Below are 144,179 nucleotides of genomic sequence, written 5' to 3'. Positions count from 1 at the left end.
GGATCCCACTTAATCGTGGTGAATAATTATTTTAATGTACTGTTGAATTCAATTTGCTAGTATCTTGTTGAGAATTTTGCATCCAGGTTCATCAGGGACTATAATTCTCCTTTTTGATGGGGTCTTTGATTTTGGAATCAAGATAATTCTGGCTTCATAGTATGAGTTTGGAAGCTTTCCATCCATTTTTATTTTTTTAGAACAGTTTGAGAAGAATAGGTATTAACTCTTCTTTAAATATCTGGTAGAATCCCCCTGGGAAGCCATCTGGCCCAGGACTCCTATTTGCTGGGAGATTTTTGATAACTGATTCAATTTTTTTGTTGGTTATGGGCCTGTTCAAATTTTCTATTTCTTCCTGTTAGTGTTTTGGTAGTGTGTGAGTTTCTAGGAATTGTCTATTTCTTCCAGATTGTCCAGTTTGTTGGCATATAATTTTTCATACAATTGTTTGTATTTTTGTGGTGTTGGTTGTGATCTCTTTCATTGTGATTTTTATCTATTTGGGTCCTCTCTTTTCTTTTTAGAAGTCTGGCTAGGGGGTTATCATTTTATTTATTCTTTAAAAAACCCAGCATTTAGTTTCATTGATCTGTGGTATTTTTTGTTTGTTTGTTTCTATATTGTTTATTTTTTGCTCTAATCTTTATCATTTCCCTTCTTCTGCTGGCCTTGGGCTTCATTTGCTGCTCCTTTTCTAGCTCCTTTAAGTTAAGGTTAGGTTGTGTATTTGGAACCTTTCTTGCTTCATGAGATAGACCTGAGTTGCAATGTACTTTCCTCTTAGGACTGTCTTTGCTGCATCCTAAAGGGTTTGGACTGTCATGTTTTCATCTTCTTTTGCTTCCATGTGTTTTAAAATTTCTTCCTTAATTTCCTGGCTAACCCATTCATTCTTTAGTAGGATGTTCTTTAATCTCCATGTATTTGGGGGCTTTCCAAATTTTTGTGTGTAATTGATTTCAAGTTTCATAGTGTTGTGATCTGAAAATGTGCATGATATGATCTCAATCTTATTGTACCTGTTGAGGGCTGATTTGTGACCCAGTATGTGATCTGTTCTGGAGAATAATCCATATACACTCGAGAAGAATGTGTATACTACTGCTTTAGGATGAAATATTCTGAATATATCTGTTAAGTCCATCTAGTCCAGTGTGTCATTCAAAGCCATTGTTTCCTTGTTGATTTTCTGCTTAGATGATCTGTCCATTGTTGTAAGTGGGGTATTAAAGTCTTCTACTACTATGGTATTATTATCAATGAGTTTCTTTGTGATTAATTGATTTATATATTGGGTTCTTCCAAGTTGGGAGCATAAATATTTACAATTGTTAGCTCTTCTGGATGGATAGACCACTTAATTATGATATAATGCCCTTCTTCATCTCTTGTCACAGCCTTTGTTTTAAAATCTAGTTTGTCTGATAAAAATATAGCTACTCCATCTGTCTTTTGACCTCCATTACCATGATAGATGGTTCTCCATCTCCTCATTTTCAATCTGCAGGTGCCCTTAGGTCTAAAACAAGTCTCTTGTAGGTGGCATATAAATGAATCTTACTTTTTACCCATTCTGATACCCTATGTCTTTTTTTTTAACGTTTATTTATTTTTGAGAGAGAGGCAGAGTGTGAGTGGGGGAGGGGCAGTGAGAGAGAGGGAGACAGAATCTGAAGCAGGCTCCAGGCTCTGAGCTGTCAGCACAGAGCCCGACACAGGGCTCAAACTCACACACTGCAAGATCAGGACCTGAGCCAAAGCCAGCCGCTCAACCAATTGAGCCACCCAGGTGCCTTCCCTCCCCTCCCCCCACCCCGCCCCAGTCTTTCAATTGGAGCATTTAGTCCATTTACATTCAGAGTGGTTATTGACAGATATGAATTTAGTGCCATTGTGTTACCCGTGGAGTTGGTGTTTGAGGTGGCATTCTCTGGTCCTTTGTATTCTTTCATTGCCTTAGTCTTCTTTTTTTTCCTCCACTCAGTCCCCCTTAAAATTTCTTACGGGGCTGACTTAATGGTCATTAATTACTTTAGTTTTTGTTTGTCTGGGAAAGTCTATATCTCTCCTTCTATTCTGAACGATAGCCTTGCTGGATAAAGCGGTCTTGGCTACATATTTTTCGTATTCAGCACATTGAGTCTTTCCTGCCACTTCCTTCTGGCCTGCCAAGTTTTCAGTGGACAGGTCTGCTGCTACCCTTATGTGTCTACCCTTCTAGGTTAAGGACCTTTTGTCCCTAGCTGCTTTCAGAATTCTCTCTTTATCTTTGTATTTTGAGGGGAGTTGATTTTGAAGAGAGTTCTCTGTGCCTCTTGGACTTGAATGACTGTTTCTTTCCCCAGATTAGGGAAGTTCTCTGCTATAATTTGCTCCAGTAAACCTTCTTCCCCCATTTCCTGCCCTTCTTCTGGAATTCCTATGATACAGATATTATTTTGTTTCATGGAATCACTTAGTTCTCTTAAGTCTCCCCTCATGATCTAATAATCTGCTTTCCCTCTTTTTTTCAGCTTCATTATTTTCCATAATTTTATATTATTTCACACATTCTCTCCTCTGTTTCTTCAGTCCTCATTGTCAACTGTGTCCAGTTTATTTTGCATCACAGTTACAGCATTTTTTAATTCATTCTGACTAGTTCTTAGGTCTTTGATCTCTGCATCATGGGTGTCTTCTATGCTTTTTCCAAGCCCAGCTAGTAGTGTTATGACTATTGTTCTAAATTCTTGTTCAGATATATTGCTTATATCTGCTTTGAGCAAGTCCCTGGCTGTGATTTCTTCTTGACTTTTCTTCTGGGGAGAAGTTTCTGTCTTTTGCATATTTTAAAGATTTGTTATGTGTCCTGCACCTGAGAGTACTACCATATTAAAAAGCGGTCATACACTGTCCAGGGCCTGGCACTTCAAGAAGGGTTTCTGGTGTATGTTGCATGCACTCTGCTGTTGCATTTTTGGCTTCTCTTTCCCACTGGTCAGTCCCCTGCAGAACTCCTCCTTGCTTGTAGTGATGGAATGTTTGGACCTTCAAGTAGGTGTGCTTTGATTTGTTTGTTGAAATAACCCTGGAAACAAAGGAAAAAGGGGGGCAGGGAGCCTGATCCCATATAAAGAGAAAAATGAAAGGGGAGAAAAGAAGGCCAAACAGAGAATCAAAAAACTGTAAAACTGATTCCAAAAAAACAGAAAGGGAAAAAAAAGTACAAGAAAAGAAAAAGAAGGAAAAATAAAAGAATAAAAAAGACTGATTCCCCCCCAAAAAAAGAGAAAAGAAAAATGAAAAAAAGAAAAAAACAGATAAGAAACTATGAGCCTGAAACCAAAAGAAAAAAAGGAGGAGGAGAGAAAAAAAGAGTTGTCTTTTGGCGCATGTGGAGTGCTGGCTGTGATGGTCTGTAGGAGAGGCTGCCTGTGTTGGCTCAGAGTCAGTCTTGCCCCAGTAAATAAACAGTTGCCAGGCACAGAGTGGCAGGGTTTGGTGTTAAGCGATCCCGCCTCCACTGGGGGCTTCTGTGTTGCTCTCTGAGGTCCCACAGTGTTGATTTTGGGGGGGAAATGGCACCACCCAATGTCTCGTCCCTGCCCAGGGATCTCAATCCCTGCTTATTCATACAGCCCTAACAGAATAGCGAGGGCAGTTAGCTTGCCCTGCACCACAGTTCTCCTGCATTTTTTTATTTGGTGTGTGGATGGGATTCAAAACCCAAAGTGTTTCTTAAAAATTTTTAATGTTTATTTATTTATTTTGAGAGGGGGGTGCAGACAGAAAGAGAGAGAGGGAGGGAGGGAGGGAGAATCCCAAGCAGGTTCTGCACTGTTGTGTAGAGCCCGACACAGGGCTCGATCCCATGAACCATGAGATCATGACCCGAGCCAAAACCAAGAGTTGGAGGCTTAACTGACTGAGCCACCCAGGCACCACCAAAACCCAAAGTCTTAAAGGACCCAGCAAGGCACGGATCTGCTCCCCTTATCTGGAGTAGAGCCTCTCCACCCTGCTCATGAAAGGCCTTTGGCTGGCACCTCCAGGGTCTCTTGTCCTTGGGGAGGCAATATAACCTTTTCCAAAAATACTCCAGGAAGGGGACTGTTCTCTCCCAGTGCACCCTGGAGATCTCTACACCACACTATGCACTGTGGGGGCAGCTCCCTCCTCCCCAGGAGCACCCGCCACAGCTCTTCTCTGGAGAAAGTCATGCACTTTCACAACCCCAGAGTTTGAGCTCCAAAAGCTGTTTGTAAAAAAGATCTGGGACACTCAGTACTTCTTTCTCCCCAGTCTGTGGTCCAGAAAAGTTTGCCTGTTGTGCTAACTTGATGCCACACTAACTCAACTCTTTCTCTCTTTTTTGACTTTCCATGGAAAGGGTTCCTTCCCCCTCTGTGGCACTGCCATTTTTTCTCCCAGTTCACATCCACGCACTTCACATCTGCCAAGCTGTCTCCCTCCAACTGTGGAGATCTTTCTGCCACTTTCAGTTCGATTTCTTGGGTGTTCCAAGTGATCTGACCTCAATAGAGCTGTGTTTGAGAGACAAGGAAAGCCTAGAGTGCCCCTACTACTGCGCCATGTCAACTCCTTGGACTAATAGTTCCTTAAAGTTTCCTCTAAGAAGGAAGAGACTGAACCTTCTCAAGCAAATCTTGTTTTTTATTCTTTCAGGTCTGAATTTTGGGCAAATCTTGTAGAGATTGAAGAAGTAAGGCTAAGCTTTCAACATTCACACCAAGAAAGGCCCAGGAGATGACTTGGGCTGTAGTTCGGGGTGGCAAAATGGTAGATGAGTGGACAACAGGAGGACTGAAACATAACCCAGAGGGAGAAGAGAAAATGCCCTTCAGAAATCAGGGCAAAATTCCAAAGTATCTCTTTCCCCATGGTATTGCTAGGATTTGGGTTTCCCTCCCAGCTCCACCCTTGCAGTGCCAGTGAGGGACAGAGGAGCTGTGGGGTGAGAGTTTGATCCCTCTGTTCAAATGCACACCTAGATGCATGTGTGGCACCTCCTGGTGTGCTGCCCCAGTGGATAAGTTCAGTTGCCTCATCAGGCACAGCATATATTTATTTCAGTTGAGACATCCAGGTTATATGGCACCTGCTGATTTGGTTTTGATCTCATGTCATGGTGATAATCAAGACAATGACCCTACCAGTTTAAAATTCTTCAGCTTGTGGGTAGGTGAGTGGGAGATAATTTTTATGTCTTAGTCACCTGTGATAGTTGTTATTTTTTACACAAACTATTGAGAATGTTTTTATAACTATAGATAATAGAGAAACCACTAATCATGTTAAAATTCTCCCATTTTTTGGTCCAGAGCTGGGACTGGACCCCTCATCAGTGAGGAGCCCTGAAAGTTGGAGTAAAAAAGCAAGTGTTCCTTTAAACCTCTCATCTGTCTTTCTCTCCCAATGCCTTCTTTAATTTTATTCACATCATTTTAAGGGGTTATATTTGGCTTGTTTAGACTCCAGGATAGAAAATGTCCCAGCTGAAGACTTCATTTTTTTTTTTAAGTTTATTTATTTATTTTGAGAGAAAGAGAGCAGGGGAAGGCCAGAGAGATAGGGAGACAGAAAATCCCAAGCATTCATAGTGGAGAGCCATAATGGGGCTTGAACTCATGAATTGAGATCATGACCAGAGCCAATCAGACGCTCAACAGACTGAGCCACCCAGGCACCTCTGAAGACCTCAGATTCTTTTTTTTTTTTTTTTTAATGTTTATTTATTTTTGAGACAGAGAGAGACAGAGCATGAACGGGGGAGGGTCAGAGAGAGAGGGAGACACAGAATCTGAAACAGGCTCCAGGCTCTGAGCTGTCAGCACAGAGCCCGACATGGGGCTCGAACTCATGGACCGTGAGATCATGACCTGAGCCGAAGTCAGACGCTTAACCGACTGAGCCACCCAGGCGCCCCTGAAGACCTCAGATTCTAACCATATTACAAGAGTTGTCTGGTTTTGTTTTGTTTTGTTTTATTGTTATTGCTAGGTTCCCATTGTGGGTATGCCATGAAGGAGCAATCCAGATTCCTTGAGTAGTTTCCATATCTGTAGGCCTCTTCTGTTCTCAGGAGCAGTTCTATCAGAGTAGGAAAACCTGACCTTGGATATTTAGTTTCAATCTTTTGTGAGAAGTTATAAAGATAATTTTCCACCTCTAGCTGTAAAGTGCTCTTGGTGCATAGGAAATTAAGTCCTTCAGGGGGATTAAAATCTCATCTGGGTTACCCTAATTCCAAAAGTTTCGGTTGTTAGAATTTTCTTGAATTTTCATGAAAAAGTATTTCATATTTCCCATGAAGATTCATTCTCCTTAGCAGTGAATTTTGAACTTTGTTTTCTTAAACATCCAAATTAGGTTTTCCCCTAGTTTTTCTGATTTCTAACTCAACATTAGCGGTAACTTAGTCAAAAGGGCACAGTGCAGAGATAACAGTAGAAGGCACCTTCAACCCCACTGGGGAAGTGAGATTCCTGCTCCAAACAGAAACATTCTCACAATCTCAGCTTATTGGTTTGGAGCTTCAATTCTCTTATAATTTGTGCTCTAATGGAATTGGAGGGGGGTGGTGTGGAGAAGTGGGACTCTGTTTTTACCCAGATAGTTTTGATGCTGTGTACGTATATATTATTTGTCCTAAGTATTTCTTGTTTCAATTATAATTTTTTCTGTGAGTTGTCATTGATATAACAGTAGTTTTTAAAAAGTTTTGTAAAACTAGGTAGTTTCGTATGTCAGCCTAGCACCCATAGGTGTCACCCATGCTAACCCTGCTGCTATGCATAAATGAGGCATGTCCACACCTGAATCGCCAGTGTCCCCCAGTGCCAGCAAGTGAAGCTGCTTACCAGGGGTGTCTCTGTCACTTCCCTCCACCCACCTTTCCTGTGTCCCTATGGCCCTACCCTGCCAGAGACCATTTCTCTCCAGAACAGTGCTTTTAAGTAGATATATAATGCAAGCTGCATATGTATTTTTAAATTTTCTAGTAGCTAATTTGGGGAGATTAAGAAGAAACAGGTGAAATTAATTTTAACATTTGAATAACCCAATATTTCCAAAATAGTATGGTCTCAACATTTAATTGATATAAAACTTATTAATGAGTTAATTGACTTTTTTTTGAGATTTTATTTTTAAGTAACACGCAACGTGGGCTCAAACTCACAACTCCAAGATCAAGAGTTGCACACTCCACGGACTGAGCCAGCCACGTGCCCCTTAATTAGCATCCTTTTGTGTCTTCAACATCTGGAGTGTATTTTGTACCTATACCATTTCTCATTCGGCCTAGCCATGTTCAAGTGCTCAGTAGCCACGTGTGATGAGTGGCTACATTATTGGACAGCACAGCTCTAGAGAATGATTCTATGTACACACTCCACCTCTCTTGCAGTGTCCGTTATTCTCATGGACCTCTACATCCCTGGAGTCTGTGAGCAACATCCCTGTTGCTCCCTCTTTTCTCTCTTTTCATTTGTCGTGTTTCTTTTCTGATCTGGAGACTCATTTCCAGTTCCTTAACATTTTGGCCTGATTTATTCTTCTTGCTTTTCTTTTCTTTTTTTTTTTTTTTTTTAATTTTTTTTTTCAACGTTTATTTATTTTTGGGACAGAGAGAGACAGAGCATGAACGGGGAAGGGGCAGAGAGAGAGGGAGACACAGAATCGGAAACAGGCTCCAGGCTCTGAGCCATCAGCCCAGAGCCTGACGCGGGGCTCGAACTCACGGACCGCGAGATCGTGACCTGGCTGAAGTTGGACGCTTAACCGACTGCGCCACCCAGGCGCCCCTCTTCTTGCTTTTCTTTGAGGGTCATAGTTTTTTCCTGTAACCCTCATTTCAGCCTTTTCCCATAGGAGGTGACATGCTTTTTTGTCTTGGTTGGGTATTTATTTGCAGTTACTTACTAATGATTATTTCCTTTGCCCCATTAGTTGAGTTAGACACTTTCCCCATTTTTTTTCAATATATGAAGTTTATTGTCAAATTGGTTTCTATACAACACCCAGCGCTCATTCCAAAAGGTGCCCTCCTCAATACCCATCACCCACCCTCTCCTCCCTCCCACCCCCCCATCAACCCTCAGTTTGTTCTCAGTTTTTAAGAGTCTCTTGTGCTTTGGCTCTCTCCCACTCTAACCTCCTTTTTTTTTTTTTTTTTTCCCTTCCCCTCCCCCATGGGTTTCTGTTAAGTTTCTCAGGATCCACCTAAGAGTGAAAACATATGGTATCTGTCTTTCTCTGTATGGCTTATTTCACTTAGCATCACACTCTCCAGTTCCATCCACGTTGCTACAAAGGGCCATATTTCATTCTTTCTCATTGCCACGTAGTACTCCATTGTGTATATAAACCACGATTTCTTTATCCATTCATCAGTTGATGGACATTTAGGCTCTTTCCATAATTTGGCTATTGTTGAGAGTGCTGCTATAAACATTGGGGTACAAGTGCCCCTATGCATCAGTACTCCTGTATCCCTTGGGTAAATTCCTAGCAGTGCTACAGCTGGGTCATAGGGTAGGTCTATTTTTAAGTTTTTGAGGAACCTCCACACTGTTTTCCAGAGTGGCTGCACCAGTTTGCATTCCCACCAACAGTGCAAGAGGGTTCCCATTTCCCCATTTTTTTAAATGTATCTTTCTTGACAGATCTCCAAATTAACTAGCGTTAAACTGGACAACTGGAATGCATAAATTTAGAGGTGTGTAGCACCCCTTATGTTTTTGCCTTGATTAAAAAAAATTTTTTTTAATGTTTATTTTTTTTAATTTTTTTTTTAAATTTTTTTTTTCAACGTTTATTTATTTTTGGGACAGAGAGAGACAGAGCATGAACGGGGGAGGAGCAGAGAGAGAGGGAGACACAGAATCGGAAACAGGCTCCAGGCTCTGAGCCATCAGCCCAGAGCCCGACGCGGGGCTCGAACTCACGGACTGCGAGATCGTGACCTGGCTGAAGTCGGACGCTTAACCGACTGCGCCACCCAGGCACCCCTAATGTTTATTTATTTTTGAGAGAGAGAGAGACAGAGAGACACAGAGTGTGAGCAGGGGAGAGGCAGACAGAGAGGGAGACACAGAATCTGAAGCAGGTTCCAGGCTCTGAGCTGTCAGCACAGAGCCCAACATGGGGCTTGAACTCACAAGCCGTGAGATCATGACCTGAGCCGAAGTCAGATGCTTAACCGACTGAGCCACCCAGGTGCCCCTGCCTTGATTTTTAAAATATCATATGTAGCTATATATAATTTAGGATGTATAAGACCTCACTCTTAAATACTGCCTTGCCTCATTGAGTATTTTTGATAATCATTTTTATATCTTTTCTATGTATTTTAGGATTTCCATTAAACTGATATGAAATTTTGTGTTCTTTTATATGAAAAAGAAAAATTTATTTTTAAAAATTTCTACATGAGTGGTATTTTTACCTAAGAAAGTCCATAAATACCATAAAATGGGCATATCAATGATGTTCTTTCCTGTGCTGTGATGGGATGTTATCAGCGAACAGAGTGTCAGATCTCAATGAGAGAGGGTGGAAAGTAGGATTTCTCAGAGCACCAGGGTCACAGGTTTTGGGGAAGGTTTACATAGGTACATTGCTTGGGCCTGTCACTCTACCTGACAGAGCACTCCCTCCATGGTACCTTTTATTGTAGACATGATGCTGTAAATGCCCTTTCAGCGTCTTGAAGGTTTTTACGTTTGAGGAGTTTACAGAGAAGCCCCTCCACGTAGTCTTTAAGTCCCTTCTGTTGCTTCTTTGCTCTTTAGTGCCTCCTCCTGACCTGGTGTTAGACTAGATCTATTTTTTTTTTTAATGTTTATTTATTTATTTTTGAAAGAAGAGAGAGAGAGCAGTAGCGGGGATGGGGCAGACAGAGATAGAAAGAGGGAGATACAGAATCCGAAGCAGGCTGCAGGCTCTGAGCTGTCAGCATAGATCCAGATTTGGGGCTCAAACTCACAAACCGTGAGATCATGACTTGAGCTGAAGTCAGACACTTAACCGACCAACTGAGCCACTCAGGTGCCCCTAGTGTTAGACTAGATCTTAGTATGGTCCTTGGACCAGCAACATCAGTGTCATCTGGAAACATGTTAGAAAAGCAGATTTTTAGGTCCCACACAGACCAGTGAATTAGAAACTCCAGGTGAGGCCCAGCAATCTGTATTTAACAAGCCCTCCGGGTGGATCTGTTGCACCAACATTTGAGAAGCACTATAATTAGATGATGTTTGAGTTCATGCTAACTTAGTACTAGTCACATGTGTCTGCTCACTGCTTGGCCCTTGCACAGGCATCTGGATCCTCTTGGAATCACTACTCCCCGGTGCCTTCTCCTGGATTTTGTAGTCCCTCTTACTTGAAGTCTGTCTTCCGCAGTCTCTGCACTTCCTGGCTTTAGTTTCTAGTGAGGGCTGTGGTATGTATATCCATGTTTATGACATTGTAGAAGTAGCCCGGGCTGGAATTGGCCTCTACTGCTGCAGGCAGTAGTGGTGTTCAGAAGGGAGGTGAGAAGCTGTGTTTGTGTGTGTCTCACAAAATAGACTGATACTCTCTAACCGCTTTGTTTTTACTTCATCTTCTGTTGACTTCACAGTGTGAGTGCAGTTTGTGTGAACATCTCTACTGGTTTATGCATCTCTATGGTGCCTAAATATAAGTATTTATGAACATATAAAGCCTGCATATGTGGATAAACTCTCCTTACATATAATTTATTTATCCATCATTACACATCTGTGGTGTCTAGCTGATTCCTCTGTCTTATTTTCTGCCACTGTACCCACCTCTACTTGAATGTGTATGAAATATTTTATTATAAAAATATACAAATTCTGTGTTTACTTTGTGTTTTTTCTCTCACTGTGGAGCCTCCTCCCCGCTGGGGAGTCACTGTGGCACCAGCGGGTCTCCAGGCCCTTTGGGAGGCCCCGGCTGCTCCCTGACTTCTGCTCTAACTGCCTTCTCTGGCCAACTCTGTTGGAACAGAAGCTGTTGCCTGCTAGCCTATGGCTGCAGGGACATAGCAGAGGTGTGGGCAGCCATCTCTTACCCTCGAACCCCAGAGTTCCCACATGAGTATTTTACTGGTGTTTCTTTCCGAGGACAGGATTGTGCACATTTTCCTCATCTCACTCTTTCTTTTTAAGAGTTTATTTATTAATTTTGAGAGAGATGGAGATGGTACAAATGGGGGAGGGGCAGAGAAAGAGAATCCCAAGCAGGCTCCTCACCATCAATGCAGAGCCCGACATAGGGCTTGAACCCATGAAGAAGCTGTGAGGTCATGCCCTGAGCTGAAACCAAGAGTTGGACGTTTAACCCACTGAGCCACTCAGGTGCCCCCCTCATCTCACTCTTGAAGGCTGTTTCCTCTACTTATTTATTTACCCCATTTGCCCATCATGTGCTGATGTCACTCATGCCACCCTCCCATCTGTGCATAGGATGGGAAAGGCTCTACACTTGACTCTTTCGTAGGTTTTTTTTTTTTTTTTTTTTTAAACAATCTGATATCAACCCCTGAATATACCTTCCAGGGGTAACTGTCATCTTCCACATCTAGTGTGATCCTTTGTGTACCCCCCTCCCCAAGGACTGTCTCTGTAATGACTTTACGCACAAACTGCACTTCTGCCTCCTACGTTCCCATAAGTGCCCCCACCCACCCTCATCTGATTATTTCTTCACTCTCTCATATCCTTGTTTTCCTGTTCATTTTCTGACCTAAGAGGTGATTGCTAGCTCCTTAGTTTTCTGCCTCTGCCTTAATGTCTAAGTCATAGATTACTTTCAGGCTAAAAACTTCCCTCTAACCATCATTTTTACTCATGATCATTCACTGGAAATTAATTTTTAATGATTTGACTTTTTGGTGATTTAGACTCACCCACACCCCCTCACTGTCCAGTTATGGAGTTTTGTCCTTCCCTTTTTGTGATCAGTTTTATTTAAACTTTCTGAGTTTATTCCAACTAGAAATTCCTCCTATAGTGCTTTTGGGGAGGCACTGTTTTTAAGATCTCTGGGTGCCAAAGTAGCCTTATTCTAGTATTTTCACCATTGTTTCTTCCAGTGATTTAATAGATTGCAGGTCAATTTCTTCTTTGTCATCAGTGACACAGTAGTTTGTCTGGCTTTTAATTTCAAAGAATATTTCTTCAATTTTTTTCTTCTTAATTGATTTTCCTAGATGGGCATGACTAGTTTTTTTTCCCCCCACTGTGTTTATAATTTAAATGGATTTTCACATCTCTGAGCCTCAGAGTGCAATTAGGAGTCTGGGAAATAGGACTCCTCAAAGCACAGAGATTAAATCTCAAAGCTCTGAGATTTATTAAGGAAACTCAGGTTCAAGATAAAGGGGTCCTGCAAACTGAGGGTTGATGGGGGGTGGGAGGGAGGGGAGGGTGGGCGATGGGTATTGAGGAGGGCACCTTTTGGGATGAGAACTGGGTGTTGTATGGAAACCAATTTGACAATAAATTTCATATATTGAAAAAAATTTTTAAAAATTAAAAAAAAAATAAAGGGGTTCTGCACCTTAATTCCAACTGTGGGTTTCCCCACCCCACCCTTCCCCCCCCCCACACACACACACATTCAAGCAAGTGTCAGACACCAGCTGGGTGTCCTACATTTCAACTCCATTCTGACATTGCCTTCCTGGAGACAGTATCACATGGCACAGGTTAAGGGCTCAGTCCTACAAGACTCCCTCCCATCCCCCCATTTAAGATGCCAATTACGGGGCGCCTGGGTGGCGCAGTCGGTTAAGCGTCCGACTTCAGCCAGGTCACGATCTCGCGGTCTGGGAGTTCGAGCCCCGCGTCAGGCTCTGGGCTAATGGCTCGGAGCCTGGAGCCGGTTTCCGATTCTGTGTCTCCCTCTCTCTCTGCCCCTCCCCCGTTCATGCTCTGTCTCTCTCTGTCCAAAAATAAATAAATGTTGAAAAAAAAAATTAAAAAAAAAAAAAAGATGCCAATTACAAGTCCACGTTGTCACCTGGGCTTTGACCAACTGGCTATAGATTGGAGGCTCCCACAACTCCCTCTTCAGGTTTATTTAATTTGATAGAAGGCTCACAGATTTCAGAGAAACATTTTACTTACTGGATTACCAGTTCATTATAGAAGGATATAGCTCAAGAACAGATAGATGGAACAGCCACAGGGCAAGGTATGGATAAGGGTCACAGAGCTTTCATGCTCTGAGTGACCACTCTTCCTGAATCTCCACCAACCTGGAAGCTCTCTGAACTCCATCTTTTTGGCTTTTTATGAAGGCTTTTTGGGTTTTTGCACAGGCAGGCATGATTGATTAAGTCATTGGCCACTGGCGATTGATTCAACCTCCAACCCCTTTCCCCTCCCTGAAGGAGAGAAAGGGGTATGAGTAAGTTTGCAGAGTCACATCATCACCTGACCTGCTTTTTTTTTTTTAATGTTTATTTATTTTGACAGAGAGAGAGAGAAGAGAGAGCAGTGTTCATCTGATCAGGGGAGGGGCAGAGAGAGGAAGAGATAATCCCAAACAGGCTCCACACTGTCATCGCAGAGCCCAACAGGGGGGTTCAAACTCATGCATCGTGAGATCATGACCTGAGTAAAATCAAGAGTCAGATCCTTAACTGACTGAGCCACCCAAGTGCCCCTCACCTGACCTGCTGTGTTATATTATGTTTGACTTATTACAGGTAGCCTATCAGCCTAGGTTTCTCTTCACTGTGTACACACATGTCTACACATAGGGATCTGGATAATCTCAGAATCTTACCTCCAGTCACCTCCCCCCACCAGCACCCCAATCCTTTCTCTAAAGCTTTCAGTCCCTCCATTTCATGTATGCTCTTCACAGCCCCATGCCTGACTTTGGTTCATAATGAGTTGTTAGCAAGCATTTCACATTCATGGATACGAAACTCTTGGTGAGGTATGCCACCAGGACTGGAATAGGTCACTGGGCCGATCCTCATTCCTAACATGCAAACTTTGTTTTTTTACTCCTTCAGGTAAAGAGATATTGGAAGATATTCTGGAGTAGGGTGTGAAGATTCAAGAGTAGTCTTCGAATATGTGCACCATGATAGGTCGTGGAGGTGTTTTGTGGGTGGGGCTTTGGAAGGTTCAGTTATCAGGAAATTGTAGATACTAAGGAAATCAGGAAAGAACACATAACCCAATTCAACTATTCAGGGTAAGCTCCCAAAGGGCTCTTTCTGGCTACTTAATGCCCAGAAGCCAGGCCTTCATCTCCTATCAACTCTACAAGCCAGTAGGTGCCAATGAGGTTCATATAGTGTCAGATCTATTCATGCCTTTCCCTACAGCCAGGACTTTGGGGGCAAAATATAAGGGGCACCATAAAAGTTCAGTATTCAAGATAAATATTTTAAGGTAGTATCTTTGAAAATCAGAATTCATGCAAAAAAATCATGATGAACTAAACTGTCAAATTATGCTTCCTCTTCACTCCTCATCCCCCCCGACCTCCCAACCACAACCCCTGTAAATTTATTCTAAGTGTCACCTGTCACCTAGCTACCAATTAAACAAACAAACAAACACACACCAAAAACAAACAAACAAACAAAAACAAAAAACCCAGGGACTACGTCTACCACCAGGGGGCCTTGTGCTCTTGGCCTCAAGTCCGGCCTCCCTATCTACCAAAACCCCGGGGACACAAGACCAAAGCTTGGAGTTGGCCCAGCCAATCCCGCTCTCCTCAAAAATAGCCTTGGCGTTCCCTGTCCATACTGGCGCCCCTCCTACCATCGGGGACCAAGGCCGGTGTCGCTCTTATCCCCGAGTCCCAACAAAGCATCACTCCACTGCTTCATCCCTCAAGTGCTCTGCCGTGACCGGCGCCCACTCGCGCCAATCTGGACCCTGGTTTCTGCTACGGGAAGGGCACACGGGGCGGCGCCTTGGCATGAGTTACCCCAGTTCGTCCGCGCCGCTGACCGTCAGTGCACAGCCTGGCCACCCGCCTCCGTAGCACCGGCGGGAAGCCAGGATCACATATCCTAAAATCCTCGGGCACTTCTGCGACTCTCTCGTGGTCCGCAAGATCTCACTGCCCTTCGGAGGAGAAATATGTGCACCTTGCGGTCTGGGCATCTTAACAGTGGGCTCCTAAACTTGGTTGTATGAGAGGTGCAGAAGTCAAAGTCACCTTGCAGTTAGCAAGCCTACTCACCCACCACCTCTCTGTCTCAAAGACTACACAGTCCAGAAGCCCATGCGGCCACTTCCGCCGTCCCTTCCGCTCCCCCTGTTTTTGAGTTGACGTAGCAGGAGCATTTCCGGTCCGTGGGATCCGCCACTCGCTGTTTGGAAGTGGCGTCGGCACTTCATTCGGGATTTTCCCATACTTCTGCACTTCGTTCCCGAGTCTCAGCCTCAGGATCGGCAACGTGCACCCCGCGTTCCGTGAGTGCCCTATAACCATTGCCTCGTCCAGTCAGCGCATCCCTCTGCTTGTCCCTGTTTTACTCGTGGGGGAACAGGCTGCCTCTGTACTCGGGCGTTCTTCTGTAGGCACCTCCAGGCCTTTATATTTTCATTCCAGCCCATAAGGTTAGAGACGGACCCCCCACGCCTCTGCAGGGGGCCATGGGCTCCACTCCCTGGCCAGAGCTTGGGGCTGAACGTGAGGGTGCTCGGTCACCCTGGACCCTTTTCCCAGGGCTCTGGATGGGAATTGGGTTGTGCGGGTGATTTCTGGACACTCTCAACCCGCAGTTGTGGGGCTCCGGAGCCGACCCCCCCCCCGACTCTTGGGGAGGGGCTTCTCCATTGGGGCATTTCTCTTCACATCCCCAGATCTGACTTCTGAGACTTTGCCCTTCTCCAGAGAGAGCATTCAGGAGACCAGGAAAATGGCCACGGGGCTCCTGAAAGCCAAAAAAGAGGTGAGAATTTTCATCAAATTCCATGCTGGCTGCCAACAGAATGGCTCTGTTCCTTTTTCTTGCACTGCAGACTGCCTTGTTGGTATTGGGCCAAGTTCGCTCCTGTTCGTGGAGGCGTGGTGGCTCATCTTACATAGAATCCCCCCTTCACCATTCCTTTCTGTTTCTTCCATACCTCGGCCATCCTCGAAATGGTCAGTTTGAACAGCACAGGTAGAACAGTTTAAATAAAAATACAGGAACATCCAAGCTTAATTGTCCAGTGATAAGGATGAAGGGTAGGGACAGCAGAGATGCTTGTGACCTGAGGTGGTTAGGGAGGGCTTCCAGAAGAAGGGCTGTCAGAACTGCCCCTGAGGGTTTGGCAAGTTGGAGAGCTGGCAGAGCAGGGAGGAGAGCCGGAAGCATGGTTAGTCTGAGGCAGGGCACACTGCCCTCGCCACAGTGTGGCAAGGTTGTAGTGGTTAATGGAATGCTTTCAGGTTGATTTTTATGTGCTGGTGAAGATACAGACGCATGGAACAGAGAGGAGTTTGATGGTCTGACCTGAATTTTACATTGAGCCTTTTCAGCATTTGGAGATTTCACCAAAAATTCTGGATTGCCTGCTTCTCTGAAAATAAACTGCACTTAACTCTGGTGTCAGGTAATTCGCACTGAACAGTGTCTTCATCATTTGGACAGGTCCTGCCGAGTTTATTTGCTGCACTTTTCACAATATCTTCCAAACTGAGGTTGAAACTATTGACCAGCTATCATTTTGCCTGCCTCTCTCATTTATTACCTATCTTGCCCCTGAAGGATTTTCATTTTTCACCTCTGAGTCTGGGTGGCTAGGTTGAGTGCCAGACTGAGGCGTGTAGATTTTGTCTTTGAGTAAGCTAGGTTTTGAAGGATGTTGAGAAGGAATTTGACATACGGAAATCAAAGGCATGGATGTATAGGGATTTAAGGGGAAACTTTCTAACCCCTGTCAATGGTAGCTATGATGACCTTCCCTTAATTGAATGTGATTAACATTTATCGAGCACCAACACAGTTGCCAGGCTGGTTTACTATGATTTTTGACATGCATTACTTGGTTATTTCAGATCTGCTTTGACTATCCATATAAAAACAAATCAGGAAAATTTAAACAGAAAATGAGACGTTGATTTAATCCTGAGCTTCTGTGGTAGTGATTTACAATTTCCTGGATGTTATCAGAACAACTATGAGAGTTCTGTGTTTCTCATTTGTAAAATATTTCATTCATTTGAAAGTGTTAGTACCAAGAATGCATAATAAATCTAATTGAGGACATTACCTAACGTAACATTGAGTCTTTTGTGTGTATTTTCTTCACCACTCGTAATGTTAATAGGAAAGCGTTATGATTTCTGGGAAAAGCTAGATATTTGTGTGGGCTGATTTTTCCTGCCCCTAATACTTAAAAAAAAAAAAAAAGTATTAGGAAAAATTGATCAAAGGGTACAAGCATTTGAATGGATAAGTCGTTTAAGATGAAACTTCTGTGCCTAGAGGAGTACCTGACACATACTAAATGTTTGGTGCATAGAGGAACCACACATTTAAATAAACTTATTTGAAGGAACTAAGTAACAAAGGAGTTTCTGTTGTTTGTATTGTTATGTTAGTTGGGGCGCATAATTAACTACATGTTTCAGGGGGTTTGCGTAGACCATGCAGGTACTCCGATATGCATGACAGCTGAATTATGCAAACCAATTTAAACAAATATGCAGTAGGATATTAGGTGTCACTGCCAGGGACCTCTGCCTGAGAGAACAAATGAGAATTTGTAACAAATGAGATGGGCTGGCAGGCACAGGGTATTGCTAAGCTTCAGCATTTTTTCGTTGATTTCATTGAACAAATTTGCTGAATGTCTGCTGTGTGCAGAGTACTTGGTGGACAACATTCAGTAATGTGGAGGGGCACAGCCTGCACACTTATGAGTCTTCCATTTTGTTTTGAGATTCTGTTACCATTGGGGTTTTTGTTTAATTTTACACACACACACACACACACACACACACACACACACGCTCGCACATACACATTTTGATAGACCTTAATGATAAAATCACTATATTAAAGCTAGTACAGTGTATCTATCCAGACGAATTTTTCATAGGTGGAGGGTTAGGGTTACCAACACTTATCCCACTGGATGTGATTTATATAATAGTGCAATGAGTGGATGAACCCATCCACTATTAACCAAATTGGGGGAATGTTTTTATTATTTTTTTTAATTGCAGTATAGTTAACATACAGTGTTACCTTAGTTTCAGGTGTACAATATAGAGGTTTGACAATTCCATACATCACCCAGTGCTCATCACCAGTGCAGTCCTTAATCTCCATCACCTAGTTTACCCATCCTGCCACCCACCTCCCCTCTGGTAATTATCAGTCTGTTCTCAGTAGCTAAGATTCTGTTTCTCGGTTTCTCTCTCTCTCTCTCTCTCTCTCTCTCTCTCTCTCTCTCTCCTTTGCTTGTTTGTTTTGTTTCTTAAATTCCACATATGAGTGAATCATACAGTATTTGTCTTTCTCTGACTGACTTATTTTGCTTAGCATTATACGCTCTAGTTCCATCCATGTTGTTGCAAATGGTGCGATTTCATTCTTTTTTATGGCTGAATAATATTCCATTATATATTTATACCACATTTTCTTTATCCATTCATCTATGATGGATACTTGGGCTGCTTCCATTATTTGGCTCTTATAAATAATGCTGCTATAAACATAGGAGTGTTTGTATTCCTTTGAGTTCATGTTTTTGTTTTGTTTTATTTTGTTTTGTTTTGTTTTGGGTAAATACCCAGCAGTGTGATTACTGGATGGCATGATAGTTCCTATTTTAACTTTTTGAGGAACCTCCATATTGTCTTCCACAATGGCTGCACCAGCTTGCTTTCCCACCAACAGTATAAGAGGGTTCCGTCCACTTTGGGGGAACATTTAACTTATTCGCAGTTATTTTAATTATTGTAAATTTTGCATCTATGATCAATCTTGTGCATGCAATTCTTTTTATAGATTTGTATTTACTCTCATAACAGGAATATGATAAGGTAAATGGAAATGACTGTTTTGAAGCAGTGGGGACTCACACCAGTTGGAGCTTTGGAACTTTGCCTGTTCTAAAACATTTGATACTGTGGATTATTTCTTCCTTTTTTGAGGCCCCCTTCTTCCATCACGATGTCTGCTTCATGTTGTGCAGTTTTCTTGTTTTTGTTTTTATTGTTATACTGTGTAGTTTACATCCCTAGGGTAGACCTGCCAGTGCAGATCTTTTTTCTCATGTGAATGTTCACAATCGTGTCCCAGTTTGTTTCTGCGTGTTGATATAGTCCTTTGCTACCCACTGCGTGTTTCTATGATTCTCATTTTCCCCAAACATTACAGTAACATCAGTTTTCTGTTCAGAAACCCTCCTTCAGTGGCTCATGACAGTGTCTTAGATATTCAGGACACTCTTCATTTCAAATGTGTGGTCTTTTTCTGACATGTTCTGATTATTAGTTCTGTAAGTGTGTTTATTGCCAACACAGTGGAGCCATCATATATACTTTTAACTTAGATTAATTCATTTTTTAGGCACTTTGCTGAAGAAAGGGAAAAAAATAACTGTTCAGGTCATTCAGATGAATCTGTCCTCTTTTCTAAGTAATGACTTCATGCTCCAGAGTGACAGAAAAACAGGAGGACTGAATCTATTCCTTGCCAAATCTAAGGAGTTTCTGACAGCATTAGCATCACAGCAAGTCAAGGATGATATTAATTGTAAAGTATTTTTCATCTAACATGACATTCCTTTATCAGTTTATCAGTGAGCCTTTGCTGCGTAACAGACCACCCCAAAGCTTATGGACTTAAAACAAAATAATTTATTCGCACACAATTTTCTAGGTCAGCATTTTGAACTGGGCACAGATGGGTGTTTTGCAGGTTTCACCTGGGCTTGCTCATGTTGCTGCAGGCGGGGGGCAGTTTGGGACTGGAGACCATCCATGCATGACCATTACCAGGCTAGTTGATTAGGGTGCTCGCCTTGTTTTTTCCCCACTGGTCTGTATTTTCTCTGTGTTAACTTATAAACTGCTTAGTTGCTTCATTAGCTCTTCTCTTTCTATAGGTTATCGTATGTAGCTAGGAGCATCCAACGGAAGCCTTTAACGGGGTTCCCAGAGATCTCTTTAGCCAGATCTGAAAATCACGAAGTGTTTTCTTCTATTTTCCAAACTAGCACAGGTGACATCTTTGCCAGCATGTAGAATGCATTCCCTTTCTCTTTTTTTTTTTTTTTTAATTTTTTTTTTCAACGTTTATTTATTTTTGGGTCAGAGAGAGACAGAGCATGAACGGGCGAGGGGCAGAGAGAGAGGGAGACACAGAATCGGAAACAGGCTCCAGGCTCTGAGCCATCAGCCCAGAGCCCGACGCGGGGCTCGAACTCACGGACCGTGAGATCGTGACCTGGCTGAAGTCCGACGCTTAACCGACTGCGCCACCCAGGCGCCCCTGCATTCCCTTTCTCAAGCGGCCATAGTGGTTTCCTCGCCACGTTTCTAGTCTGCACTAACAGTTTGTTTACTACTTTTCCAACTTTTGCTAATAGCCTGTTTTTGTTATATTAAATTTTTTTTTAATTTTATTTTTTTAATTTACATCCAAATTAGTTAGCATATAGTGCAACAATGATTTCAGGAGTAGATTCCTTAATGCCCCTTACCCATTTAGCCCATCCCCCCTCCCACACCCCCTCCAGTAACCCTGTTTGTTCTCCATATTTAAGAGTCTTATGTTTTGTCCCCCTCCCTGTTTTTACATTATTTTTGCTTCCCTTCCCTTCTGTTCGGCTGTTCTGTGTCTTAAAGTCCTCATATGAGTGAAGTCATATGATATTTGTCTTTCTCTAATTTCACTTAGCATAATACCCTCTAGTTCCATCCACATAGTTGCAAATGGCAAGATTTCATTCCTTTTGATTGCCAAGTAATACTCCATTGTGTGTATATATACCACATCTTCTTTATCCATTCATCCATCGATGGCCATTTGGGCCCTTTCCATACTTTGGCTATTGTTGACAGTGCTGCTATAAACATTGGGGCACGTGTGCCCCTTCGAAACACCATACCTGTATCCCTTGGATAAATGCCTAGTAGTGCAATTGCTGGGTCGTAGGGTAGTTCTATTTTTAGTTTTTTGAGGAGCCTCCATACTGTTTTCCAGAGTGGCTGCACCAGCTTGCATTCCCACCAGCAGTGCAAAAGAGATCCTCTTTCTCCTCATCCTCGCCAACATCTGTTGTTGCCTGAGTTGTTAATGTTAGCCATTCTGACAGGTGTGAGGTGGTATCTGTGGTTTTGATTTGTATTTCCCAGATGATGAGTGATGTTGAGCATTTTTTCATGTGTTGGTTGGCCATCTGGATGTCTTCTTTGGAGAAGTGTCTATTCATGTCTTTTGCCCATTTCTTCACCGGATTATTTGTTTTTTGGGTGTTGAGTTTGATAAGTTCTTTAAAGATTCTGGGTACTAACCCTTTATCTGATATGTCATTTGCAAATATCTTCTCCTATTCTGTCAGTTGCCTTTTAGTTTTGCTGATTGTTTCCTTTGCTGTGCAGAAGCTTTAAAAACAATTTTTTTAATGTTTATTTATTTTTTGAAAGAGAGAGACAGAGCATGAGCGGGGGAGGGGCAGAGAGAGAGGGAGTCACAGATTCCGAAGTGGGCTCCAGGCTCCAAGCTGTCAGCACAGATCCTGACACGGGGCTCTCAAACTCAGGAACCATGAGATCATGACCTGAGCTGAAGTCAGATGCTTAACCAACTGAGCCACCCAGGTGGCCCTACTAATAGCCTCTGTTGTTCCTGTTCCCAAAGCTAATGCCATGGTTTTTCGGTATTTGTTATGGTAGTTCATTTCTATCTATTGGTTCTTCATTTCTTCATTTCTATGGGGCTTAAAACAAAAATCATTTGTTAGCTCACAATTCTGTGGGTCAGCCATTAGGCTTGGCACAGATGAGTGGCTCTTCTGTTGATTTACCTGGCCTTACTCATGTGGCTGTGGTCAGCCGGCTGCTCAGCTAGAGCTGAATGGCCTTCCATGTCTGGTGGTTGACAAGCTGAGGTACCTGAGTTCTTGGTTCTCTCTATGGTCTCATTAGCAGGCAAGCTCAGTTTATTTACATGGTAGCCTCAAGGTTTACTGCAGAGAGAGAAACAAAGCCAACCCTGAACCCAAATGTTTTTCAAACCTCTACTTACATCGTGTTTGCTAATGTCTCATTGGCTAAAGCATGTCACGTGGCCAAGCCTAGAACTAGTTCAGGCGGAAAATGCATAAAGGGTAGAAAAAGAGAGGTATGAGTGAGTAGGGGGCCATCCATACAAGATAAGATGTTATACCTTTTTGGCTCTAGGCAACAGGAAACCCTACTTAGCTATTCTAAACAGTAACTGAGCCCACCTAAAATAAAACCCAGGGGTAGGGGCACCTGGGTGGCTCAGTCAGTTAAGTGTCCGAATTTGGCTCAGGTCATGATCTCACAGTCTGTGAGTTCAAGCCCTGTGTCAGGCTAGGTGCTGACAGCTCAGAGCCTGGAACCTGCTTCAGATTCTATGTCTCCCTCCCTCTCTCTCTGCCGTCTCCCACTCGTGCTCTGTCTGTCTCTCTCTTTCTCTCCCTCAAAAATAAATAAACATTAGAAAAAAAAAAAGTCCAGGGGCGCCTGGGTGGCTCAATTGTTTGAACCTCTGACACTTGATTTTGGCTCAGGTCATGATCCCAGGGTCGTGCAATCCAGCCCCATCGGGCTCTGCACTGAGCATGGAGCCTGCTTAAGATTGTCTCTCTCACCCTGTCTCTCTCTGCTCCTCCCCCGCTCATGCACTTGCACACACTCTCTCTCTCCCTCTCTCTCTCAAAATAAAAAATAAAAAGAAAGTTCAGAGCCAGGGTACACTTGGAGAGGTTGGTTCTCTCGCTTCATAAGCTTATCAAGGACTAGGAGTCTTTCATTCCTCTCGTCGACTCTGCTCACAGTGTCAGCCTCATCCAGGCTGGTTCCCCTCACAGTCATAGGATGTTTATTAATAGCAACTTTAAACTTCACAACAACCCTAAAAGTAATATTATTCAAATACCCATTTTTAGAAAATTGAGACACAGAAATGTCATGTTGCTGGTATAAAGTCATGGGAGAAGGAGGGCTGTCATTTAAACATGGTTGTCTCCAAAGTGTGCTTGTAGCTACTATTTCTCAAACTTTTCTGTGAATCAGAATCACTGAAAAGGCTTGTGAAAGCAGATTGCTGGGCCCCACACCCTAGAATTTTTGATTCAGTGGTTCTGATGGGGCCTAGGAATTTGTATTTCTAACAAGTTCCTCAGGGGTGCTGGTGCTGTGGGTTCAGGGACCACACTTAAAGCCAGTGCACTTATCTCTACTGCCTCAGTTGGGTCATCTGTGCCTACCTTTGTGAGCATCACGAAAAGGATGGACTCCCCGTCACTCCATCTGAAAAATGAAGTCTTCTGCTAGAATCCAGCAGCAGGCTACTTGTGTCTTGTCAGGTAGCATCAGCCTCAGATCCATTTTCCAGCTGACAAAGGGACAGATTGCTTTTACATCAGTCTGGCCTCCCCTTGATTTGGCTTTAGTGCCCCACGCTGCCCACTGGTTGCTAGCCAGTGAGAGAGGTTTGGAATAGGTCATGGAATGTCATCCATTTAGAGTTAACACACTCCCTATGTGTATGGTTCTCCGACAGAGAAACCATGAATTTTTCCAGGGTTGCAGGAATACCAGTTGTGTTAAACTTGTTGAGGGGCGCCTGGGTGGCGCAGTCGGTTAAGCGTCCGACTTCAGCCAGGTCACGATCTCACGGTCCGTGAGTTCGAGCCCCGCGTCAGGCTCTGGGCTGATGGCTCGGAGCCTGGAGCCTGTTTCCGATTCTGTGTCTCCCTCTCTCTCTGCCCCTGCCCCGTTCATGCTCTGTCTCTCTCTGTCCCAAAAAAAAAAAAAAAAAAAACAAAAAAAAACAAAACGTTGATAAACTTGTTGAAAAAAATGTGAGTTGGTCTCCAGTGTAGCTACTTTGTCAGAGATTTCAAAGTATTTGTGTGTGTATGTGCGTGTGTGTGTGTGTGTGTGTGTGTGTGTGTGTTCATTCTAAGAAGGGTTGTAAAATCGAATCACCAGAAGGACTAGGCAGGTATCTGAAGGAGTGAGTAGTCTTTTTCTTTCCAATATTTAATTATGAAAAGTTTCAAATCTACAGAAAAAATACAAAGACTTTAACATTGACTCACACACCCACCACCTACATTCAATAGTATTTTTTTTTTAACGTTTCATTTTTGAGAGACACAGAAAGACAGAGCGTGAATGGGGGAAGGGCAGAGAGAGAGGGAGACACAGAATTCCAAGCAGGATCCAGGTTCTGAGCTTTCAGCACAGAGCCTGATATGGGGCTCGAACTCATGAACCATGAGATCGTGACCTGAGCCGAAGTTGGATGCTTAACCGACTGAGCCACCTAGGCACCTCTAGATTCAATAGTATTTTGCTAAATGTACGTTACCACCTGTCTATCCACATGTACACTCCTCTACCATCAGTTCAAGGATATTACTCAAATACTACCTTAAATGCACAGTACAGGATAGGATTTTATATTCCTTTGGCCTTTCAAACCCTCTGTAGTCTGTTACAAACTACCTACTGTCTTTTCCAGCTAGCCACTTTTCTTTTTTTTTCTTTAATTTTTGTTTTAAATTTATTTTTGAGAGAGAGACAGAGACAGAGCGTGAGCAGGTGAGGGGCAGAGAGAGAGACAGAAACACAGGATCCGAAGCAGGCTCCAGGCTCTGAGCTGTCAGCACAGAGCCCAATGTGGGGCTCGAACTCGTGAACTGCGAGATCATGACCTCATCGGAAGTCAGATGCTTAACTGACTGAGCCACCCAGGAGCCCCATAGCTAGTCACTTTTCATTCTTTATTTCCTCCCATCCTATATGTCTTTTCTGGAGTGCCCACCTCTGTTCTTTCTCTTTGACCCTTCAAAATACTGTGTGCCCTTTAAGACCAAAATCATACCTTCCTCTCATAAAACCTGGTCTCATCTCTCTATCCTGAGATTCCTCTGACCCAGTGATTTTAAGCCATGGCTGTACTTAGGATCCTTCATTCATTCATTCATTCATTCATTCATTCATTCATTTTTAAGTTTATCCATTTGAAAGAGAGAGAGAGCAGGGGAGGAGCTGAGAGAGATGATCCTAAGCAGGCTCCATAACACCAGCACAGAGCCTGACAGTGAAACTCGAACTCATGAACCTTGAGATCATGAGACCTGAGCCAAAACCAAGAGTCAGACACTTAACTGACTGAGCCACCCAGGTGCCCTTACTTAGGCACCCCTATGGAACTGGGTGAGTCAATCGGTTGAGGGTCTGACTCTTGATTTGGGCTCAGTTCATGGTCCCAGGGTCTTGGGATCAAGTCCCACATTGGGCTCCATGCTGAGCATGGAGCCTGCTTAAGATTCTCTCTCTCTTTCCCTCTGCCACCCTCCCCTTACTCACACTCTGAAGGAAGGAAGGAAGGAAGGGCAAGGAAAGGAGGGAGGGAAGGAGAGAGAGGGAGAAAGGGAGGAAGGAGGGAAGAAAGGAAGAAGAGAGGGAGGGAATGAAGGAAGGAAGAGCTAGGGATGAGGGGTAAGAACCATAGCTCTCATTCATCCTGTCTGTGTTTTATTTATAATCATTAGTTTGGTGGAGGGCTGGTTCTGGGATTACTGTAGGCGGGGGACAAAGTGGGGTCCTGTCTTAAAGCCATTCTACAACCAGTATAGAACAGTTGCACTGATAGGGGACAGGAAATTTGGGGAAGGGTCCCCTGAGAGGGGAGAGACACAGTATCATCCCTCAAGGAGTGATGATGTTCTGAGAAAGGATGCAAAGTCAAATCACCAAAGGGAACAGGCAGGTAGCTAAATGAAACAGATAAGGTAGGAGTTGCAGCAACCTGCCAATAACATGCCTAGGGTAATGGACCCCCAGTGTGAGTCACGTTCAGCCAACAGTGGCCCTGCAGCAGTGCAAAGCCCAGAGTAGTCAGATTTATGGATTTTTTTTTTAACAGGACTCATAAGTTGACATTTTCATGTGAAATCATCCATTATATAAGTGATATAAATAAAACTTTTAATGCTTTGTATGGCTCAAGCTAACCCTATCTGTGGACTGCAGGTTTTGCCCTCTTTTAAATATTTATTTTAGGGGCGCCTGGGTGGCTCAGTCGATAAAGCATCTGACTTCAGCTCGGGTCAGGATCTTGTGGTCTATGGGCTCAAGCCCCATGTCAGGCTCTGTGCTGACAGCTCTGAGCCTGGAGCCTGCTTCGGATTCTATGTCTCCCTTTCTCTATGCCCCTCCTCTGCTTGTGCTTGGTTTCTCTCTCTCAAAAATGAATAAACATTTTAAAAATTTTTAAATAATAATAATAAATAAATATTTATTTTAGAGAGAGAGCGCGAGCTCTAATGGGGGTGGGGCAGAGAGAGAGGGAGACAAAGGATCCAAAGCCAGCTTGAGCTGACAACAGAGAGCCTGATGGGAGATTCATGCCCCGAGCCAAAGTTGGATGCTTAACTCACTGAGCCACTCAGGCATCCCTTGCCATTTTTTAAAAGACAGAAAAACTGATGGAGTAGGAAGAATCTCAGAACTGGATACCTAGGCTCCTTGGAGCTTGGTTTCTGCGCACCTCCAAGCCAAGACACCTCACCAGTACTTTCATGCCAAGGGCCATTATATATTCCCACCTTCCAAAGTACAGAGTTCTAGGTAGTAGAAGGCCATTTGAAACTTTGTTCAGGGAATAATAATAATAAATGCACATTCAGTCATCTAAAAATATTTGACTGCTTAGTGTTTGCAGGCTCTGTTCTGGGCACCAGGGCAATAGCCCTGTGAACAATGCATATGGAACTTAGAGTCTAGCACAGAGTCAGAAAATAAATATGAGTAACATGTGCGTTATCTAGAGTGAAGGGGATACATTAAAGCAGGAGAGGGGGATAAGAACCTGAATGAGAAGGAAGAATTTTCATAGAATGGCCAGGGAATTCCACTCTGAGCACTCACTGTGTGCAGCAGACATTTGTCTTGAATCCTTACATTTACCAACTTCTCTGATCCTCAGCATAATCCAGTAAGATAAATGCTGTTTTTCTTGGTTCAGAGGAAACGGAAGTGCTGATAGGTTAACTAATTGGCTGAAGGGTACTCTAGTTGGGGACAGGTGAGTTCCAAATCTAGTTGGGGACAGTGTGATCTGAGTCCACAGTCTTCCCAACCACCCACTTGCACTCTTCAGGCCACATCAGGGTAGTGGCAGTGTGAGGGAGAGGGAGGGATGGGTCCTGCTACAAATAACCAATACCCCTGTTGGTTGGTATTCACCCTCTGAAGACACTCAGCTGCTTTAAGCAGGTAGAACATAAATGCTTAGATCAAGTAGTCTCTAATATCCTTCAAACTCAGTAAGATGATTATTTTTTATTGTTTAAATTTGTGCCTGTGATGGCTTCCTCTTCTTTCTACCTAGATTTAAAGCTCCCAATGTGAAGGGACTTGTGTTTTGCTTTTATTCCCCATAGCAGCTAGTCTAAGATGTTGGCAGTAATAGGTGCACAAATGGTGCCCGCTGGATAAAGATAGGAGAATAATGGTCTTTTATTTATTTATTTTGAGAGAGAGCACAAGCAGGCGAGGAACAGAGAAAGAGGGAGAGAGAGAGAATCCCAAGCAGGCTCCACACTGTTAGTGCAGAGCCTGATGTGGAGCTCGAATTCACAAACCGTGAGATCATGACCTGAGCCAAAATCTAGAGTCAGAAGCTTAACTGAGCCACCCAGGTGTCCCCAGAATAATGGTTTTTTAACCCTTGGCACTAAGGTCATATAGGGGAAGAAAAAAAAATCAGTTTTCCTCTACCTGTTTTGAGTTCATTGGCCAGGGCCTTGTAAATTACACTGACAAAAAGACAGATTAACAAGAGAAAAACAGAAGTTTATTAATATGTACCTCATACCTACACATGGGAATTTCAGTGTTGAGTAACTCAAAGGGGTGGTTAGAACTTGGGCTCGTATAGCATCTTAACAAAAGAACAGTAACTTTTTAGAGATGTGACAAGACCAAGGAAAAGGATTTTGAGTTTCCAAGGTGGCAAGTTGTGGGGAGGTAAATACATGGGAGAACTGATAGAAGGTAGGGGCTAGTTAGGTTTGTTGTATAAATTCCTCTGGTGCCATCTCCTGGCTGATAAATTGTTTCCAGTGACTAACTTCTATTCTTCCTGGTTGAGGGGAGGGAGGGGAATACCCTCACAAATTTATGTTCTTCTTTTAGGCAGATAGGAGGAGTGCAGAGAGCTTTTCTTGTATTTGCTTCTGCTCAGTTTCCTTCAGCTCAAAATAATACTTATTTCAGGGGCTCCTGGGTGGCTCAGTCGGTTGAGCACCCGACTTCAGCTCAAGTCACGATCTCACAATGGGTTTGAGCCATGCATCCGGCTCTGTGCTGACAGCTTGGAGTCTGGAGCCTGCTTCAGATTCTGTCTCCTTCTCTCTCTGCCCCTCTGCTCACACTCTGTCTCCCTCTCTCTCAAAAATAAACATTAATAAAAAATAATACTTACGTCAAAATGGCGTAGTGGCATATCCTGTTACCCTTCATTTACAAAGTAGGGTTTAGAAATCTCTGCCTCCCACAGGGAAGCCTTTTCATTCCTCATCCTGAGTTGTGAGCAAGGCGAACTCCTGGATGAGCAGCAGTGTGTTTTGTGTTAAAGGCATTCGTGGCATTCAGGGATGTGGCTGTGGACTTCACCCGAGAGGAATGGAGTTTGCTGAGCCCTGCCCAGAGGACCCTGCACAGGGAAGTGATGCTGGAGACCTACAACCACCTGGTCTCACTAGGTAAGGATGGCTTCCCTTAGCACTTAAAATCTGTCCCACAGAGAATTTTCTACACACCATGAGGAAAGCCTACCATGAAGCAACTGGCCTAGGGTTGGGCTTAAAAACAAAAATTTATATTTTCCCTCAGGGTAAATCTGGATTTATTAGAATTAGAAACAGGCGGATTTACTCATGTTGCATATAATACTGTGTTTCCAGTCCTCTTTCTCAAGTCTGGGGGCTCTCCTCTCTTTTTACTTTACCTTGTTTGAAACCTAGGAGATTTTCATTCACCAAGTATTAATATGCTGATTTTCTGATTAGAGTCACCTTTACTTACTCAACTCTTCTTCTGTAGAGAGTTCACTATTTTTTTAATGGGTTTTTTTAATGTTTGTTTATTTTTGAGAGAGGGGGAGCAGGGGAGGGGCAGAGAGAGAGGGAGACAGAGAATCCCAACCAGGCTGTCAGTGCAAAGCCCAATGTGGGGCTTGAACTCATGAACCGTGAGATCGTGACCTGAGCCGAAGTTCGATGCTCAAACAACTGAGCCACCCAGGCACCCTGAGAGTTCACTGTTATAGGTCCTTTGTACCACCCTTTGGGTTTCCATCCCCATTTTGGCTCTGAGTTCTGGAATGGCCCCTTGAGCCCATAACCAAAAATCTCCTTGTTTGTTTTTTTCCCCCTATGAACAGAAATTCCATTTTCCAAACCAAAACTCATTTCTCAGCTGGAGCAAGGAGAAGAGCCCTGGACTGAGGAGAAACGATGTCCGCTGGTCCTCTGTCCAGGTAAGTATGACACAGGGAAGATGGGACCATCTGCAGCTTGACAGATAGGGAAGGAGGACGCATCTCTCGGGTACAGGAAAGAAGCTCTTCTCGGGTCTCCTAGGTCGTTGGTAAGTCTGCCTGGCATGAGTTCCCTTCCAGAATATCATTTTCAGTTGAGGGAGGGACTTTCTTGGTTTCCTTGTCTCTTTCCTCTACCAGGAAGCCTCCCTTCCTCTTACTTGGCTTGCCTTCTTCGTCATGTTTAGTCTTTCCTCATGCATGGGCTTCTTTCTCTCATCGTGATCTTAAAAACTGTACCTGCGCCATGGATATGAAGTCTGCTACTCTTCAGATACTTTCCAGTTTCTCTTAGGCGAAACATAATCGATTATCTCTACGTGTCCAATTCCCATAGTTTAAAAAATGCATTACTCACTAATGAAGATTAAGTTCCCATGAGCCAACATCCTAGCTTAAAAAATAAAACATTACCTAAACAATTGAAGTTCCTATTTCCCTTTCCCAGATTCTACCCTATACCTTCTCACACCTCTGCCCAAAGAGTAGTGTTTTTTCAAAATTAGGGATTTAGGGGCGCCTGGGTGGCTCAGTCGGTTAAACGTCCGACTTCGGCTCAGGTCACGATCTCACGGTCCGTGAGTTCGAGCCCCGTGTCGGGCTCTGTGCTGACAGCTCAGAGCCTGGAGCCTGTTTCAGATTCTGTGTCTCCCTCTCTCTCTGACCCTCCCCCGTTCATGCTCTGTCTCTCTCTGTCTCAAAAAAAAAATAAAAAATAAAAAATAAACAAAATTAGGGATTTATAATTTTATGCATGGCTTTTTGTTTTGCTTCATAAATATGAATCCCTCAACTATCTATAGTTGTTTGGCGTATTTTTAAACTTTACATTAACGTCATCATAATATGTATATCCTTCTGTAGTTTGCTCTCTTCATTGACACTGAGTTTATAAGATTCATCCATGTTGATATAGGTTGTTCTGGTTCATTCATTTGCACTACTATATCGTGTTTATTGTAGTCTATGCATAATTAAAATACAAAATTCATTTATCCATTTTCTTTTGTTGGACATCTGTGGTTTTACCAATTTTGGCTATTAAAGAATGCAACTATAAACATTATCATACAGGTGTCCTTGGGCATAGAAGCATTTGTGTCTTTAAGATATGTGCCCAGGAGTAGAGTAGCTGAGTCAAAGAGCGTGCACTTGTCCATCTGGCCTAGGCAATGCCAACTGGCCCTCAACAATTGTTTCATTAATCTGCAGGGTTGCCATCACAAAAGGTTTTAGTTTTTGACCATCCTTTGGGTATGAAATGGCCTCTCACACTAGTTTTAATTTGCTTAGCACGGAGTTTGAGCATCTTTTCAAACGTTCATAGGTTGATTAGCATTGAATTCTGTGAATTGCCTGTTCAAATCTTTTGCCTGCTTTTCTCTTTCTTGTCCATTGGCAGAAGTATTTAAATAAATCCTGGAAATGAATCCTTTGTTAAATGTATTATGTCCATCTTCTTCCAGTCTGTGGGCTGCCTATATGCTTTTCAAAAAGCTGTTTAATTTTGAAATAATAGAAGTCTCAATCTAAAAATAATGCAGAAAGTTCCCATCTACTCTTCTCTCAGCTTTCTCCAATTTCAAAACCCAAGAAGTTGAAATTGGTATAGTACTATTAAATAAACTGCAGACTTTAATCAGATTCAGATTTTGTCAGTTTTTACAGGTACTCTTTTTTTTTAAGTTTATTTATTTATTTACTTAGAGAGTGTGCAGGGGAGGGGCAGAGAGAGAGAGGGAGAGAAAGAATCACGAGCAGGCTCTGTACTGTCACTGTCAGCCTGGAGTCCGACATGAGATCATGACCTGAGCCAAAATCAAGAGTCAAATGTTCAACCAACTCAGCCACCCAGGCGCCCCTCATTTCCTACAGCTTTACAGTAAGTCTTAGTGTTTGGTAGGTTAAGTCCTCCCATGTTATTCTTCACGTGTCTTTGTAGCTTTACCCATTGAACTTTTACAATCAGCTTGTCAGATTTCATGAAGTATCCTGTCAGGATTTTGTTGTAGTTGCATTGAATTTATATATTAATTAATATACATGTATTAATATATTAATTTGGAGAAAATTGACCTCTTTTACAATATTAAATCTCTTATTGTGGTGTATTCCTTCACTTATTTATTAATACATCTTTATTGCTACCTTTTGGTAGGTTTTATAACTTTCTGTAAATGTACATCTTTAAATTTATACATAGGCTTATTTTTTTGGAAAGTTATATTTTTACAAACTAAATTTGTATAATTTCTTTGTTAAAATATGTAACTAAAATTCATTTCATGATAATGATCATATACCCAGTGGCCTTGTTGAGTGGTTTAATTAATTCAATAATTTGTCCTGTGTATATTCTTTGGAGTTTCGTACGTAGACAACTGTTTTACCTGTTTATTTTGCCTTTTGTTGTTGTTGTTCTTTTTGTCTTTGTTGATCATGTCTATTGTATGTTTTATGTCTGAACTTCTGTTTAATATTTCCTTTCTCTTCTTACTTTGGGCTTATTTTATTATTCTTTTTCTGTTTTTGAGATAGATGCTTAACATTATTACGTTTCAGCCTTCCTTCTTGTCTAGTATAAGGATTTAAGACTATAGATGTCCTTGTATCCCTAACACATATTTGCAGCTTCTGTTCCACCTCTGAATCCTTACCTCTGGTACCTTGAGCCCATAAGGCTTTGGTGTTTCATCACTATTTCTCCACTGCTGTGGTTGTGTGTGTCATGAGTGCTCTTTAGCAAGAAACTCACAAACGAAATTCTTACCCTTCCCTTTCCATTGCTTTTTTAGTGTAAACTCTCTCCTCCAACCAGTTTCTGGTTGCTTTTGAGTGTTTTCCAGTGACTTTAAGTAATTATTTCTTGTATTTATCCAGTTTCATCATTGTTTTCTGTAGGGGATTCTTGTGACCAATTCAATATATATATTTTGGACTTGAGATTTGGAAATTACTTCAAAATTACAGAAAATTTGCAAAAATAAAATTAGTACAGGGGCACCTGCGTGACTCAATTGACTAAGTATCCAACTCTTGATTTCGGCTCAAGTCATGGTCTCACAGCTTGTGAGATCGAGCCCCACATCGGGCTTGCTGATAGTGCAGAGCCTGCTTAGGATTCTTTGTTTCCCTCTCTCTCTGCCTCTCTCTCTCTCTCTCTCTCTCTCTCTCAAAATTAAATAAAAATTAAAAAATAAAATTAGTACAAAGAATACCTTATATCCTCTACACACACATATGTGTAAATATATATGGCATATATGTTATTATAAAATAGCATCATAAAATTACCTATTAATATTTTACATTTGCTTGTGTGCTATCTTATGTACTTGTTCTCCCATCGCCTTCTTCCCTCTCCAGATGTATGTGGATATATTTATGTATATATATGTGTGCATGTAGGTTCATATGTGCATTTTGTTAAAAGATTTTTTTAAGGAGGGCAATGTTGTCATATAACCATGGTAGTTATCAACATCAATAAATTTAACTTTGATACAGTAATGTTATCTAATATCTACTTCTCATATTATAATTTTGTCAGTAGACGCAGTAATACCTTTTTTTACTCTCCAGAACATCCAATCCAGGTTTAGGTAGCACATTGACATGTCATGTCTATTTAATCTCCCTTAATACAGATCATTTCAGTAACCTTTCCTGTCTTTTGGACACTGACATTTTAGAAATACACAGTCTTACAGTTCCTGTTTTTTTTAAACTTCATTGAGATATAATTTATATACCATAAAATCTACTTATTGTAAGTTGCATTATTTTTGGTAAACGTTTATTGTTGTATGATCATTTCTTCCATTTAACTTTAGAATAGTCCATTGTTCCAAAAAATTCCTTTCTGCCCATTTGCATCTATTCTTCCAGTGGTTCCTCCTAGGGAACCACTGATATGCTGTCTCTCTAGATTTGCTGTTTCTGGACTTTTTCTATAAATGGTATCATAAAATATATAGCTTTTTGTATCTGGCATAATGTTTTTGAGTTCATCCGGGTTGTGGCATGTATCAGTAATCCATTCCTTTTTATTTCCATATAATATTCCATTGTGTGAATAGAGCAATTTTGTTTACCCATTCACAGGTTGATGGATATGTGGGTGGTGTCTACTTCTGGCTATTGTGAATAGTGCTGCTAAGAACAATCATGTACCAGTCTCGATGTGGGCATACATTTTCATTTTGGGGTAGATAACTAGCTATAAAATTTCTGGATTGTATGCTTTGTTCACATTTAACTTTTTAAGAAGCTGCAAATTGTTTTCCAAAGTGGCTGTACATTTCTATTAGCATTTCTATGTTACATTTCCGTTTTCTATTTTTACATTTTCTGTTAGCAGGATGTTAGAGTTTCACTTTCTCTGCATCCTTGTCAGCACTTGGAATTGTCTCTAATTGTGATTATAAACATTCTGGTGGATGTGTAGTGGTATTTCACTGTGGTTTTAATTTGCATTTCCCTAGTACTGATGATGTTGATCTTTTCATGTGCTTAGAACCATTACATATCTTCTTTAATGAAATAGCTATTCAGTTCTTTTGCCCATTTTTCAATTGGATTGTTTTGTCTTTTTCACTTGTAAGAGTTGTTCATATATTTTAGACACAGTCCTATATCAGATATACAATTTTCACATACTTTCCACTCTATAAAATGAAGTTTCAGAAGACAAGTTTGTGGCTTGGCTTTTCACTCTCTTTAATGGTGTCTTTTCTTTCTTTAAAAAAAATTTTTTTTTTAATGTTTATTTCTGAGACAGAGACAGAGCATGAGTGGGGGAGGGGCAGAGAGAGAGAGGGAGACACAGAATCCGAAGCAAGCTCCAGGCTCTGAGCTGTCAGCACAGAGCCCGACATGGGGCTCGGACTCACAAACCATGAGATCATGACCTGAGTCCAATCATGACTTGAGCAACCGACTGAGCCACCCAGGCACCCCAATGGTGTCTTTTCAAGCATAAGTTTTACACTTTAGTGATGTCCAGTTTTTAAATGGATTGTGCTTTTGGTGGTGTAACTAAGAACTTTTTTGCCTTTTGTTTGGAGTGTTCGGTTTGTTCATATTTAATACAATTATTGATTGCATTAAGTCTGCCATTTAGCTATTTGTTTTTTATATGTCTCATGGTTTTTTTTTATTCCTCTTCCTTCCTTTTGGCACAAATATGGAGTTTTTGCAGTTATTTTCTTAGTGCAGCTCTAGGAATTAAAATATGCATCTAATTTATCACAATCTAGTTAATAGTTTCAGTAAAATAGATATTTTATAAAGCCCACAATATGGTGTTATAGGCCTTTTATGATAATCTTAGGCACTTTAGAGAAGTTAAGAGAAGAAAAGAGAAAAATATACAGACATAGTCTTTTATATTCACTTACATATTTACCAGTGTTGATGGTCCTCATTTGTTCCTGTGGATTTGAGTTAGTGTCTGGTGTCATTTCTTTTCAGCCTGGAGGACTTACTTAGTATTTCTTGTAAGGCACATTTGCCAGCAATAGATACTTTCTGAGTACTTTTTAATCTGTGAATATCTTTGTATCAATTTCTTTCTTCTTTTTTTTAAATTTAAATTTTATTTTTAAGAGAGAGAGAGAGAGAGAGAGAGAGAGCGAGCATGCATATGAGTGGGGGAGGGGCAGAGAGAGAGGGAGACACAGAATCCGAAGCAGGCTCCAGGCTCCCAGCTGTCAGCACAGAGTCCGATGCAGGATTTGAACTCATGAACCGTGAAGTCATGACCTAAGCTGAAGTCGGACACTGAACCCACTGAGCCACCCAGGCACCCCTATCAATTTCATTTTTGAGGGATATTTTTGTAAGAATAGAATTCTCCCTGGCTAGCTTTTCTTTTTTTTTTTTTTTTTTTTTTTTAATTTATTTTGATAGAGAGTGTGCACATACATGCACGTGGGGTAGGGGCAGAGAGAGAGGGAGAGAAAGAATCCCAAGCAGGCCCCTATACTGTTAGCTCAGAGCCCAATGCAGGCTCGAACTTATGAACCATGAGATCATGGCCTGAGCAGAAATTGGAAGCTTAACCAACTGAGCCACCCAGGTGTCCCCTTCCTTGTTAACTTTTTAACCTTTATTTCATCACTTTGAATAAATCACTCCACTGCTTTTTGGTCTCCATTACTTCTGATGAGAAGTTAGCACTAATCATACTGTTTCTTCCTGTGCATGTTGAATCATTTTCCTTTTACTGGTTTTAAGATTTTCTCTTTGTCTTTTTTTTCTGATAGTCAACAATCTGGCTATGATGTGTCTCTCTAGGATTTTATGTTTTTCTTGGGTTTGTTGAGCTTCTTGGATTTGCAGATTAATGTTTTTCATCAAATTTCAGACTTTTTAGTTACTATTTCTTTGGACATTTTTTTCCTGTTCTTTCTCTCTGTTGTCTCCTTCATGTGTCCTTGTTGCACATAGATTGGTTTATTCGATGGTGTCCCACAGGTTTCTGGGGCTCTTTGCTTTTCTTCGATCTTTCTTTCACCTGTTCTTCAGTTTAGGTAATTTCTATAGATTTATCTTCAACTTCATTGTTTCTGTTACCAACTCAAATATGCTGTTGGATCTCTCTAGTAATTTTGTAATTTCAGTTATTTGACTTTTTAATTCCAGAATTTCCTTTTACTCCTTTTTAATAGTTTTTATTCTTTATTGAGATTTTCTATTTCTTAAGTGGTCATACTTTCCTTTAAGTTTTTACACACTGTTTCTTTTAGTTCTTTAATTATATTCATAATACCAGCCTTGAATGCTCTTTTTCCCTCGTACATCAACATCTGGGCCACCCAGCAAAGTTTCTGTTGGCTACATTTTTTTCCTCCACATAGGTCACTCTTTCCTGTTTCTTTGAAAACTGGATATTTTAGATACTGCATTGTATCCCTTCTGGTATCTCATGTTTCCTGCCTAGATGTTGTTGCTGTTTTTGGTTTAGAAACATTTCTAACCTTAATACAGGGAATATGCTTTTTCTGTGAAGATGATGTTTCTGTGTGATTTGTTATTTTATTCTTGTGTTTATTTTTAATCCTGGCTTCCTGTTTTCAACCTTGTGTCTGCAGAGCTTAGTGAACTGTGACATTAGCAATAGGTTGTGTTCAAAGACTTTGAGCCAGTAAGGCTTCCTGCCTCTGCCACTGGATGAGTGTGTGGGGTGGGGAGCTCAAAGTTCAGATAACTTTCAAGCCTTTTCAAGCCTTTTACTTTCCACTGACCCCTCTGATGTTTTCCTCTTTACTTGGTTGTAGCCTCTCTTATCAGGAGGGTTATGTGCATCAATCACATCAATCTTCCCTGCTTTTGCAAACAGCCTTTCAGTCAGCCAGGATTGTGTGGAGAGTTTATCAAGCCCTTCCCTGGCTCTCTCACTTTCAGGTTTCCCTTGCTACATTTCTGGATGGTCTACCAGTCTTTTTTGTTGTTGTTCCCAACCAAGACTGAACCTCAGACAGCAGTCCCTGGTGGCCTTCCGTGTTCATTTACCACCTAGATCACATTTATGGACAGTTCCACTGGGCATTGGTTTTTCACCTCCCGCTCAAATCAAGTGACTGCCCCTCTGGCAGCAGCAGCACTGATCATTCTATGGCCTGTCCTAGTATAACGACCACACCAACCAAGCTGGGGGATTGGAAGGGTGAGAGCAGCTCCAGGCAACAATGCTGCAGATTCCCACTTTTCTTATCTGGAGTTCAGTATTTTTCGTGAATAAACACTTCTCAAGTTATTGTAGGTTTTTGATTGATTTCTGGAATTAAACTTTGTAGTCTGTCAGGTATTGTGAAAATAAGTTTTTAGTATGAGTTTTCCACATTGCCATAGAACAAGGGTCAAAAACTTTTTCTGTAAGGGGCTACATTAGTAAATATTTTAAGCTTTCCAAGTTATGTGCCCCATTGGTTGGTTGGTTGGCTTGCTTTTCTTTCTTTCCTTTCCTTTCCCCTTCCCTCTCCTCCTCTCTTCTCTCCTCTCCTCCCTTGCCCCTCCCCTTCCCCTCCCTTGCCCCTCCCCTTCCTTCTCTCTTCTTTCTTTCTTTTTTCTTTTTCTTTCTTTCTTTCTTTCTTTCTTTCTTTCTTTCTTTCTTTCTTTCTCTTTTATCCTTCCTTCCTCTCTCTTTCTTTCTTTCCTTCTTTCCTTCCTTCTTTTTCTTCCTTTCTCCCTCCCTCTCTCTCTCCCTCCCTCCCTCACTCTCTCCCTCTTTCCCTCTCTCCCTCACTCCCTCTCTCCCTCTCTTTTTCTTTCCCCTTCCTTCCTTCCTTCCTTCCTTCCTTCCTTCCTTCCTTCCTTCCTTCCTTCCCCTAGAAAGGTAAAATCCATTTTTAGCTGGTGGGTCATACCAAAACAGGTTGCAGGCTGAATCTGGCTTACTAGACAAGTTTGCTAACTCCTGTACTTAAAAATGTAATGTTTAAATTCAAATGAAAAATAGCCATTTTTTATGGATGCAAGGATGTCTGAGTGGGAGACATGCTGTGATATAAACATATTATGAATGACCAACAGGCAGAGTAAAATGGCCCAGGCAACCCTACCTATGGCTACTCTGACTAAATATATTCTTTTTTCACCAGGATCAAAGCTAGAAATTCAACCTTATCCCCCCTGTCCGCTGGCATTCTCTAGTCAGCGAGGCCTCAGCCAACATGTGTGGCTCAGGCATCTTCCTCAGCTCTTCTCAAGTTACTGTGCAGGAAATCATCTCCATCCGGGGAAACCCTATCCAGAAGATCAGAAACAGCAGCAGAAACAACTCTTTGATCAAGCCTGCTTGAGTGACAAAGCAGAAATTCAAGAGACAGAAGACTCCAAGCCCTTGTTCAGGAGAGTAAGCAGAAGAGGCACTTGGGAGGTGTTGTCCAGCCCACTGCAAGAACAGCCAGTCAGGTCCAGGGAAGACAACACGGTGCTGGATATAGGGCCCAGCCTAGGCCAGAGGACAGACCTTGAGGAATCAGACAAAGGATCGCGTGGTGTAGAAGTCTCAAGATTTGGGACAGTCAAATGTGGGGAGTTTGGGCGAGGCTTTTTGAGGGAGTCAAACCTGCTCAGCCTCCAGAAGATGCATACAGGGGAGACACCTTACATGTACACTGAGTGGGGACAGGGCTTTAGCAACATGTCAATCCTCATCAAAAACCAGAAGAAACACTCTGGGGAAAAACCTTATGTGTGCAAGGAGTGTGGACGAGGCTTTACCTGGAGGTCAAACCTCATCACACACCAGAGGACACACTCAGGGGAGAAGCCTTATGTGTGCGAGGAGTGTGGACGAGGCTTCACCTGGAAGTCAAACCTCATCACACACCACAGGACACATTCAGGGGAGAAACCTTATGTGTGCGAGGAGTGTGGACGAGGCTTTACTTGGAAGTCAAACCTCTTCACACATCAAAGGACACATTCAGGGGTCAAGCCTTATATGTGCAAGGAATGTGGGCAGAGTTTTAGCCTGAAGTCAAACCTTATCACACACCAGAGGGCACACTCTGGGGAGAAGCCTTATATTTGCAAGGAATGTGGGCGTGGCTTTCGCCAGCATTCACATCTCATCAGACATAAGAGGACACATTCGGGAGAGAAGCCTTATGTGTGCAGGGAGTGTGAGCAGTGCTTTACCCAGAAGTCACATCTCAGTAGACACTTAAGGACACACACAGGAGAGAAGCCTTACGCGTGCGCGGAATGTGGGCGCCGTTTTAGTTGGAAATCAAACCTCAAGACACACCAGAGGACTCACTCCGGGGTTAAACCTTATGTATGCCTGGAGTGTGGGCAGTGCTTTAGCCTGAAGTCAAACCTCAACAAACACCAGAGGTCACACACGGGGGAGAAGCCATTTGTGTGCAGAGAATGTGGGCGAGGCTTTACCCGGAAGTCAACCCTTATCACACACCAGAGGACACACTCAGGGGAAAAGCCATTTGCGTGCAGGGAGTGTGGACGAGGCTTCAACGATAAGTCAACCCTCATCTCACACCAGAGAACACATTCAGGGGAAAAGCCTTTTGTGTGCAGGGAGTGTGGTAGAAGGTTTAGCCAGAAGCCAAACCTCTTTAGGCACAGGAGGGCACACTCGGGTCATATGCCCTTTGTGTGCAAAGAGTGTGGGCAGGGCTTCTGTGATAAGTTAACTCTCATCACACACCAGAAGGCACACTCCGGGGGAAAGCCTCACGTGTGCAGGGAGTGTGGGCAAGGCTTTAGCCGGCAGTCACACCTCGTTAGACATCAGAGGATACATTCAGGAGAGAAGCCTTACATTTGTAGGAAGTGTGGGCGAGGCTTTAGTCGGAAATCAAACCTCATCAGACATCAGAGGACACACTCAGGATAGACACCTTGTGTGTACAGCGAGTGTAGTGAAATCTTCAGTCAAGAGTCCTATTTCACAAGATGCCAGAAGTCACACCTAGTGGTTTTAGTAAGAAGTCAGCCATTACCAGACACCAAAGTGGAGACAGCTACTTACGTGTGACAGGAATGTTCACGAGCCCAATGGGAAGAGTCAACCTCTCCAGTCCGCCTGAAGGAGAACTACTGGCTCATTTTCAGGAGCTCTGGCTTCCCCTAGTGGGGATGGTGGGTTGTGGAAGATCAGGTAACTTGATGGAGGGAGCACTTAGAAGTAGATTGAAATAAAGGAATGGAGACTATTCTAATGTCATTTCCTGAGAATATTTAAACCCTCCTTACACAGTAGCCTGGATGTTAGAGATAACAGCAATAATAGAGCTCGCCCCTTAAAATCTGTCCGACTTTCTGAGAACAAGGGACTTGACAGAGACCATTGCTGATTTAATCTTGCTTTCCCAGAGCAGGACCCAGCAGCAGTCAGCTTCAGGGAAGTTTGGGAAATGATGAATTCATGGAGACAGAGGTAGTACGTGGGTAGAAGAAGGTTTTATTATGCAAAAGGGCTTACAAGTGAGGAAGACCATGACTGTCCTAGCTCTAGGTTTTGGGAGGAAGTATCCATTTTTGCTTGCTTCCAGGGGCTGTCTCTGGTTTCCAGGTTGAATCCATACTGAAGATATTCTTATTTACCGATGTATTTAGACTAGAAATGTATTATATGCTTTTATGAAGAAAACTGGTAGTAATTTTTGTGAATTTGACTTTCAAACCAAAAGTTAGAATATTGAAAAACAACTGTCGCCATGAACTTGACAGCTTTCCACTACTTAGTCTTTTGTGACAAGATTGCTGATGATATTAATGAATGTGATTTTGTAATACCATATAATGAAATACGTAAACATTTGGAAGATCTGCCTAACTCATTGAACAAGTATTTTCCAAATGATTAGTGTGTGATGCTACAAAATCATCCATGGTGGTATTAAAGTATAAGATAGGCAAATGGATTTCAGTTTAAAAGATAAAGGTACCTGGCTGGCTCAGTCAGTAGAGCATGCAGCTCTTGATCTTGGAGTTGTGAGTTCGAGCCTCACCTTTAGGGATAGAGTTTACTTTAAAAAAGAAAAGAAAAACCAAAACCAAAAATTAAAATTAATACCAATCTTTAAAAAAAAAAGAGATAAAGGCCAGATTCCACATTACAGTAACCTTTAAAAAATTATCACTTGTTGACTTTTGGTATACTTTGGTATAGTCAAAGAATAATATTAACAAATATCTGAAAAGGTCATTAAGATACATCTCCATTTTTTAAATTTGTACATGTGAGGTCATATTATTTATCTCAGCAAATTAAATGCAAGAGCACATATAAAATACTAGCTATATTAAGATTAAAGAGATTTTCAAAAATACAAGATAATGCCACTCTTCTCACTGATCTATTTTTTTTTAAATTTTTTTGGTGGAAAATATTCAAACCCAAGTGAAAGTGAAGCACTTTACTTCTCATTTAAAGTGCATTGTTTCTAGATGTTTATGGTTTTGGGGTACCTGGCTGGCTCAGTCGGTGGAGCATGTGATTCTTGATCTCAGGGTTGTGAGTTCAAACCCCACACTGGGTGTAGAGATTACTTAAAAATAAAGGTTTTTTAAAAAAACCAAACAGGTTTGGGGTTGCCTGGCTGGCTCAGTTGGTGGAGCATGCGACTCTTGATCTCAGGGTCATGAGTTCAAGTCCTGTGTTGGGTGTGGAGCTTAACAACAAAACGTTTAGATGTTTATGGTCTATATCTCACAGCAAAAAATACTTCACACACACTTAAACACCAAAAAAAAAAAAAAAAACGTTACCTAACATACTATTATACTTAATATAATTTAAACTAGGCATGGGGCACCTGGCTGGCTCAGTTGGTGGAGCATGAGAATATTCATCTCTGCGTCATGATTTCGTCCCCATGTTGGGTGTAGAGATTACTAAAAAAAAAAAATAAACTTAAAAAAATTTAAACTAGACGTAGAAGACAATTACCAAATAACACAAATGCAAAGGAAATGCTTGTTAACACCCACTGGCAGATGTAAACCTACAGTTGAAGTATGCTGCTCTATCTAGACAAAACACACAAATCTTGGGGAATGCTCATTGCTAGAACTAAATTATATAATTACTTAATCTCTGTGCCTGTCGCTATGTCTCTTCCTGAATATTCTTGCCAATTTTTCTATTTCTTATTAAAATCTATTCTTTTAATCTTTTCAATGTGTTTTTAACTTATATTTTGTTAATTTTTGTTAATATTTACTAATATCTTGAAGCTAGTTTTTATTAATTGCTTTTTGAAGCTTATTTAATCATACTTCAGGTTTTTTTTACCTTTTCCTTTTTATTTTCTTCTGAAAGTCAAATCAGTTATAATTTTTATCTTTGTTTTCTCTTTTAGCCAAGAATTACTATTTCTACAAATGGCTAGATGGATGTATTCATTTTACACTCTCCTAGTATTTAGTTTTTTTTAATGTTGTAGCATTATAGTCAATATATTTTTGTAGTTTCTTCCATTTTATTTTATTAAAAAATGTTAATGTATTTATTTAAATTCAAGTTAGTTAACATACGATGTAGTATTGGCTTCAGGAGTAGAACCCAGTGATTCATCACTTCATATGACACCTAGTGCTCATCCCAACAAATGCCCTCCTTAATGCCCATCACCCATTTAGCCCATCCTCAACCCACCTCCCCTCCAGCAACCCTGTTTGTTCTCTGTATTTAAAAGTCTCTTATGGTTTGCCTCCCTCTCTGTTTTTGTCTTATTTTTCCTTCCCTTCTCCTATGTTTATTTGTTTGGTTTCTTAAATTCCACATATGAGTGAAATCATATGGTATTTGTTTTTCTCTGACTTATTTTGCTTAGCATAATACACTCTAGTTCCATCCACATTGTTGCAAATGGCAAGATTTCATTCTTTTTGATCGCCAAGTAGTATTCCATTGTATGTATGTATGTATCTTCTCTGTGCATTCATCTGTGGATGGACATTTGGGCTCTTTCCATACTTTGGCTATTGTGGATAGCGCTGCTTTATAAACATTGGGTGGGGTACGTGTGTCCCTTCAAATCAGCGTTTTTGATTCCTTTGGATAAATACCTAATAGTGCAATTGCTGGGTCATAGGGTAGTTCTATTTTTAATTTTTTGAGGAACCTCCATGCTGTTTTCCAGAGTGGACTTCCAGTTTAATTCATAAAGTTTAGTTTTGAATCTAATCAAGCTCTGAATTTTCATGTATATCTTTTTGTTTGTTTGTTTGTTTTTTAGTTTATTTATTTTGAGAGAGAATAGGGGAGGGTCAGAGAGACAGTGAGAGAGAGAATCCCAAGCAGGCTCCACACTGTCAGTGCAGAGCCCAATATAGGGCTTGAACTCACAAAATGAGATCGTGACCTGAGCTGAAACTGAGAGTCAGATGCTTAACTGACTGAGCCACCCAGGCACCCCAGTTTTCATGAGTATCTTAAAAAGCAAGTATGTAACATGAGTATGTGTATTTTAACAATATTATACCAAAATTAACACAAAAGGTTATAAATGTTGATGTTTTCCTATATCGTTACCTTATTCTCCTGTTGTTTTGTATTAATTTCATATTTATTTCTATGTTAACATGTGAAATTAGATTTGTAATGTAAATATAGATACAAGTAATATTAACAGAATAAGCACCATTGTACTCACCCCAGAAGAAGTAGTAAGCCTTAATTATTTTTAAAAACTTAGCACTTCCATTTCTGTAAGTGAAATAGTCAATAAATTTATGATCATGTTAAGAAACATTTCTCCATGTATTGCCATCAAATTTTGCTTAATACATTTCAAGGCTATTTTATTTTAGTATATGTGCTGCTGAAGCGAGCACAAGGCTATTTTATTTAGATCTATAGAAATTAATAAAATTTCTTCTTGATGGATTTTCTCTTTTAAAACCATTGAGCAACCCCAGGTCCCATTCAGTGCTTCTAATTAGTCCGTTCTCAATACTGTTTGCATTTGCCTTTTTTGGTAGTATTTGCTATACTCACTTTTTCATTTTCATCTTGATATTCTTGTTTTGTGAATAGAGCATCCTGTTCAAGTACTGGAAGCCACAGTCAGAACAATTAGGTAAGAAAGATAAATAAATACAAAGCATCTAAATTGGAAAGGAATAAGTGAAACCATCTCTATTTACAGACATCATTTTATATATAGAAAATCCAAGTGAACTCAAACTGATAAAGCTAATCAACAAATTGAGCAAAGTTATAGAGTACAAGATCAACAAACAAAAATCTGAGAAAATAGAGAATTCTGTTTTTTTTAAAAAAATTTTTTTTTTCAACGTTTATTTATTTTTGGGACAGAGAGACACAGAGCATGAATGGGGGAGGGGCAGAGAGAGAGGGAGACACAGAATCGGAAACAGGCTCCAGGCTCTGAGCCATCAGCCCAGAGCCTGACGCGGGGCTCGAACTCACGGACCGCGAGATCGTGACCTGGCTGAAGTCGGACGCTTAACCGACTGCGCCACCCAGGTGCTGGATGCTTAACCGACTGCGCCACCCAGGCGCCCCTGAGAATTCTGTTTTCTTGAGGGATCTTGGCTGATGGGTTGCCACTGAGTAATGAATTGGGTGACCATGGGGGTATGAGTACTATATACCCTTTAACTCAAAGTTTCTTAGATTTGGCCAATGGGAGCCCCTTCAAGCTGGCCTCTTGTGTCTTTCTGACATGTCTCCATCATTCATTAAGCATCTCCTTAATTTCTGACAGATAGTAAAGGCTCATTTTGTACTTTCTCAGCCCCGGCCCTGGAATTCACCATTTCTCTAAGAAATTATAGTTGCTTTCAGTGGAGAACGATATTTAGGAACCAAGACCTAGGTAATAAGGTGTGCTTATTGGTCTTAGACCATCTCTGCTGACAGAGCTAGGAAATTTACGTGTGTGTGTGTGTGTGTGTGTGTGTGTGTGTGTGTGTGTGTACACAAATACCTGTTTATATCTGAAAAAAAAAATCAGTTCATATGGATACTTCCAATTTCAATCCAACATCACAATGTTTATTCTAACCTTCCTTTCCACATCTGTAACTCCCTTTTCTTTCTTTTTTAACGTTTGTTTATTTTTGAGAGAGACAGAGAGACAGCATGAGCGGGGGAGGGGTAGGGAGAGGGGGAGACACAGAATCTGAAGCAGGTTCCAGGGTCCTAGCTGTCAACACAGAGCCCAATGTGGGACTCAAACCCACAAACCATGAGATCATGACCTGAACCGAAGTTGGATGCTTAACCGACTGAGCCACCCAGGTGCCCCTGTAACTCCATTTTCTTATAGTGAAAAACCTGGTTCTCATTATCCATCATATATTTACTTATTTGCTCATTCTTGGAATACATATTAAGTAGTTTCAGAATTGCTAATGCATACAATTGTGATAAGCATACCTACTCATTGGAGTTCATTATTTTTGTAGATCTTTTTGTCTTTGGCCTGAGGACAAATTACTTACTACATTTGAATTACTTGGGTTAGTTCTTTTTCCACCCTTCACTGTGGTTATGTTATTCATTTGATTTCTGTTTGTGTTTAGTTTTAGGGTTCTCTTCATCTTTGCTGTTGTGAACACATTTAGGGTGTCTCCCATGATTCTCACTCCTAATAACCACACTGTTGAGTAATCCCCTCCCCTTGAGTGTGGGTGGCACTAGGAGCAGCTTCTAACCAACAGAATATGGTAAAGATTATGGGATATCACTCTTGTTTTTATGTTAAATTGTATGGCAAAAGTGAAGGGATTTTGCAAGTGTAATTAAGGTTCCTAATCAGTTGACTATGTAGGGGAAAGGGAAATTATACTAGGTGGCTCACCTAATCTGGTAAACACTTTAAGAGGGCCTCAGTCAGGGCACCTGGGTGTCTCAATCAGTTAATCGTCCAACTTCTGGCTCAGGTCATAATCTCATTGTACATGAGTTCAAGCCCCACTTTGCTGACAATGCAGAGCCTGCTTGGGATTCTCCCCCTCTCTCTACCCCTTCCCCACTCACTCTTTCTCTCTTTCTTAATAAATAAAAACTTTAAAAAAAGAGCCCTGAGTTGGGCTCTGTGCTAACAGTGTGGAGCCTGCTTGGGATTCTCCCTCTCCCTTCTTTCTGTCCATTCCCCCACTCTCTCAAAATAAATAACCATTTAAAAATTTTAAAAAAAGAGAGACTCTGAGAAAGATTTTCTCTTTATTGCTAGCTCTGAAGAAACAAACTGCCAGAAATTATTTTTTCTTTCTATTCTTTTTAAAAGTAGGTTTCACATCCAGCACAGAGCCCAATGTGGGGCTTGAACTCACGACCCTGAGATCAACACCTGAGCTGAGATCGAGTCAGATGCTTAACCGACTGAGCCACACAGGCACTCCAAACAGACTGCCCTGAATTCTATAGTCACAAAGAAACTATTTCTGCCAACTACCTAAAAGAGCTTGGAAGCTAACCCTTTACTTGTCAAGCCTACTGATGAGACTGCAGCCCACCTGACAGCTTAACTTCAGCTTTGTAAGACCCTGAGTAGAAGAGCCAGCTAAGCCCAGATTCCTGACCCACAGAAATTGAGATAATAAATGGGTCTGTAGTAATTGGTTGTATAAGAACAGAAAACTAATATTTGTTAATTTTATCTACTCTTTTAATATGTGAAACACTAACATTTCTAAAAGTCTAAACTACACAAAACAGTTCACTCAGGGAAGTATAACTCCCTCAATCACTTCTATTCCCTCCCCTCCCCATATGCTCTTCCCCTTCTGGATTTGGACTCAAGGCATCAGAATGTCTGTCTGTGGGCTGATGTGCCAAAGCCAACAAGAAATAGATACTGCAAGAATTAGGTTCTCTCAGCCAACATGCAGAAGCTGCAATGAAAATTAGGTTAAAAAAAGCTGGAAGGCTCTTGAGAGAAGAAGAAAGTCATATAAATTCCTTGTGATACATCAAAATACAGGTAAATGAATATGCATTTAAATATTTTAGGATAGGGGCGCCTGGGTGGCACAGTCGGTTAAGCGTCCAACTTCGGCCAGGTCACGATCTCGCAGTCTGGGAGTTCGAGCCCCGCGTCAGGCTCTGGGCTGATGGCTCAGAGCCTGGAGCCTGTTTCTGATTCTGTGTCTCCCTCTCTCTCTGCCCCTCCCCCGTTTATGCTCTGTCTCTCTCTGTCCCAAAAATAAATAAACGTTGAAAAAAAAATTTAAATATTTTAGGATAAAACTCAAATGGTTTTGGCATGTATCATTTTTTCATGATTTCACACTAAAGCCAAATTTTTGCAATTACTCAACCAACTGCATTTGATAAAAGGTATCTACTATGAAAATAAATGACATAAAATACTTTTGATATAATCATTCAGCTGCTAAGCCAACTGAACGTTTTGCCAAGTGGAGAAATAAATAGTAAAAGTCACTTCCACTTGGGCATTATATAACTTCCAGCTAAAAGCATCTTAATTGAAATTCCCACATTCTTACTCCAACTGCCAACCTTTCCACTGAGCTACATCCACGTCTAAATGCCTACTTGATATCACTTCTTTAACATTCAACAAGTATCTCAAACTTAACATGACCTCACCCTACATAGTCACTGTTTACCATCTTAGTAAATGAAACTACCATTCATGTAGATGTTCAGGATGAAAATTTAAGCATTGTATTTAACTTCTTTCCTTCCTATTCACATCCAAGCATCAGCCAGCCACTCCTGTTACTTCTACACTCAAAATGTATCATTTTGACCATTTTTCATTGCCTCCAACATTTACTTCCCTAATTCAAAGCACCCTATCTTAACAAAATCAGTGGTGTCCAAACAGATTGTAGAGGAAGCAAACCTGCCACTGACATTTAGAGACCTGGGTCAACATACAAGTAGAAGTCGCCAGCCAGCTCCCTTCTCTTAACCATCTCCACTTTTGTCCCACACCAAAAAGGGGCCTCATGTTCACATTTGTGGGCACTCCAGATTGTATGTCTAAGCTGTCTAGTCTCACCATGTAGCTACCACTTGGCCACCTTGTGCACATAGGCAGCACATTGACCTTCCAGAGGACAGATGGAGGGACGGAGCTTTGGACACAGAAGAGGCACAGACTCTGGTAGCAGCCTTGAAGCTACTTGAGTGGAAAATTCGCAGATACCCTGAGCATGGTCTAAAGGAGATTTCACGCTCTGGACACGAATGTGTCTTTGTTTCTCGATTTCTCACCAGGAAGGAAAGGGGCTTGGCCAAATGAGGGCCAAACTGTGACCCTTTGTATGTTTAATAATTATTAAAATGTAAAATATATTTGTTACTAGATACTGATAATTGTATTAACTGAATCTTTAAAAATCTTTTTGACACTTATAGAGTGTTTTGGTCACAGGGAAAAATTAAAATTTCATTTTTGCTGCAGAGAAGTAAATCAAGATGATTAGTAAAAGATTTTTAAGGATAGGCTATTATTGCATTAAGACAAAATTCAGTGATGAAAGTCGAATGGAAATGATTTCAAGAAAAAGGCACAGTGCACACTTTCCAAACGTTAAAAGCTTATGTATGTTTAATTGATATTGGTATAGAAAATATGCTACAATGGTATCTTTGAATCATTTAAACTTATAAAGAAAATACTGTAGATGTCAATAATGTAAAAGGGGATACATTAGTTTTTGAAACTGTTGTAAGGGGAAGGTAGCAAAACATTTGAAAGACCACTACTCTGATAAAAGAAGATCAGGTTTAGTAAATGATGTATCAAGGTGTACCATCACAGACACGTGATGCTAAAGAGAAGTAAATGAGATTGACTCCTATCTCATACCAGCTATCTCAACTTTTACAAGTTGTCACACTCCTGAGTCCCCCAACTGAAAAATTGGATAGGAATATTTATTTGTACTATTGTGAAGAACAAATGAAATAACATTTATAAAGGAAATTGCACAGTGTTTGGATCTTAGACATTCCCCAGAAGTCAGCCATGGGTTTTTTATTTATCTCGATTTGACATTCATGAATTATGGTGTGAGAAGATTCTTCACTAGCATTAATAGTAGGGTCTGGATTCTTTACAAATGCCCCAATAAGCAGTGCTAAGTAAGCCCTGGTAAAATTGTGCTTTATCCGTCCCTAGGCAGGATTAGAGAAAAACATTCTAGTGTAAAGAATATGGGTGGTCCCTCACGCCAGTCAGAGTGGCCAAAATGAACAAATCAGGAGACTACAGATGCTGGCGAGGATATGGAGAAATGGGAACCCTCTTGCACTGTTGGTGGGAATGCAAACTGGTGCAGCCACTCTGGGAAACAGTGTGGAGGTTCCTCAAAAAATTAAAAATAGACCTACCCTATGACCCAGCAGTAGCACTGCTAGGAATTTACCCAAGGGATACAGGAGTACTGATGCATAGGGGCACTTGTACCCCAATGTTTATAGCAGCACTCTCAACAATAGCCAAATTATGGAAAGAGCCTAAATGTCCATCAACTGATGAATGGATAAAGAAATTGTGGTTTATATACACAATGGAGTACTACGTGGCAATGAGAAAGAATGAAATATGGCCCTTTGTAGCAACGTGGATGGAACTGGAGAGTGTGATGCTAAGTGAAATAAGCCATACAGAGAAAGACAGATACCATATGTGTTCACTCTTATGTGGATCCTGAGAAACTTAACAGGAACCCATGGGGGAGGGGAAGGAAAAAAAAAAAAAAGAGGTTAGAGTGGGAGAGAGCCAAAGCATAAGAGACTCTTAAAAACTGAGAACAAACTGAGGGTTGATGGGGGGTGGGAGGGAGGGGAGGGTGGGTGATGGGCATTGAAGAGGGCATCTTTTGGGATGAGCACTGGGTGTTGTATGGAAACCAATTTGACAATAAATTTCATATATTAAAAAAAAAAGAATATGGGTGGTCAATCAAAATAACTAACACAAGAAATCTTTCTTGGCTTCTTCATTCTAAATTTGATTTTATTCTCAATTCAGAATGACTGCCTTCAAATAAGAAAAAGCTAAAAAAGAAAAAAACCTAAACACATCAAAGAGGGGCAGCTGGCTGGCTCAGTAGGTAGAGCATGCAACTCTTGATCTTGGGGTCATGAGTTCAAGCCTCACACTGGGGTTTAAAAAAATTTTTTTAATTAAAAAAAAAAAAAACACATGAATGATACAGAACAAATTGGTGGTTGCCAGAGGCGGGGTATGCAATCTAGGTGAAATGGGTGAAGGGGCACCTGGCTGGCTCAGTTGGAGAAACATGCAGATCTTGATTCCGGGTCGTAAGTTAGAACCCCATGTGGTTTAGATATTACTTAAGTAAAACTTAAAAAGAAATAGGTGAAGGGGGTCAAAAGGTACAAACTTCCAATTATAAAATAAATAAATCATGGGGATGTAATGTACCGCATGGTGACTATAGTTAATACTGTATTGCATATTTGAAAGTTGCTAAGAGTTAAAAAGTTCTTATCACAAGAAAAAAAACTTTTGTAACTATGTACAGTGATGGATGTTGACTAGACTTATTGTGATCATTTCACAATATATACAAATATTGAATCATTATGTTGTACACCTGAAAATGATATTATATATCAATTATATCTCAACTTAAAAAAGAAATAACTAATATAATCTAAGTTTATTTTAAAAAATCACATACCATGAATTTCACACTTACTAGGATATTGTGAACTGTTAAGTCATGGGGGCAATTAGTGGTTCACCATGAAATATTTATATTAGATGACACAAAGTTAGAAAATGTATAAATCAATATTATCAAAATTACAACAAAATAGGTAAAAACATGAGTTCATCCAAATAGCTACATGTTATATACTGATAGCTATTTCAGAATTTGAATTGCTTTGTTATTAAGATACTATTACTAAATATGCACCATTTTTTGTTATTTAATAGGATTCCTTTATAAGGAAGTAGTGACAATGTTAAGAAAAGTTTCTAAGAAGAAAAAGTAACATGAAAAATTATATGAATTAATTTATTTTCCAGAAAATTTAAAAAGGATCATAGACTGATCATTTCCCTGTCATAGTTTTGGCTTCAAGCATGCCTTTCTCTATTCTGAGATGCTGGAGCTGGGACTTTGACAAAGATGTCCCAGTGTCCCTTGCTACTGTTATAGTTTGCCAATGGAGGCATTAAAGGGAGACTGGAAGGCTCAGTAGGGAGAAGAAAAGGGGAAAGCGAGAAGGAATTCACTTCTGTTTTCCAGTTCTTTCAGTATCTCTAGCAGTAGAGGAGAGCTATAGCTTGCCTGCAAATTCTTTGTGCTTTCTCAGCACCAGACTGCTAAACCCAGTTAACAGCCATGTTAACAGACTCCTCTTCCAGACTCTTAGGTTCTGGTAAATCCTTCCTCTCTCCTTTGTTCCCTAAGCTCTATGGTGTTAGCTGTTTCTTGAAGTTACAAATCTGTCCGCTTTTTGCTCTTTCAGTCATCCAACATTGTATAATCAATTTCCTGTAATTAAATATTGTTTGAAATTACCAGTATAGTTCTGCTTTTTTTTACTATATCCTGATGGACATAGTCCTAACCACAATTTGTTTTAGCAGTACAACCGCTTACTTGTGGGAATACTTTGAGGACCACTGTCCTACTCTACTGGAGATGACTAGACTCAAACCAGTGTTGGACTTGGTGGTATGACATAAGAAAAGTAAATAAGGGACAAAAAGTCTTCCTATGATCAATTACTGACATTTGAAGAGATAGTCGTACACAAACTTCCTCTTTTAAAAAAAATTTTTTTAATGCTTATTTTTTGAGACACACACACACACACACACACACACACACACACACACACACACACAGTGCGAGTGGGGGAGGGGCTGAGAGAGACTGGGAGACACAGAATCCAAAGCAGGCTCCAGGCTCTGAGATGTCAGCACAGAGCCCGACATGGGGCTTGAACTAAAGAACCGCGAGATCATGACCTAGGCCAAAGTCTGATGTTTAACTGACTGAGCCACCCAGGTGCCCTCAAAGTTTCTCTTGAAGGTATATTATGCCAGTCAAGAATGGAGTATCTTAAATTTCTAGCATTTAGTATGAAATGTCCAAGATGATCTCTATCCTGCACTGATAATCAGATCCAGGGAAGAGCTGTTTGATGTATTGGTCAAGTAGCCAATCACAGTTATCCAAAGAACACTTACCTAGTACATTTCCCCACCGAAGCAACCCAATTATTAAATGTTCTAGAGCCTTAAAAAAAAAAAAAAAAAGGTGCTTGACTTCTTCTGAAAGTAACAGTGCCCAGTTTCACATTATAAACAGCAAATCGCTCAACCCTACTAGCCACCCTTTTGTCCAACTCTCCAGCCTTAGCTATTAGAGGTTTCTTGATGGGATGGGGATCGGAGGATTTATTCTCCAAAGATTGGTTCTCATTTCAAGAAGTTCCCCCCTTGTTTCCACATACCTCTATTTACCAAGATCTTGACTTGGGTGCACCTTCCAGATCTTCCAGGGTCTGGGGGTGGGGAAGAATGCTGCTTTGTTCAGAATTTTGACTGTTGGAGCACCTGGGTGGCTCAGTTGCTGAAGCGTCTGACTTCGGCTCAGGTCGTGATCTCAGGGTTTGTGAGTTCAAGCCCCGCGTGGGGCTCTGTGCTGACAGCTCAGAGCCTGGAGCCTGCTTCGGATTCTGTGTCTCCTTCTCTCTCTGCCCCTCCCCCACTTGTGCTCTGTCTCTTAAAAATAAGTAAATGTAGGGGCGCCTGGGTGGCGCAGTCGGTTAAGCGTCCGACTTCAGCCAGGTCACGATCTCGCGGTCCGTGAGTTCGAGCCCCGCGTTGGGCTCTGGGCTGATGGCTCAGAGCCTGGAGCCTGCTTCCGATTCTGTGTCTCCCTCTCTCTCTGCCCCTCCCCCGTTCATGCTCTGTCTCTCTCTGTCCCAAAAATAAATAAACGTTGAAAAAAAAAATGAAAAAAAAAAAAAAAGTAAATGTAAAAAAAAAAAAAAGAAAAAAAGAAAAGAAAAGAAAAAAATATATTGATTGTCAAATACTCCCTCCTTGACCAAATTTTAGTTAGGCTCCTTTGGACTCTCTTCTCAACTAGGATTCAACTTTTGGCTTCAGTGTTTGTCTTTGCATTACCCAGTTTTAGCAAGAATTCTGTCAACTCAGTTTAGCCAGAGCTCTTGATATCTCATTACTCTTAATATCTAATTAAAGTCTTCATCCACCCAGGCGATATCTGATATCAAGAACTCTCTTGGTCAGTCCAGCAAGAATTTCCCCTTACCTTTGACGTCTCCTCTTAATTTTCCCTCCACTGACTTCCCCCCACTCCCACCAACTTGCTATTACATATAAACCCTATTTGTTCTTTCTGTATTTGGAACTGAGCCTGGTTCTATGCTGAAGTTTCTTCTCCCCTATTGCAGTGTTCCTGAATAAAATCTATTTTTGAACTTCTTTAACTACTGTTCAGTTTTGGTTTTCTTTATCATCACTCAGGGCCTCGCTTTCTTGTCCTCCTGACTGTGGATGGTTTTCTTGAAGCTGGACCCTAATTGAAGTTGCAAGGTAAAAAGGTGGAAGCAGCATCAGGAGAAGCCCCAGAGCTACTGGCTATCACATTATAAAGGGCTCTGGTGCAAATGAGCGTCTCCCTAACAAACGGAATGTAATCACCCTTCTGTGGTATCACATTAGGTCCTAGTAGAAAAGGGATATAAACATGAAGGGAGCAGTGACCCGGCCCATGGCCGGGGATGAGGGGTGGCGTGGGGGGCTGGGAGAACAGTTAGATCTGGAGACAGTCACACACAAAGGCACACAAAGAAACCTCTTCCACAGGCTCGACACTAAAAGCCAGCCCAGAAACGAATAAAGCTCCACCTCTGGTCACAGGTAAACTCCTTCGACCTCTGGGGTAAGAACACAAAGAAATGCTCGTCCATTTCAGGCACAGTCCCTCTCACAAACCCACAGGCACCCGCACATTCTCGACGTCACACATCGACCCACAATCACGGGACGTGATTTTAAATACAGAAGCTGACTGCACTGACAGAAGGCTTCGCCCCGTGGTGCACAAGCACAAAAGTGTGCAGCGACGGTCACACAGAAATCGCCACATCTGAGAATTCAGTAACAATCACGGACGTGCGCAAATTCACGGTTTCCTCACGCACAGCCGCCCACAGTCACTTGCGTGCCCAAGATCCGCCAGGGTGGCACACAGTTCTCGGGTCAAGACTCCCACGGCTGCGGCCACCTGCGCAGGCGCGGAGTAGAGGCGGGCCTTGGGGCCCTCTGGGAAATGTAGTTCAGCAAATGAAGGCCGCGGCGCAAAGCTCTCTGGGGCTGGTGGTTCGAAGGGTCCTAAGGAAAAGCTGAGCTGCGTCCAGTCCAGCTGGATGTTTCCCCAGAGGAGCTCGGGGTCCCGCACGGCTCAGTCCCTGCTCCTCTTCGCTCCGCGGGGCATTCTGGGAGGGGACGTCGTGAGTCTCGGGTCGCTGGGCGGGTTTCCAGAGCCCGCGGCGCCGGGAGGTGAGTTGGGCCTGGCTGAGCGCGGGAGCCAGAGGTCAGGGCCGGGCTTGAGGTGGACCGTCAGGGACCGGGATGGGGCCAGGGGGGTGCCTTCAGGGGTTCCTGTATAACTGTGTGAGAGGTCGCGATGTGACAGAATGTGATCTTGTGTGGCACCGTGTGTGTGATTATGAAAGATTATGTCTCAGGTATAAAACTGTGTGTGTGTCTGTGTGTGTGTCTGTTTCTGCAGGTGTAACTATGTGTTACTGTATATGGGTGTGTGAGAAACAGCGGGTGTGACATTGTGTCGCTGTATGAATATGTGTGATTATGTTTGACTACTTATCAGAGGGGTGATATAGGCTCTTGTCTCTATATGACACATGTAACAGGGTTTGAATGTGTGTGACAGCAGGTGTGATTGCGAACCCATGACCATCTTTCTCTGCAGGTATAAATTTGTGTGAGTAATGGTGACCGGATGTGTGACCTTGTGTCCTAAGTCACTGCGAGATTGCGTGGGACTGTCTGTTGGAGTAATTGTGTGTCATCATCTCTGTCTTTGGGTTAGTGCCACTGTGTATGTGTTTGACATTACAGGTGAGCTTGTGTGACCATGTATAGTGTATGTGTGTGACTGCGTGAGAATTTGTATGTGTACGTGAGACTGAAGGCTTGATTGTGTGGGTCCTAGTGTGTGATTGTGGGCGCAGAAAGATTAAAATTACTTGCCCAAGTTCAGACAGTTAATAAGTGACAGAACAGGGTCTTGAACCTAGGCAGAGTCCTTGCTTTTAATTACTAAACTCTCTTGGTCTTTCCCATACCGTGAGAGTGAAAACTGGGGGCCTTGGATTCTGAGGGTGTTGGAGAGGATTGTCCCTGGTCTTGGACGAGGAACTGTCAGGATATGGGAACTTAATGTGGGTCTCGTCCTTCAGTCCCCTTGTGAGTCACAGAACCCAGTCTAAAGACATTGTAGTGAGACCATCCTCAAACTGACTGCTCTGGGGATGGAAAGCTCAGTCTGAAAGCCGGGTCTTCCTCACCTTAGGCCATGCAGTTTCAGATTTTAGCTTTGTCTTTGTCAAAACTCTTCCACGTTTGGTGCTGAGAGAGGCCAATCCATGGCTCTTTTTCTGATATACCAAGTTAGCTAAATTTTGCTTCTGACTTTCTTAGTTAATAAAGAAAAATGGTCTCATTTCCTTTCCAAACAAAGGTAGCATCTCTTTACACCAGCAGTTGGCAGTGAGACAGTGAGGAAAGAAAGGTTCTGAGAGATGGAGTAACTTGCCCAAGGTCATGCAGCCAATGAATGAAGGAGTGGAGAGTCACCATGCGCCTGGGGACTATATGAAGCCCAAGGCTTTAACATCACCTTCTTTCGGAGACTGATGGCTTATCTCAAACTTTGGAAATATTACCCCAAATGATGCACCACTCTTTGCAGACAGAAATATAAAAGACATTTTTGGGGGGCGCCTGAGTGGCTCAATCACTTGAGCTTCTGACTCTTGATTTCAGCACAGGTAATGATCCCAGGGTCCCCGGATCAAGCCTCATGTTGGGCTCTGTGCTGAGTGTGGAGCCTGCTTAAGATTCCCTCTCTCTCTCTCTCTCTCTCTCTGCCCCTCTGCCCCTCTCCCCTGCTTACACTTTCTTTCTCTCTCTCTCTAAAACAATAATAAAAAAGTAAAAGACATTTCTTTTATGCAGATGCTATGTAGGGCTCCCAGATGCAGAGAAGGCTTCATTGATTCTCCTTTCAGGTTGCAAAGGCTTTTATGGACAATTTCAAGCTGTGTTGCACTAAGGAAATAACTTTCTCAGAGACTGATTGGCCAGTGCAGAGTAGCCCAGATTTAGGAGGTCGTAATATCCTGAATTCTAGGTCAAACATGACTATCCTCATTTTCAGATTGAAGAAATGTTGGCTCTGAGAGAACAACGAATATTTCAGGCTGTGCAATTTGTTATTGGTTTGTATTAAAATTTAGCGATGCCTGCCTCAAGCTCTATTTCTGTGAAGTAATAAAGGTAATATCTGCATCCCTGAAAATGCCTCTCTAGTAGATATATGGCTTTGATTCCCCAGGTTATGTTAAATAATTCCCATTCAGACATTGTAGGCTCTTGAAAGAGGACCAGTTTTGAGTCTCGTTGCAGTTGATTCTTATGACTTTGAGTTAGTTGCTTTAGCTTTTTGAACCTCAGTTTTACTTGTTGGCAAGATAAGGATAATAATATTTACCTTTGCGTTTTGTGAAGAATAAAGAAAATAATGACATATGTAGGGGTGCCTGGGTGGCTCAATCAGTTGAGCATCTGACTCTTGGTTTCAGCTCAGGTCATGATCTCAGGGGTCGCTGACAGCACAGAGCCTGCTTGGGATTCTCTCTTTCCTTCTCCCTCTGCCCCTTCTCTGCTCGTGTGCATGCGTGCTGTCTCTCTCTCTCTCAAAACAAATAAATGTTAAAAAAAAAGATAATGACATGTACAACATGTGTAACATCGCTATTTATATTACAGGAGGCCCAGTAAGATTGATTTATTCATTTAATAAATATTTTTTAAGCTTTTATTTTGAGAGAGAGAGAGAGAATGAGTGAGGGAGGGAGGGGTGGAAAGAGATGGAGAGAGAGAATCACAAGCAAGCTCCATGCTGTCAGCTGGGAGCCCAATGCAGGGCTTGATCCCACGAACTGTGAAATCATGACCTGAACCAAAATCAAGAGTTGGATGCTTAACCCTACTGAGCCACTCAGGCGCCTCCGTTTAACAAATAATTTTTGAGTGCCTGCAAGGGTTCTGGCATTATTCTAACACTAGAGATACAATCAGTGAACCAAACAAATCCTAGTTCTATTAGATCCCACACTGTTGTTTGGGGAGACAACAATAAACAGAGAAAAAAAAGTAACATGTCCAATGGTGTCAAAAGCTACGAAGAAAAATCACAGTAAGGAAAAAGAGACTGGAAGGGAAGTTATCTTTAGATAGAATTTTCAGGAAAGTGCCTCTCATGTGGTAACAACTGAGCACAAACAGGAATGAAGAGAGGGAGTGAGCCATGTCCAGGCAGAAGGAAAATCAAAGGTAACAGCCCTGAATATGGACTGTGCACAGTGTTTGAGGAACTGTAAGAAAACCTGTGTGCCTGGAGTGGGGTGAGCAAGCAGAATGAGGGTAGGAAATGAAGTCTAAGGGGCATCCAAGGGCCAGATCATAAACCACCTCGTTGGCCATTTAGATTTTGTTGAGTTCAAGCTATATGTTCTTAATACCAGTGAGGACTTCAGGGGTTAAATTAATCTGTGGCCTTTTCTCAGATCTTAGAAGGCTTAGGGCTGGCCTATGTAAGGAGGCTGTGGAGACCATAAAGGGACAAGAGTTCTATCTTTGTGAATCTGAGATCAGCAATCTGGGGCTGGTTTGCCATTTTTTCCCCCTTTAATTCTCGTTTCTCAGGACATTGTTCTCCAAAAGAGAAGATTAAAGAAGAAAGGAAGAATGGCTGTTGGACTTTGTAAAGCCATGTCTCAAGTAAGTTGGTGTTTTCACTTTGTTTCCAGAAATTCTACTTCTTTTTTTAGGACTTTGTGACTTCAGAAAGTCACAAATAGCCCAGTGAGCACTCTCACACTGGTCTCTCTCAACTACTTCATATAATCTCTCTATAAATCATTTAGTATCTTTTTACTCAGTGCTGTGCTCAAATATGTGATGGAAGAGAACTATCCTTTTTAGATAGCTCATGATTTGTTATGCTGGAGATTAGTGCAAGTGGAATAAAGGACAGAGGTGTGATTATTGAGCACCCTATTAAATAGGGAAGTCAAGGATGGCCTCTCTGAGGAAGTGACATTTAAGCAAAGAAAAACCTCAGTGAAAGTAGGGATTAGGTTTCGTGGAGATTTGGAGAAGAGCTTTAAAAGTAGAAGGAATAGCAAATATGAAGTTATTATGGTGGGAACATGTTTGATGAGCTCTAGGAATATCATTGAGCCAGTATCCTCAGAGGGAAATGAGCACTATGAGATCAGAGGAGTAGCTGGGGAACAAGTTATATAGGCCCTTGAAACTCATGACCAGAACTTTGAGGTTTGTTCTAAGGGTGAAGGAGAGTCATTGGAGTGTTTGTAATGTAATTTGATTTATATTAAAAAGAACTTTTTTATGTTTATTTTTGAGAGAGAGAGAGACACAGAGCATAAGCAGGGGAGGGGCAGAGAGAGAGGGAGACACAGAATCTGAAGCAGGCTCCAGGCTCTGAGCTGGTAGCATAGAGCCCCATGCAGGGTTCCAACCCACGAACCATGAGATCATGACCTGAGCCAAAGTCAGATGCTTAACGAACTGAGCCACCCAGGCACCCCAATTTGATTTATATTTTAAAAGGAAAATAGAAAGGAATTAAGGGTGGAGTGGGCGATCAGTTAGGAAACTACCACAGTAATCTAGGTGGAAGGTGATAGCTGCCTGGACCGTGGTGGTATCATTAGAGCTGCTGGGATTGGGGTATATGTTGGAGATAGAAAATGTGGGATTTGGTCAGGGGTTGGTTGTGGAATGTGAGAGGAAGAGAGAAGTCAAGGATAACTACAAAGATTTTTGACCTGGGCAACTGTACAAATGGTTGTACAGGGAAAGACAGGGCAGAATGAGATGGGAACAAAAATTGAGTTCTAGATATATTAAGTTTGTGAGATTGGGTATCCAAGTGCAATATTGATTATACACTGGAATCATGATTGGGGGTGTGAATTTGAGAATGATTAGTGTATTTAAAGCTGTAGGACAGGATAGGATTATCTGATTGTGAGTGTCTATAGGAAAGATGCCCAAGGACTCAATTTGGGTATTCAGTATCTAGAGGCTGACAAGAAGAAGAGGAACCAGCAAGAGAGACTGAGAAGGACTGATGTAGAAGGAAAACCAGAAGAGTGGGGAAGTCAAAAGTACAGAGTATTTTATAGAGGATGTGACCAACAGAATTAAATTCTTCTGAGGAAGATGCAGACTGAGAACTGACCATTGCATTTGGTAACATGGAAACTACTGATATTCTTGACAAGAGCTACTTCATAGAGGGGTTGAGATGAAAGCATCATTACAGTGGGTTCATGAGGGAATACTGGCCTAAAAGGTGAGAATAGAGATGAGTCTAGACCTACACTGGCCAGTAATGTACCCCGTAGCCACATAAGACTGCTCTGAATTAAGATGTGCTCTAACATATATACCAGATTTTTAATTTTTATTAGTATTGTTATTTTTTTATTTTAGAAAGAGAAAGAGAGACAGAGAGAGTACAAGTCAGGGAGAGGGACCAGAGGAGAGAGAGAGAGAATTTTAAGCATGCTCCAAGGAGCCTGATGTGGGGCTTGATCCCAGGACCCAGGGATAATGACTTGAGGTGAAATCAAGAGTCAGACATTCAACCGACTGAACCACCCAAGTGCACCAAATATATACCAGATTTTGAAGATTTAGTACAAAAAAAGAATGTAAAACATCTCATTAATAATTTTTAGATTGGGTATATGTTGAAATAATATTTTAGATATAATGGGTTAAATTAAGTATATTATTAAATTTACCTATTTCTGTTTACCTTTTTTTCCTTTTTTGCAATATAACCTAGTGATTCAGCATGACATTTGGTCTTAAACATCTATAAAATGTGTTTTATACTTTTTTCTTACTTTTTTAAAATAAGTTTTACAGTGAGATTAAATAAGATAATAACTGTAAAATGCTTATTAGGGTGTCTGAAATGTAGTAATTGGTCAATAAATAGCAGAATATAAATAGCAGTTATGCTTATTTTTTCCATTATTAAATCTATTTGCTTTGTTGATGTAGCTACTAAAAAATTTTTAACATTTATTCATTTTTGAGAGAGAGAGACAGAGTGTGAGTGAGGGAGAAACAGAGAGAGAGGGAGACACAGAATCTGAAGCAGCTTCCAGGCTCCAAGTGGTCAGCACAGAGCCTGACGCAGGGCTTGAACCCATGAACTGTGAGATCATGACCTGAGCAGAAGTGGGACATTTAACTGAGCCACCCAGACGCCCCCTAAAAAAATTTATTATGTGGCTTACATTGTATTTCTATTGGATATTGCTGGTGTAAACAACTCTTTGGAAGAGTTTTCTTATTTTTTTAAAAGTTTCATTTAAGTAATCTGCACACCCAACATGGAGCTCGAACTCACGATCCCAAGATCAAGAGTTGAGTGTTTCTCTGACTGAGCCAGTCAGGCACCCCTGGAAGAGTTTTGTTAAGAGGAGTAAGGAAATGGGACAATAACTACAGTGAGATTGTGGAAGGGACTTTATCTATTTATAAGATGAAAGGTATTGCATCAGTTTGTATACTGATAGAAATAATCTAGTAAAGTGAGAAAATACCGATAAGGGAGATATCTTATATCTTCCTGATAATTACAAGGGAGAGAGGTGACAGTGTCTTTGTATGGACAAGTGAAGGGATTGGTCATCGATAGGAGCCTAGAGTTTTATGCATTGAAACAGAGGGAAGACAGAATATATGAGTATGGATACAGGGCAGCAAGGACTTGTAATGAACAAGAAGATGAGGAAGTTCAAAGTGAGAACAGAGTTGGTGGTAGTTTGAGAAAGAGAGAGAGACAGAAACTATGAGAGTTGGAAAGTGAATTTATTAGGGAAGTGTAGTGGTGCTTTTGTGGAATCTCTGGTCATATCCTAGAAGTACATTGGGTTAACATTTTATCAGTCAGGGTTCCAGCAAGAAACTCAAAAGGGGACTCTTTATAAGCTATGATCAGTATATAAAGAAACCACAGAGGATAGTGCTATACCCTGGGACTCATAACAATAAAACTTGGGCCTGAACCCAGAGACAGAGAGATCTGAGTGCAGAGGGCCACTGACAGACATTGTGACCTAGGAGTGAAGGACAGGGACCACACAGGGCGGAGCTGCAAGGAGGGTACCAGCAGAGTAAAAATTGTGCTTCGCTTGCCTCTCTCTCATCTCTTGTCTGTGGCTGAACCCAACTGAAGATGGGGTCGGGAAAGGGAGTCTATTAATGCAATTAATACAGGTCAACCTCACAGGACATAGAGAAGTGTAGAGGGGCACACGGAAGTTATACAACAGTATGTATTTGTCTGATGTTTTTTCTCTGGCCACATTCACCCACATTTCTACTATGTAGAATAACCATATTTAATATTTATTTATTTTTGCCATCTGATGGACAACAATAGAACATTTAATTTGAAAGCACTAGCAAGAGAGATTATTTTCTCCATAAATTTAAAATAATAAAAACCAGCTCAAAAAACAGAAAACTAAATAGAGCAATGTGCAAGAAAGAGTTAACATAGCAGGCCCGAAGCTGCTGTGTTTAGAAGAACCCACTTGCAGGTTGGATTTGGGTGGCGTCTGAGATCTTGGCACTAGATTCATTCTCGGCACTGACAGAGATTTTATTATTTTTAATAAAAAATGAGATCATACTCTGCAAAACAGAACTTAAAATGTCATTTTAAGCATTGAGTACTCTTCCTTCCTATGGATATACTATAGGAAACTACCATTTATTCACTGAGTGGCAAATATTTACTGTTTACAATGTGACCAGTTTTATAATAGACACTGGATAATCAAGAGATTGTAAAACAGATATCCTTCCCTCATACAGGTTATAGTTCAGTGGTGTAGGCTAAACTCTTATTTTTTGATATGTAAGTTTTTTTCCAGATGTAACCTTCCAATGAAAATTCTATCTAAATATCTTCATATATACTTTATTATGTCTTCAGGACACATTTTTGGAAGTTTTTCCTTACATATAGAGTCTAAGTTTCAGACAATACCCTTTAGTTAAAGCCCAATTTAAGGCCTTTCTTCACTTCTCTGACCCATGTGATATGCCAGTTCGGGGAATATAAAGGAATCATCCCTATAAGAATTTCCTGATACATAGTGTATGTAACATGAAACAGCCTTGTTCACATACTTTCATGTTATAAACTCATGTTTCATGCCATAAGCTATTTTTTTCCTGTGTATAGGTCTTTTTTTATTTACAAAAATGTGAAATACTTTTCTCTCAAAATATTCGACAAACCTGGACATGTACTTGCTCCCCAATAATCAGTTTCCTTGGACCACTTAGAGAATTCTGGCAGAAGTCATCTTTTCTGCCAGGACCATATGGGAGCACTTGGCAAATGAGATTTTTTTTCCTTTTTTTATAATTTCAGGGTTTGGTGACCTTCCGAGATGTGGCTCTAGATTTTTCCCAAGAGGAATGGGAATGGCTGGACCCATCTCAGAAGGATTTATACAGAGATGTCATGTTGGAGAACTACAGGAACTTGGTATGGCTTGGTAAGGATGTCTCCCCCATAATTCAGAATCTTCCCTCGGGTGTTTTTGCTTCCTCCATTAGGAATATTTAGGTCATCTTAAGTGCTTAGCTGAATTTCTTCTTCCTGTTCCCAGGAAATAATTTGAAGTAGTTTCAAAGAGTTAGAAATGAATAGTTCCCATTGTTGGAGAAGGATGGTTTGGAATAGCAGCATCAGTATGGCGTAGGAATTTGTTAAACTGAAAATTATAGAATCCCACTATAGACCTACAAAATCAGAAACTCTGGGAATAGGCCTAGTTATTTGGGTTTTAATGAGCCCTCCTAATGATTCTGATGCCCATTAAAGTTTGAGAACCATTGTGGTTTCTGATTCAGTAGGTCTGGGTTGAGGCCTGAGAATTTGCTTTTTTTTTTTAATGTTTATTTATTTTGAGAGAGAGAGAGAACACATGTGTGCTGAGCAAGCAGGAAAGGGGCAGAGAGAGAGAGACTCCTAAGCAGGCTCCTATCTGTCAGGGTGAAGCCCAGCTTGGGGCTTGAACTCACAAACCCTAAGATCATGACCCGAGCTGAAATCGAGAGTAGGACTCTTAACTGACTGAGCCACTCAGGCGCCCTGAGAATTTGCATTTCTAATAAGTTCCTAGGTGGTGGTGCTTCTCCTCTAGCACTTTGAGAACCACTGCTACGGAAAGAGTTTCATCTTCATCCTTCATACCAACATCATTCCCTTCTCTGGCCCTTCCTCTAATTGCCTTTCTTGCTTAATGACCAAAAGATTGCGTTTGAGTCCTAGAAAGGCTAAAGCAAGTTGATTGTCTCTGTTTGTCTCTTTCTTGCTCTCATTTTTCTTCTCCTGTAAACAGGACTCTCCATTTCTAAGCCCAACATGATCTCCTTATTGGAGCAAGGGAAGGAACCTTGGATGGTGGAGAAAGAGATGTCAGATGGTCAATATGCTGGTGAGTGACAGGGAACTGGACAAGGAGTGTTGTTGTAAGGTGCCAGCCCAACTGGTCATGAGAATGCTTCCCTGCACTTGAGGAGGCTACCCTGGGCTTGGTGGGGGTGGGTTTCTCTCTATTTCTATCAAAGTATATGCTCTATGATTCGTCTAGAAATAACCCAAATCTCAGTCCTTGCCAGCTCTTTTCCTTTTAGGATTGGAAATGTGTACATTTCCAGATTTCATTTTAGAGTTTTTATTTTTATCCAAGTTATTATAAAAGTTATACATGCACATTTCTTAACGAGTCAAGTAGGTTTACAAGGCATATTCCCTTTAAAAAGGCAGTCTTTTGTCCACCTCCCTAGTTTCCCTCTCCTTAAATGGACCAACTTTCTTTACTTTTGCAACTTTTTTGATGTTTTCTTCGTTTCTTTAACAAATACGTATATGTTGCTATTTCTTAATTACTTTTTCAGGTTTAGTCCTCAACCAATATCTTCTAAGAAAATAAGAATTTTGTTTTTGAAAATAAGAATTTAATACTTTCTTATCCTAAATCAAATACATGTATGTGCTCACACACATACACACGTGCGCGCGCACACACACACACACACACACACACACACACACACACTTCCCATCTCCTCAGTATCATAATTTTGATTGAATCACTGTCCAGGGTTTATATTATTGTGGCTATTAAGTGCTAGTCATAGTCATTCTGTGTATATACCAAGATTACTTTTCCTACACAACTTTTTTTTTAATGTTTATTTATTTTTGAGAGAGAGAGACACAGCATGAGTGGGGAAGGGGCAGAGAGAGAGGGAGACAGAGAATCTGAAACAGGCTCCAGGCTATGAGCTGTCAGCACAGAGCCTGATGTAGGGCTCGATCTCAACTGTGAGATCATGACCTGAGCCGAAGTCAGATGCTTAACCAACTGAGCCACCCAGGTGCCCCTCCATACAACTTTTTATTTTTCCTGGAGTTAATTTCTGGGGTGGGGGTGGGGTTGTCTATTTGTTTGTTTTTTTTTCCCCCTTGATTTTCTGTATACCTATTCCTCACTCAATTCCCAACTCTCCATCAACTATCTAAATCTCTTAAGACAGTCAGACACATTAGGTAATCTACTGATTTTATCATCTTGGAGAAATCTCTCCCAGACTCTTCAGATATACTTCAGTCTGGACAAATTGCTCATTACATCTGCTTGTGCTCACTTTGGGTTTATCTGATGTTTTCTCGTGATTAGATTGAGGTAACGCATTTTTGGAAAAAGTGCAACAGAAATAATGTTAAGTTCCACTCAGTGCAACATACTGGATTCATAATATTGATATGTCTTTGATCACTTGGTAAGGTAGTGTCTGTCTGGTTTCTCCAATGTAAGGTTACTGTTTTTCTATTTGTAATTAATAAGTATCTTAGGGGAGATACTTTGAGGCTCTTCAGTTTCTTTGAAACTTTTGCCCACTAATTTTAGCATCCATTGCCCCATTGGATCTTGTCTGCAACAGTTATTACTGTGATATTGACCTAATGTTGATTTTTCCATTTCCCTCCTTTACATATATTAATTAGGATTGTCTTAGAGAGAAAAACTGTTTCTTTTCTCCCATTTGTTTATTTATTCAATTATTTCTTTATGGAATCATGGATTTTTTTTTTTTTCTGAGGGAGATAAATCCAATAAATCATTATTTTGTTGCTCAAATTGCCCTAGCTTTGACCATTGGGATTTCATTCCGGTTGGTTTTTTTGACCTTTTAACATGCTCCTATCCATTTTTGAGCACTTCCTTCCTCCCCAGCTCTGGGTGTTCCCGGTTCATCATGTTTTCCTTGCCCCAGCCTTGAATCAGGTCCTGCTCCTAGGAGCTCTGGTTCCTTTTATTGGGAAATGATGTTTAGAAACCAAGGTGTAGGTGCTATGAGTGCTCATTGCTACTGGGATGTCTTTGCTCCTAGACCCTCACAGCAGATTGAGCTGGAAAATATATGTATATATACCAGCACACACAGGTACACAGACACTTCTATATTTATTTCTGTCTCAGTTTTTTTTTATATATTAAAATTACCAGTTTATTTTGATATCTTGATTGTAGTTTTACTCCATAGGGCTTATTGTAGCCTTCTTCCTTATCTGTAATTTGTTGTTCTAACAATAAGAAACAGTGTATTTACTTATTTACTCAATTTTAGCATACACAAAATTTCAGAATTTCCAAGATACTCCTATGTGAGAAACAAATTTACTAACTAGATTACATTATTCATATATGGTTCCTTTTGTCTTTAGTCTTATAGTATTCAGCCAAAATACTATTTTTCAAAGTTACTTAGGTTAGGGGCGCCTGGGTGACTCAGTCTGTTGAGCGACCAACTTCGGCTGAAGTCATGGTCTCATGGTTTGTGAGTTCGAGCCCTGCGTTGGGCTCTGTGCTGACAGCTCAGAGCCTGGAGCCTGCTTCGGATTCTGTGTCTCCCTCTCTCTCTGCCCCTCCCCCACTCATGCTCTGTCTCTCTCTGTCTCAGAAATAAATAAACATTTAAAAAAAAAGTTAGGTTAGTTCTTTTAGGTTCATTTGTTACTGTTTGTATTCTGTTTGGGTTCTTACCACATCCTGGTTGATTTTAATTACTTATTTTTTTGGTATCTGAAACATTATTATGCTTTTAAGAATCAGAGCTATACAAAAATATGTCCTCAGAAGTGTGTAACTCTCTTCTCATCCCCACTATCCTATTTTTATCTCCTTAACTTCTTCCTATCTCTTTCTTATCTGCTTCTTGTAGATACCAATCTCTGTATTTTCAGGTTTGTCCTTTTTATGTTTCATTTGTACAAATGAGCCAACATATGTGTAGTTTCTTGTAAGTCTTTGTACGTTACATGAAGGGTAGCATACTGTAGATACACTTTGCATTTTACTTTTCTCACTTAACTATATACACAGGCAATCACTCCATATTATTCATGGAGATCTTCCTCATTTTTTTAACAGCTGCAAAATACTTCATTATGTGGGTGTTATGGTAATTTATTTAACTACTTTCTGATGTGTGGACTTTTAGCTGTTTGCACTATTTTACAGTTATAACCAGTGCTTCAGTAAATAACCATGTTCATACGTATTTTCATAATGTCAAGGCTATGTTTTCAGGAGAGATTATTGGAAATGGGATTCCTGAGTAAGTGCATATGTAGTTTTGTTAGGAGTTGCCACATTCCCCTCCAGAAAGGTTGTGCCAGACTACTTCTGTATTAATTTTGTATTGCTGCTGTAACAAAGTACCACAAATTTAGTGGCTGAAAACAACAGGAATTTATTATCTTATAGCTCTAGAGGTTAGAAGTAGAAAATGGGTCTTACAGGACTAAAATCAAGATGTCAGCCAAAAAAAAAAAAAAAAAAGATGTCAGCAGCCTGCCTTTTTTGTGAATGCCCTAGGGAAGAATCTGTTTCTTGCCTTTTTATGCTTTTTTTAGGACCTTTACTCAGACTTTTATTTTTAATTTTTAAAAATCACTTTATTTTAGGGGCTCCTGGGTGGTTCAGTCAGTTAAGCATCTGACTTCAGTTCAGGTCATGATCTTGTAGTTCGTGAGTTCGAGCCGTGTCGGGCTCTGTGCTGACAGAGCCTGGAACCTGCTTTGAATTCTGTGTCTTTCTCTCTCTGCCCCTCCCCTGCTCACACTCTGTTTCTCTTTCTCTCTGGAAAATAAATAAACATTTAAAAAAAAAACCACTTTATTTTACATGTGGCATTTACATACAGTATAGAATTGAGTCTTGCTTTGTGAACCAATCTAAGTATCATTTCAATTTAATAGGTGAAAATCCAGGTACATTTTTGATATGTTTGGGCTTAACTCTGTATATTGTTTTATGTGATGTTTTCTGGTATTTACAGTTTTTAAAAAAGACTTTCACTTGTCTTTTTTCCTGTCTTTTATTTTGGTCATCTAATACTATAGCTTTTATAATAATGAGGAAGATTTTTTGTTGTTGTTGTTCTAGTGTTGTCTTTGAATTTTTTTTTTTGTTGTTTTGGCGGGGAAAGAGAGACAGCAGAAGGGCACAGGTAGAGAATCCTAAGCAGGACCCATGCCCAGTGCAGAGCCTGTCTCAGTGGGGCTTCATCTCTTGACCCTGAGATCATGACCTGAGCCAAAATCAAGAGTTGGATGTTTAACTGACTGAGCCACTCAGGCATCCCCTTTTGTTCTAGTGTTATTGTGCTCTGTTTTTATATACAATATTTATTCTTTCTATTACTTAATAAGTTGGCTTTAAATAAACTAGCCCTTGATTTTTTAATCTATTACAGATGAGTCAATAAGTAGGTTTATGTCACACCTTCTCTTTCCAAATTTTGTTAGTTGTATGTTTTTTATATTGTCACAGCATATTATATTTACATGCTGTTCTGTCACATTTATTCCATCCTTTAATTTTGTCTTTTATGGCTAAATATATTCAGTGTTTTTCACTAGATCCTTTTGCTAAAATTTCTCTGGAAATTTCTCTAGATTGTCCTCTAGCAGTTTCCTCAAAAAGAGCTCATGAAAATAGTGTCCCCTCCCCCAAGTTCTATCTTGTTCATAATTGGCCAGTCTTTCCTTAAATTTATTATAGCATAGTATTAATGTTGAATATTGTTTATGAAGAAGTCTGATGCCAACTTGATATTTTCCCTTTAAGTATATAATTGGCTTTATATTTTGTTCTGGTCTCCTAGATGGTTCTTTAATTAAAAAAAAATTTTTTTTTGTCATTTATTCATTATTGAAAGATAGAGACAGAGCATGAGCAGGGGAGGGGCAGAGAGAGAGAGAGACACAGAATCCAAAGCAGGCTCCAGGCTCTGAGCTGTCAGCACAGAGCCCGACACGGGTTTTGAACTCACAAACCATGAGATCATGACCTGAGCCAAAGTCAGACGCCCAACCGACTGAGCCACCCAGGCACCCTGATGGTTCTTTAATTTTAAAGTTATTTAATTAGATACGTCTCAGTCTGACCATTTTGGACCACTTTTTCCTGAAATGTGTGTTGTCTTTCAGGATGTAGAATCGAGTTTTTATTTCAGGACATATTTTTATTTCTTTTTATAGACAAAGTGAAGAATACAGGAAAGTACAGTGACTAATACAATAAATGGCTACCACCCGGAATTGATCATTGTTAATGTTTTGACATATTTTCATTTTTTGATGAAGAGATAAACTGTCTTAAGTACAAGTTCTCTTTGTTTCTCATTCTCAGTTCATTTTTCCTCATCTGCTTCTTGCTCTGAGAAGCAACAACAGTCATGAGTTCATCATATGTCCTTCTAATTCATTTTGTAAACATATTTTGTAAATATCTATGCATTTGTTGAAAAAAGTTATTTTCTTTTCTTTAATGTTTATTTATTTTGAGAGAGAAAAAATGTGTGCATGCACACACAAGCCAGGGAGAGGCAGAAAGAGAGGGCGAGAGGGAATCCCAAGCAGGCTCTGCACTGACGTGGGGCTCAATCCCACAACTGTGAGATCATGACATGCGCCGAAACCAAGAGTCAGTTGCTTAACTGACTGAGCCACCCAGGCACTCCAAAAGTGTTTTTATTTTCATAGGTAGTATTCTTTACATTTTCTTCAACAACTTGCTTGTGTTACTCAACATTTTTCTGAGATTTATCCTTGGTAAATCTATGTGTAATATATTTCCATTTTTTAAACTGTTGTATACTATTGCATGTTTTGAATTTGCCACATTTTATGTAACTCTTTCCCTATAGATGGCCATTTAGGTTGTTTCTATTTTTTGCTAACTCACATAGTAGCAGGGTATGTTTCTATGCACATGCACGTAAGAGTTTGTCAAGGGTTTGTACATAGTAGTAAAATTGCTGGAGCATAGGAGTGCACACTTTGTTTTACTTGATACTCAAACTGCTCTTGAACATGATGGTATTATTTATACCTCTACTAACAATATCTGAGAGTTCTAGTTTCCTTATTCCCTTGATATTCTCCAACTTAAGTTTGTGATATTGCCCTTGATAAATTTTTACCAGTATGATGAAAGAGAAATGCTCTTGAAGTTGTTTTAATTTGCTTAGTAAGACTGAGCATTTTCCCGGAAATGCACTGTCCATTCAGAATTTCTGTTCTGTGAATTACCTTCTCATATTTTTAACCCATTCTTTGAGGTAAGGTTATTTGACTTTTTCTTACTGACTTTTAGAATTTCTTTTTGTTAAAAAAAATTTTTTTTTTATTTTAGAGAGAGAGAAAGTGCATGTGAGTGGAGTGGGGTAGGGAAAGGGAGAGAGAGAGAATCTTAAGCAGGCTCCATGCTGAATGTGGAGCCTGACCTGGGGCTTAATCCTGCAATCCTGGGATCATGACCTGAGTCAAAATGACCTCAGTCAACTGACTGAGCCACCCAGGTACCCCTAGAACTTTTTTAAAACATATTCTGAGTATTAATCATTTTTCTATGATACGTGTTTTTGTCGTCTTTTCCAGACTCTCCCTTGCCTTTTACCATTGTGGTGCCTTCTCTCACCCAGTTGTTTTTTTTTTTAATGTTTATTTATTTTTGAGAGAGAGAGACAGCACAAAATGGGGAGAGGCAGAGAGAAAGGGAGACAGAGGATTGGACCCTTAACCTACTGAGTCACCCAGGTGCCCCGACTCACCCAGAGGTTTTTTTTGTGTTTTTTTTTTTTAATTTTCTTTTTTCTTTTTTAAAATTTACATCCAAATCAGTTAGCATATAGTGCAACAATGATTTCAGGAGTAGATTCCTTAGTGCCCCTTACCCATTTAGCCCATCCCCCCTCCCACAACCCCTCCAGCAACCCTCAGTTTGTTCTCCATATTTATGAGTCTCTTCTGTTTTGTCCCCCTCCCTGTTTTTATATTATTTCTGTTTCCTTTCCCTTATTTTCATCTGTTTTGTCTCTTAAAGTCCTCCTATGAGTGAAGTCATATGATTTTTGTCTTTCTCTGACCAATTTCACTTAGCATAATACCCTCTAGTCCCACATAGTTGAAAGATTTCATTCTTTTTGATTGCCGAGTAATACTCCATTGTATATATATACCACATCTTCTTTATCCATTCATCCATCATTGGACATTTGGGCTCTTTCCATACTTTTACGGTCTTCTCCTATAATCCATCTGAGCTTTAATTTTAAAATATGATGTATTAGGCCTTTTTTCCACATGGAGTTTTCCCAGTACTCTTTATTTGTCCATTTCTTCTCTATTAATTATAATGTCACCTCTGAAATATGCTAAGTCCTTATGTTTGCATGAATCTTGTTTCTGTCCTCTGTTTTTTTGTTACATTGATCTATTTACTTATTCCTAAGCCAATGCTATACTATTTTCCTTACTATGTAGCATTATATACCTTTAGATGTTTGGTTATTGTTGGTATATAGAAAAAGTATTAATTTGCATTATTGTATCATCTATCTAGCCAGTTCAATATACTCTTTTTTGTAGTAGGTTTTCAACAATTCTCTGAGTGTATTAGTCAACATAAATCTAATTATTTTAACAAAGCCTCAGTGAATAAAAACAATAGGGATTGTTTCTTGCACATGTCACAGTCCAGTGTGAGGTTATCCTGGGCCTCTGCTGCATGCTGTCATTCAGCTATACAGCTCTATTTCATCTGTTGGCTGTGTCATCTCTTAGGACTCACCATTGCCTGGAAGTCCTCTGCTGAATCCTCTGAAGCCAGCCACTGAGAAAGAAAGGGGGAGATAGAAACACACGCACACACACACAAATGGATGAAGGATCTCTCAGGACGTTTTTAATGGACTGGTCTGGAAGTACCATTTGTGGCATCTATTACTTCTGATTAGCCAGAATTCAGTCACTCGGTTGCAAGGGAGTCTGGGAGATGTTTCTATGGACTTAAGAGGAAAAGGCAAACTATTTGCTGGATGTAATAATACCTTTCCAGTGTATATGTTCCCTTTTCCCTTTTCTTATTTTAATTCTACTTTATCAACCACAGTTTCCATATTTGTGTTGAACAATTGCTATAATTTTTTTCTTTCTGATATGATGGGACATTTTTAGGGGTTTCAAACTAAATGTGCCTATTTTTTTCTATCCCTAGCACTATGTATTGTATGTACGGATGTATATATTTTAAGCATGAGAGGCTTTTGAATTTTATATATTTTCAGCATCTTTCATCAAGGCAATTATTTTTTTCTCTTTTACTATTTTTTCTTCTATAAAAGTTATAGAAGAAAAATTCTATAAGAATTTATAATAGGGGCACTTGGGTGGCTCAGTTGGTTAAGCGTCCAACTCTTGATTTTGGCTGAGGTCATGATCTCATGAGCATGAGATCAAGCCCTGCGTTGGGCTCCATGCTGAGCATGGATCCTGCTTAAGATTCTCTGTCTCCCCCACTCATGCTCTCTCTCTGTCTCTCTGTCTCTCTCTCAAAATAAATAAATAAACATTAAAAAAAGAATTTAAAAAACAAACAAAAAAAGAATTTATAGTAAAGATTTCCTCTTGCTGAACTATTTTTATATTTCTGGATTGCATACTTGCTTCTGTGTATTATTCATTCAATATAGTGCTTGATTCAATTTTTAATATTTAAAGTTTTGCCTGTTATCTATGGGGGAGAATAGTCTGATATAAAGGCAGTGAAATAGATCAGTGGAACAACAGAGAAAGTACAGAAATATACCCATGTACACATGAGAACTTGGTATTTGATAAAGGTAGCTTTTCAAATCAGCAGCATGGAGAGATTTTTTTTAAAGTTAAGGATGGTATTTTTATAATACTGGATTTTGGAAAGTCTTTCTTAAAATGACATCAAGGCAAGACTCTATAATGGAAAAGTGGGAGATTTGACTTCATAACATGTTTTCAAAAATTTTATCGAAAGCACTATAAATGAAGATGACATGTGACAATAAAAAATGATGATTTGAAAAAAGTGGCAATTTGAGGGAAAAAAATACTATAAAGCCTTAATGCCATAAATGTGTAAATGACTTCTTTAATCCACTTAAAAGAAAATGCTAGTGCAATTAAAATATGTGTAAAGGATATGAATAAAGAATTCACCAAAGATGAAACCACAAAATACATAGTACATGTATTTTATATCAATATATAAAAATCTTCTTTTTTATAATCAGAAATTTGGAAATTATAAAATAATGAGGTACTCTTTCCTTACAGGGGCAAAGATTTTAGAATGATGTTAGGATAGATGAGTTTGATGACATGTACTTTATGTTCTGGTAGTAATGCAAATTGATAAGAATTATTTTGGAGAGCAGTTTGACAATGGATATTAATAGTTAAAATATGTATCTATATAGTGTTATTTAATTCTTCTTTTATAAATCTATAGAAATATAAAATTGTGCAAAACAGACTGCTGTTTATTTGATTTGTAAGTGATTACTTTTTTAAAAAGTTGGTTATGAGGAATCATGAAAAATACACATGTGAGACATTTTATTTTAACTGTATAACATATATATAAATATTCATTAATTTTCTGATACAGTTATAAAGCCTTTATTTGAATATGATCTGTTGGAGTTTAGCACTGTCCTCCTTATATAAGCCACACTCATGATGCACTATCTACAATATCTATTGCTCATTTTTTTTTTTTTTTTTTTTTTAATTTTTTTTTCAACGTTTATTTATTTTTGGGACAGCGAGAGACAGAGCATGAACGGGCGAGGGGCAGAGAGAGAGAGGGAGACACAGAATCGGAAACAGGCTCCAGGCTCTGAGCCATCAGCCCAGAGCCCGACGCGGGGCTCGAACTCACGGACCGTGAGATCGTGACCTGGTTGAAGTCGGACGCCCAACCGACTGCGCCACCCAGGCGCCCCTATTGCTCATTTTTTTTAAGCAAAGCATAACATTTCAAACCAATGTGAGTAAACAATCTTTGTAGAGATTTTAACGTTTTTAATAGGCTTTCACAATTCTTTTCCACATGGAATACAAAAGCAAGTTTTTAGCCTATTTTTCTAAAAACTTTCAACTTAGTTTTCATTAAAAAACAACTTTCTTAGTCTTTCTCAGTCTGAGTTATTTCACTTAGCATAATTCCCTTTAGGTACATATGTTTTCACTCATATCTGGAATCTAAAAAAAACAAAACAAATGAAACAAACTCAAAGTAGAATCAGAAAACTTAAGTAGCATGGAGAACAAACTGACATTTGCCAGAGGGAATGAAGTGGAAGGATGGGCAAAATGGGTGAAGGGGAGTGGGAGATACAGGCTTCCAGTTATGGAATGAGTAAGTCATGGGAGGGAATAAAACACACAGCATAGGGAATCCAGTCAGTGATATTATAATAGCATTGTATGGCGACAGATAGTAAGTACACTTGTGGGGAGCATAGCATAAGGTATACAGAATTTGGATCACTGTGTTGTATACGTGAAACTAATGTAACATTGTATTTAAAAATTATTTTTCTCCAAATTTTTATTTAAATTCCAGTTAGTTAACAAACAGTGTAATATTAGTGTCAAGTGTAGAATTTAGTGATTAATCACATACATACAAACCCAGTGCTCATTACAAGTACTCTCCTTAATACCTATCACCTATTTAATCCATCCCTCTGCCCATCTCCCTCCAGTAACCATCAGTTTGTTCTCTGTAGTTAAGAGTCTGTTTCTTAGTTTGCTTCTCTCTTTTTTGCCCCTGCTATATTCATTTGTTTTTGTTTCTTAAATTCCACATGAGTGAAATCATATGGTCTGTGTCTTTCTCTGACTGACTTATTTTGCTTAGTATAATACTTTACAGCTCCATCCACAGCATTGCAAATGGCAACATTTCATTCATTTTTTATGGCTGAGTAATAATCCATTGTATATATGTACCACATCTTTATCCATTCATCAGTCAATGGACATTTGGGATGTTTTCATAATTTGGCTATTGTTGGTACCTCTGCTGTAAACATCAGGGTGCATGTATCCCTTCACATCAGTATTTTTGTATCCTTTGGGTAAATTCCTAGTAGTGCAGTTGCTGATTTGTAGGGTAGTTCTGTTTTTAACTTTTTGAGAAACCTTCATACTGTTTTCCATAGTGGCTGCAACAGTTTATATTACCACCAATAGTGTAAGAGCATTCCCCTTTCTCCCCATCTTTGTTAATACTTGTTTCCTGAGTTGTTCATTTTAGCCATTCTGACTGGTGTGAGGTGATATTGCAGTTTTGATTTCTATTTGCTTGATGATGAGTGATGATAAGCATCTTTTCATGTGTTAGTTGGCCATCTGTATGTCTTCTTTGGGAAAATGTCTATTTATGTCTTCTGCCTATCTCTTCACTGGATTATTTGATTTCTGGGTGTTGAGTTTGATAAGTTCTTTATATATTTTGGATACTAACCCTTTATTAGATACATCATTTGCAAATATCTTCTCCCATTTTGTAGGTTGCCTTTTAGTTAGTTTTGTTGATTGTTTCCTTCTCTGTGCAGAAGTTTTTTATTTTGATTAAGCCCAATAGTTTATTTTTGCTTTTGTTTTCCTTGCCTCAGGAGACATATCTAGTAAGAAATGGCTGTGGTCGATGTCTAAGAGGCTACTGCCTATATTCTCCTCTAGGATTTTGATGGTTTCAGGTTTCACATTTAACCAATATTGAATTTATTTTTGTGTATGGTAGAGAAACTAGTCCAGTTTCATTCTTTTGCATGTTGCTGTCCAGTTTCCCCAACACCATTTGTTGAAGAGACTGTCTTTTTCCATTAATATTCTTTCCTGCTTTGTTGAAGATGAATTGACCATATACTTGTGAGTTCATTTCTGGGTTTTCTATTCTGTTTCATTGATCTATGTATCTGTTTTTGTGCCAGTAACCATACTGTCTTGATGATCACAGCTTTATAATATAACTTGAAGTCTGGAATTGTGATGCCTCTAGCTTTGCTTTTCTTTTTCAAGATTACTTTGGCTGTTCGGGGTCTTTTGTGGTTCCATACACATTTTAGGATTGTTTTTTCTAGCTCTGTGAAAAATGCTGTTGGTGTTTTGATATGGATTGCATTAAATGTGTAGATTGCTTTGGGTAATAATAGACATTTTAACAACATTTGTTATTCTTCTGTGGCTCCTGTAATATGAATGTTACTACTTTTGATGGAGTCACTGAGTTTTTGAAGTCTATTCTTTGATCCATAATTCTTTCTCTCTTTTGTTCAGCTTCATTATTTTCCATTATTCTATCTTTAATATCACTTATTTGTTCCTCTGCTTTTTCCATCCTTGTGGTCATTACATCCGTTCTGTTTGAATCTCAGTTATTGTATTTTTCATTTCCCACTGATTGTTTTTTAACTCTTTTATCTCTGTGGTAAGGGCCTCCCTGAAGTCTTCCATTTTTTTTTCTCAAGCCCAGTAAGTATTCTTATGATTGTTTCTTTAAATTTTCCATCAGGCATATTACTTATGTCTGTTTCCATTAGATCTCTGGCTCTGACCTTGTTCTTTCTTTTGGGATGAATTCCTACACCTTGACATTCTGTCTCTGACTTCTTCTGTATGTTAGAAAAGCCTGTTATGTTTCCTGCACCTGAGAGTAATGGCTTTATGAAGAAGAGCTCATATAGTGTCCAGGGCATGGCGCTTCAAGGAATGTCTCTGGTGTGTACTATGTGCCCTCTGTTGTTATGTTTTTTGGCTGCTCTTTCAGGCCAGTCATCTGCAGAGGCTCTCCTTGCCTGCAGTGGGCAGTGTTTGGTCCTTGGCCAGAATGTAGTGAGTTTTAACTAGATGTGGTTATGTACCTGAAACTATGTAACATTATGTGTCAGCTATACTCAAAAACATTTTTTTTTAAATCTCTTTCAACACTCGTTAAAATTTTTTTTGAAAAATGTTTATTTATTGCAACTACATGGATGGAACTAGAGGGTATTATGCTCAGCAAAATTAGAGAAAGACAAATATCATATGACTTCACTCATATGAGGACTTTAAGACATAGAACAGATGAACATAAGGGAAGGGAAGCAAAAATAATATAAAAACAGGGATGGGGACAAAACATAAGAGATTCCTAAATATGGAGAACAAACAGAGGGTTGCTGGAGGGATTATGGGAGGGGGGATGGGTTAAATAGGTAAGGGGCATTAAGGAATCTACTCCTGAAATCATTGTTGCACTATATGCTAACTAATCTGGATGTAAATTTAAAAAATAAAGTAACAATAAGAAGATGTTTATTTTTGAGACAGAGAGACAGAGCATGAGCAGGGAAGGGGCAGAGACAGGGGAAGACACAGAATCCTTAGCAGGCTCCAGGCTTGGAGCTGTCAGCACAGAGCCCAATGCAGGGCTCAAACTCACAAACCGTGAGATCATGACCTTAGCTGAAGTTGGACACCCAACCAACTGAGCCACCCATCCACCCCAACAGTATTTTAAGTTTTTTTAAATATATATTTTTTTATTTGAGTAAACTCCATCATCCTGAACACACTTATTTGAAGGGAATCTTATGGAAAAAACACATGGAAGGATTCCATATCTATCTGAATATGTATGAGAGGTGCAGCTAAGGACCAGCTAACATTTTCCCTTTTTTTTTTTTTTTTTTAAAGTAATCTCTACACCCCGTGTGGGGTTTGAATTTACAATTCCAAGATCAAGAGTCACATGCTCTACTGACTGAGCCAACCGGGCACCCTTTTCCTTTTTTCTTTTATTAAAAAAATTTTTTTAATGTTTATTTTTGAGAGAGAGAGACAGAGACAGAATGTGAGTGGGGGAGTGGCAGAGGGAGAAGGAGACACAGAATCTGAAGTAGGTTCCAGGCTTAGAGCTGTCAGCACAGAGCCTGATGCAGGGCTCAAACCCAAGGACCGTAAGATCATGACCTGAGCTGAAATTGGATGCTTAACTGATTGAGCCACCCAGGCGCCCCTCCTTTTTTCTTTTAAATAGAAATAATATTTATTAGAAAATATTCAAGCAATTAACAAATGTATAAAGTAGAAAGTATACTCTCTCAAGATATCATCCAAAGACCACTCCTATTCATGGTTGGATCTGTATTTTTCTACAATGTCTCTTGCATAGATACACACACAATTTTTATATGCATCTATTTTCAACTTGCTTAAAAAAAACTTTTTTAACTTAAAACATTGTATTGATGAGGATGTGGAGAAAAAGCAACCCTAGTGTACTGCCAGTGGGAATGTAAACTGGTACAGCCACTGTGGAAAACAGTATAGAAGTTCCCCCCCAAATTAAAAGTAGAAATACCATATGTTACAATAATTCCACCAGTATTTACCTGAAGAAAATGAAAACACTAATTCAAAAAGATATATGCACCCATATATTTATTGCAGCATCATTTGTAATAGTCAAGATATAGAAGTAACCTAAGTGTCCATCAATAGACAAATGGAGAAGTAAGATATGGTGTATATATGCACAATGGAATATTACGAAACCATAAAAAGACACAATCTTGCCATTTGTGACAACACTGATGGACCTCTACGGGGCATTATGCTAAGTGAAATAAGACTGAGAAAGACAAATACCATATGATTTTACTCAGAAGTGGAATCTAAAGAAACTAAAACAAAAAGCAGAATCAGACCTATAAATATGGAGAACAAACTTATGGTTGTGAGAGAGAAGTGGGGAAGGGGATGAACTACAGAGCTCTTTGCTCTGTTCTCTACATCCCATAAGCTTGCATGCTTCAGGTGTTTCTCTTGACATTTCCCTATAATATTAGAGAATTTTACAAGTCACCCTGGTTGAGTCCTTTCCTAGGGATTTTAATGAAATGAAGGTATAAAATGCAATACTTAGGTCATATTATTGGTCCGGAAACTTTTTTTCTTCAGAATTTTTTTTTTATATTATTGCTCATTTTTTGCCATGAATCCTTTAAAATAATTTCGTAAGTTCAGAAATAAAATCCTTGATTTTATAAAAATAAAATTCTGGGGGCGCCTGGGTGGCGCAGTCGGTTAAGCGTCCGACTTCAGCCAGGTCACGATCTCGCGGTCCGTGAGTTCGAGCCCCGCGTCGGGCTCTGGGCCGATGGCTCAGAGCCTGGAGGCTGTTTCCGATTCTGTGTCTCCCTCTCTCTCTGCCCCTCCCCCATTCATGCTCTGTCTCTCTCTGTCCCAAAAATTAAAAAAAAAAAAAAAAAAAAAAAAAAAAAAACGTTGAAAAAAAAATAAAATAAAATTCTGATTGAAACTGACCTGATACAAATTAAGTTGGGGTAAACAAGCATGTGTATCCATTTTTTTTCTTTTGGTACAGTTATATCGTACATTTTTATTTACTTAAATCTTCTTTGAAAAAATCTTTGAAATAATTTCATACCATTTTATGGGACCTTTTTGGTGTTTCTATATACCATATTCCCTTCTCTCTTCCAGTCACTTCTGTACCAATTGTAATCTCATTTCCTTTACTTCAAATTCTCTTGCATTGTCTTACCACTTGCAGTCTGGCTTCTACCCCTCTAATTTTGCTAAATCCAGGTATCTTTATTTTTCTACTTGTCAGCATACTGAGATGTATAAGATAGTTCTGCTATACTTTTTCTATGTCCAAAGTTCTGTTCTGTTTCTCTCTCCCTTCAACCTACTCCTGTCCCTATTTTTCTGTCTTTTCCTCATTCAATGTTGCTTTGGATCTCTATCCAGTGCTGTCTAGTAGAACATTCTGTAAGGATGGTTATGATCTGTGTTTGTGCTTTCCAGTATTGTAGCCACTAGCCATATTTGGCTGTTGAGCACTTGAAATATGATGAGGCATTACTGAAAAACTGAATTAATTTTTTTTTATTTTAATGAATTTAAATATGTGTTGAATTGCCATATGTGGTTAGTGGCTACCATATTGGACAGCATAGCTCCATACAGGTTTTGTTTTTGCTTTTTGGTTTTATTTTTGGAGAGAGACAGAGCACAAGTAGGAGAGAGGGACAGAGAGAGAGAATCCCAGGTAGGCTCCATGCTCAGTGTGGAGCCTGATGCGGAGCTCAATCTTATTACCCTGGCATCGTGACCTGAGCTGAAATCAAGAGTCAGATGCTCAACTGACTGAGCCACCTAGGTTCCCCTCTATATGGCTTTTTAAAGGTGAAGATCCAATCTCTAAGTCTATGGGTCATTGGTCAGGCTATTCATTGGAACATGAATTCTGGGCTTTAGCAGTAAACTTTCTCCTTCTTCAGACTTCTCCTTAGGTCCTGTCCTTTTTTCCCCAGATTTCCTACTAGAATCTTCTGGGTTTCATGCCAGGAGATTACTTACTTCATCAGGATATCTACCAGTTTGTCTACTGCTCATCAGTTCAGCATGTGGGAGACTCTACAGTATAGTAAGAAAGAACTTTTCCTCTTCCAACAATAAATAACTATGCTTAATACTTCTTGTGCAGTTCTGATTGGATTCCAAAGTTGATCATTCTTTGATTTTTAATTTCATTCATTTATAGATTATAATTAGTTGGAAATCACACATCTCTAATTGCCTGGATATATTTTAACCCCAAAGGGTTTACTTCTCCCATTCTGTGTCTTGCCACTTGACCATCAGTCTATTTCATAATCCCTTTTCAGACATAGTGGTGTACGTATAAGAATAACTGAATGAATACATATTAATTTGTTTCACTGTATGATAAGTGTCACTGAATACCTATAATGAACCAGATACTCCTAGATATTTTCTAAATTTATTATCCTTTATTCTTATACCATACTAGTAAGGTCACCTCATTTTGCCTGCTGTGAAACTGAGGCTTAAGAGGTGGGTTAATCAATTTAAGGGTAGAATAACTAGCTAGCTAGATGCAGAAGTAGGATTAAACTCGCCTATGACCCCAAACCCTATGTTGTTTCCATTGTGACACATGGATGCCCATTTGGCTCTCTCCCAATTTACCTGAATCCATAACTTCCCTTTTCCCCTCAATCACTGATATGAGTGAGTTGTCTTCTCTCTTTTGCTGAATGTCACCATAATATCTTAATACCACTGATTTCTAAGTATTTCTCTACTCCAAGCATAATGAATATGTCTTCCTTTGTACTTACTTCTTGCTGTATACTTTCCCTAGGCTATACTCTATACTTTCCCCTGGAATGCCCTATATGGAGTTCCTTCCCCTATAGTATCCATTTGCCTAAGTACAGAATATCTTTTTTTTTTTTTTCCCACAAAAAAGCTTGGAGCTCTAGGCATCTGGTTGGAGCTCTAGGCATCTGATGTTGGAAAATGTTTGTAGTCTTCTCCCATCAGTCTTCTTTTACTCAGCATTACAGTAGGTATTGTATAAAGCTTCTGGAATAGAGAAAAGGTTTATTCTTGGTAAGAGGAAATGTAGTGACCCTAGGTGATGAATATAGGAAAGGAGGTTCTAGGAGAGTTGGTGAGGGAACAGAATGAGTTTCTGCCAAAAAAAAAAGAAAGAAAGAAAGAAAGAAAGAAAGAAAGAAAGAAATAAGAAAGAAAGAGAAAGAAAGAAAAGAACAACAGTGTAGACCTAACAGAGGATAAGTGAACAAATTCCTCTCAGGCCTTGGTTGAGATAGAGCCCCAAGTATGAGAAAATCTGTGGCTGTGCATAGGAGGGATAGGTAGGGATGGGGCTTTCCTTGAGTGGAGGCTGTATTGGAAAGAAGAAAGATACAGATGCATAATGTGTTCTTTGCTTTTTAATTTGTGCTGACCTGGCCTGGAAGCAGCTTTTCTTTCAATAGATGGGATGCTGTTCTGGAAAAGACTATAATTAACTAAAAAAAAAAAAAAAAATGCTAACATGTACAGTTCTAAAATAATCCCTGTGAATATCAAAACATGAAAGTGACTGTTAATAAAATAATCACTGCATTTTGGAAGCTTGATCATAGCCTTGAAAATAAAGCTCAGATTCTCCAGGAATTATTCCTTAACTAAACTAGTGAGTTTTGATCTCTCTTTTCTGACACTTATACTACTAATAATCTGTATCATATTAGCTAGTCCTTCATTATGTGTCATGTTGAATTTTTGTATGCACAAGTTTCACCTCCTTAGAGTTTAAAAAAGGGAGAAGCACCTGTGTGTGTCTCAGACTTTTTTTCCTTTACTGGATGCTGGGCACATAGTAGTAGATTCTGTACAGTTGAATATATTGGCTGATTATTGTGTGTGACATGAAAAGGACTTTCTCAGGGCTCCTGGGTGACTCAGTTGATTGAACATCCAACTTCAGCTCAGGCCATGATCTCATGGTTCATAAGTTCGAGCCCTGCGTTGGGCTCTGTGCTGGCAGCTCAGAGTCTGGAGTCTGCTTTGGATTCTGTGTCTCCCTCTCTCTCTCTGCCTCTCCCCTGCTCATGCTCTGTCTCTCTCTCTCAAAAATGGATAAACTTTAAAAAAAAAAAAAAAAAAAAGAAAAGGACTTTTTCATTTTCCTTTTTTTAATGTTTATTTATTTTTGATAGAGAGAGAGAGACAGAGCACAAGCAGGGGAGGGGCAGAGAGAGAGGGAGATACAGAATATGAAGCAGGCTCCAGGCTCTGAGCTGTCAGCACAGAGCCCTGACATGGGATTTGAACTCAAGAACTGTGAGATCATGACCTGAGCCGAAGTCAGATGCTAAGTCACCCAGGCACCCCTCCTTTTTTTTTAAGATTTTATTTTTAAGTAATCTCCACACCCAACATAGGGCTCAGACATACAACACCGAGATCAAGAGTTCAAGATCAAGAGCATGCTCCATGCTCCACCAACTTAGCCAGCCAGGCTCCCCTCATTTTCCTTTTTTTGTTGAGGTCATCTTTTAAAAACAGTTTTCTTTCCATCTTGTCTCACCCAACATCCTCTCCTGAAAATATCAAGTGTCTGTTCTGTAGGTAGCATTTTTCTCTCAATGATGAGAAAAGCTGACCTCCAGATTTATTCTAGACACCTAAAAAAAAAAAAAACCCAAAACCATGATAATTTTTTTCTGGTCCTTGATAAAATCTTAGAAGTTGTTGAGCTTTTTGTTAGCATTCATTCATTCAACAAAATGCTACCATTGTCCTAGGCACTAAATGCAGCAGTAAGAAGAAAAAGAAGTAAACATTAGTCACTGACTCATGGAGCTTTTAGTCTTATGAATAGGACTAGATAGTGAATAGGACTTGAGACTTCAAGGCAGGGAAACTGATTATGATCTAATCAGTTGTTTTCAATTTCTTATTTTCTCAGCCTTTACCTTTGTCTGCATCTAAGTACCCTACATTTTATCTGTATATAAATGTGCTTTGTACCCTACGTTTCCTCTATCACCTCGTCACCATCACCAACACATATATCTTCCTTTATCAGCTCTCTTCGTTCTTCTTTCTTTGTGTTTTGTTCATATTGCATGGCCATATTTGAAAGGTGTCAAAACCATGTACTTTCTCCCCTCCATCCCCCCCAAATAAATTCTTATTTCTTCTATAACAGTTTTCTCCTTGCAAAGGAAAAAAAAGGACACATTTGCTTTCTTGATATTTTTCAGACTGGGAGTCTTGGTATGAAATCAAGGAATTACCTCCAAAATGGTACATTGATGAAGAGGAAATATCCCAGGGCATGGTAATGGAAAGACTTACAAGTTATAACCTTGAATATTCCAGTTTCAGAGAAGCCTGGAAACACGAGGGTGAATTTGAGCGGCATCAACAAAATCAGGAGAGGCATTTCCGGCAAGTGACAACTCTTAGGGAAATCCCTGCTGTGAAAAGAGACAATAAATATAACAATTCTGAGAGAAGTGTTCTCTTGAAGTCAGTACTTTCGACACAAGAGAGAGTTCCCACAGTAGAGCAAATGCATAAATTTGATATTTATGATAAAATGTTTCCCCCAAATTCCATCCTAATTGAACATAAAAGATTACCTGCTGAGAAAGAATCTTTGATAGATAATGAATGTGAAGAATTCAACCAGAATACATACCTTAGTAAAGATATAGGAAGTCCTCCTGGGGAGAAACCTTATGAAAGTAATGATTTTTCAAATCTCTTAAGTTTCCATTCATTACTTACTCAACATCAGACGACTCATTTTGGAAAATTACCACATGGATTCAATGAATGTGATGATGCCTTTAGCTGTTACTCATTCTTTACTCAACCTCAGAGAATTCACAGTGGAGAGAAACCATATGCATGCAATGACTGTGGAAAAGCCTTTAGCCATGACTTCTTTCTCAGTGAACATCAAAGAAGTCATATTGGAGAGAAACCTTATGAGTGTAAGGAATGTAACAAAGCTTTCAGACAGAGTGCACACCTTGCTCAACATCAGAGAATCCACACTGGAGAGAAACCCTTTGCATGCAATGAATGTGGGAAGGCCTTTAGCCGTTATGCCTTCCTTGTTGAACATCAGAGAATTCACACAGGGGAGAAACCATATGAATGTAAGGAATGTAACAAAGCCTTCAGACAGAGCGCACACCTCAATCAACATCAGAGAATTCACACTGGAGAGAAACCCTATGAATGTAATCAATGTGGAAAAGCCTTCAGCAGACGCATTGCCCTTACTCTGCATCAAAGGATTCATACAGGAGAGAAACCCTTTAAATGTAATGAATGTGGGAAGACTTTTGGCTATCGCTCACACCTTAATCAACATCAGAGAATTCATACAGGTGAAAAGCCCTATGAATGCATCAAATGTGGGAAGTTTTTTAGGACTGACTCACAACTTAATCGACATCATAGAATACATACTGGAGAGAGACCTTTTGAATGCAGTAAATGTGGGAAAGCCTTCAGTGATGCTTTAGTTCTAATTCATCATAAGAGAAGTCATGCGGGAGAGAAACCCTATGAATGTAACAAATGTGGGAAGGCCTTCAGTTGTGGCTCATACCTTAATCAACATCAGAGAATTCATACTGGAGAGAAACCCTATGAATGTAATGAATGTGGGAAGGCTTTCCATCAGATCTTGTCCCTTAGGCTACACCAGAGAATTCATGCTGGAGACAAACCCTATAACTGCAGTGAATGTGGGACTAATTTTAGCTGTGCCTCAGCCCTTAGACGACATCAGAAAATTCATAATAAAGAAACTCTCTGATTATAACAAGTATAAGGAAGAAAACAGTCACCACTCAGTCCTTATTAAATAAATATCAGTCAATTAATTCTTTGGTTAATGATTCTATGAATGTAGTAAATATGGAAAAAAAGCCTTCAGTTTATGAGCATCCCTTATTTGAAATAGCCTGAATAGTAGACATCTGTTACTTTTGGATCTGTTCTATGCCCCGTTTGAAATTTACCTCACCCTCATTGCGTATCATTCTGATGAAACTATTAATCAGGGAAAGCAGTGGATTGGTCATGGGCTGGCCACAAGCTAGTTAATAAGGGATTGGCAGATGGCCTTGTCTGGACCACTAGAACCCTATAACAGGGTATTGTTATGGATAGTCAGAGAAGATAATGTTTTTCCTGGAATTGCAAGCTGCAAGGACTTTTTTTCAAGGTTAAAAACTCACCAGTAGCCTTTTTGCCACTACATGAGGAAAGCCTTCCCAGGATCAGTCCAACACAGAGAGACAGAAATCTGATGACATTGTTTTATCTTCTCAATTCAATCATGCCTGAAGTCTATACCATCTTTTACTTTTTCATTTTTGTGATACAATAAATTTCCTTTTTTTGCTTAAGTTAATTTGAATTGGATTTTTGCCTCTTGGAATTATAGTACTGATTCATGCACCCTGTATTTGCTACATGTGAGAAAGCCTTAATATTTTATATGGTGTAATTATCCTGAGAAACCTTTTGCTGAAACAAGTTTATGGAAGTTCAATATACAGCCTTCACAAAGTTGAGAGAATTTTTACATTTTATTTGTTGATAAAAGTTAGTATTTATTAGACTGCTTCATAATAAGGATAATTTTTTTAAAAATTCACTTAGTAAAACTCCTTAACAGGCTTTCCCATAAGGAATTAAAATCATCTGTGGTAATGACTCACCATAGGCCTTTAAAGAAAGAATGACAAGCTGAGAGAAAAGTTCATGAATGGCTCTTCATCTTAAAGGAATTATTTGATTTTCTGTTTACAGTAGGGATTTAAATATACTGTGTAATAGAATATAATAGAATTGTAAATGAGGTCTTCTTTTGTGGGTAGATTATAATTTTGGTTTAAGAAATTTTTATCTTGTTTGGAACTAGAGATTCAGACAGACATTACTGGCAGAAAGGATGCGACATTTTCAACTCATGGCGAAGGTAAAACAATTGGAGCGTAAAATTTTGAGGGCATAAATTATTACCATTCTTCAGAGTAATAAGGAATATGAGGGTATAGGGAAGTATATTCCTATTTTATTTGAGTGGATGTAGGGAAGTAAACTTTGATGATATGGTAATGGGGCCACCTTGAACAGTTAGAACCATTAGAATTTTGGACATTGTTTGGACAGCATCTATGAAAACAACAGAACAAAGGAATTATGAAAGAATAAAGGATATATATATGTGCATGGAGTGAAACAATGACTACTACTCTTAAAAGTTCTTTATTAGTCAACTTATTCTTATATCTAATACAAATCTGAAAATTTCCCAAATATTAAGACAAATGGCCTTGAAACAACTTAAACCATAGATTTAGTATGATTTAATACTTCAAACCTTGAACAGAAAAAAATGATTATAAAATGCTGCCAAAAACATACCACATCTAACCTAAAATGTCAATATCATATGCTAAAAATCCATGTCACTTCTTTATTCTTTCTTATATTTCCTAGGTGTATAGAAATACTTATTTTAATACTTTCTAAGAGTTGAGTAATAACTTATTTTGGAACACTCCCCAAGGTTACAGTAAACTTAACAGGCCTAAAGGAAAAAGAATAATGACTCAGACCAAAGAAGAGTTTGAGTTATTCACTAATTGATTCTGATCTAAGTATGGCACCTGATTTCTTCCTCTGATTGATTGATTGTTTTTTCAATTAAACTTCACTTGTAATGTTGTAAAATCTTTTACACCCATGCCTTTAGCATAGGTTTTTGTACTTATATCTGGTGTTTTACCTCACAGTGAGGTATTAAATTTTATTTATCTGCAACTATACAACCCACTGTCTTATTGTGATATAGTGACTTGATCTTTTAGCATTATTAAAAACTTATGCATTATTGGGATGCCTGGGTGGCTCAGTTAAGTGTCTGACTTTGGCCTGGGTCATGATCTCATGGTTTATGGGTTCAAGCCCTGTGCTGGGCTCTGTACTGACAGCTTGGAGCCTGGAGCCTTCTTCAGATTCTGTGTCTCCCTCTCTCTCTGCCCCTCCCTTCCTCATGCTCTGTCTCTCAAAAATAAATAAACGTTGAAAAAAATAAAAAAAATTATGCATTATTAGTATCTTAGAGTTATTAGGATCATCTAGAGATTTCTTGTCCAAAGAGATGTGGTTTGAGTTTGTTCAGTTAATTCTCTTTAGAACATGGACTAATTGATTTAAACACAATGGCAAAACCCTTTCCACTTGGTTATTCGATATGATCAATGGTGATGGAACTATTGGATTCCTTTTTTAATCTGGTTATTATGCTGAACATATCTTTCTGCCTTGTCAGTTTATGCAATTTTTGCTTCTCATATTTAAAATTTTTCTTTTATTTACTCTTGATTAAACAGGAGGGGTGTGTGCCTGTGTGTGTGTTTTATTGAAAAACTTTGTATAGAGTACCTACTGTGTGCCAGGCTTTGTTCTAACCTAGGCATTGGAGATACAGTAGTGAACTACACAGACAAAAATCACTGCTTTTTTATAGAGCTAATTTCTAGTGAGGAAGACCAACAATAATATATATATATATATATATATATATATATATATATATATATATATGAAAAAATATAATATGTAAGAGAGAAAATTCTAAGGAGAAGAAGATGAAAGAAGAGGTAGGGGACTGGGTTGATATTTTAGATTGTATGGCCAGGGAAGGAAGCCACCTTTGAAGTTGACTTTTGATTAAAGACCTGGGAAAGGCAAGAGATCTGTCTACCTATACTGTGTACACACACACACACACACACACACACAGTTATATGCCTGTTGGAAAGATAATCCATATAGATATATATATATATGTAATCCATGTATGTAAATATTACACTTTATACTTACCAAATTCATTCTCATATTTTATTATGCCTCTGTATTTGCATATTGCATTTTAACATTTTTCTTTTTAGTTTCATGCATTCATGGTCTTTTAAAATTCTAATATGTTTTAATTGATGATGTATATTTTTTGATGCTCATTGTCAGAATGAGCCATTGGGGGCCGCTTTAGGCTAACTCTTGCTCCCTTCAGCACTGCTCTGACATTGTTGCAAGCATCCTTACTTTCTGGCAATAATAGGATGTTCCAGGCCCATCATCATTGTTTCCTGCCTAAAGTCATGAAGTTAGCTACCTTGCAAGGAATTTAGGGAGGGAGAAAACAAGTATGCATTCAAAAGGGGATATGAAATCAGAAAGATAAATTTCCCTCTTTTTTAAAAATTTAAATCCAAGTTAACATATAGTGTAATAATGATTTTGGGAATAGAATTTAGTGATTCATCACTTACATTTAACACCCAGTGCTCATCCCGACAAGTGTCCTTAATACCCTTCGCCCATTCAGCCAATCCCCCCCACCCAACACCCCACTAGCAACCCTTAGTTTGTTCCCTGTATTTAAGAGTCTCATGGTTTGTCTCCCTCTCTATTTTTATCTTATTTTTGCTTCTCTTCCCTTATGTTCATCTGTTTTGTATTTTAAAGTCCTCATATGAGTGAAATCATATGATATTTGTCTTTCTCTGGACTGACTTATTTCTCTCAACATAATACACTCTAGTTCCATCCATGTTGTTGCAAATGGCAAGATTTCATTCTTGATTGCGGAGTGATACTCCATTATATATATATTTACACACCACATCTTCTTTATCCATTCACATGTCAATGGATATTTGGCTCTTTCTAAATTTTGGCTATTGTCGATAGCGCTGCTATAAACATTGGGATGCATGTGCCCCTTTTGAATCAGCACTCCTGTATCCTTTGGATAAATATCTAGTAGTGCAATTGCTGGGTCATTCTGTTTTTAATTTAAAAAAAAAATTTTTTTTTTCCAACGTTTATTTATTTTTGGGACAGAGAGAGACAGAGCATGAACGGGGGAGGGGCAGAGAGAGAGGGAGACACAGAATCAGAAACAGGCTCCAGGCTCTGAGCCATCAGCCCAGAGCCCGACGCGGGGCTCGAACTCACGGACCGCGAGATCGTGACCTGGCTGAAGTCGGACGCTTAACCGACTGCGCCACCCAGGCGCCCCTGTTTTTAATTTTTTGAGGAACCTCCGTACTGTTTTCCAGAGTGGCTGCACCAGTTTGCATTCCCACCAGCAGCGCAAAAGGGTTCCTCTTTCTCTGCATCCTCACCAACATCTGTTATTGCCTGAGTTGTTAATTTTAGTCATTCTGACAGGTGTGAAGTGATATATCGTGGTTTTGATTTGTATTTCCCTAATGATGAGTGATGTTGAGCATCTATTCATGTGTCTGTTAGCCATCTGGATGTCGTTTCCCCCCTTATGAAAGGAAATAATGTTCTTCAGTTAAAGGTATTGGTAGCTAGACTTGGGGACCTAAGAAAGAGTGTAAAGTAAGATTGCATTTGCCATATGTACTGTATTTTCTATCATTCCTGTTGCCCAACAAGAAAAATCCCAATTTCATGGTAGAACTTACTTTAAATAAGTATATACTAAGCTCACACTAATAAGAACTATGTATTAATTACTTTTTATAAAACTTGAAGTTGTTTCAGAATTTTTGAAACACTCTTTTAAGTTAAAAATTACCAATTTAAAATTAATGATAATTTAAAATTACCTCAACTGTTGTAAATGAGTCAAAAGGAAATGTGGCTAAGCTTCTTCAGGTGTGCTATGATTCCACTTGTTCTCTTCTGCACACAGACGTTTTCCATTCTTTTCTAAAGTTTTCCAGATCTCTCTTCCTGAGCAAACACAATACAAAACTTTGATATATAAGTAAATTTCCCACAGAGTCCTGTACCTTTTTGTAGTTACTATATTTGTATGCTAGGACTTTGCGTGAATTTAGGGCAAAATTGCTGTCATTATGATAGGGCCTCTTTTAGAGACAGCTGGAAAAATGTTTCCTTTTTTGAATATAATTTCATATTGATTTTGAGTTCCTACCTAGCATGTTAATTTGCTGTATCCTACTAAGACTTTCTACTTTGTCCATAAAGCTCAAAAGAGAGACAATGGGTTATATGGTGGAGAAAAGCAGATTCCTTGAGGCCATGAGGTGAGGATATATTAGTGACAGAGAACTGACTGGTCAGCTTTCTTAAAGGCATTTGCATGATCATTCATCACATATTCTTCCAGAAAAGATCTGCTCTTTTGTTTATTGGCACAAGTAGAGGTGTTGGAGTTAGACCTTCATATGGATGTCAACTCTTTTAGGAAAAACTGAAAAGTGATTATACTTCTTTCTTTCTTTTTTTTTTTTTTAATGTTTATTTTCAGAGAGAGAGAGAAAGAGAGAGAAACAGAGCAAGCAAGCACAGGGGGAGGGTCAGAGAGAGAGAGAGGGAGAGGGAGAGAGAATCCCAAGCAGACTCCATGTTCAGTGCAGAGCCCCATGACCGTGAGATCATGGCTTCAGACATGAAACCAAGAATCAGACACATGGGGCTCCTGAGTGGCTCTGTCGGTTAAGTGTCCAACTTTGGCTCAGGTCATGATCTCATGGTTTGTGAGTTCAAGCCCCGTGTCGGGCTCTGGGCTGATAGCTCAGAGCCTGGAGCCTGCTTTGGATTCTGTGTCTTCCTCTGTCTGCCCCTCTGCTGCTTGCACTCTGTCTCTCATATTGTCTCAAAAATAAATAAACGTTAAAACATTTTTTTTAATTAAAAAAAAAAAATCAGACGCTTAATCAACTGAGCCACCCACATGTCCCTGACTACTTCTTTCAAGCTCAATTTAGTTAACTATAAAACTGAAGTGATAATTCTAGCCTTTCAAGTTTTTGTAAGGATTACTTGAAAGAATGTAATATGTGTAAACAGTTAAGATGGGATTTATTAATCATGAAATCAAGCAGAAAGTTGAATTGCATGCCTGAGAGCCAGCTGCTCATGTGAGACAGAACTGTAAATTCAGCCCCTGTGAATTTGCAGCTCCAGAGTCTCGGAGTTCCCTCTGTTTGGATATTTGAGGCTGTTAGGACTCTGCCTTCTATTAAGATAGAGGCCAAGAAGGTATGGCTCTTGGTTATTTAAATTTCCATTTATATTTTTGGACTTCATAGTACATTATCAAAATTGTTTAGTCCAACACTCATTTCTTGGTTTATTTTTTCCCTCATAATTCCCAATTCCTATTCTCCTCCATAGGCATGCACCCAGGCATGCATCCTTAAGTGTGTATAAATCGCTTATAAAATCAGTCACATGTATGCTTGAAATTTATACCAATGGTATTATGCTATAAAAGTGTCATTTTTTCCTATTCACTGTTTTTGTTTGTTTGTGGTGTGTGTGTGTGTGTGTGTGTGTGTGTGTGTGTGTGTGTATGTGTGTGTATGTGTGTGTGTTTAAAGTTTTCATTTTAATTTCAGTATAGTTAACATGTAATATTATATTAGTTTTAGGTGTACAATACAGTGATTCAGCAATTTTATACATTACTCAGTGTTCATCATGATAAATGTACTCTTTAATTCCCATCACCTATTTCACCCATTCCCCTACCCCCTTCTCCCCTCTGGTAATCATCAGTTTGTTCTCTATAGTGAGGAGTCTTTTTCTTGGTTTCTCTTTTTTTCCCCTTTGCTCATTTGTTTCTTAATTTCCACAAATGAGTGAAATCATATAGTATTTTTTTCTCTGATTGACTTGTTTTGCTTCGCATTATACTCTCTAGCTCTATTCCTATTGTTGCAAATGGCAAGATTTCATTCTTTTTATGGCTGAATAATATTGTTTTATATATATATCACATATTCTTTACCCATTCATCTATCAATGGATACTTGAACTGCTTCCATATTTTGGTTATTGTAAATAGTGCTGTGATAAACATAGGGGTGCATGTATCCCTTTGAATTAGTGTTTTTGTATTTTGGAGGTAAATACCTAGTAGTGTGATTATTAGATCATAGGGTAGTTCTATTTTTAATTTTTTCATGAAACTCCATAATGTTTTCCACAGTGGCTGCATTGGTTTGCATTCCTAGAAACAGTGTACAAAGATTCCTTTTTCTCTACATCATTGCCAATACCTGTTGTTTTTCGTGTTGTTGATTTTAGCCATTCTGACAGGGGTGAAGTGACATCTTATTGTAGTTTTGATGTGCATTTTCCTGAGTATCTGATGATCCTCATGGGTCTGTTGGCCATCTGTATGTCTTCTTTGGAGAAATGTCTGTTCATGTCTTTTGTGCATTTTTAATTGTATTATTTGCTTTTTGGGTGTTGAGTTGTATCAGTTCTTTATATATTTTGGATACTAACCCCTTATTGGATAGTCATTTGCAAATGTGTTCTCCCAGGTTTTTCTTTTTTAATTTTAAGGAGGCTTCATGCCCAACGTGGGGCTCGAACTCACACCCTAAGGTCAAGAGTCACATACTCTGCTGACTGAGGCAGCCAGGCGTCCCTTATCTTCTCCTATTCAGTAGGTTGCCTTTTAGTTTTTGTGATTTTTGTTGTTGTTGTTGTTGTTGTGCAGAGTGTTTTATTTTGACATAGTCCCAGGAGTTTATTTTTGCTTTTATTTCCCTTGCCTCAGGTAACATATCTAGAAAAATGCTATGGCTGATATCAAAGGTTACTGACTACGCTCTCTTGTACGATTTTTATGGTTTTGGTTTCAGGTGTCACATTTAAGTCTTTAATCCATTTTGAGTTTATTTTTGTGCATAGTGTAAGAAAGTGGTCCAGTTTCGTTCTTTTGCATGTAGCTGTCCAGTTTTCCCAACACCATTTGTTGAAGAGACTGTCTTTTTCCCATTGCATACTCTTGCCTCCTTTGTTGAAGATTAACCAATAATTGTGAGTTTATTTCTGGGACTTCTATTCTGGTCAATAGAAATTGACCTATGTAGTTTTTTTTTTTTAATGCCAGTACCATAGTATTTTGATTACTACAGCTTTGTAATAGAACTTAGAGTCTGGAATTGTGGTACTACCAGCTTTGTTCTTTTTCAGGATTGCTTTGGCTATTTGGGTCTTTTGTGGTTCCATGCACATTTTAGGATTGTTTGTTCTAGTTCTATGAAAAATGCTGTTGGTATTTTGATAGGGATTGCATTAAATCTGTAGATTGCTTTGGGTAATGTGGACATTTTAACAATATTTGTTTTTCCAGTCCATGAGTGTGGATTGTCTTTCCATTTCTTTGTGTCATCCTGAATTTCTTTCATCAATGTTTTTTATATATAGTTTTCAGAGTATAGGTCTTTCACCTAGATATTTTATTATTTTTGATACAATTGTAAATGAGATTGTTTTCTTAATTTCTTTTTCTGCTACTCCATTGTTAGTGTATAGAAATGCAACAGTTTTCTATACATTGGTTTTGTATCCTGTGACATTACTGAATTTATCAATTCTAGTAGTGTGTGTGTGGGGGGAGGCTCTTTAGGTTTTTCTATATGTAGTATCATGTCATCTGCAAATAGTGAAACTTTTACTTCTTCCTTGCCAATCTGGATGTCTTTAATTCCTTTTTGTTGTCTGATTGCTGTGGCTAGGACTTCCAGTACTATGTTGAATAAAAGTGGTGAGAGAGTATATCCTTGTCTTGTTCCTGACCTTACGGGAAAAGCGCAGTTTTTCCCTGTTGAATATGATGTTTGCTGTGGGTTTTTCATATAAGGCCTTTATTATGTTGAGGTATGTTCTCTCTAAACCTCCTTTTTAGAGGTTTTTTTTTTTTTTAGTCATTAATGGATGTTGTACTTTGTCAAATGCTTTTTCTGTGTCTATTGAAATGATCATATGGTTTTTATTCTAGTTTACTGATGTGAGGTATCATGTTGATTGATTTCTGAGTATTAAACCACCCTTGAATCCTGGGAATAAATCTCACTTACTTGTGGTGAATGATTTTTTAACATATTGTTGGATTCGGTTTGCTAGTATAATGTTGAGAATTTTTTCATCTATATTTATTGAGATATTGGCCTGTAGTTCTCTTTTTTTGGTGTTGTCTTCATCTGGTTTTGGTATCAGAGTAAAGCTAGCCTCATATAATGAATTTGGAAGTTTTCCTTTCTCTTCTATTTTTTGTTTTTGTTTGTTTGTTGTTTTTTGGAATATTTTGAGAAGAATAGGTATTAACTCTTCTTTAAATGTTTGGTAAAATTCCCCTGTGAAGCTGGCTGGTCCTGGACATCTGTTTGTTGGAGTTTTTTGATTACTGAGTCAATTTCTTTTCTGGTAATTGGTCTGTTCAAATTTTCAATTTCTTCCTGCTCCAATTTTGGGAGGTTATATGTTTCTAGGACCTTATCTATTTCTTCTAGATTGTCCAATTTGTTGGCATATAATTGTTCATAATATTCTCTTGTAATTGTTTGTATTTCTATAGTGTTGGTTGTTATTCCTCCTTTTTCATTAGTGATTTTTCATTCCCCCTCTCTCTTTTTTTTAATGTGTCTGGCCAAAGGTTTATTAATTTTGTTGATCTTTTCAAAGAACTAGCTCCTGGTTTCATTGATCTGTTCTATTGTTTTTTAAATTTCTAAATCATTTATTTCTGCTTTAATCTTCATTATTTTCTTCCTTCTGCTAGTTTTGGGTTTTGATCTTTTCTAGCTCCTTGAGGTGTAAGGTTAGATTGTTTATTTGAGATTTTTTCTTGCTTCTTGAGGGAGACCTATATTGCTATAAACTTTGCACTTAGAACTGCTTTTTGCTGAAGCCCAAATATTTTGGACCATTGTATTTTCATTTTCAAGTTCCAAAATGTGGAAATGAGTAGCAGTGAAAACACTAAATGCTAAATTGTAGGACACAACTTATATAGTAGAGGGAAATGCAGCAGGGGCACCTGGGTGGCTCAATCAGTTAAGGGATTGACTTTGGCTCTGGTCATGATCTCACTGTTCCCAAGCTGTTCGAGCCCTGTGTTGGGCTCTGTGCTGACAGCTCAGAGCCTGAAGCCTGTTTCAGATTTTGTGTTTCCCTCTCTCTCTGCCCCTCCTGCTCGTGTTCTGTCTCTGTCTCTGTCTCTCTCAAAAATAAACATTAAAAAAAATTTTTTTAAAGAAAAACAAAAAAATCTAAATCTACAACTCAAAAATGTAGGGACAGAGCACACTCAAACAAAGAATTAAGTTATAAACATAAAGGGCAGAAATCAATAGAGAATTAGAAGAAATAAGAGAAAGGAATAGCAAACCAAGAGATAGGTTTTTAAAAGATCAATGATCAATAAGTTATATAAACCTCTGTCAACGATGATAAAAAGTACAAAGATGCAAATAAGAAAATGAGTAAGATGGGAATGCAAACTGGTGCAGCCACTCTGGAAAACAGTATGGAAAGTCCTTAAAAAATTAAAAATAGAACTACCCTATGACCCAGCAATTGCACTACTAGGTATTTATCCAAGGGATATAGGTATGCTGTTTCAAAGGGGCACATGCACCCCAATGTTTATAGTAGCACTATCAACAATAGCCAAAGTATGGAAAGAGCACAAATGTCCATTGATGGATGAATGGATAAAAAGATGTGGTATATATATATAATGGAGTATTACTCGGCAATCAAAAAGAATGAAATCTTGCCATTTGCAACTATGTGGATGGGACTAGAGGGTATTATGCTAAGCGAAATTAGGGAAAGACAAATATCATATGACTTCACTCATATGAGGACTTTAAGATACAAAACAGATGAACATAAAGGAAGGGAAGCAAAAATAATATAAAAACAGGAAGGGGGACAAAACATAAGAGACTCTTAAATATGGAGAACAAACAGAGGGTTGCTGGGGGGGGTGGTTGTGGGAGGGGGGATGGGCTAAATGGGTAAGAGACATTAAAGAATCTACTCCTGATGTAATTGTTGCACTATATGCTAACTAACTTGGATATAAATTTAAAAATAAATAAATTATTAAAAAAAGAAAATTAATAAGAAACCAAATGAAGTTAGAAGAATAATAAAAGAATCTTATGAATGACTATTTACAAATTTTATACCTTAGACAAATGAATATATTTCTAAAAAAATACCAAAATTGGCATAAGAAACAGAAAATTTGAATAAACCTGATAAGTTGAAATGGTATACAAACAGTTCCTCAAAGGAAAACACCTTAAGCCCAGATAGATTTACAAGTAAATTTTAACCAAACTTTTATGAATGCAGTTGTTTACATATTTGATAGGAGACAAACAAGGTAAGAAACAACATTTGATAGAGTCCAAATGACTTAGAAGTATATGAAGATATGCTCCAACTCACCAGTAGTCAATAATAATGCAAACTAAACAAACAAACAAAAACAACCAAGGAAGATATTATCAAGTTTTACCAGGACATAGAAAAAGGTGTTGCTGGTGAGAATGTAAACAGATGCAGCCACTATAGAAAGTAAGCTGGTTGTACCTACAAAAATTGTGTTGAAAAAAACAAAAACAAAAACAAAAACAAAAAAACAAAAAAGCAGATGCAATACTCCTGGGTAAATATTCTAAACTAGTTCAGATCTGCAAGGGGATACACTCTGGAACGTTCTTTGTTGCAGCCAGGAGTTGTATCCTTCACTTCAGCCAGAAAAGAATAAATAAAACGTAATAGATATATACTATTAACTACTATGCAAGTGTTAGAAGTGATGAATGGCATTAGGTGACTGTCCATAGAGGAACATGATATATCTAAAAACAGTGCTGAGTAAATGGATGTCAAAAGAAAGCCAGGATAGCATTATTTATATTGGACAAAATAGAATTTAAAACAAAGACTATATGTAACAAGAGACAAAGAAGGACACTATATAATCATAAAGGGGACGATCCAATAAGAAGATACAAAAATTGTAAATAATTATGCACCCAATATGAGCGCACCCAAATACATAAGACAAATAATAACAAACATAAAGGAAATAATTGATAGTAATACAATAATGGTAGGGGACTTTGACATCCCACTTACATCAATGGACATATCATCTAAACAGAAAATCAAAAAGGAAACCATGGCTTTGAATGATACACTAGACCAGATGGATCTACATATATATTCAGAACATTCCATCCTAAAACAGCAGAATACACATTCTTGTCAAATGCACATGGAATATTGTCCAGAATATATCACATATTATGCACAAAACATTCTCAAAAAATTTAAAGCATTGAAGTCAAACCATGCATCTTTTCTAACCACAGCGCTATGAAACTAAAAATCAACTACGAGAAAAAATGTGGAAGGAGCACAGATACATGGAGGTTAAAAAAAAAAAAAAGGAACACATAAAGTGTGATCTATTTGGGATATTCCATATAGATGGAATCATATAATATGTGACCTTCTGTATCTGACTTTGTTAGCATAATGGCTTGCAGGTTCGTTCATGTAAGCCTTATCTGTTACTTCTGTACTCCTTTTTTATGGTTGAATAATACTCCACTGTATGTATATGCCACATTTTGTTTATCTGTTAATATTTTGGTAGAGATTTGGGATAGTTACACCTTTAGGCTATTGTGAATAGTGTAGTGCTGCTATGAACATGCATGTACATGTTCAGTTCTTTGGGATATATACCTAGGAGAACTGTTGGCTCATATGGTTATTCTGTGCTTAATTTTTTGGAGGACCTGCTAACTGTTTTTCTACAGTGGCTGAAGCATTTTGCATTCCCAGCAGCACTGTACAAGGTTTCCATCTTCTCCATACCCTAACACATATTTTCCTTTTTAAAATTATAGCCATAGTAATGGATGTGAAGTGGTACCTCATGTGGTTTTGATTTGCATTTCCCTAATGACTGATGATGTTAAACAACTTTTCCTGTATATCTTTTTTGGAGAAATGTCTTTTCAAGTCCTTTGCCCAAATTTTAACTGGGTCATTTATCTTTTTTGTTGTTGGGTCATAAAGAGTTCTTTATATATATTGGATTCTAGATCCTATCGTCTGTAAAAGATTTGCAAAGATTTTCTCCCATTCTGTACGTTATCTTTTCATTTTCTTGATGATGTCCATTAGTGCACAGTAGTTTTAAATTTTTATCAAGCCAAATTTACTTGAACAATGAGATGTAAGCAAAGGGGATGATTGTCATTTCTGTGCCTGCTTTCTCTGACCTTCCTCTGCCCTACTGGCTGGGAGATACTGAGAATTTTAACATTCCCTTTTGCCCCAAAGATGGAAATTACTTGGTTAGGAAAAGCAGAGCAATTCCACCAGTCGTGGACTGCTCTTACCTAGACTCTCATATGAGGGAGGAAGAAAATATATATTTAAGCATCCAACTCTTGATTTCTGCTCAGGTCATGATCTTATGGTTTGTGAGTTATGATGGTGCGGAGCCTGCTTGGGATTCTTTCCCTCTCCCTCTCTCTCTGCCCCTCGCCTGGTTGTGTTTTCTCTTTCTCAAAAATAAATAAACTTTGGGGGCACCTGCGTGGCTCAGTCGGTTGGGCATCAGACTTCGGCTTAGGTCATGATCTCACGGTTTGTGAGTTCGAGCCGTGCGATGGGCTCTGTGCTGACAGTTCAGAGCCTGGAGACTGCTTTGGATTCTGTGTCTCCCTCTCTCTCTGCCCCTCCCCCACTCGTACGGGTTCTCTCTCTCTCTCTCTTTCAAAAGTAAACATTAAAAAAATAAATAAACTTAAAAAATATATCATATGTATTATATGATATATATTTGTTAGATCACTGTGTTTTGGAGTCTTTGTTATATCAGCTTAATCTAGACCCTAGCTTATACTGCCTCAGTGTGCCATACAAATATTCATTTTGTTTCTGTTTGTGCTGTGATGAAGGTTGGGAATCACCATGACCTGGACCATTTCTTCTTTGTCCCTTTTGCTAACTCCTCCTCCCCAGTGTCATCAAGGGGGAAATCCTTTCCCTCCTACCCATTCAGGTATGTAGCTTATTCTGGTCCCAAGATAGAGATTGGATACCCCCAATTCTTGCAGAAAAATTGGGCATATGGGGGTGTTGACCATTACCTTGCTTTGGGTAGCACCTGGAGTAAAGCTTGGCGAGCCTCAATGCTGGAAGTCCCTAGGATGTCCCCATCCACAATCCCCCCCAGGAGCCCAGCACCCGTGAAAGACTGTACCTGCATCATGAGTTGCCCTGGCATAGTGTTTCCTCATGGGTTCCTTTCCTATCTGGGAGACAGTAGTTCTGCCTCCTCCAAGAAAGACAGTTTCCTTGTTGTTTCCGCAGCTCTCACAAGTCTTTCTTCTGCTCTGCCCGGTCTGAGTCGAACAGTGACACCAGGAAAACCAAGCCTCCCAAAGTTTATCTCCATGCTTCTGAGCTAGGTCATAAGGCAAGAAGCTGCCAAAATTAATATGAACTTCGGGCTCCTTGGCTTACTGGTACCTTTGGACGAGCCCCACTAGAGCGCTCCTCTCCCAGGAGGAGGCTCATACTTCCAGGGCTTCTTGACAACAGCACCTGGGGGCTGCGCTGGTGGGCAGGGGTCCATAGAACTGTCCTTCCTCCACCCTTCAGAGTTGATTCCTTTCCACCTCTGACTTCGGTGCCCTTCATCTGCCCCCCGCCAGTACCCCTTCTCTTGGGCAAGAACCCCACTTGAGGCCCTAGCCCTAGCTTGGCTGGCTGGAACCGGAAGCCGAGGGGATTTGGCTCTGGGGCGCACCAGTGCCCGCCAGTTGTGCGGGTTAGATCACTCGGAGCACCTGCTTCTCCCTCCTGAACTACGAGCCCCAACGTCCTTCGAGACGGATCGTTTCCAGCCTTCCCCCAACTACATTTCCCAGAGTCCACCGGGGCCCTTTTGGGCCCTCTGAAGCGCGTGGCAGCCTGCGTGCCTGGCCTTTCTTTAAGGTGAGAGGAGGGGGCGGGGTGTGTGTGTTTCTGTATGATTTTCGCAAAGGCGTTGGGCGCTGCTTCTCTCCTGCTGCACGTGAGGTGGTGCGGCCTCCCGCCCCTCTTCCTCCCTCCCACTCCCCGTCAGGAAAAAAAGCTGTGAACTCAAACTCCCAGAGCCTAGGGCAAGTTCTGTGGAAGAATGCAGCCGTTTTGACCCGGATGCAGGCCCTCTTTGGTGTTGGAGTGACTCAAAACCAGACTTTTGGGGTTTTTTTTGCGGGGGGGGGGGGGGGGGGCGTGAAGAATCTTAATGTGTATCAGGGGCCAGAGAAGGAAGCGGAATGAGTTTGAAATCATGCATGTTTGGAAGCTGCGAGACAGGTGTGGAGTCTTCTGTCTCCTTTTTCTTCCTCCAGACTTCTAGAACTCTAGTCCTAACAAGAGGAGCCTGAGGGAAGAAGTTTGCACTGCTTAAAGCCTTAAAGTCTTGGCCAGGTGAGTTGTATCTTCCCTCTTTCTTCAAACACCGTCTTATTTTTCATGACTTATGCTCCATATTTTGTCTAAAGGTTGCTATCCTGACAGGCTTCTCTGGGCAGTTGGTCTTCAGTCCTCTCACTACAGTGGGTGAGAGGGCTAAAGATATGCTCACAATTAGCCCACTCCCCACTCTGATTGTTCCTTCCCTCCCCACCCTGTCTTCATGTAACTCGGAAATTATTCCACACATCCAGGGAACTCGGTGCTCTGCACAGCTCTGATGGTGCAGAAATACATACCCTGGAGAGAATTAGCTTTGCAACTTGTGGGGTCATCTGGAGTATTTACCAGCCTATGAAAGCACAGGCACTACCCAGCCAGAAAGACACAGGTCCCGGATGAAGCAAGGCCTTGGAAGCCGCCTGCTAGATCTGATGTTAACCTTTAGTTTCAAGATTGGGGAAATTGGGGAAGGGGATTTGAATAGCTCAGTTTGGAGGGTGGTTGGTGCAGCAGCTGTTTACCAACCATTTTATCAATCTGTAAGGCTCTAAGACTGACACATTCTCATTGCATTTTAACATTTCTGAAGTTGGGATGCTTGTTTTTCAGTCAATTCAGTTTAATGAAATAACAGGAACCTTGCCAGCATCACGCATTGCAGTTTTTAAAGCCACAAAGGAGATAGTCCTGACACCTGACAGGGGCCACCTGCTTTAGGAGGGATTTAAAAGGTTTGTGATTTGGGGCGCCTGGGTGGCGCAGTCGGTTAAGCGTCCGACTTCAGCCAGGTCATGATCTCGCGGTCCGTGAGTTCGAGCCCCGCGTCAGGCTCTGGGCTGATGGCTCAGAGCCTGGAGCCTGTTTCCGATTCTGTCTCTTTCTCTCTCTCTCTCTCTCTCTCTCTCTCTGTGCCCCTCCCCCGTTCATGCTCTGTCTCTCTCTGTCCCAAAAATAAATAAAAAACATTGAAAAAAAAATTAAAAAAAAAAATAAAAGGTTTGTGATTGAGGCCTTTAGCACAGATGTGGGTCAACAGGTAAGTTTGGGCAGAGAATTGATGGGAGATGAAGCACAGAGTTCATTATTATTTCTGAAGGGTCCGGTTAAAGTTGAAGGTTTGGGCAGTGAACATGTATGTGCAACTCTGGGTCAGCCTCCCCAGTTCGTCAGGGTGTGGTGGTGTCCAGTGGACAGTTACCAGTCACAAGTAAGGAGATGATCTCCTTAACCTGAAGTTTGGGGACTCCCTAGACAAGTTCCTGGAGGCCCATGAACTCTCGATGTATGCACAGTGAGTTGTATATATTGCATGTTGGGGCCTAGCTGTATTTTTCTAGGCACCAGGTCTGAAATTTGGCTTAGATTCCTAAAGAGATATATAATTCCTGTCTTAGTTCAGGCTCCTATAACAGAATACCATAAACTGGGTGACTTACATAACATTCATTTCTCACAGTTCTGGAGTCTAGAAGCCAGATTCAGAGTGTTAGCATGGTTGGGTTCTGGTAGGGACCCTATTCCAGGCTGCAGACTGGCAACTTCTTATATCCTCACATCGCCCAAAGAATCCCTTTGGGCGCTCTGGTCCCTTTTTTGTCTTATATAAAGCACCCCCCCCCCATTCATGAGGGCTTTATCCCCAAGGCCTAATTGCCTCCGAAAAGCCCCACCTCCAAATACCATCATATTGGGTATTAGATTTCAACATGTGAATTTTGGGAAGATGTGTTCAGTCCATAACAACCCCCAAAGTGTTAAGTACCCCTAGACTATACTGTAAGAACTGGCAAGGGTGTTTGCAATAATCTTGCCCTAAATTGGTATATAACAGTGAATGTATAGCTAAGTAATTTATACATACCGTAAACATGTAGCTAAGTAATTTGTACATACCATAGAACTTTGTACAGCCATAAATCATATTTGATTGTTCACAATTACAGCTGAATATAGACTGGATATTAGGTGATGTGAAGACTTATTGTTAATTTTGTTAGTGTGGTGCCATTTTGTGAGATGCTATTTTTTAGAGATGTAACCTTAAACTATTTAGAGCTGAAATGTAGTCATATCTAATTTAAAGTAGTTTAGCAATATACATAAATAAAATATGGCACTATGTGAACAATCGTTAAATATAAGTGATGATTATGAGCCTGTTCATTGCTTTCCTTTGTATATTAGAAAAATTTCACAATAAAACCATTTGTAAAAATTATTTAAAAAAGATTTTATTTTTTAAAATTTTGTTTCATTTATTTATTATTAAATTTACATTCAAGTCAGTTATCATACAGTGCAGCAATGACTTTAGGAATAGATTCCCTAATGCCCCTCACCCATTTAGCCCATCCCCCCTCCCACAACCCCTCCAGCAACCCTCTGGTTGTTCTTCACATTCAAGAGTCTCCTATGTTTTGTCTCTGTCCCTGTTTTTATATTATTTTTGCTTCCCTTCCCTTATATTCGTCTCTTTTGTATCTTAAAGTCCTCATATGAGTGAAGTCATATATTTGTCTTTCTCTGACTAATTTCGCTTAGCATAATACCCTCTAGTCCCACCCACGTAGTTGCAAATGGCAAGATTTCATTCTTTTTGATTGCTGAGTAATACTCCATTGTATATATATACCACATCTTTTTTTTAATGTTTTTTTTAATTTATTTTTGAGACAGAGACAGAGCATGAGCAGAGGAGGGGCAGAGAGAGGGGGAGACACAGAATCAGAAGCAGGCTTCAGGTTCTGAGCTGTCAGCGCAGAGCCTGATGCGGGGCTCGAACTCACAGGCTGTGAGATCATGACCTGAGCTGAAGTCGGACGCTTAACTGACTGAGCCACCCAGGCGCCCCGACATCTTCTTTATCCATTCATCCATCGATGGACATTTGGGCTCTTTCCATACTTTGGCTATTGTTGATAGTGCTACTATAAACACTGGAGTGCATATGCCCCTTTGAAACAGCATACCTGTATTCCTTGGATAAATACCTAATAGTGTAATTGCTGGGTCTTAGGGTAGTTCTATGTTTAACTTTTTTGAGGAGCCTCCATACTGTTTTCCAGAGTGGCTGCACCAGTTTGCCTTCCTACCAGCAGTGCAAAAGAGATTCTCTCTTTCTGCATCCTCACCAACATCTGTTGTTGTCAGAGTTGTTAATGTTAGCCATTCTGACCTGTGTGTATCTCATTGTAGTTTTGATTTGTATTTCCCTGATGATGAGTGAGGTTGAGCATTTTTTCATGTGTTGGTTGACCATCTGGATGTCTTCTTTGGAGAAGTATCTATTCATGTCTTTTGCCCATTTCTTCACTGGATTATTTGTTTCTTGGGTATTGAGTTGATAAGTTCTTTATAGATTTTGGATACTAACCCTTTATCTGATATGTTGTTTGCGAATATCTTCTCCCATTCCATTGGTTGCCTTTTAGTTTTGCTGATTGTTTCCTTCACTGTGCATAAGTCTTTTATTTTGATGAGGTCCCAATGGTTCATTTTTGCTTTTGTTTCCCTTGCCTCTGGAAACGTGTTGAGTAAGAAGTTGCTGCGGCCAAGGTCAAAGAGGTTTTTGCCTGCTTTCTTCTCGAGGATTTTGATGGCTTCCTGTTTTACATTTAGGTCTTTCATCCATTTTGAGTTTATTTTTGTGTATGGTGTAAGAAAATAGTCCAGGTTCATTTTTCTGCGTGTTTCTGTCCAGTTTTCCTAGCACCACTTGCTGAAAAGATAGTCTTTATTCCATTGGATATTCTTTCCTTCTTTGTCAAAGATTAGTTGGCCATATGTTTATGGGTCCATTTCTGGGTTTTTTATTCTGTTCCATTGATCTGAGTGTCTGTTCTTGTGACAGTACCATACTGTCTTGATGATGACAGCTTTGTAGTACAGCTTGAAGTCTGGGATTGTGATGCCTCCAGCTTTGGTTTTATTTTTCAAGATTGCTTTGGCTATTCAGGGTCTTTTCTGGCTCCATACAAATTTTAGGATTGTTTGTTCTAGTTCTTTGAAGAATGTGGTGTTATTTTGCTAGGTATTATATTGAATATGTAGATTGCCTTGGGTAGTATTGACAATATTTGTTCTTTCTATCCAGGAGCATAGAATATTTTTCCATTTTTTGGTATCTTTTTCAATTTCTTTCATAAGCTTTCTACAGTTTTCAGCATATAGATTTTTCACCTCTTTGGTTAGATTTATTCCTAGGTATTTTATGGTTTTGGGGCAATTGCAAATGGGATAAATTCATTGATTTCTCTTTCTGTTGCTTCATTATTGGTGTATAGGAATGCAACTGATTTCTGTGCATTGATTTTATATCCTGCCACTTTGCTGAATTCATGGATCAGTTCTAGCAGTTTTTTTGTGGAATCTTTTGGGTTTCCCATATAGAGTATCATGTCATCTGCAAAGAGTGAAAGTTTGACCTCCTCCTGGCTGATTTGGATGCCTTTTATTTCTTTGTGTTGTCTGATTGCTGAGGCTAAGACTTCCAATACTATGTTGAATAACTGTGGCAACAGTGAACATTGCTGTCTTGTTCCTGACCTTAGGGGGAAAGCTCTCAGTTTTTCTCCATTGAGGATGATATTAGCGTTGGGTCTTTCATATATGGCTTTTATGATCTTGAGGTGTGATCCCTCTATCCCTACTTTCTTGAGGGTTTTTATCAAGAAAGGATGCCGTATTTTGTCAAATGCTTTCTCTGCATCTATTGAGACGATCATGTGGTTCTTTTCCTTTCTTTTATTGATGTGATGAATCACATTGATTGTTTTGTGGATATTGAACCAGCCCTACATCCCAGGTATAAATCCCACTTGGTTGTGGTGAATAATTTTTTTAATGTATTGTTGGATCCGGTTCACTAATGTCTTGTTGAGGATTTTTGCATCCATGTTCATCAGGGAAACTGGTTTTCCTTTTTAGTGGGGTCTTTGTCTGGTTTTGGAATCAAGGTAATGCTGGCTTCATAGAAGGAGTTTGGAAGTTTTCCTTCCATTTCTATTTTTTGGAACAGCTTCAAGAGAATAGGTGTTAACTCTTCCTTAAATGTTTGGTAGAATTCCCCTGGAAAGCCATCTGGCCCTTGACTCTTGTTTTTTGGGAGATTTTTGATGACTAATTCGATTTCTTTACTGGTTATGGGTCTGTTCAAAAGTTCTATTTCTTCCTGTTTCAGTTTTGGTAGTTTATATGTTTCTAGGAATTTGTTCATTTCTTCCAGATTGCCCATTTTATTGGTGTTTTTATTTCTGCTGTGTTGTTGTGATCGTCTCTTTCGTTCTTGATTTTATTCATTTGGGTCCTTTCCTTTTTTCTTTTTGATCAAACTGGCTAGCAGTTTACCAATTTTGTTAACTTTTTCAAAGAACCAGCTTCTGGTTTCATTGATGTGTTTTACTGTTTTCTTGACTTCGATAGCATTGATTTCTGCTTTAATCTTCATTATTTCCTGTTCTGCTAGTTTGGGGTTTTATTTGCTGTTCTTTTCCCAGCTCTTTAAGGTGTAAGCTTAGGTTGTGTATCTGAAACCTTTTTTCCTTCTTTAGGAAGGCCTGGATTGCTATATACTTCCCTCTTATGACTGCCTTTGCTGCATCCCAGAGGTTGTGGGCTGTGGTGTTATCATTTTCATTGGCTTCCATGTATTTTTTAATTTCTTCTTTAACTTCTTGGTTAGCCCATTCATTCTTTAGTAGGATGTTCTTCAGTCTCCAAGTATTTGTTATCCTTCTAAATTTTTTCTTGTGGTTGATTTCGAGTTTCACAGCACTGTGGTCTGAAAATATGCAAGGTATGATCTCGATCTTTTTGTACTTGTTGAGGGCTGATTTGTATCCCAGTATGTGATGTATTCTGGAGAATGTTCCATGTGCACTGGAGAAGAATATATATTCTGCTGCTTTAGGATGAAATGATCTGAATATATCTGATAAGTCCATCTGGTCCAGTGTGTAATTCAAAGCTGTTGTTTCCTTATTGATTTTTCTGTTTAGATTATCTGTCCATTGCTGTAAGTGGGGTGTTAAAATCCCTTAATATTATGGTATTATCAATGAGTTTCTTTATTTTTGTAATTAATTGATTTATATATTTGGGTGTTTCACATTTGGAGCATAAATGTTTACAATTGTTAGGTCCTCTTGGTGGATAGAGCCCTTAATTATGATATAATGCCCTTCTTCATCTCTTGTTACAGTCTTTATTTTAAACTCTAGATTGTCTGATGTAAGTATGGCTACTCCAGCTTTCTTATGTCGACCATTAGCATGATAGATGGTTCTCCATCCCCTTACTTTCAATCTGAAGGTGTCTTTAGGTCTAAAGTGGGTTTCTTGTAAACAGCATATAGATGGATCTTGTTTTCTTACCCATTCTGTTATGCTATGTCTTTTGATTGGGGCATTTAGTCCATTGACGTTTAGAGTGAGTACTGAAAGGTATGAGTTTATTGCCATTGTGTTTCTTGTAGAGTTGGAGTTTCTGGTGGTGTTCTCTGGTCCTTTCTAGTCTTTGTTGCTTTTGGTCTCCCCCCCCCCCACCATCTTTTCTCCCCTCAGAGAATCCCCCCTTAAAATTTCTTGCAGGGCTGGGTCAGTGGTCACAAACTCCTTTAATTTTTGTTTGGGAAACTTTTTATCTCTCCTTCTGTTTTGAATGATAGCCTTGCTGGATAAAGAATTCTTGGCTGCATATTTTTCCTATTCAGCACATTGAATATATCCTGCCACTCCTTTCTGGCCTGCCAAGTTTCTGTGGATAGGTCTGCTGCAAACCCGATCTGTCTTCCCTTGTAGATTAAGGACTGTTTTTCCCTTGCTGCTTTCATGATTCTCTCCTTGCCTGAGTATTTTGGGAATTTGACTATGATATGCCTTGTTGATGGCCGGTTTTTGTTGAATCTAATGGGAGTCCTCTGTGTTTCCTGGATTTTGATGTCTGTGTCTTTCCCCAGGTTAGGAAAGTTTTCCACTCTGATTTGCTCACATAACCCTTCTACCCCTTTTTCTCTCTCTTCATCTTCTGGGACCCCTATGATTCTGATGTTGTAACTTTTTAATGAGTCACTGATTTCTCTAATTCTTAAATCGTGCTTTTTTGCCTTAGTCTCCCTCTTTTTTTCTGCTTCATTATTCTCCATAAATTTGTCCTCTATATCGCTGATTTGCTGTTCTGTCTCATCCATCCTTGCTGCTGTGGCATCCATCTGAGATGGCAGCTCAGCTACAACATTTTTATTTCATCTTGACTAGCTTTTACTTTTTATCTCCACAGAGAGGGATTCTAATCTGTTTTCAATCCCAGCTAGTATTCTTATTATCATGATTCCAAATTCTGGTTCAGACACCTTGCTTGTATCTGTGTTCATTAAGTCCCTGGCTGTAGTTTCTTCCTACTCTTTCTTTTGGGGTGAATTCCTTCATTTTGTCATTTTGAAGGGAGAAAGAAGTTAATAAGGTAAAAAAATTAAAATTAAAAAATTAAAAACAACACACACACACACACACACACACACACACACACACAAATAAAATAAATGATGCTAGATCCTAGGTGTGTTTTGGTCTGGTTGTTGAAAGGAGCTTGACAGATTAGAGAAAAAGGGGAAAAAAGAAAAAAAAAGTTTGAAAATTTGAAAAAATGAACACAATGAAATAGAATAAAATGAAATGATGGAAGTAAAATAGAATTTGAAAAATTTACAAAAAAATAAAAAATATATAGTAGAATTAAGGGAAAACATTTTTAATAAAAATTGAAAATAAAAATAAATTTTTTCTTTCTGTATTCAAGAAAAAAGAAATGAAAAAGAGAAAAAAAAACAAAAAAAAGAATATTGAATAGATGGACCAGCAAACAGACTGAAATACAATTGAAATTATATCATTTTCCCCTACAAGTCAAACTATGAAGCAACTTATAGTCCGTAAACTAAGCAGGCAGAGAAACGTGCAGTGTTCCTGAAGAGCGAGGTTGGCCCAGTTGGGCGGGGCTTAGTGTAATGGCTCCATTCTCCACTAGATAGCACTGCTGAGCTTACTGGGGTGGATGGTTGTGTTGCTTGTAGGTGTGTATGTGTATGCGTGGGAGGGGTGAAAATGGCATCACCCAGCTACCCAGTCTTTAGTATCAGAACTCTGTTCTCCCTGATCAGCAATTGCGCACCCGTCCTTGGTCTCCGGCTTCTGTCACTCCCTGCTTTTACACTGTCACCGAGCCATCAGGTTGCCAGGCGGCACCTCCCTCCTGAGTTTTATCTCAGATGTGGCTGTGTTTCCCAACCCCTCACTTCTGAGAGACTGCGGCTTTGTCCCACTCAGACCTTCTGGGGGAGGGTCTCACTGAGCAATGGCTGGGTGCTGACCACACCCAGGAACGTTTGAGGGACTCTGCTGCTGCCAATGCCCAGAGACTGCAGCTGGGTGCCAGCCCGCCCCAGAAAACATTCACGCGACTGTGTAGCAGCAGCAGCATTTCAGGATTATGGAAAATCATAACACACATCTGGCACCAGGCTTCACCCTTAGTGACCTTGTTCCAGCACCAGCTAATGTGGTTTTCCTCTGGGGTCTGCTGGCACCTTTGCCTATAGGGGGGCCACACAGTTTCTACCAAATGTCCTCCCAGCAGGGGAACCGCCTCTCCCCATGTTGCCTGAGGACTGCCTGGACTTCACTCTGCTCTTGGGGATTCGCCCTTCCTACCAGCACACCTCCAGGTATTGAGCTGCGGAGTTTCAGACTCTCTGCTCCCCCTGTTTATAGAGTCTTAGTGGAATTTAAACCCTCTCCTTTCTCCTTTCTCCCTTTTTAGTTAAGTCCCTGTGGCTGTTTCCACTTTTCCACTTTCTCTCCAGCTGCTTTTTGGGGGAGTGCTTTTCCCATACACTCCTCCAGTCTCTGTCCTCTCGCTGCAAGCAAAAACAACTCCCTGCCCTCTGCGGCTACTCTCTCCCCCAGTTTACCTCTCCATGCCACGTACCTACTGAGATCTGTGGCTCAGGTTTTGTGCAAATTGTTGTGTTAATCCTCAAATCAATTTTCTAGGTGTGCAGGATGGTTTAGTGTTGATCTGACTGTATTTCATGGATGCAAGATGCAACAAAACCTTCTGTGCTGTTCCACCATCTTGGCTTCTCCAAGACTTTATTTTTTAGAACGGTTTTAGGTACAATCCAAAGTTAAGAAGAAGGTACAGAGATTTCCCATATTTATCTTGTCCCAACACGTGCATAGCTTTCCCTATTACTAACATCACCCACCAGAGTGGTACACAGTTGATGAACTTACACTACCACATCATGTCACCCAAGTCCCTGGTTTACATTAGGGTTCACTCTTTGTGTTGTACAGTCGTTGGGTTTGGACAAGTGTATAGTGACATGTATCCATTATTATAGTATCATACAGAGTATTTTCACAGCCCTAAAAATACTCTGTGCATCCCTCACCACCCCTCCCCCCCCAATCTCTGGCAACTACTGATCTTTTTACTGTAGTTTTGTTTTCTCCATAATATCATATGGTTGGAATCATATTGTATATAAACTTTTAAGATTGACTTCTTTCACTTAGTAATATGCATTTAAGCTTCTTGCATGTCTTTTCATGGCTTCTTAATACATTTTTTTAGTGCTGAATGATATTCTGTTGTCTGCATGTACCACAATTTATTTATCCATTTACCTGCTCAAGGATATCTTGGTTATTTCCAAGTTTTGGCAGTTGTGAATGAAGCTGCTATAAACATCTGTGTACAGATTTTTGGGTGGACATAAGTTTTTAGCTCATTGGGTAAATACCAAGGAGTGTGACTGCTTGATCAGATCGTTAAGAGTAAGTTTAGTTTTAGGGCACCTGGGTGGCTCAGTTGGTTAAGCATTTGACTTCAGCTCAGGTCATGATCTCATGGTTCATGAGTTCGAGCCCCGCATCAGGCTCTGTGCTGACCACTCAGAGCCTGGAGCCTGCTTTGGATTCTGTGTCTCCTTCTCTATCTGCCTCTTCCATGTTCACACTCTTTTTCTCTCTCTCAAATATATAAACATTAAGAAATGAAAAAAGAGTATGTTTTGTTTTGTAAGAAACTGCCAAACTTCCAAATGGCTGTACCATTTTGCATTCCCACCATTAATGTATGAGAGCTCCTATTCCACATCCTTTTAGCATTTGTTGTCAGTGTTCTGGATTTTGGCCATTTTAATAGGTGTGTGGTGGTATCTTGTTTTAATTTCATTTCCCTGATGACATGATATGGAGCATCTTTTCATATGCTTATTTATCATCTGTATGCCTTTTTTGGTGAGGTGTCCCGGTCTTTTGCCCATTTTTAAATCAGGTTATTTGTTTTCTTATTGTTGTGTTTTAAGAGGTCTATATATTTTGTTTAACTCCTTTATCAGATATATCTTCTGCAAAAATTTTCTTGCAATCTGTTGCTTTTTTTCTCATTCTCTTGACGTAGGTAGATATTTAAAAAATTCCTACTTTTTGGGGCGCCTGGGTGGCGCAGTCGGTTAAGCATCCGACTTCAGCCAGGTCACGATCTCGCGGTCCGTGAGTTCGAGCCCCGCGTCAGGCTCTGGGCTGATCGCTCGGAGCCTGGAGCCTGTTTCTGATTCTGTGTCTCCCTCTCTCTCTGCCCCTCCCCCGTTCATGCTCTGTCTCTCTCTGTCCCAAAAAATTAAAAAAAAAAAAAAAAGTTGAAAAAATTCCTACTTTTTGAAATAAATCACAGAAAAATTAAACAAAAAATGTCACTAAGAAAAATATTAGCTAATACTCACCACAATGAACCAGAATACTCCAGAAATTAAATTGTATTTAAATAATATTTGTAGTAAAAAAAATTAAAAAAAAATTTTTTTAAATGTTTATTTATTTTTGAGAGACACAGAGAGACAGAGAATGAGCAGGGGAAGGGTAGAGAGAGCAAGGGAGACACAATATGAAGTAGGCTCCAGGCTCCAAGCTGTCAGCACAGAGTCCAATGAGGGACTTGAACCCACGAGCCATGAGATAATGACCTGAGCCAAAGTCGGATGCTTAACCGACTGAGACACCCAGCCTCCCTTATTATTATTATTATTTTAAATTGAAGTGTAGCTGACATATTAGTTTCAGGTGTACAACATAGCGATTTGGCAATAATGTGCATTATGAAATGCCACAATAAGTGGTTACCATCTGTCACCATACAAAGCTATTACAGTATTATTGACTATATTCTCTATACTTTTCATTTTTGTGACTTATAACTGGAAGTTTATACCTCTTTTTTAAAAATATTTTTTAAGTTTTATTTATTTATCCAAGTAATCTCTACCCCCAATGTGGGACTTGAACTCATGACCCCAAGATCAAGAGTTATATGCTCTTCCAACTGAGCCAGACAGGCACCCTGGAAGTTTTTGTATCTCTTAATCTCCTTCACCTATTTTGCCTAGCCCTTTTCCCTTTCTCCTCTGGCAACCACCAGTTGTTCTCTGTATTTATGAGTCTGCTTCTATTTTTTGTTTTGTTTTTAGATTCCACAGATCAGTGAAATAATATGGTATTTGTCTCTGACTTATTTCACTTAGCATGATGTTGCCAAGGTCCATCCATGTTGTTGCAAATGGTTTCTTTTTTTATGGCTAACATTCCTTTGTGTATATATACCACATCTTTTTTTTTTAAGTTTTTATTTAAATTCCAGTTAGTTAACATATGGTGTAATATTAGTTTCAGGTGTACAATTTACTGATTCAACACTTACATACAACAATTTCCCTCGTTAATCCCCATCACCTATTTAAACCCATCCCCCCCACCCACCTCCATTCTGGTAAACATCAGTTCTCTATAGTTAAGAGTCTGTTTCCTGTTTTGCTTCTTTTCACCCCCCCCCCCCTTTGCTCATTTGTTTTATTTCTTAAATTCCATATATGAGTGAAATCGTATGGTATTTGTCTTTCTCTGATGTATTTCACTTAGCGTGATACTCTATAGCTCCATCTATGTTGTTGCAAATGGCAAGATTTCATTCTTTTTTTATGGCAGAGTAGTATCCCATTATATATATACACACACACACACACCACATCTTCTTTATCCATTCATCAGTTGATGGACATTCAGGCTCTTTCCATTATTTGGCTGTTGTTGATAACATTGCTATAAACATTGGGGTGCATGTATCCCTTTGAACTAGTATTTTTTATTCTTTGTATATCACATCTTCTTTATCCATCCATTTATCTATGGACATCTAGGTTGCCTCCATATCCTGGCTATTGTAAATAATGCTGCAATATACATAGTGGTGCATATATCTTTTCAAATTAGTGTTTTTGTTTTCTTCAGTAAATATCCAGAAATGGAATTACTAGGTTGTATGGTATTTTTCTTTTCAAGTTTTTTGAAGAACTGTTTTCCATAGTGACTACACCAGTTTCCATTCCTACCAGCAGTGTACAATGGCTCCTTTGTCTCTACATTCTCACCAGCACTTGTTAAATTTCTTGTCTTTTTGATATTAGCCACTCTGACTGGTATGAGTTAATATCTAATTGTGGTTTTGATTTGCATTTTCATGATGACTAATGATGCTGAGCATGTTTTCATGTGTTTGTTGGCCATCTGTATGTCATTTTTTGGAAAAATGTCTATTTAAGTCTTTTGCCCATTTTTTAATCAGATTTTTTTTTGGTGTTAAACTTCTTTTACCCAGCAAAACTATGTCTAGTTCTTTATTTAACTGCTCCATAACATTGCAACTTTATTTGCCCACTCCCTGAGTGATGGATACTAGATTGCTTCTCTCCCACCATCAAACACCACCCCTTCAACAACACAACAAACAAGACTGATTAAAATTCTTCTATATCTCTCTTACGGAAATGTAAAAATTTCTTTGGGTTATATACCTGGGAATGCAATTGCTGTATCATAGGGCTCACTTGTGCTTCGTTTGACTAAAAACTGCCAGGCCACTTTCCAGAAGAGAAGGGCTGGCAATTCCTGCCAGTAGCATACAGGAGTTCTTCTTTACCACACTACTAATCAACATCTGGCATTTATCTAGCTTTCTAATTCTTCACAATCAGTTAAGTATAATTGGTATCTTGTTTAAGTTTTATTTATCTGACTATTGAAAAGTTCAAATATTGTTTATTTGACTTGTTAACTATTTGGTTTTCCCATTCTATAAATCGACTTCTCATATCTTTTTTTTTTTTTTAACTGGGATATTTATCTTTTTCTTTTTGGTTTGTATAGCTTAGCTGTGTATTCTACTTCATAGACTAGTTGATATTTATGTTAGTGTTAGATGTTACAAATATCTTCTCTTAGACTGTCATTTTTTTCCTGGTAACTTTGGGGTGCTTTGCTTAATAAACATTAATTTATTAGTAAATTAATTATTAATTATTTTTTGTTATTAACTATTAATTATGTAGTAAAAGCCATTAATTCTTTTTTTTTTTTTTTTTTACTTACAATTTCTGCTGTTCTTGGCTCTTGTTTAAGGTCTCCCCAAATTAGGTCACAAAAATATTCTATAAGACTTTCTCCCATTAATTTTATCTTTCACAATTAGGAGTTTATTAACTTTAAAAATATTTAAAAAGTTTTCTAAACTGTTTTCCAAGGTGGTTTACCATTTTATATTCCCAAAAGTATTATATGAGAACTAGTTCCTCCACATCCTTGCCAACACATGGTATGGTCAGTCTTTTTATACACATTATAATAGGTACATAAAGTATCTCATGTGGTTTTAATTTGCATTTCCCTAATAACTGATGATGTTAGAATGTTGAACATGTTGATGTCTATTTGAAATCTGTATATATTCTTTGATCATATCTAAATGTTTTGCCTTTTTTTGTATATACATTAAAAAATTTTAAGTATAGGGGCACCTCAGTGGCTCACTGTCTGACTTTTGATTTCAGCTCATGATCTCACAGTTCATGGGATCGAACCCTGTGCCAGGCTCTGCTTGGGATTGTCTCACTCTCTCTCACCCCCTTTCCCACTTGGATGCTTCCTCTCTCTCTCTCAAAATAAATAAATTAAAAAATTTTTAATCTAAGTGTAGTTGACACATGGTATATTAGTTTAAGGTGTACAATATAGTGCTTCAACAACTATATGTTATGTTATGCTTACCACGAGTGTAGCTACCATCTGCCACCACCCAACGATATTACAATACCATTGACTATATTCCTTCCCAATGCTCTTTTATTCCCGTGACTGATTGATTCCATAATTGGAAGCCTGTTATCTCCTCCTCTCAACATTTTGCCCATCCTCCCTCCCTTTTCCCTTCTGGCAACCATCATTTTGTCCTCAGTATTTATAGATCCGATCCTGCTTTTTGTTTGTTTTGTTTGAAAATTTTTAATGTTTATTTTTGAGAGAGTACATGTGTGAGTGAGGGAGGGACAGAAAGAAAGGCAGACACAGGATCTGAAGTGGGCTTGGTGCTGACAGCAGAGATCCCCTTGTGAGGCTCAAATTCATGATCAGTGAGATCATGATCTGAGCCAAAGTTGGACACTTAACCAACTGAGCCACCCAGGCACCCCATTTGTTTTTTAGATTCTATGTATGAGTGAAATAATATGCTATTTGTCTTTCCCTTGTCTGACTGATTTTACTTAGAATAATATCACTTAGTTCTATGCATGTTATTGCAGATGGCATGATTTCATTCTTTTTATGGCTGGGGAATATTCCATGTGTGCAGGTGTATGTATCTTTATCCATTTATCTTTGATGGATACTTGGGTTGCTTCCATATCTTGGCTATTATAAATAATGCTGCAGTAAACATAAGGGTACATATATCTTCTTGAATTAGTGTTTTGTTTTTGTTGGGTAAATACCCAGTAGTGGAATTACAGGATTGTAAGGCATTTCTATTTTCAATTTTTTGAGGACTCTCCATACTGTTTTCCAGAGTGGCTGTACTAATTTACATTCCCACCAACAGGGCCCAAGGGTTCCTTGTTCTTCAAATGCTTGCCAACAATTGTTAGTTCTTGTCCTTTTTATTTTAGCCATTCTGAAAGGTGTAAGGTGATATCTTATTGTGGTTTTGATTTGCATTTCCCTGATGATTAGTAATACTGAACATCTTTTCATGTGTCTGTTGGCCATCTGTATTACCTTCTTTGGAAAAATGTCTATTCAGGTCCTCTGCCCATTGTAATTGGATTATTTGTATTTTCAGTTTGGATTAAGTTCTTTATATATTTTGGATATTAACCCCATATCATATATATCATTACAAATATCTTCTCCCATTCAGTAAGTTGCCTTTTTGTTTTGTTGGTTTTCTTCACTGTGCAAAAGCTTTTTATTTTGATATGCTCCCAATAGTTTTTCTGTTTACCTTGCCTTACGAGACATATCTAGAAAAATGTTGCTATGGTCGATGTCAGAGAAATTATTGCCTGTGTTCTCTTCCAGGAGTTTTGTGGTTTCAGTTCTCGTATTTAGGTCTTTAATCCATTTTGATCCTTTTATGTATGGTATATAAAACTTGTCTGATTTTTTTGCAGGTAGCTGTCTAGTTTTCCCAGCACATTAAAAAAATTTTTTTCATCATTATAAGTGAACTCTTTAATCCCCATCAACTATTTCACCCATCATCCCACCCACCCCCTCTCTGGTAACCATCAGTTTGTTCTCTATAGTTGAGTCTATTTATTGGTTTGTCTTTTTTTTCATTGCTTCGTTTCTTAAATTCCACATATGAGTGAAATCATACGGTATTTGTCTTTCTCTATTTCACTTAGCATTATACTCTCTAGCTCCATCTGTGTTATTGCAAATGGCAAGATTTCATTCTTTTTTATGGCTTAATGGTATTCTATTGTAGATATATCACATTTTCTTTATCCATTCACCTATTGATGGACACTTGGGCTGCTTTCATAATTTGGCTATTGTAAATACTGCTCTAAACATGGGTGCATGTATCTCATTGAATTAGTGTTTTTGTACTTTTTTTTTGGTAAATACCCAGTAGTGTGATTACTGGATTGTAGGGTAGTTCTATATTTAATTTTTTGAGGAACCTCCATACTGTCTTCCACAGTGGCTCCACCAATTTGCATTCCCATCAATAATGTATGAATGTTCCTTTTTCTCTACATCCTCTCCAACACCTTGTTGTTTCTTGTATTATTGATTTTAGTCATTCTGACAGGTTCAAGGGGGATATTTTATTGTAGTTTTGATTTGCATTGCCCTGATGGTAAGTGATGTTATTTTTTCGTGTGTCTGTTGGCCATATGTATATCTTATTTGGAGAAACGTCTGTTCATGTTTTCTGCCCATTTTTTAGTGGATTATCTGTGTTTTGGGTGTTGAGTTGTATCAGTTCTTTTTTAATTTTTTAAGTTTGTTTATTTAGAGAGTAGCCATCCAGATGCTCCCCTTAGTTGCTCTTTTAAATTGTGGCTTTCTTGGGGCACCTGGGTGGCTCAGTCAGTTAAGAATCCAACTCTTGGGGCGCCTGGGTGGCGCAGTCGGTTAAGCGTCCGACTTCAGCCAGGTCACGATCTCGCGGTCCGTGAGTTCGAGCCCCGCATCAGGCTCTGGGCTGATGGCTCAGAGCCTGGAGCCTGTTTCCCATTCTGTGTCTCCCTCTCTCTCTGCCCCTCCCCTGTTCATGCTCTGTCTCTCTCTGTCCCAAAAATAAATAAACGTTGAAAAAAAATTAAAAAAAAAAAAAAAAAAGAATCCAACTCTTGATTTCAACTCAGGGTCATGATCTCACAGTTTGTGAGTTTGAACCCTGCATCATGCTATGCACATTAACAGTGTGGAGTCTGCTTGGGATTCTCTCTTCTCTCTCTCAATTAATTAAACTTTAAAAAAATAAAAATAAATTTTGGCTTTTTTTCCATGCCCCAGCGTATCTGGGGTTGGTGTAAGCTAGGAACGTGGGGCTCAGTGAGGTGACAGGCCAGCTACATATCTGGACCCTGCTGCAGTCTGCACTCTCAAGGTGGAAGAGTAGTATAAACCATAGTGCTCACCAACCCCTCTAACCTGGAGAGAGTTAAAGTCACTTTCTACTGTTCAGTGGGTTCTAGGGCTGGATCTTTTATGTATTAATTGCTCTTTTAAGCCATGGCTTTTTATTTGTGCCCCAGGGCAGATGAATTTGCTTCTGGCCCCCTGTACTATCCCTCCGCACTGCAGTTTACTTGTTTGGACATTACCATGTCGCAATCTCTCATGCTATTCTCTGTTGTTTTAGCTTCTGTTTTGCAGAAGCTATTCAGTTATCCATCAGTTTTTCAGGAGGAAATGATCTCTAAATAGGTATTGATTCTGGTCTGTCTGGGGAGTGAGTTCAATGTCTTCCTACATCACCATCTTGGATTGGAGTTTCATGCATTAAATATGTTTAAGTACCTATTTACATCAACAGTGGCAGAAGATATATTCCCAGGCAGGGATAATTACCAAAAAATTGCCGAATTAATCATATAGACCATCCTTATGACAAATAGGAGTTTTATTGAGTCTTAAGGACAAAACATTGTATAGTAACTATACTGTGGTGCCAACTAGATATGAAATTGATTCCTTGCTATGCCATTTTCTCCATGTCCTTGGGAAAAACTTATATCTCTAAGCCTCAATTTCCTTATCTGTAAAATGGGGTAGCTGTGAGAATCAAACTGGAAAAAGACCTAAGCAAACTGTACCAAGAATTGGTAGCAATTATTATTAAAGACAGGATGCACAGTATTTGGGTATAGGGGGTGAGTAGGGATTCTTGGTGAAAAGTGAGTTATTCTTCAGAGTAAAATCATTTGACTAGAAGGTTATTTAATAAGTTATATTTAATAATGTGGTTATGTGTATTCCAGATGGCATGCAGCCTCAATTGCCTCATCCAGAACATTCTCAGACTTACTGACCTACAAGAGTGGCAGGCAGTGTTCTCTCCCCTGAGCCTTCAACACATGGTTGCTTACAGGGTACCTGGAAGGTGAAGGTAAGCCTTGATGATGGAGGCTTTAGCCATATCAGAGGCTCAAATATTCTGACTTCCTAGAGGCTATCCTTACTTTTCCTTTCCCCTTCACACTCCAAGGAGCATCACTGAGGTAGCACTTTTTTCTCTTATCCTGGGGAGACAGGATATTATTTCTTTTTCACCCCTAACTTTCCTGTATCTCTGTCTTTAATGCAGGGCTTGTCCTTCCACTGGTACAGATATAGGACACTCCACATCCTGCCCTTCCCACGCACAAAATGTCAAACCTATCCTTGACATTTCTTTGTCATTTGCTTGCTCTGGAAGCAACTCTCTTAGAATCAACAAGGTATAATGATGGATTAAAAATGAGCCAGGAATCATTTGACATTTTTCTCATTGTGAAGAGATCTCCAATTCTGCCTCTTGAATCTGGGATGTTCTTAATGGTTTGCTTGACCAGTAGATTATGGCAGAAGTAATACTCTGTGATTTCTGAAGCTAGGTTATAAGAAGCCTATAGCTTCTGCCTAGTTGTCTTGGAACGCTCAATCTTGGGATGCTCCACATGGGAACCGAACCACCATTAAAAAAAAAAAAAAAAAGCCAAAACCCCCCTGGGGTCGTATGTGAGTGTTGTCAAATGCACCAGTTGAGGTAATCAACCACTGGCATTAACTGCCATCCATATAAGTGAGCCATAGTGAGTGTCCCAGATTATATGAAACTACACATTGAAGAAGCTCAATGAACTCTAAGGTAGATAATCTCAGAGGTCCATGCTGAGACACAGTATAATTGTTGGAATACAAAGAGAATATCTTGAAAGCAGCGAGAGGAGAGACTTGTCACAGACAAAGGATCGCCAATAAAATTAATAGCTGATTTCTCATGAGAAACCCATCTGGCCCAGAAGGCAATGGGATAAAAAATTAAAGTGCTGGGGGGAAAAAGCACTTTCAACCAAGTCTCTGTTGGCAAAACTGCCCTTCAAAAATGAAGGAAAAACTAAGATAAACAAAAGGCAAGAATTGGCCTCTACTAGACCTCCCTGCAAGAAATGCTAAAGGGAGTTCTAAAGGCTGAAATAAAAGGACATGAGACAGTAATTCCAAGTCATACAAAGAAACAGATTACCAACAAAGGTAACTGCACAGGTGTATATATGAAAGCTAGTGTTACTGTATTTCTAATTTATCTCATTTTGTTTCCTACATGATTAAGAAGACAAATGCATAAAACAATAATTTGAAACCTGTGTCAATGGGCACATAATATATAACGATGTAATTTGTGAAATTTCAACAAAAATTTGGGATGGAGTTGGACAGGAACAGAGGTACTGTGTTATTGAACTAATTTGGTATCAATTCAATGTAGATTGGTATAAGTTAAGAGTGTTAACTGTAATACCCATAGTAACCCCTAAGAAAATAAAGAATATACTAAAAAGAAATAAAGAGGAATAAAAATGGTACACTAGAAAAAAAAAAGTATTAGGAGAGTTGAGGAACAAACAGCAGAATGAATCCTGCATTATCAGTAATCATTTTAAATGTAAATGAACTAAACTTACGAATTAAAAAACAGGAATCATAGTGGGTTAAAAAAAACCAAAAAAAAAAAAAAAAAAAACAACCCAACAATGCAACTGTATGCTGCACACAAGAGACTCATTTTAGAGCCAAAGACACTAGTAGATACAACATTAAGTTATGGAAAAAGAAACTCCATGCAAATAACAACCAAAAGAGATCTGGGGTAGCTCTATTAGTATACAAATGGGTTTTAGGCTTAAATTTTTACACGAAACAAAGAAAGTTATATAAGGGTCAATTCATCAAGAAGATATATGCACCAGACACTCAAAATATATGAAGTAAACCTGGACAGAATTGAAGGGAGAAGTAGTTCCACAACAACAACAGGTGGAGACTTAAACACTTTGCTTTCAATAATGGATAAAACATATAGACAGCAGATCAGTAAGTAACTGGAGGACTTGAACACTAAAACCCAGCTAGCCCCAACAGACACATTTGGACACTCCATCAACAACAGCAGCTATACATTCTTCTCATATGCACATGAACATTATCCAGTATAGCCTGTGTGTTAGGCCATAAAGCAATTCTCATTTAAAACAACTAAAAGAATACAAAGTATCTTCTCTGACCAACAGAATGAGGGTAGGTTGGGGCGCCTGGGTGGCTCAGCCGGTTAAGCGGCCGACTTTGGCTCATGATCTCGCGGTCTGTGAGTTCGAGCCCCGCGTAGGGCTCTGTGCTGACGGCTCAGAGCCTGGAGCCTGTTTCGGATTCTGTGTCTCCCTCTCTCTCTGGCCCTCCCCCCGTTCATGCTCTGTCTCTCTCTGTCTCACAAATAAATAAACGTTTATTTAAAAAAAAAAAAGAATGAGGGTAGGCATCAATAGAAGCAAAACTGTAAAATTCACAGATGTATGGGACTTATAGTCTTAACCAGTTAGTCAAAGAAATCACTGTGTAAACTGGAAAATACTTTGAGATGAAGTACAACAAAAACATCAAAATTTATGAGAGGCAATGAAGGCAGTGCTCAGAAGGGAATTTACAGCTGTAAATGCCTACTTAAAAAAGAAAGTCTCAACCTGACTTTACATCTTAATGAACTAGAAAATGAGGAGCAAACAAAACCCAAAGCGGAAGAAGGAAGAAAATAGATGAAAACAGATAAACAATATGTAGAATAAAAAAATAGAATCAATGAAACCAAAAGTTGGTTCTTTGACATAATCAACAAAACTGACAAACTTTACATAAACTGTTTAAGAAATAAAAGATAATGCAAATAATTAAAATCAGAAATGAGAACATTACCATCCTTACAATTGTACACCATCAAATTAAATAATGTAGATTAAATATGTAAAATTCTTACATACACAGAAATTATCAAAGTTGACTCAAAACAAACAAAATCTAAAGAAACCTATAACAAAAGACTGAGTTGGTAGTTCAAGAGCTCCAAAAAAGAAAAGTCAAGAACTACATGACATCATCAGTGAAATTAAACATTTAAAGAAAATTTAACACCAATCCTACTCAAACTCTTTCAAAAGAAGAGGAAGGAATGCTTCCTAACCATGAGGCTAGAATTATCCTAATAACAAAGCCAGACAAAAGTACCACTAGAAATGAAAACTATAGATGAATAACTCTCATGGCCATAGATAAAAAAATACTGAACAAAATATTAGCAAATCATATCCAATAGCACATTAAAAGGATTCTACACATGATCAAATGGGATTTTTGCTAGGAATGCAAAGTGGTTCAATATATGAAAATAAATCTATATAATACACTAAATAGAACAAAGGGCAAAAAAAACCCATATCATCCTCCCAATTGAATTTGAAAAATTCAGCACCTTTTCAGGTAGCACCACTCAGCAAACTAGGAATAGAAGGGAATTTCCTTACTATGATTAAGGGTATTTATGAAAAACGCACAGCTAACATCTTCCCCAATAGTAAAAGATTGAAATCTTTCTCCTTAACATGAGGATAAAAATGAGAATATTAGCTTTCACCACCAATACTCAATTTGGTACTGGAAATCCTAGCCCAAGAAATTAGTCAAGAAAAATAAATAAAAGGTATCCCAATTGGATAGGATGAAGGAAAACTAACTCTACTTACAGATGACCTGATTCTCATTATAGAAAACCCTAAAATATCCACACACAAAAACTATTAGAGCTAATAAACAAATTGAGCAAAATTATAAGGTACAGGGATCAGCGCATAAAAATCACTTGTGTTGGGCGCCTGGGTGGCTCAGTTAGTTAAGCATCCAACTTCAGCTCAGGTCATCTGCATTCTGTGAGTTTGAGCCTCGCATTGGGCTCTGAGCTGACAGTGCAGACCCTGGAGCCTGCTTCAGATTCTGTGTCTCCCTCTCTCTGCCCCTCTCCTCTTTGTCTCTCTCCCTTCTCTCTCTCAAAAATAATAAACATTAAAAAAAAAACTTTTTAAGTCAATTGTGTTTCTATTCACCAACAACCCCAAAGGAAATTAAGAATATGATTCTATTTATAATAGTGTCCAAAAGAAAATACCTAGGAATGAATTTAAAGAAATGAAAACTTCAAAATATTTCTGAACACAATTGAAAACATAATTAAATGTAAAGACATTTCATTTTCATGGATTGGAAGACATAATCTTGTATTAATGTTCTAGGGCTACCATAGCAAAATACCACAGACTGGATGGCTTAAAAAATTTATTTCTAACAGTTCTAGAGGCTGGATATCCAAGATCAAGGTATTGGCAGATTTTTCCTGGGGTCTCTCTCCTTGACCAAAGGCAAATGGCCTTTTCTCTTTATGTGTGTTTTCCTCTTCTTATAAGAACATTATTCCTATTGGATTAAGGCCCCATCCTTATGCCTTCATCTAACTTTGACTCCTTAAAGGCCCTATCTCCAAATACAGTCACACTATGGGTTCAGGCTTCAACATATGAATTTTGGGGATACAATTCAGTTTATAACAACTGGTAAGATGGAAACATTCCCCAAAGTAATGTAGAGATTCAGTGCAGTTCCTATCACAATTCACAGTCTTTTTTTTTTTTTGCAAATTGGAAAAGCTGATCCTCAAAATCAAATGGAATTTCAAGAGCCCCCAAACAGCCAAAACAACATTGAAAAGGAAAGACAAGTTGGAAGACACACTTCCCAACTTCAGTATTTACTTCTACACTACAGTAATCAAAACAGTGTGGTACTATTATAAGGACAGACATAGAGACCAATGGGGTAGAGTTGAGAGGCTATACACCACCTTAAGAAAATGGGGTATGAAAATCATATGATCATCTCAGGAGATACTGAAAAAAAAATTTACAAAATTGAACATGCATTCATAATAAAAACAACCAGATTTAGAGGGAATATACCTCAACATAATGAAGGCTATATATGAAAAATCCACAGCTAACATCATACTCAATAGTGAAAATAGGCTTTTCTTCTAGGATCAGGTACAAGAGAAGGATGCCCACTCTCACCACCTTTATTCAACATAGTACTGGAATTTCTAGTCATAGCAGTTAGAGAATAAATAAAAGAAATTAAACTGTCACTACTTGCACATGACATGATAGTATACATGAAAACCCCAAAGATGCCACAAAAAAATTACGAGAATAAGTGAATTCAGTAAAGTTGCAGGATACAAAGTTAATACCTGGAAATTGGTTGTGTGTCTAGAATGCTCATAACAAAGTAGCAGAATGAAAAATTAAGAAAACAATCCCATTTATAGTTGCACCAAAAAGAGTAAAACAACTAGAAAGATGAAAGACCTATACTCTGAAAACCCTAAAACACTGATGAAAGAAATTGAAGATGACACAAACAAATGGAAAGCTATCCCAGGCTCAAGGATTGAAAGAATATTGTTAAAATGTCCATACTACACAAAGCAAACTACAGATTGAATGTATTCCCTATCAAAATACCAACAGCATTTTTCACAGAATTAGAAAAATTTATATGGGGCCACAAAAGACTGAGAAAAGCCAAAGCAATCTTGAAAAAGAACAAAGCTGAAGGTATTCCAATCCTGGATTTCACGATATACTACAAAGCAATGATAGTCAAAACCATATGAAATTGGCACAAAAATAGATCAATGGAACAGAGAGCCCAGAAATAAACCCACACTTATATGGTCAATTAATCTATGATGAATGGGGGTGGGGGGGAAAGACAATCTCTTCAATAAATGGTGCTAAGAAAACTGGACAGCTGCCTGCAAAAGAATTGTACTTGGACCATTTTCTAAAACCATACATAAAAATAAACTGAAAATGAGTTAAAGACTTAAATGTAAGACTTGGGGCACCTGGATAGCTCAGTTGGTTAAAAGTGTCCAACTCTTGGTCTTGGCTCAGGTCATGATCTCACGGCTTTGTGGGTTTGAACCTGTGTTGGGCTCTGTGCTGATGGTGTCGAGCCTGCTTGGGATTCTCTCTCTTTCTCTCTCTGTCTCTGGTTATCCTCCACTTGCGTGGTCTCAGTCTCTCTCAAAAAGAAAGTTAAAATAGATGTAAGACTTACAACCATAAAAATTATAGAAAAGCACACAGACAGTAATTTCTCTGACATCAGGCATTGTAACATCTTTCTATATATATCTGTTAAGGCAAGGGAAACAAAAGCACAAATAAACAACTGGGAGTACCAAATAAAAGTTTTGTGCAGTGAAGGAAACCATTAACAAAACAAAAAGGCAGCCTAATGAATTGGAGATGATACTTACAAATGATATATCTGATAAGGGGTTTATATCCAAAATATATAAAGGACTTATACAACTCAAAAACCTAAAAACAAATAATATGAAAAAATAGGCAGATGACCTGAATAGTTTTCAAAAGAATACACAATCAGGGAAATGCAAATCAAAACCACAATAAGCAATCATCTTACACCTGTCAGAATGGCTGAAATAAAAAAGACAAAAACAAGTGTTGGTAAGGATGTAGAGAAAAGGGAACCCTCATGCACTGCTGTTGGGAATGTAAATTTGTACAGCCACTGTGGAAAACAGTATGGTGGTTCATAAAAAAATTAAAAATAGGGGCGCCTGGGTGGCGCAGTCGGTTAAGCATCCAACTTCAGCCAGGTCACGATCTCACGGTCCGGGAGTTCGAGCCCCGCGTCGGGCTCTGGGCTGATGGCTCAGAGCCTGGAGCCTGTTTCCGATTCTGTGTCTCCCTCTCTCTCTGCCCCTCCCCCGTTCATGCTCTGTCTCTGTCCCAAAAATAAATAATTGTTGGAAAAAAAAAAAAAAAAATTAAAAATAGAAATACCATATGATCCAATATTTCCACTATTATTTACTGAAAGAAAATAAAAACAGTAATTCAAAAAGATATATGTATCCTATGTTTATGGCAGCATTATTTACAACTGCTAAAATATGGGAGATGTGGTACATATATACAATGGAATATTATGTAGCCACAAAAAGATGAGACCTCACCATTTGCAACAACATGGGTGGAACTAGAAGATATTATGCTGTGAATTAAGTCACACTGAGAAACAGAAATACCATAAGATTTCACTTATATGTGGAATCTAAAAAAACAAATAAACAAAAATAGAATCATACGTATGAATACAGAGAACAAAGTGATGGTTGCCAGAGGGGAGGTGGGTTGGGGGTATGGGAAAAAATAGGTGAAAGGGAGTGGTGGGAGATACAGGCTTTCAGTTATGGAATGAATAAGCCATGGGAATAAAAAGCATAGTACAGGGAATGTAGTCAGTGATCATGTAATACTATTTTATGGTGACAGATGGTAGCTCCATTTCTGGTGAGTATAGCATAACAGAGAAGTTGAATCACTATGTTGTACACCTGAACACAATGTAACATTGTGTGTCAACTACAGTTAAATAAGAAAAGTATAAAAACAATTGTAGAAGCAATAATGAGTTTCCTAGCTATGCAAAACCTAAAGGAATTATTTACCACTAAATGAGCTTAAGAAATATTAAAGGGACTTCTTTAATCAGGAAAGGAAAGGCCATATCTAGAAATAAAATATATGAAAGAGAAAATCTCATTGGCAAAAGTATTTAATGTATACACACACACACAAAAACAAATATGACATCAACAATATATGGGGTTGTGTGTGAAAAAATGTAGTACTTTTAGAATGTGTTTGAACTTAAGTGACCACCAACCTAAAATATAATAGGTTGTTATATATGAACCTCATGGTAATCACAAACCAAAACTAAAGGTATACAAAACTAAAGAGAAAGGAATTCAAACATAACACTAAAGGCATTAAAAGAGGCGCCTGGGTGGCTTAGTCGGCTAAGCATCTGACTCTTGATTTCGGCTCAGGTCATGATCTCACAGTCATGGGAGTGAGCCCCACATTGGGTTACACACTGGAGCCTGCTTGGGATTCTCTCTCTCCCTCTCCCTCTGCCCCTCTTCCCTACTCGTGCTTGCTCTCTCTCTCTCTCTCTCAAAATAAATAAATAAGCAAACAACAAAAAATAAAGTCATTAAATCAGAAGGGAAGGGAGAGAAGAAATGAACTACTAAAACAACGACAAAAAACCCCCAACAAAATGGCAATAAATATATACTTGTCAATAATTACTTGAAATGTAAATGGAATAAATTCTCCAATCAAGAGATAAGGTGGCTGAATGGATTAAAAATCAAGACCAACCTACATTCTGCCTACAAGAGACTTACTTCAGTTATAAAAGTTACAGACTAAAGCAAAATGGTTGGGAAAAGATTCTACCAAATGGAAATGAAAATAATACTGGGGTAGCAATATTCATTGAACAAAATAGTCTTTAAAACCAAGGTGTGACAAGACACAAAGAAGGGCATTGTGTAACAAATGGATCAATCCAACAAGGTATTACACTTGTATATATTTATGTGTTCGGCATTGGAGTATGTAAATATATAAAGCTAATATTAAACAGACACAATGAGAGAAACGGACAGCCATACACTAATAGTAGGGGTCTTTAACACCCTACTTACATCAGTGAATAGATCATCCATATAGAAAATAATTAAAAAAAAACAAGCAAGGTCTCAAATGGCTTGAAGATGGCGGCGTAGTAAGACGCTGGGCTCACCGCGGTCCTGCAAATCACTTAGATTCCACCCACACCTGCCTAAATAACCCAGAAAACCTCCAGAAGACTAGCAGAACGGATTCTCTGGAGCCAAGCATAGACGAGAGGCCCAGCGAAGAGGGTAGTAAGGGCGGAGAGGCGGTGCGCACTACACGGACTGGCGGGAGGGAGCTGGGGTGGAGGGACAGCCCACCGGCAAAGCAGAGCCCCCAAGTCTGGCTTGCAAAAGTGGAGGGGCCGGATGGAGTATGTTCTGACAGCAAGCAGGACTTAACATCTGGAAGGTTATAAGCTAACAGCTCTACTTGGAGAGTGGGAGGGCTGGAGGACAATGGGAGGGAGGGTTGTTGAGCCCCGGATGACAGAGTGCAGCTTGGTGGAAACAAAGACGCTCACCAGCGCCATCTCCCTCGCCCATCCCCCAGCCAAAATCCCAAAGGGAACCAGTTCCTGTCAGGGAACTTGCTTGCACCGTGCAAACACCCAACGCTGTGCTTCTGCGGATCCATCCCTCCGGTGGCAGGTCTGACATCCTCCTGGTGCCGCAGGGCCCCTCCCAAAGCGGACCTCTGAAGGAAAAGCGAGCTGAGCCTGCCCCTCCCGCCCCTATGCACCTTGCTGATCCACCCCAGCTAACATGCCAGATCCCCAGCACCACAAGCCTGGCAATGTGCAAGTTGCCCAGATGGGCCATGCCACCCCACAGTGAATCCGGCCCCTAGGAGAGGGGAAGAGAAGGTACACACCAGTCTGACTGTGGCCCCGGTGGTGGGCTGGGGGCAGAGGTCAGGTCTGATTGTGGCCCCGCCCACCAAAGCAAGTTATTCAAGACAGCACAGGGGAAGTGCCCCGCAGTTCGGCACCATTCCAGGGACTATCCAAAATGACCAAACGGAAGAATTCCCCTCAAAAAAACCTCCAGGAAATGACAGCTAACAAACTGATCAAAAACGATTTAAACAACATAACAGAAAGTGAATTTAGAATAATAGTCATAAAATTAATTGCTGGGCTTGAAAACAGTATAAAGGACAGCAGAGAATCTATTGCTACAGAGATCAAGGGACTAAGGAACAGCCAGGAGGAGCTAAAAAATGCTATCAATGAGCTGCAAATAAAATGGAGTCGACCACAGCTCGGATTGAAGACGCAGAGGAGAGAATAGATGAACTAGAAGATAAAATTATGGAAAAAGAAGAAGCTGAGAAAAAGATAAAAAAATCCAGGAGTATGAGGGGAAAATTAGAGAAGTGATGCACTAAAGAGAAATAATCTACGCATAATTGGTATTCCAGAGGAGGAAGAGAGAGGGAAAGGTGCTGAAGGGGTACCTGAAGAAATAATAACTGAGAACGTCCCTGATCTGGGGAAGGAAAAAGGCATTGAAATCCAAGAGGCACAGAGAACTCCCTTCAGACATAACTTGAATCGATCTTCTGCATGACATATCATAGTGAAACTGGCAAAATACAAGGATAAAGAGAAAATTCTGAAAGCAGCTAGGGATAAACATGCTCTAACATATAAAAGGAGACCGATAAGACTTGTGACCGATCTCTCTACTGAAACTTGGCAGGCCAGAAAGGAATGGCAGGAAATCTTCAATGTGATGAACAGAAAAAATATGCAGCCGAGAATCCTCTATCCAGCAAATCTGTCATTTAGAATAGAAGGAGAGATAAAGGTCTTCCCAAACAAACAAAAACTGAAGGAATTCGTCACCACCAAACCAGCCCTACAAGAGATCCTAAGGGGGATCCTGTGAGACAAAGTACAAGAGACATTGCTACAAGCATGAAACCTACAGACATCACAATGACTCTAAACCCATATCTTTCTATAACAACATTGAATGTAAATGGACTAAATGTGCCAACCAAAAGGCATAGGGTATCAGAATGGATAAAAAAACAAGACCCATCTATTTGCTGTCTACAAGAGACTCATTTTAGACCTGAGGACACTTTCAGACTGAAAGTGAGGGGATGGAGAACTATTTATCATGCTACTGGAAGTCAAAAGAAAGCTGGAGTAGCCATACTTATATCAGACAAACTAGACCTTAAATTAAAGGTTGTAACAAGAGATGAAGAAGGGCATTATATAATAATTACAGGGTCTATCCATCAAGAAGAACTAACAATTATAAATGTCTATGTGCCGAATACGGGAGCCCCCAAATATATAAAACAATTACTCACAAACATAAGCAACTTTATTGACAAGAAAGTGGTAATTGCAGGGGACTTTAATACCCCACTCACAGCAATGGACAGATCATCTAGACACATGGTCAATAAAGAAACAAGGGCCCTGAATGAGACATTGGATCAGATGGACTTGACAGATATATTGAGAACTCTGCATCCCAAAGCAACAGAATATACTTTCTTCTCGAGTGCACATGGAGCATTCTCCAAGATAGATCACATGCTGGGTCACAAAACGGCCTTTCATAAGTATACAAGAATTGAGATACCCTGCATACTTTCAGACCACAATGCTATGAGGCTTGAAATCAACCACAGGAAAAAGTCTGGAAAACCTCCAAAAGCATGGAGGTTAAAGAATACCCTACTAAAGAATGAATGGGTCAACCAGGCATTAGAGAAGAAATTAAAAAATATATGGAAACAAACGAAAATGAAAATACAACAATCCAAACGCTTTGGGATGCAGCGAAGGCAGTCCTGAGAGGAGAATACACTGCAACCCAGGCCTATCTCAAGAAACAAGAAAAATCCCAAATACAAAATCTAATAGCACACCTAAAGGAAATAGAAGCAGAGCAGCAAAGACACCCTAAACCCAGCAGAAGAAGAGAAATAATAAAGATCAGAGCAGAAATAAACAATATAGAATCTAAAAAAACTGTAGAGCAGATCAATGAAACCAAGAGTTGGTTTTTTGAAAAAATAAACAAAATTGATAAACCTCTAGCCAGGCTTCTCAAAAAGAAAAGGGAGATGACCCAAATAGATAAAGTCATGAATGAAAATGGAATTATTACAACCAATCCCTCAGAAATACAAGCAGTTATCAGGGAATACTATGAAAAATTATATGCCAACAAACTGGACAACCTGGAAGAAATGGACAAATTCCTAAACACCCACACACTTCCAAAACTCAAACAGGAGGAAATAGAAAGCTTGAACAGACCCATAACCAGCGAAGAAATTGAATCAGTTATCAAAAATCTCCCAACAAATAAGAGTCCAGGACCAGATGGCTTCCCTGGGGAATTCTACCAGACATTTAAAGCAGAGATAATACCTATCCTTCTCAAGCTATTCGAAAAAATAGAAAGGGAAGGAAAACTTCCAAACTCATTCTATGAAGTCAGTATTACTTTGATTCCTAAACCAGACAGAGACCCAGTAAAAAAAAGAGAACTACAGGCCAATATCCCTGATGAATATGGATGCAAACATTCTCAATATGATACTAGCAAATCGAATTCAACAGCATATAAAAAGAATTATTCACCATGATCAAGTGGGATTCATTCCTGGGATGCACGGCTAGTTCAACATTCGCAAATCAATCAACATGATACATCACATTAATAAAAGAAAATATAAGAACCATATGATCCTGTCAATCAATGCAGAAATAGCATTTGACAAAATTCAGCATCTTAATAAAAACCCTCAAAAAAGTCGTGAGAGAAGGAACATACTTAAACATCATAAAAGCCATTTATGAAAAGCCCACAGCTAACATCATCCTCAATGGGGAAAAACTAAAAGCTTTCCCCCTGAGATCAGGAACACAACAGGGATGTCCACTCTCACCACTGTTGTTTAATATAGTGTTGGAAGTTCTAGCATCAGCAATCAGACAACAAAAGGTAATCAAAGGCATCAAAATTGGCAAAGATGAAGTCAAGCTTTCACTTTTTGCAGATGACATGATATTATACATGGAAAATCTGATAGACTCCACCAAAAGTCTGCTAGAACTGATACATGAATTCAGCAAAGTTGCAGGATACAAAAATCAATGTACAGAAATCAGCTGCATTCTTATACACTAATAATGAAGCAACAAAAAGACAAATAAAGAAATGGATCCCATTCACAATTGCACCAAGAAGCATAAAATACCTGGGAATAAATCTAACCAAAGATGTACAAGATCTGTATGCTGAAAACTATAGAAAGCTTATGAAGGTGGCACCAAAACAGACACATAGACCAATGGAATAGAATAGAAACCCCAGAACTAGACCCACAAACGTACGGCCAACTCATCTTTGACAAAGCAGGAAAGAACATCCAATGGAAAAAAGACAGTCTCTTTAACAAATGGTGCTGGGAGAACTGGACAGCAACATGCAGAAGGTTGAAACTAGACCACTTTCTCACACCATTCACAAAAATAAACTCAAAATGGATAAAGGACCTGAATGTGAGACAGGAAACCATCAAAACCTTAGAGGAGAAAGCAGGAAAAGACCTCTCTGACCTCAGCCGTAGCAATCTCTTACTCGACACATCCCCAAAGGCAAGGGAATTAAAAGCAAAAGTGAATTACTGGGACCTTATGAAGATAAAAAGCTTCTGCACAGCAAAGGAAACAACCAACAAAACTAAAAGGCAACCAACAGAATGGGAAAAGATCTTTGCAAATGACATATCGGACAAAGGGCTAGTATCCAAAATCTATAAAGAGCTCACCAAACTCCACACCCGAAAAGCAAATAACCCAGTGAAGAAATGGGCAGAAAACATGAATAGACACTTCTCTAAAGAAGATATCCGGATGGCCAACAGGCACATGAAAAGATGTTCAGCGTCACTCCTTATCAGGGAAATACAAATCAAAACCACACTCAGATATCACCTCACGCCAGTCAGAGTGGCCAAAATGAACAAATCAGGAGACTATAGATGCTGGAGAGGATGTGGAGAAACGGGAACCCTCTTGCACTGTTGGTGGGAATGCAAATTGGTGCAGCCGCTCTGGAAAGCAGTGTGGAGGTTCCTCAGAAAATTAAAAATAGACCTACCCTATGACCCAGCAATAGCACTGCTAGGAATTTATCCAAGGGACACAGGAGTACTGATGCATAGGGGCACTTGTACCCCAATGTTCATAGCAGCACTCTCAACAATAGCCAAATTATGGAAAGAGCCTAAATGTCCATCAACTGATGAATGGATAAAGAAATTGTGGTTTATATACACAATGGAGTACTACGTGGCAATGAGAAAAAATGAAATATGGCCTTTTGTAGCAACGTGGATGGAACTGGAGAGTGTGATGCTAAGTGAAATAAGCCATACAGAGAAAGACAGATACCATATGGTTTCACTCTTATGTGGATCCTGAGAAACTTAAGAGAAACCCATGGGGGAGGGGAACAAAAAAAAAGAGGTTAGAGTGGGAGAGAGCCAAAGCATAAGAGACTGTTGAGAACTGAGAACAAACTAAGGGTTGATGGGGGGTGGGAGGGAGGAGAGGGTGGGTGATGGGTATCGAGGAGGGCACCTTTTGGGATGAGCACTGGGTGTTGTATGGAAACCAATTTGACAATAAATTTCATATATAAATAAAAAAAAAAATAAAATAAAAAAAAATAAATAAAAGTAAAATAAAAAAAAAAAAAAAAAAAAAAAAAAAAAAGAAAGCTTATGAAGGAAACTGAAGAAGATATAAAGAAATGGAAAAACATTCCGTGCTCATGGGTTGGACGAATAAATATTGTCAAAATGTCAATACTACCCAAAGCTGTCTACACATTCAGTGCAATCCCAATCAAAATTGCACCAGCATTCTTCTCGAAGCTAGAACAAGCAATCCTAAAATTCATATGGAACCACAAAAGGCCCCGAATAGCCAAAGTAATTTTGAAGAAGACCAAAGCTGGAGGCATCACAATCCCAGACTTTAGCCTCTACTACAAAGCTGTCATCATCAAGACAGCATGGTATTGGCACAAAAACAGACACATAGACCAATGGAATAGAATAGAAACCCCAGAACTAGACCCACAAAAGTATGGCCAACTAATCTTTGACAAAGCAGGAAAGAATATCCAATGGAAAAAAGACAGTCTCCTTAACAAATGGTGCTGGGAGAACTGGACAGCAACATGCAGAAGGTTGGAACTAGACCACTTTCTCACACCATTCACAAAAATAAACTCAAAATGGATAAAGGACCTGAATGTGAGACAGGAAACCATCAAAACCCTCTAGGAGAAAGCAGGAAAAGACCTCTCTGACCTCAGCCGTAGCAATTTCTTACTTGACACATCCCCAAAGGCAAGGGAATCAAAAGCAAAAATGAACTATTGGGACCTCATGAAGATAAAAAGCTTCTGCACAGCAAAGGAAAAAATCAACAAAACTAAAAGGCAACCAACGGAATGGGAAAAGATATTTGCAAATGACATATCGGACAAAGGGCTAGTATCCAAAATCTATAAAGAGCTCACCAAACTCCACACCTGAAAAACAAATAATCCAGTGAAGAAATGGGCAGAAAACATGAATAGACATTTCTCTAAAGAAGACAGCCAGATGGCCAACAGGCACATGAGAAGATGCTCAACATCGCTCCTCATCAGGGAAATACAAATCAAAACCACACTCAGATATCACTTCACGCCAGTCAGAGTGGCCAAAATGAACAAATCAGGAGACTATAGATGCAGGAGAGGATGTGGAGTAACGGGAATCCTCTCGCAGTGTTGGTGGGAATGCAAACTGGTGCAGCCACTCTGGGAAACAGTGTGGAGGTTCCTCAAAAAATTAAAAATAGACCTACCCTATGACCCAGCAGTAGCACTGCTAGGAATTTACCCAAGGGATACAGGAGTACTGATGCATAGGGGCACTTGTACCCCAATGTTTATAGCAGCACTCTCAACAATAGCCAAATTGTGGAAAAAGCCTAAATGTCCATCAACTGATCAATGGATAAATTGTGGTTTATATACACGATGGAGTACTACGTGGCAACGAGAAAGAATGAAATATGGCCCTTTGTAGCAACGTGGATGGAACTGGAGAATGTGATGCTAAGTGAAATAAGCCATACAGAGAAAGGCAGATACCATATGTGTTCACTCTTATGTGGATCCTGAGAAACTTAACAGGAACCCATGGGGGAGGGGAAGGAAAAAAAAAAAAGAGGTTAGAGTGGGAGAGAGCCAAAGCATAAGAGACTCTTAAAAACTGAGAACAAACTGAGGGTTGATGGGGGGTGGGAGGGAGGGGGGGGGTGGGTGATGGGTATTGAAGAGGGCATCTTTTGGGATGAGCACTGGGTGTTGTATGGAAACCAGTTTGACAATAAATTTCACATATTACAAAAACAAACAAACAAACAAAAAAACAAGCATTAGCCTTAAACACATTAGAACAGATGGATTTAACAGATACATACAGGATATGCCACTCCAGAATACACATTCTTCTCAAGTGCACATGGAACATTCTCCAGGATAAATCACATTTTAGGGCAGAAAACAAGGCTCAGTACATTTAAAAGATTGAAGACAAATGAAGCATCTTTACCAACCACAATGGTATGAAACTAGAAATTAAGTAGAAGAGGAAAACTGAAGAAACAATATGTGGAGACAAAACAACATGGCTATTAAACCAATGGATCAACAAAGAAATCAAAGAGGAAATTTAAAAATACGTTAAGGCAAATAGAAATGAAAACACAGTACTCAAAATCTGTGGAATGCAGCAAAAACTGTTGTAAGAAAAGTTTATATCAATACAGGCCCACCTCAAGAAACAAAAGGAAGGAAAGATTCCAAACTCATTCTATGAAAGCAGCATTATACTGATACCTAAACCAGTCAGGAGGGAAAGGGGTGGGGGGAAGGAAGGAAGTAAGAAAGGAAGGAAGTTAGCAGCAATTATCCCTGATGAGCAAGGATGCTAAAATCCTGAATAAAATACTGGCAAACTGAATTCAAAAATACATTAAAAGAATCATACACCATGATCAAGTAGATGGTTCCATATGTGCAAATCAATGTGATATACCATATTAAGAAAACAAAGGATAAAAATCATGAGATTGTCAACAGATCCAGAAAAAGCATCTGACAAAATTCATTATACATTTATGATACAAACTCTCAACGAAGTGTTCATTATACAGGGAATGGACATCAACATAATAAAGGCTATATATGACAGACCACAACTAACATCATATTCAGTGGTGAAAAGCTAAAAGCTTTCCTCTGAGATCAGGAAGAAGACAAGGATGCCCACTCTCACCACTTTTATTCATGATAATATTGGAAATCCTAGCCACAGTAATTAGGCAAGAAAACTAAAAGGCATCTAAATCAGAAAGGAAGAAGTTAAACCATCACTACTTGCAGATGACATTATGCTATATATGGAAAATCCTAAAACTCCATCAAAAAACTAATAAATGAATTCAGTGAAGTTGCAGGATACAAATGAATATACAAAAATCTAAAAAAAAAAAAGAGTATACAAAAATCTGTTGGCTATCTATATGCTAATTATCAGAAAAAAATTAATAGTCGCATTTACAATTGCATGAAAAAGAATAAAGTACCTAGGAATAAATTTATCCAAGGAGATGAAAGACCTGTACTCTGAAAACTGTAAGACACTGATGAAAGAAACTGAAGATGGGGCGCCTGGGTGACTCAGTCAATTAAACGTCTGACTTCAGCCCAGGTCACGATCTCACGGCTCCTGAGTGTCGAGCTCTGTGCTGACAGTTCAGAGCCTGGAGCCTGCTTCAGATTCTCTGTCTCCCTCTCTCTCTGCCCCTCCCCTGCTCGCACACTGTCTCCCTCTGTCTCTCAAAAATAAATAAAAAACATTAAAAAAATAAAAGAAACTGAAGATGACACAAACAAGGGGAAAATACTATGCTTGTGGATTGGAAGAATCTATACCCAAATGTCAATGGTGGTTTGCACAAAACTAGAACAAATGATTCTAACATTTGAGAAGAACCACAAAACACCCCAAAACATCCAAAGCAATCTTGAGAAAGCTGGAGGTATACTGATTTCTAGCTATACTACCAAGCTATAGTAATCAAAATAGAATGATACTGGCACAAAAACAGACATATATATCAGTGGAACAATACAGATAGATAGAAATATACCCAGGTTAATACTGTCGATTAGTCTATGATACAGGAGGCAAGAATATACAATGGCAAAAAGTCTCTTTTATAAATGATGTGGGGAAAACTGCACCAGTTTTCTTATACCATATACAGAAATAAAATCAAAATGGATTAAAGACTTAAATTTGAGACCTGATACCATAAAACTCCTAGAAGAAAACACAGGCAGTAAACTCTGACACCAGTCTTAGCAATCCCTTTCTGGATCTCTTTAGGCAAGGACAACAAAAATATAAAAATGGACTACATCAAACCAAAAAGCTATTGCATAGCATAGGAAACCATCAATAAAAAGAAAAAGCAACCTACTGAATGGAAGAAGTTATTTGTCAGTAGTATATCCATTAAACAGTTAACATTCAAAATATCTAAAAATCTCATACAACTCAGTATAAAAATAATCCAATTAAAAGAGGGCAGAAAATCTGAATAGGCATTTTCCCAAGGAAGATGACACATGAAAACATGCTCAACATCACTTAACCATCAGGGAAATGCAAATAAAAACCACAATGTGATATTACTTTGTATCTACCTATCAGAATGACGCATATATATATATATATATATATATATATATATATATATACACACACACACACACACATATATATATACACACATATATGTGTGTGTGTGTATGTGTGATATATATATATAAAGACAAGTGTTGGTAAAGATATGGAGAAAAGGGGGCCCTTATGCACTGTTGGTGGGAATGTAAATTGGTGTAGTCACTATGGGAAATACTGTGTAGGTCCTCTAAAATTTAAAAATAGAACTACCATAAAATCTAGTAGTAGGTAATTACTTGAAGAAAATGAATGTATCAACCCAAAAAGATATTTGTACCCTTACGCTCATCACAGAATTATTTATAATAGCCATAATATGGAAATAACCTAAATGTCTATTGATGGAGGAATGGATAAAGATCATGGTTTGTATACAACAGAATGTTACTTGGCCATAAAAAAGAACAAAATTGCCAACTGTGACAACATGGACAAACCTAGATGATATCATGCTAAGAGAGATAAGTCAGACAGAAAAAAATACTGTATTATTTCACTTCTAGGTGAAATATAAAAAAAACAAAAAATAGAAATAAACACTCATAGATATGGAGAACTGATGGTTAGTGGGCAGAATGTAGTTTGGACAAAATAGTGAAGGGTCTTAAGTACAATCTTTCAGTTATAAAATAAGATGGGATGTAATGTACAGCATAGGGAACATAGTCAATAATACCGTAAGAATTTTGTATTGTGACAGATAATAACTAGATTACAGGGGTGACCATTTTGTCATGTATATAAATATTGAATCACTATGTTGTACATCTGAAACTAACATTGTATGTCAATTATTCTTCAATTTAATCAGAAGGGGAAAAAAGAATGAAAGTATAAAACTCTTAGAAAACAGAAGTAAATCTTCCTTATGTTGGATCTGTCCATTGATTTTTAGATCTGACACCAAAAGCAAAAAAAGACAAATTGGAGTTCATAAAAACTACAAACTTTTGTCTATGAAAGGACTTTGTCAAAATGAAAACATACAGGAGAAAATGTTTGCAAATCATACATTTTGTTTGTCTTCTGGTTGGCTTTTTATTTGATTTTGATAAAGAACAGGGAAATGAAGCTGAATTAAAAGTATCTACTGAAAATATCTACTTACCCAGATTATTAACTAGAAAATGGAAATTCTTCCCCCTCCATTTTATTGCGATACAGTCAGCACACTGCACGTATAAGTTTAAGATATAAAGCATAATGAACTTACCTATGTTGTGAAACAACACTTCTATAGGTAAGAAAAAAAAAACTGCGATGAGAACTTTTAGGATCTACTCTCTTAACTTTAAAATATATAGCAGGAGAGCCTGGGTGGCTCTGTTGGTTAACTGTCTGACTTCGGCTCAGGTCCTCATCTCATCTCACAGTTCATGAATTTGAGCCTCACATCAGGCTCTGCACTGACAGTGCGGAGCTTGCTTGGGATTCTCTCTCACCCCATCTCTTTCTGCCCCTCTGCCACTCTCTCAGACTTAAAAATAAAACCATATAGCAGTGTTAACTGTAGTCTTCATGTACATTACATCCCTAGTACTTATCTTACAACTGGAAGTTTGTATTTTTTGGCCACCTTTATTCAATTCCTCTTTGCCCTGTTCCTCGCCTCTGGTAACCACAAAACTGACCTCCTTTTCTAGGAGTTTTTTTGTTTTTATTTTTTAGATCCCACAGATAAGTGTGATCGTATGGTATTTGTCTTTCTCATTTGACTTCACTTAGCAAAATGCTCTCAAGGTCCATCCATGTTGTCACAAATGGCAGGATTTCCTTCTTTTGGATTTCCTTTCTTATGGCTCGGTATTCCACTGTGTGTATGTGTGCACGCACCACAAATTCATTATCCAGTTCATCCATCCAATCCATACACTTAGCTTGTTCCCTTATCTTGGTATGAACATGGGAGTGCACATACCTCTTCAACATAGGGTTTTTGTTTCCGTTGGATATATTCCCAGAAATAGAATTGCTGGATTATACAGTTGTTGTTTTTTTAAAAACTGCATACTGTTTTGCATAGTGGCCATACCAATTATGATACCACCAACAGCGCACAAGTGTTCCCCTTTCTCCACATCCTTGCCAGCATTTATCTCGTCTTTTTGATGATAGCCATTCTAACAGGAGTGAAGTATTATCTCATTGTGGTTTTGATTTCCATTTCCTTAATTACTAGTGATGTTGAGCATCTTTTCATGTACCTGTTGGGACATTCATGTATCTTCTGCACAAGGGATTCAAATCCTAACAACTCAGCTCAGTTGTAGCTCTGGCCATTTCAATTAAGGAAAAAAAAAAAAAAAAAAAAAGCAATCAGCGTTTCACCCTCCCCTTTATCAGAGCCCAGTGCAGAATTCAGTTTCTATTCCTACCCAACAAGCTCTAGCAACAAGGTGTGGTGTTATCACTGTTTCCTCTCCATCCTCCACACCTCTGTTTTAGCTGGGCTGAATGGGGAGGTGAACTTCTATCCCTACCCACTGAAAATGAAGTGGGTATCAGTGCTCCACTTTTGCTTGGGTTGAGTCAGTGGGGCTCAGCAGGAACATCCACACCCACCTGTACACTAAAGCTACGCCTAAACTTACCTGCAGAAAGGAGGTTAAGTAGGAGCTAGAGTCTCAGAACACAACACACAAAATGTCCAGGATAAAAATGAAAATCACTCATACATCATATCAAGGAATAGGAAAATCTCAAGCTTAATGAGAAGACAATCAAGAGACATCAACACTAAGGTAACTAGAGTTATTTGGCAAGGAATTTAAAGCAACCATCATAAAAGTGCTTCAGGTGAACAAATCATGTACATACTTGAAACAAATGAAAAAAAAGCTCAACAAAGAAAAATATAAAGAACATGAAATAATTTGAAATGAAAATCACAGTAACCAAAAGACTCAATGGATGTGTCCAGGAGTAGAATGGAGAGTACAGAGGAAAGTATCAGTGAACTTGAAGATAGAACAAAATAAATTACCTAATATGAACAACAAGAGGAAAAACATGTTGTCTTACAAGGGAAGGATAAAAAGTATGAGGCTGGAAAAGCAGTAAAAGAAATAACAGCAGAAAATTCCTCAACTGTGGCAACAAACCTAAGTCTTCAGATTCAAGAAGCTGAGCAAACCCTAAACAGTATAAACCCAAAGAAATTCATGCTGAGATACATGATAATCAAACTTAAGAATACTGAAGACTAGAAACAATTTTTGAAAGCAGTTAGAAATGACACATTCCTCCTATAGAGGAATGGTTCAGATAAGAGATTTCTTATCAGAAAAAAAAAGGTCAAAGTGAACTGGCCCCTTTTTCAAGTACTGAAACATCTGTCAACCAGAATTCTCTACCAGCAAAAAAACATCCTTTAGGAATGAAGGTGAAATGAAAACATACTCAGACAAAGGATAACTAAGATAGTCTTTTTGTTGCCAGGAGACCTATACTAAAAGAGTGGCTGACGGAAATTCTTTCAGCAGAAATGATGGAGTATAGAACATCTGGAATGAGGATAGAACAGAAACAGTAAAGATATGGGTACATTTAATAGAATACCTTTCTCCTGTGGTTTCCTAAATTATGCTAGATGGTTAAAGCAAAAAATGGTTAACACTGTCTCATATAGTTCTTATGGTATATAGCGGAAATACCTGGTACAATTATATAATAATAAAGGGGGAAAACAAAGAATCTTAGTTGAGATAAGGTTTTGAACTGGTTGAATGACAGTAGATTGTGGAAGTTATATATGTATGATGTTAATACCTAGAACAACTACTAAAAAATCCATAGAGATACACTCAAGAACTCTAAAGTAGAATTCTAAAAAAATATGCTGAAGTAACCCACAGTAAGGCATGAAAAGTGACAGAAGAACAAAATAGAACAAAACAACCAAATGACAGATGAATGTTCATAGCAGGTTTTTGTAATTACCCAAAGCTGGAAATGCAAATGTCTTTCAAAGGCTTGATGGTTAGAGAAACCATGGTATATTGATACCATGGAAAACTACTTGAGAAATTTTAAAACCAGAAAAATTTTACCTGTAATAACTGGGATTTATCTCAGGGCATCAGGTTGAATAAAAAACACCAATCTCAAAGGTTATATAGTGTAGGTTCCATTTATAAAACACTCTTGATATTAAACAGTATATTATAGAATATAATAATCTTGAGATTATATATTAGTGCTTGCCAAAGGTAAGGAGTGGGAAGCACAGAGGGGAAAAGGGTTATGGGTGTGACTACAAAGGGACAGAACAAGGAATATTTGTGGTGTCAGAAGTTCTGTATGTTGATTGTGGTGGCAGAGAAAAAATTGGAGTGGTAGTTAGGAGATAAAATTGTATAGAACTACATTAACACACACAAGCGCATGCAAAACCAGTGAAATCTACTAACGTACAGATTGTGCCACTGTTAAATTTGATATTGCACTGTAGTTATGCAAGATTTAACATTAGGGAAAATCGGACATAGGGCACACAAGCTAAACAGTACTATAGGGTATTGTTTCTGCAACTTCCTATAAACCTGTATTTCTAAATAAAAACATCTTTTGAAAGTCCCAGTAGAAAACAAATAGACAAAATATATGAATGAGCTATTCACATTTGAGTTCCACATATATTTGAAAGGTCTGAATATATAACATTTTAGATGTGGTACAAGAAGAGCTTTCACACCCACTGGGCACGTACGTCACACATATAAAATCACCAGCATGTGCATGACCATTTAAGGATTCAGAAACCAAACAAAGCTTTGTTGGGATATGCGAAAATTCCCTCTGGTCTGATGCAGGCATCTATCCTTGGCTTGCTTGACATGTCAGAACATTATTCACATTTTACAGTAGGTATGAATGGCCCCTACTCAATCTGAAACCAAGCCAAATATAGGTTTTGGTTTTTTTTCCCCAAGTGGAGAGCTAGTTATTCCAACAATTAACTATTTCTTTAGTTTCTTCACTGCCTTCAGCTAAGGAAGAATTTGTGTTTGAAATAAACAATTTTAAAATTGGCATCAATACACACACACACACACTGAATCAACATTGTGAGGAGAGGGTAAGCAAAGTGTCATCTTAATTCAGGTTTTGTTTGTGTATCAGTAAAGAGAATTTCCTACAAATTTTAGTTTTGACCATAAAGAATCCATTTTCAAGTTGTTTCTATAGGTCGTGTGCCATTTTGGTTCTTATTTTAGAGAAATTAGGAAAATAAGGAAAGGCAAAAAAGAATACAAAAATAGCAACATAATCTTGACAACCTGATTTGTTACCACCATTATATTTGCTTTCCTTTTTATTAAAGAAACGTTACAGGTAAATATAACAATTCCATCTAAACCCCTCCCATTTCCTGAAAGGCAACCAATGTCATATGTGGATTTATGACCAATACACAGTACTGTTCTTTGCATTATTTTATTAAACTTATACAAATGTTACATCTTCTCATTGTACATTTTGCTTTTTCCTCTCAATATTATATATTGTGATCTACGTAACTATATGTCACATTTATACCTTCTAAATATTGTATTCTATCATAGCAATAATTACGTGGTATTAATTTATCATTCTACTGAGAATTTATGTCCAATTTAGTGTAATACAAACCACAATGCAGTGAACAGAGATGTGTATCTCGTGCCTCTGTATGTGTGCCTCCGAAGCCAATACACCAAAAGAGAAATGACAGCTTCATATTTATGTGTTCTTAGAGTAATCCTTTTACTCTAAAATAATAAATCTATTTTACTTTCATCATAGTTTTAGAATTTTGCTTTTTATATTCTGGTCTTCAATCTATCTGGAGTTTATTTTTGTATATGGTATAGAGAGCTATCATTTTTTGTTCATATGAATCTTCCATTTATTGAATAGGCCATTCTTTCTCCAGTGACTTCAGTAGCACTATCATACACAAAATTTCCATATCTCCTTTCTCCAATCCTTGTATCTGCTAATTTACTTAACAACACATTTAGACACCAGCTTTAAATAAAAGTACGTGATGCTATCTAGTAGACTGTGCCTTCTCTTTTTTCACTGTTGTCTCTGCTATTTGTGGTCCTTCGTATTCCTATGTAAAACTTTAAATCAGTTTGCGAAATTCTTAAAATATAATTAGCGAAAACTTTGAGTGGAAATACCTTAGAGATGAGAGAATTTTTGTTTTTAAAAATGTCACCTTTTTCAGACAATGTTATTTTTCTCAAAATTTCAGGTGTTATTTTGTGCCCTTGAAAATGTTTTATAACTTTATATGTATATATGTGTGCCTGGTAATTCACTGTTGTGTTTATCCTTAGACATTTTATATCAACATATTTTTGAATCAAATATTTCTTGTGTAAGAGGTTATTTTTATAGCTTCTCTTTTCCGCCAATCTTCTTACTTAACACATTGGCTAGGAGCTCAGTTGTAATATTGATATGCTGATAGTAGATATCTTGTTTCACATTTTAATAAGAATGCTGAATAAATATCTTCAGATATCTGTGAAGGTTTTTGATGTTCAGCTTTTTTGTTTCACAATTTGTCACCTTGGTAAAAATACTCCTTGTTTCATAAATGTGTGACTTCTTCAAAAAGGCTTTCCACAGTCATAGTTTTCTGTTCTAGAACTGATTATGTGAAAGGAGATGCTAATTCTTTCTAAAGGCTTTTCCATATTCACAATATTCATAGTGTTCTACTGAGTATGAATTCTCTGGTGTCTAACAAGGTGTGACTTTTGGCTGAAAGCCTTACCACACTCATAACAATGATAAGGCTTCTCACCTGTATGTTTTCTCATATGAAGTGTAAGAGATGAGATTTGAGAGAAGGCTTTTCCACATTTACTACAGTCAAAGGGCTTCTCACCTGTATGACCTCGTATATGTATAGTAAGGGATGAGCTTTGGGAGAAGGCTTTTCCACATTTATTACATTCATAGGGTTTCTCACCTGTATGGCCTCTCATGTGCACA

The 144,179-nt window shown here is 39.1% G+C and overlaps 3 protein-coding genes and 2 long non-coding RNA genes across 9 annotated transcripts in view; 4 read left to right on the top strand and 1 right to left on the bottom strand.

The window, feature by feature from the left end:
- Nucleotides 1-15,328: 15,328 nt before the first annotated feature.
- ZNF875 (zinc finger protein 875) lies at nucleotides 15,329-44,036 on the top strand. Of its 3 annotated transcripts, none has more exons than XM_086690954.1 (5): nucleotides 15,329-15,467; nucleotides 15,861-15,949; nucleotides 28,844-28,970; nucleotides 29,651-29,746; nucleotides 38,410-44,036. In XM_086690954.1, the coding sequence occupies exons 2-5, from the start codon at nucleotides 15,917-15,919 to the stop codon at nucleotides 40,170-40,172; spliced, it is 2,019 nt and encodes a 672-aa protein (XP_086547080.1). In that variant the 5' UTR covers nucleotides 15,329-15,467; nucleotides 15,861-15,916; the 3' UTR covers nucleotides 40,173-44,036. The 3 variants fall into 3 exon arrangements, with proteins under 3 accessions (XP_086547080.1, XP_086547081.1, XP_086547082.1); XM_086690956.1 differs by lacking the exon at nucleotides 15,329-15,467 and adding an exon at nucleotides 27,230-27,289; XM_086690955.1 differs by lacking the exon at nucleotides 15,861-15,949 and having other exon boundaries at nucleotides 15,335-15,467.
- A 10,549-nt stretch (nucleotides 44,037-54,585) lies between these two features.
- On the top strand, nucleotides 54,586-85,863 carry ZNF527 (zinc finger protein 527). 3 transcript variants are annotated; one of them, XM_086690984.1, is made up of 5 exons: nucleotides 54,586-54,813; nucleotides 58,267-58,341; nucleotides 63,056-63,172; nucleotides 64,032-64,127; nucleotides 83,695-85,863. In XM_086690984.1, the coding sequence occupies exons 3-5, from the start codon at nucleotides 63,103-63,105 to the stop codon at nucleotides 85,266-85,268; spliced, it is 1,740 nt and encodes a 579-aa protein (XP_086547110.1). In that variant the 5' UTR covers nucleotides 54,586-54,813; nucleotides 58,267-58,341; nucleotides 63,056-63,102; the 3' UTR covers nucleotides 85,269-85,863. The 3 variants fall into 3 exon arrangements, with proteins under 3 accessions (XP_086547110.1, XP_025770321.1, XP_086547111.1); XM_025914536.2 differs by having other exon boundaries at nucleotides 63,056-63,182; XM_086690985.1 differs by lacking the exons at nucleotides 54,586-54,813; nucleotides 58,267-58,341; nucleotides 63,056-63,172 and adding an exon at nucleotides 80,422-80,534 and having other exon boundaries at nucleotides 64,033-64,127.
- A 13,524-nt stretch (nucleotides 85,864-99,387) lies between these two features.
- On the top strand, nucleotides 99,388-119,162 carry LOC147573576 (uncharacterized). Its single transcript, XR_015245162.1, has 2 exons — nucleotides 99,388-100,795; nucleotides 118,668-119,162. It is a non-coding gene; the product is annotated as an uncharacterized LOC147573576 (long non-coding RNA).
- On the top strand, nucleotides 101,160-104,234 carry LOC147573577 (uncharacterized). Its single transcript, XR_015245172.1, has 2 exons — nucleotides 101,160-101,514; nucleotides 101,780-104,234. It is a non-coding gene; the product is annotated as an uncharacterized LOC147573577 (long non-coding RNA).
- A 23,447-nt stretch (nucleotides 119,163-142,609) lies between the features above and the next one.
- Nucleotides 142,610-144,179, bottom strand: part of ZNF569 (zinc finger protein 569) — a 9,490-nt gene continuing 7,920 nt past the window's right edge. Inside the window, exon 3 of the mRNA XM_086690940.1 lies at nucleotides 142,610-144,179. This exon is cut by the window's right edge and continues 1,546 nt beyond it. Within this exon, the coding sequence (XP_086547066.1) occupies nucleotides 143,900-144,179 (280 nt within the window). The 3' untranslated portion in view covers nucleotides 142,610-143,899.

This window comes from Puma concolor, chromosome E2 (assembly GCF_028749965.1).
Source record: "Puma concolor isolate L17-30 chromosome E2, mPumCon1.1.hap2, whole genome shotgun sequence".
Taxonomy (NCBI): domain Eukaryota; kingdom Metazoa; phylum Chordata; class Mammalia; order Carnivora; family Felidae; genus Puma; species Puma concolor.
Note: the sequence above shows the minus strand (reverse complement) of the source record. Positions and strands in the feature narration are given on the sequence as shown.

What these genes read in the sequence shown, in the direction of transcription:
- ZNF875 (XM_086690954.1), top strand. Translation starts at nt 15,917, where the DNA reads ATGGCCACGGGGCTCCTGAAAGCCAAAAAAGAG. An exon ending in TCCTGAAAGCCAAAAAAGAG is followed by an intron (nt 15,950 to 28,843) that starts GTGAGAATTTTC and finishes TTTGTGTTAAAG; the next exon opens with GCATTCGTGGCATTCAGGGA. An exon ending in CAACCACCTGGTCTCACTAG is followed by an intron (nt 28,971 to 29,650) that starts GTAAGGATGGCT and finishes CCCTATGAACAG; the next exon opens with AAATTCCATTTTCCAAACCA.
- ZNF527 (XM_025914536.2), top strand. Translation starts at nt 58,309, where the DNA reads ATGGCTGTTGGACTTTGTAAAGCCATGTCTCAA. An exon ending in TTTGTAAAGCCATGTCTCAA is followed by an intron (nt 58,342 to 63,055) that starts GTAAGTTGGTGT and finishes TTATAATTTCAG; the next exon opens with GGTTTGGTGACCTTCCGAGA. An exon ending in GTCAGATGGTCAATATGCTG is followed by an intron (nt 64,128 to 83,694) that starts GTGAGTGACAGG and finishes GATATTTTTCAG; the next exon opens with ACTGGGAGTCTTGGTATGAA.